Source organism: Melopsittacus undulatus, chromosome 1 (genome assembly GCF_012275295.1).
Source record: "Melopsittacus undulatus isolate bMelUnd1 chromosome 1, bMelUnd1.mat.Z, whole genome shotgun sequence".
NCBI classification, from domain to species: domain Eukaryota; kingdom Metazoa; phylum Chordata; class Aves; order Psittaciformes; family Psittaculidae; genus Melopsittacus; species Melopsittacus undulatus.
The window spans coordinates 133468890-133613068 of record NC_047527.1 but is presented as its reverse complement, the minus strand read 5'-3'; the positions used below and the strand labels follow the sequence as shown (position 1 = coordinate 133613068).

General features: G+C 40.8%; 1 protein-coding gene across 1 annotated transcript; it reads left to right on the top strand.

Moving 5' to 3' along the window:
* The first annotated feature begins 45535 nt into the window (after window positions 1-45535).
* On the top strand, window positions 45536-88676 carry LRRC3B (leucine rich repeat containing 3B). The gene is made up of 2 exons (XM_005152837.4): window positions 45536-45582; window positions 86339-88676. Exon 2 carries the CDS (start codon window positions 86496-86498, stop codon window positions 87273-87275), a length of 780 nt encoding a protein of 259 aa, XP_005152894.1. The 5' UTR covers window positions 45536-45582; window positions 86339-86495; the 3' UTR covers window positions 87276-88676.
* Window positions 88677-144179: the final 55503 nt, after the last annotated feature.

Below are 144179 nucleotides of genomic sequence, written 5' to 3'. Positions count from 1 at the left end.
CCCCCTCCATCTTTTCTCTCATCTTTTGTTACCTCCTCAGATCATTAACACTGGGGGGCAACAATATTTCTTTGCTTTGTGTTTTTATTGCACCTATAATAATGGGATGCTGATCTGTCTTGGTTTCTGGGAAAAACTGAGCTGCAATAAACTATGTATTGGAAGGAAAGGGTAGGATTCCAGCCAGCAGGAAAATTACCAGATAGACATTATTTTGTCCATTCAAGGAACAGAAAGAAAAGGACTTGTTGTTTGGAAGCTTTATCTTTCTTTTATATTACTTTTCTTGCTATTATGAGTTGTTGAAGTGCTGCCTAAAGGAGCTTCTAGATTTCTAATATAATAACCATGTTGTTAAAGGTCTTTTTTCTAAGCCCCTGGCTATGTTTTCATTTTCTTATTCCCATTCATTTTTTTTTCCCTCTTCTTTCTGTTCTGTTCCCCAGTGTGAGTGGCACTGATAGATCTACCAGGACACTCCTGCCCCTAATAAGCCAGCTAGTCCAATAACCATCAGGGAGCTCATTAGGCTGCTAGCTATCAAGTCCCCTTTTGCTGTCTGATGCTGTGGCACATACAGTTGGTTTTATGTTTAAAAAAATCTTTGTTCAAATAACAGGCACAGTCTTTATGTGTTTTGCCTTCAAGGGTTTTATTCATAAATCCTACTGTTATCAAGCAGAGAGGGCTGACAAGTGATGGCCCAGGGTAGCTCCTGCACCTGCAGTTGTTGGTAAGCTGCAAAGAGGCCACCCTTTTGCTGTTTGATCTTTTATGTCCCCCTGAATATGAGAAAGAGAAAACATTAACAGGAGCTTTTTTTCCTCACTGTCTGACTGGTTAAAGAGAGAAGGGAGAACCAGTGGTGAAGGTGAACCAGTGGTGGGGTGGGCGCTTCTTCCCTGCACACTCCTTGGTGCTACCCTGCCTAAATTGTAGGAGAACAGTAAGATGGCAGGAGAGCCAAACTGGCTCACGATCCTCTCCCTCATGTGTGCTCGCACATTTTTCCTGTGACAAATGGATATCCGTATTGATAAATTGCATTTGCCTTTTTTATAGAGTATTCCCCACATCACTGCCAGCAGTGGAAGACCTATTTACTGCTGAATGGGCATTATCAAGACCATACCATGTGCAGTCTTTTAAGTTTCAGCAGAAAATGAGCTATTTTGGAAGAAAAAATGAGTTCTTTGCCTGCTACTCGGGCAGGGGTAGATGAAAGCTGTAGGAAGAGGATCAGTGAAGCTGGCATCTAATGACATTAGATTCCCTTGAAAAGAGCTGAGGTGTACAGTCTCTCAGGTCTTTGAATTTTACAGGAAATCCTTGCTGTGGTGTCAGATGTTGGACACACACTTTAATGCTGTTGTTTATAATTTCTTCCACTTGTTCAGTCTGCGTATGTAGCTTTATGGTTTTTTTTATATGAATATTTGCATTTTTAACTGGGGATCACTGGAAAGGCAATGTAGTGAAGCAGTGATGGATACTGCTGTGTACATTTTCTTCCTTTTCTGTGAGGGAAAATAGTAAACATGATATTTAAAAATATCCAGAGGTCTTGAATGTCACTCTTGCAAGAATCATTGAGTGCTGCAGAAGAAGTCTTTGATCTCCAAGGTGCTGCTTCAGCTACGCTTTAATGAATACGTTACCTAACTGTTCTTCAAGGAAGGCCACACTTATTACTTGCAAAACACACTTTGTTGTGTAACATTTCACAAACTAAAATTATGAGATTCTTCATGGGATTCTTCACCAGAAATGTTTGTTCTATCAGGGTTCTGGCTCTGATCTGTAATGAAGTAGCATCTTCTGTGCTTCAGGAATAGAAGTTAGTTTGTTAAATGTTATTTCGGGATGATCTCTGTGTACTCCCTCTAGGTGTGGTAGATTTGCCTGCAGATCAGAGAGTGTGGCTGCACAGCAGTTGACCTGGCTGAACCGCAGAGTCTCTGGCCTGAAGGAAGTGCTGACATGCCAAAGCATGGTTTGGAAAGCAAGGGTTTGGAAATGGTCAAACATGAATTGTCCAATGGCTTATTTTCCTGTGGTAGTTTCCAGGTGAAATGGGATGTGTATCAGCAGGAATCCCTTGGCAGAAGAACAGGAGACCTGTGAAGCTCTCCTAAAGCAAGTATTGCTTCCAGTCAGATTTTCAGGGCTTGCAGATGATGCATCTCTGGAGCAATGCAGAGTTCCCACAGGAGAAACCCATGAAATCCACAGCCTTCCGCAGTTTCTGTGGCCTTGGGCACCATCCAAGTGAGCAAATAGGAAGTAAAAAAAACTTGCTTACCAGTGTCAAAATTAAGTGGTTCTCTAGAAACTTCCTGGGTTTCTGGAATAACTTACAAATAAACATACAAAGTTCTGTTTTATAAGGCAATTTTTGGTCAGCTGTACTCTTACCATAGGCATTAATTTTCCACAGCTTTTCTTCACAGTCCATTAGCTTAATTTGTGACTGATGCTCAGCATGCCTGACAAAAAAGATGTTTTCAAATGCTTTACACTAAACTTAGCAAGAGCCTTTATCTATATCTTTTATATTAAAAATGAAGTGGATTTTGGTGTTTGTTTTTTATGTTTGTTTAGGTTCACTGATTTTTTATTATTCTTTTTTTTAGTATGTCATATTTAGTGCTTTACAAAATGCTTTAAAAATACATTTTAAAGCATCTTCAACTTCAGGGTAGACCGGGGAATGCAAAAGCAGGGCTACTTATGAGATTTTACACTTGAGTTTATTGCCAGTCAGATGGATTGGTGACTTGCAGGTGAGAGAGATTAGAAAAGAAGCAATGAATCACAGGGGCAGCCCTCTTTAGCAATGCTTCCAAAAGCTCAAGATGAATATTTTTCTTAACAACCATCTATTCAGGGCCTCAGCCTGCAGCACCCACTCTGCACTTCATCTTACTTGCTTATGAGGAACAAAGCTCTTGGCTTAGCAGATTTGTCAGCAGTGCTGCACTGCTCACAACTAACTTCAGTTTTCTTCCAGATAGGAATAAATCCTAAAAGAGAGCAACAAAATGTTCTCACACATCATATGGCAAATGATGGCCCAAAGTCAGGGTGTGATATTTACTCACCAGAAGAGAAATGTGCACAACCATGCACAGAGGAAAAAAATTGTAGTATTTGTCTTAGTAATTGAAGATTGAAACTCTAATCTCATTTGGCACCTCCCGTGTCTATGGAGGTGAAAAGATTTCAGCAGCCTCAGGAACACACAGTGGTATCCTCATCTGATACTCAACGGAGGCTTTAATGCTGCAATCAATAGAAAAGCAAGATTTCACCCTAAAAACTGCATTCGGGTTATAATCCTGATTTTAAAATCAGCTGACTCTGTCCTAGCCATGAGATCTTGATGTGTGTTACCCATCGGGAAGTCTTGAAGTCTGCCTTCTTACATCTTCAAGTGCCTATGTGGTGCCTTTACACGTTATTAGGGAGTCAGCATGGGACTGGCAGCCTGGCTTTGGTGCCAGTGCAGGAGAGGAGCAGAAGAGATCCTCTCCGCTGCCTCCCACTGTGGGGTCCTCATGCAGGAGCACCTTGTGGTCGGATGGCTGAGTTTAAATGTCAAGGAGATATCAGCAAGGTAATTTCCTTTTAAGACAAAGAAAACTTTTAACATGCTATTCTCCTGCAAGCAATGTCAGAGAGAATTACAGGAATTGGAAAGAAAGAGGGGGTAAGCAGAGGGAGAAAAAATAAATACTGAAAGTTTCCAGAGGCTTTCCCTCATAGTCTAGCCTCTCTAGAGGGTGAGAGAGTATGAGCTTTCAGGAGCTGAACTGCCTCATAGGCAGCAGGTACTTGGGGTTTACTCTGCCCAGGTCTGGATGGTGCTGTTAGGCACCAATTAAGTGGCAGTGCATGCAAAGCCATTACACACATCATCCTGCTTTTGCTCTGCCCACTCATATCCTGGACCCTATCCTGTTCTGATGACTATTTTGATGATTCTGGACCATGTTCCCATCCATCGTACCCTTTGAACTGATGTATTTTTTACTTTTTTTAGCTCCTTATCTTGATCTGTCTTGATTGTGGCTTTTGTCACTTGCTTCCACCTGATAGTCAGTGCAGCCTACAGAATAGATTTATTGCTTTGTCTCACTCAAAACTGAAATAATCTTTCTCTAGATGCTCAGTAATCAGGGTTTCTTGTGCCTTTCCCTGTCACAGCAACTACTAGTTACCTCTGATAAAGCAATGGAGCAGATGGAACATTGGTTCATCTCAGTTATAGAGATATATTATTTTTTTTGTAATATTGTAATAGCTGCTGTAATACCCGAAGACAGATAGAAATAAAAGAAATCATAGCTAATAAACCCATAGTAGAGTTGTGTTATTTAACTAGGTATCCCTTGTACACCTGAAAAAAAAAAGTTAGACTATTGAAGATAAAACTTACAAGTTAGTTCCAGTAGTGAATCTGAATAGAGCTCATAGAAAGTTGAGATCTGTCTATATTCATGACTTGATTTTGCATTTCACATACAAGATGATTCATAGCTTTGTACTCCATTGTGTAAAATGAATATTTGCTATGCTGGAAACACTCTGACAAGTCTGTTTCTCTGCCATGTTGTTCTTCCTTTACAAAAAAGATTGTAACTCCTTGTACAAGAGTTTTCTGGGAGTTTTCTTGGCACACACTTTGTTTGTAATTCAGATTTTTACATTGTTATCATGGGAACAATTCCTGCTGCCCTTATTCTGTCAAAACTGCTACAGATTTCAGCAAAAGCTTTGCCTAACTAGAATATGAAGACCTGAAAGAATGGTCTAGATTTGCCCTTATGATATTTAAGAAGTCAGAAACATTTGTGTGTGTTTCTGTTCATAGTGTCTATGGAAAGGATTTAAAAAAAAAACACCCTATATTGGCATTGCCCTGGGTACCTAGGAACAGAGCTGGAAATATGTGTTGTGGCAGGGGGTCCTGTTTCTTGCGCCACTAACAACCACGTGGGAGACACATTTGCTACAGTGACCCTGCAGGAAACAAAAGCCAGAAAACACTCCCAAATATTGTCTCATAAGCTTAAGACCTTTAATACAAAAATCTAACCCCACAAAGTCAATAACGAGCCATAGGAATAGTGTAGACAAGATTCAGATTTATCATCAGAGCCTTAAATGTTGGCAACAACAGCTGAAATTCTTCTCCAAGCTTGTCAGTGTTATTGTTGCTGCAGCAGGCATAGGTAGGACACTCAAAATGCTTCTGCAGTCCACACACTGAATGGTTTTATGGTGCTCATTTGCATACTAACTCACCTTAGTCGTTTAACACAATTCTCACAGGACAAAGTTCTGTCTTCATGCCCAGTTTGAAGAACTTCAACCACTTCAAACCTACTGTGGTTTACCTAAGTTTCAATGCACTATCCAGGTTAGTGGCAAAACTGGAAGTGTCAATGATCTGTAAATCTATTGGTTTTCTGTACATATTTAAGCATTTTATGGTTGCAATTATTCAGTATGAGATGTTTACAAACATGCTTGGAATGGCAACTTTAGCGTGCCAGAGGAGTACAGCTTAAGGTTAATTGTTTAAGTTTTATCGATTTCTTTCTTGCAGCAGGCCAAGGTTAGCCCGCTTCACTTGCAATATCAGCGATACTCATTCAATTGATATAGGCAACTAGAATTCTAAAATATCAAAATACCTTTTTTTAACAAACTCATAACTGTATTAATCAGCTTTGCTATTTTCCTTTTTTAGGGTAATTTTTTTCAGCTTAGGTTTTTAACTTTAGAAGGAGGCAGAGTAAGCAAACTAGTTGGACAGCTGAAACATCTGAAACATTTCAGTTTAGCACCAACAGAATTGTTCTAGTCAAAGTGCCTGAGCAATCCCATACCTCTTGCTGCTTTACTGAGGAGCAACATAGCTCTTGGTGAAACACAAAAAATACTATCTAGCCTAGAAAACTAAACAAAAGCTGATCCTGCTCAAAGAGAAGCAGAGACTCGAATAATTCAGTTTTCAAGTGAAGAATGCAAGTGAGAAAACTCACTATTTCTGGCATTGCCAAAGAAAGATCTGGTCTTTAAAGCATATATGACAGTGATAATGCAGTATTGAAGCTGCTTCAGCTTTGAAACCACTGCAATTTCTCCATCTAATGTGTGCACAGATTGCTGATGAGGCACTTCTGTGCCATGCATTTCCTTGAACAGCAGGCTAGACTGCAGTGCATTAAAAGGCATACACAAATGAAAACTTAATAAGCTGTACACCCTACCCCCTCTTTTCAGCAATAGTGTCCTATAGAGCTGATAGTGAAGGTCGTGTTGGAGCTTTCCAGTGACTACAGTTATTGTGCATGCTCAGCTCTGCTGGGATGGTTCAGTCCTGGGCTTTCCAGACGCAGTGCTCTTCTGTTTGTATATGCTGTCTTCATTCAGAAGTCTTTTTACAGACTACTCTTCTGGATTTTGCCAGTGGTGATACAACAGGGTCTTGTCATGGAACACTACAGTCTCTTATGAAGAGTTACTTATTTTTGCAGGTTGCTGAATCTTCCACTTTCAAAAATATGAATCTTAAAGGTACATCAATATATGAACAAGAAAAATGTAGGAGAGGAAGGATCTACCTTTTTGCTATTGCATAGTTAGTCAGAGTCTTCAGTGATTTACATCAAGGAACTTGTATCTTCATTATCTTCCTTTAATGAAAAACTACAGGAAGGAAAATTAACATCAGGCAAAAGGTCATTGTCAAATTAGGCTGAAACCTAATCATGAATAGTGGATACAGATTCAGACCAAGTACTAATGGCTTAATTTCTTTTGTATTAATAAAACGCTTTATAACATTTCTGGCTTGCTTCTCTGAAATACTGTTGGAAAGAACAGCAAATGGTTTGTGATGTCCCCTCCTGAAAGGGTCCCGGTATGTGATGACAGGCTGGACAGCCTAAGCAACTGTCTGACTCCACATGAAAACCTGTGGCAGGGTTATTTCATTACAAGCAAACTAGGAACAAGTGAACACAGTGTTTGATGTCCTGTGTTAAGCTTTAATTCTAGGACTGAAAATACAAGTGGTTATGCCTCTCCTGCTTTTACACCTGGTACCTATCTATTAACTTGGCCTGGGTCCAGCTTGATGTTTATTAAATCATAACCGCAACAATGATTGATTCCAGTAAGCATGCAGAAAGTTAAAATAAGAATAGATTTTCTTTTCAGTAGCGTAATGTGTATAAATAGGAGGACTGATGCAGTACAGTGAAGGCACAGCAGTAAATTATTCCACTCTGATGCTGAGCTGTCCCAGTAATCAGTGTCTTGTATAAGCAAAGTTGAAAGAAACTGTGGACACAGTCATCGTTCATCACTGCAGCTCAAGTACTGAGCTGTCAGCTGCGGTGTGGGCATGGGAAAATGAGAACAAACTCTTCTTCTGACCACTGTAATAGCTATTCATATATTACCATTAAGTGCACAGATGCAGTATTCAAAGGGGGCTGGTGTCTGCCTGTTTACTGGTGTTTCAGCACGCTGGCATATTTTGTGGAGGGAGAAGAGGGTAGGGAAGCAAAAGGCTGGACCTCCAAATATTCCCTAGGTGTTTCAGAATTCCCTAAGCACTGCATGAACTTCCACATACTTGAACTAGGGCTTGTGTATTTGTGTTCGGATAGCTGTGCTAGTAGTAGATATTATCTCTCTAGAAAACTTGCTTTTCTTACATCCTTTGACCATCATGGCTACAGCAACACTACTGCTATTACTTTGATCCATAATAACAATCTCTCACCTACATGAAAGGATTATGTTAATTTTTACAGATCATATTTCTGCAGGTGTTTTCTGAGGCTTATAACCATTGCCAGCTAAATATTAGAAAATGATAATGAAAAATAGTGATGATATCCCTAAGCTAGATTTAAATAGAACTTGGTCACTGGTCAATATTCGTGTAAATGGACTTCTGTACTTTGGAAACACTGAAGGCACAACAGAAATCGGATCCTGACTATACCAATCAGTAAGAAACAACTTGCAGAGCTGGCTTGCTGTGTGGAGAAAAAGTGGGGGGAAAAAATTCTCTGCTTCATTTCTGCTGAAGAGCAGAGACTGAGCTATTAATTGGCTTGCCAAGTGTCATGGGGGTTTGTGTGGCTGATCAAAGAACAGAAAACAGGTCTCCAGAGTACTGCTCCTCTGCCTCACCCACAAGATAATCCTTCATTTTAATGCCTGCCAATCAGCTCTCCTGGTTATAATGCTGGCTGAATGAAAACTCCCATTCCTTGGCCTCAGGACTTTAGGTACTGGCTCTCCTAATATTTATAACAAAATGAAGTGGGACAAGCTCTCTGAAACTAGATAATCCAATAAACCCTCCTTGCAAAACTGGACAACTTGAATAAAACAGATCGGCCATGGCCAAGGAGGTAGCCGACATTGAAATTATTCATTCAAATGTAATTTTATTTTCAACAGATACTAGATTTTTATTGAGTGGGTTTTTGGTAAACACAAAGTCAAGTGATCCAGGTTTGCTTCATCTGCTGCAGTGTAGTTGTTCCCTATGTCGGAAGGACATGCGATAAGGAAGGGCAATCTCTGCTGCCCTCTGGCATGTGCATTTCTTTATTTCATCATACTCACCACTGTGGATTTGCCATTAATAAGCATCATGGCCTGCAAAACAGGATGAAGGAGGAAAAACTGTCCATTAGAAGATATTGGCTGCTCTCCTGTGTGCTGCAGCTATGTCTTCTCATGTGATTTTCTCCCTGTAGAGCCCTGATAACACATCTGGGGAAAAAGTAGAGGAGTTTTTATGTTAATATTGTGTCCATGGAGCTGCACTGACATTACATCTGTAGGGCTAAATTACAGTTGACAAGAGAACTGCAGCATGGCTTCCTGGGGCTGTGGCATGCTGTAGGGCCAAGCCTGCACCCTCATTTCCAGTGGTTGGGGTTCCGCTGTGAGGAGAGCAGAGGACACTCCCCCTGCAAGGGAAACCTCAGATAATGATTTCCTGGAAGTAATGTGTCTAACTGCAACCTGGACATCAGTACTGTGCAACTCTGTAAGGAGACAGCAATGATTTAGGAAGTGAAATGTAGAACTTCAAAAGCTTTTTCATTGGTAGGTGTTGGAGTTTTACATTTTACAATGTGACCGAACCCCTGAGGATTCAGAAAATACAGCCTCAAACCCCAGATCCTCAAAGGTCTTTAGACAGCCAATTTCCAGTAGCATAAATTGCTGTTGAAAATGTATTTTACATATCCAGGACACAAGTGTTTTCAAAAATGGCTTGTAAAAGGCAGCCCTGCTGCTGTTGGCAATGGATCTTCAGTGTGACTGAATTTCAATGAAAATGGGAGAAAAGTGCTTTCTAAAAAATACCCAAACCCACAATATTTTGCCTTATTTATTAGTTCATGGCACTTACAAGAAAGTGACTGTCAGCCGAGTCCGACAGTATCTGACTACTCACATATTAGTTGGAGGGTGCTACCGTCAAATTATAAGCTTGGGTCTGTTCATGCAAAAGTAGTAATGATAAATGTGGCTAGTTTACCTGGAGATATTTTAATTCTAGGCTCCTTTCAGGCAGCTGTCTGCTATTCCTCCTGAGGATACCATCCACTAATGGGCAGCTTTGAACTGCAAATTAAAATTCTACTTTCTGTGACCAAAGTTAATATTGGAACTGTTTTCTTCTTTTTCACAAACCTCCTCCTCTGAGAGATAAATTGCATTTTATGTTAAAAAGAGGAAAGAAGAATTAATTTACAGCAGCTTGGTGACTGTGAAAGTGCGATGTTTTGTGAGAGCTGGTAGCACTAAAGCTTTGTGGACTTCCCTTGCTAAAGCTGCCGCACAAAGTGAGCCACTGAAGAAACTGGAGTATCTGGTCCTCAGGGCTTCCAGTCACAATGATGTTTAACCAGGGTGTGCTACCAACACAGCACTTCACTCTTGAGCAGATATGTTATTTGGTGCCTATATGGTCTAACAGGATAAACTAGTGTGAAAAAATGAAAGGCCATATGAATACAACTGATTTCCCTTGCTAAGGTATCTTGGAGGGCAGTGAACCGTACACTGATGGGTTTGCTTTTGTGGATAAAGCTATGATGTATTTTTTCTACTAGATCAGGCTGACTTGTATACCCTAGAAAACTCAGTGAGGCATTACGGACACTGCCTGTAGGACTGCTGTTGTTCTTAGAGTCACGATCTCTAAACCAGAAACTCAGTTTGGCATGCTGAAGTCTTGATCATAGCTGCTGTATCTAGCATGAATTAGTGCTATCTCATTGATCTGGCCTTTGATGCTGTTAGGCACTGGAGCTAATAAGAATCATTTCACTGTACTGATTTTTACCCTTTCTACCTATGTAGTACTAGAGTTCATGGAGGAAAATATATGTATTAATAGTAACACCTTGATTTTCTTTAGTACCAAATATTCAGTGTTATGTTTGGTAGTCAATTATATGCATTTTACTGCATTAAAAGGGTATTTTTTTCATCTCAGAGCTATCTTTCAAGGGGAGGGTTATGATATTTTTAGCTCTAGGCAGTGCATTTTCTCATTGCCATATCATACTACCTCCTTATGCAACTCAGCTGCAGACAGATGTGGAGGATTAATTGTGATTGATAAGTAAGTTGTTTTAATATAACTTGATCTGTTGAATTGCTTTACCTGAACCAGCCCAATGTTATAAGAAACATACCACACACAGAAGACAGTAATTTTTTTTTCACATAGTAGAGTCCTTGCGTTATCATATGTAAAAAGATTACGTTGGCTTCTCAGATAAAGTGAATGAAAGAACCCTACTTACCATCTTCTGCCTCTAGCTAGCTAAAATTCATACCAAAACTTCATGCTGCATGGTGCATTTTATTAATTGATGTTTCCATTTTCAGATTTCATTGATAATGAGCCTGTTCAGGTCATGCTGGTATTTTACTCTTTGCTCTAATTGCACTGTTACACTGTTCCCCTAGAGAGTGGCAAGACTCAGCTAGCGGTAATTGCTCCTCTTTCGTCTTCATATAACAGCTATAGGCACTGACCTACACTTGAGCTGAAAACCTCTTGAGTCTCTGGTTTCTTCATTTTTCTGTGTCATATTTCTGCATAATACCAAAAAGAACCTTTTAGAGAAAATTATTGCCCAATAAAATATACTGATAACTATTACCCAGGCTTAAAAAACATATTGGATCTATTTACATGTCTTCCCTTCCTATCCCACCCTCCAAAAGACTCTAATTCCTAGTCAAAAGCTCCAGTAATAGAGATCCATCATATCTATTTCTGTGTCTTATTATCCTTAGTGATATAGGATAGTTCTTAATTTTGCCTCTGACTCTTCTTTGTTGCAACTTATGCACATTATATATTGTCAAAACAGGCAATAACAAGTTGTTCTCTGCTCCTTTGCAAATAGTTTTGTATATATTTTAAGGCTTCCTTTGGGATAAGCACAAATAAGCTTGAGCACTACCCACTGGTGATATTTTTTAGACTTCTGATATTCTGGTGTTCTTTTTCATACTATCCAGCTGCTTCAGATCATTCTTGAAGTGTTTTGCCCAAACTACTTCTACTCAAGCTGAGGTTTTACCAGTAGAGTGTCTTTCAGGTTTGACTTTTCCTTTCACAAGGGTGACATTTTCCCTTCCCGATACACACAATAGTGTTGACTCATGCAAACTTTATCATCCATTCTAATTATTAGATATTATTCTAGAACTTGCTGTCCATCTCAGTGTGTACTCATTTGCCTAGTTAACTGTACCTGTCTGAGTGCAGTACAGTACACTCAATCCTGCTGAGAACTTTCCAGGAAGCTTTTTCGATTTGTCAAGAACATTTTGTATTCTAATCCAATTTCACCACTCAAAACCTGCCAATTATTTATTCACCTGACTCAAGCTCACCTTAATAACTTAAATACCTATTTAAAAATATGTATGTATTAAAAATAGAAGTGGATCTACAAGATAATCATCCTAACAAGCAGGATGCATGAAGTAGCATAGTTATATATCCTGCTTCCTTCTGGCTTGAAGGTTTTTCTCAGTTTCATTCTCAGAACCATCCCTTGGGAAGAGGACAGTTACCATTTCCTAAACTCACCCTGCCTTGACCCCTAGACTTAAAGGCAGGTTTACAACCGGTTCTGCCACCAGAGCTGCTCCAGTGCATAACTTGGTGAGCATCTCCAGTGTTTGTGGGTCAGAGAGCACTGGGTAGTGGTGGGAAGAGGGATATGCAGGTTTTCCTTCAGAGATGTTTGCAAGATGCTGTCACCCAAGCTTCAAGGCCAGAACAATGTGGAGAGTTCAGGACTTTGGGCTGGAGGGCAGGGCACTGGAAGCTGTCATGAAGACGTGAATTTGTGCTAGCTCTGTGCCATACTGCAGCCTGCCATGTGAACATACCCTGAGTTTCTGGGCTTAAGAACCAACACAGGCCATTTTCCACATAGCTGGGAAATCCTCATTAGGCACTGTTTGCTTTACAGTATCCCTGGAGAAATTTCACTGACTCCCATGGTATTATTAATTTTTCCCAGAGGACTCCTCCATTCTTTATTCTTGAAGTCCTGGCAGAGTCATATTTAGCAGTGACATGGGTGTCAGGGGAGAGTCACTTGCTGTGTTGTCACTTAGCTCTATTACTGTTTCAGGACATGGATCATATGCTGCATCAGCTAATGTTAACTGCAGCACTCTTTCTGTCTTTTCCTTGCTTTTTTGCCATCTTTCTCTCCCTTCCCCCTCATTTCCTACACCTTAATCTCCCATTTTTCTTCAATAAATCCTTTCTCAGATAAATACCAGCAAGGAACAAAAGGCTGAATGCTGAGAAGCTGCAAAAATTTCTGCCAAAGCTCTCAGACCCCCCTTCCTTCCACCTGTTCAGCAGGATGTTTAGATTACTGCTCATTACATCAATTCTGTTGTCCTACTATAGACTGATGAATTTGAGCCTGCTAAAAGGTGCCATCAACAAAGCACAGGTAGGGCTTTATGTATGATGTTAGGCAGAGAAGAGATCCAGAGCAGCCCTGTGGAGAAGGACTTGTGGGTGTTGGTTGATGAGAAAATGAACATGAGCTGGCTGCAGTGTGCACTCGCAGCCCAGAAAGCCAACCGTATCCTGGGCTGCATCAAAAGGATCATGACCAGCAGGTCAAAGGAGGTGATCCTGCCCCTCTACTCTGCTCTCGTCAGACCTCACTTGGAGTATTGTGTTCAGTTCTGGTGTCCTCAACATAAAAAGGACATGGAACTGTTGGAACAAGTCCAGAGGAGGCCACAAGGATGATCAGGGGACTGGAGCACCTCCCATATGAAGACAGGCTGAGAAAGTTGGGGCTGTTCAGCCTGGAGAAGAGAAGGCTGCGTGGAGACCTCATAGCAGCCTTCCAGTATCTGAAGGGGTCCTACAGGGATGCTGGTGAGGGACTCTTCATTAGGGACTGTAGTGATAGGACAAGGAGTAATGGGCTCAGGGTTAATCTAATCCAAGTTTAGATTGGATATGAGGAAGAAATTCTTTACTGTTAGGGTAGTGAGGCACTGGCATGGGTTGCCCATCCCTGGCGGTGTTCAAGGACAGGTTGGACAGAATCTTGGGTGACATGCTTTAGTGGAAGTTGTCCCTGCCCATGGCGGAGGGGTTGGAACTAGATGATCTTAAGGTCCTTTCCAACCCTAACTATTCTATGATTCTATGTTCAGAAGCTTCTCTTACACATTTCACAGCTCCCTATTTTCCTGTCTTTGGCCCATTGTGAAAGAGACTTGTGTTTATGAGCCATTCACAAAATATTTTTCCTTTGCATTCATGGCAGGAAAGAGTCTGGGAGAGTGAATGCTCCCACAGCCACTGTGCAAACAAATAGCAGCTAGTATTCAATCCTGCCAGGGATGGAGGTATATTGCAGCTTCGAAGTTGCTTGGTGGTTTGATTTGTATATTCACATTTTTATATACATATTTATTGCCTAGAAGCCTACATAGTTCCTTTATTGAGGAATCTGGAAGAGAAATATTAAAATGGCACAATGTCAGCATGTCCCCATGGCAACCATTACACGTGATGAGTTTAGAGTTAGTGGATTAGAGTTTCTCCAATGAAACACCAGATGTGTCAAGTAAGACTTTGACCCAGCTGAGAGGCTCTCCTCTTTCGAGAGGAGATGCTGGTCTTATTCATGGCCTAGCTAACGCTAAGAAGTTGTTTATATAGAGAGAACATTCAAGACTGGTTTGATTTCCAGCTCTAAGTTGTTCTAATTTTGCACACTGAGCCAAGCAGTTCCTCTAGAATTACAGAAGCAAAAGGTTGTCCTATCTCCTATCTCTGACAAGCCTCCTGGACTGGTTTAACTTCTGTGGAGAATCTGTGGCTATAAGCACTATATGTGATTCCTTAATTCCCTGCTTTCACTAGTATTTCTGAAGATCATTTTGCAGTGGCAGCTGAGCAGAATGGCTCAGAAGCAGTAGGAAGTGCTGCTTCATAGACACTGACTGCACTTTTGCCAGTTGAATTTCATTATTAAAACCCCTTATTAACATAGAACCACTCCCTTCTGTCACCAAAATCTTCTGCCAGCAGCTGGATCAGATCTGGTGACCAGCAATGACTGTTGAATACAGAGATTTCTTGCCAGCTTTGTACAAAGTGGATGTGTTGTGTTAAATGCCTTAGTATTGAAAAGAATAGCAAGACAGCATAGGGTGCCAAAGGAAATAATATCTTACAGCTGCACCCTCTACATACTCCTGCTGTCCTTGTCATTGCAACAGCTGTAGCCAGCAGCAGTACCTGTGGTGGAGCATTCTGAAACATGAAAGCTTGGGAGTCTGGTACATCTTTGTGAGATGAGCACTGGCATAGCTCATGAGGGAAGCAGCACTGGACAGGGTTGAAATACGGCACATGTAAAAGGTTGATTTCAGAGTTGGGCTGTTTGATCTGATTGGAACTGGCATTTCTGTCAAAGTATCTTAAAAGACAGTTAACAGTACCTGCAGTCCTCTTATCAGATACTGAAAAAAGCTACTGAAAAAAACCCCACATGAATAGCAGCAGGACCAAGGAACACTTTAACATACATAAGAAATCTGGTCCAATGGAAATCTTTATATAAATCCAAACAGAATTCATGGGAAAATAGCACAATAGGATGTTAGAATCAAAGGACAATTGCAACTGCTGTGAGATAAAATAAAACAAGATGACAAAGCCACAGAGCACAACAGATGCCATCTGACTCTTGTTCTAGATGTAAACTTGATACTTTGAAACTCGCAGCCTTTTTCTTCATTCCTGGAGTTATCCTTTTTTAAAAAGGAGAAAGCTGAAAAGCTTATTATGGTTGCTGTGAACCAGGTCTTTGGTTACACTTAGGTACCTCCTTATTGGGAACAGCTGTACCATATCCCGCGGTTTTGAGCTGATCAGATGGAACAGTTTAGACTTTATGTCATGATAAGATGTCCCCAGAAATAACTGCTCACCAGGCATCCTGGCAGCAGTGGAGCTGCAGATCTGAGAAGGTTTTCCTAAGGCAGGTGGCGAAGGCAAAGTTCTGGGAATTGCTCTCCAGAATGGTTGTGTGAGGATCAAAGCAGAACAGATAAGGAAAACAGAGGGGTTGGAACTAGATGATCTTAAGGTCCTTTCCAACCCTAACTGTTCTATGATTCTACGAAGAGTCTCTGTCATAGGAAATGGAAGCTGTTGATAATGGCCCCCTCTGAGAAAGAAGACATAGGGATCCTTTAACACAGTGATTGATTCTGTTTTGCTTCTACCGCTTTCATGGAAATGGCAAGCCCTGTGCGGTCTTTGTAAAGAGAAGGGCACCAAAGAAATTTCTTGGCTAGCATCATCTGTATCTCTTTAACATCAAAACAAGAGAGCTAGATCCAGGATATTGTCTATGCCTTCAGGCAAAAGGATGACAAAAATACATGTGCAATTATAGTCCTCACTTTGAGTTTTGCTATAATCAGAGGGCATACAACTGTCTCTCCTTTCCCCCAAGACCTCCCTGAGATAAAGATAGAGATTATGTATCACCAGCACTCATAGTAAATAGCCTTCTCACCAGACAGTTGGCATTTACAAAGGAAACAGAAAAGCTCACTAACAGCCACACTGCTGAAGAATAAAGTCATTGTACAAGCATAAAAGTCTTATTGTTTTCATAGGAATGAATTTTAATGCAATTTTCCAATTTAGCTTTTTTTTAATGTAACACTTAACACTTCCTAGCTTTTGTAGGTAAGCACTGTACAAACATTTTCTAATTCACAATTAAGTACATAACTATTAATACTTTCGTTTTGGAGACAGAATGGAGACAGAAGCAACTTCTTAATGTCGTGGATTTGGGCCATTTGCTTAGCAATGCTCAGGTATGGCTGGCTAGAAAGATAGGGTTAAGGGCTGGCTTGTGCCATGGACGAAACAACCTGATCTTAGTCTTCATGATGCACAGGAACAGAGAGAACAGATCTTTGTTCTCAGAATGGGAAGAGCAGAAATGAATCAAACCTGGGCACCCTGCTCTCCACAATACTTGTTACTGTCTGGACTACAGAGTTAATGCTGTAGTGATGATATAAGCTATCTAACAAGTCTACTCCCAGGAGGGAGCAGAGGAGGAATTGCCCTATTCCTGGCCTACAGTGCCTTTCAGAGGTTTTTCTTGGTTGGTATTTTTGGGGTACACTGTCGTGGTCCTAAATCCTGCCTGATTCATAAGGCTATCCCTAAGCAAATTGACCTGTCATAATGCAAGTTTGTACCAGCAGGGCTGTAATAGGGCAGATGTGTGGTATCTGGGGCCTCTTAAGTTACATGTTAACTCATTATATTCTCACAGAGGTATGTGCTGTTTTTCTGGTGGATGGTGTAACAAGACCAGGCACCTCCATGGGAAATATTCAATGCTCTCAGGGAGTAAGGAAGAAGATGCTTACTCAGCCAAAGACACACAGCAAGGCAGGTTTATAAATCAGGACATCAGATTAAACACATCTCTTCTTAAATCCATCCTTTCTGTACTGAGTCTATAGGAGACAGCAGCTATCTGATGGAAGGGGAAGAGACAGCAGTAGTTTGCAGGGCTCACCTCGGAAGTGTGGGTTCTCCACAGACTGGGGGCCTCCACACAACTCCCTTTTTATGTTGTGGGGTTTTTTAAGCTGTGAATCTTTCCCACCAGGCTGAAGGGTGGGCTGGAAAGGAGTTCCTTGCCATTTCTGTGTAGATGAGCCACTGTGCAAGGAGGCAGGATCAAGCAATGGGGAAGGTCCTTCAGTGACAAAGGGCCTGGGATGGGGCAGGCTAAAGAACACCAAGGGAAGTCTCATTATAATGATAATTTTCTTGACTTACTTTATTCAGCTATGGCACTTTGCAAGGAGGGACCCTAGCAACAGCACTGTAGTCCTGAAGCATCATGATGGAGACTTGGTGTTTGGTTGTTTTCTGCTTCTGTTCCTCATACTAAGCAAGGCAATTTGCTAGCAGCTTAACAAAGACATTGTCAAAAAGCATATCTCTTTCATCCATGTTCTCTTGTTTTTTCATTACTTTATAGTGTTACCATGACCATGTTTGGGATGAAAAATCAAAAAAACTATATGTCACATGAAAAAATTACTGAGGAAAAGAATGCTGTAGGCTACTTGTGCTGATGTGAGAGTTGCTTTGTTTCTGAGCTCATGATCCTGCAGTTAGATACATATAATGAATCGGAGCTGAATGTTTCCCATAGACTTACATTTTCCATAGATCAACAGCACACTACTGGGATGGTTTTAACAAGGCAAACACACACATGTATACACCAATGAGTAGGAAGTCTTGGGGAAGAAGGAGGACCCTAAGAGCATTATTTGTTTGAGAGTCTGTTTTAGTAATGGCATTTGCCTAGTAAGAAAAATCCATAAATACCACTCAGATTTCTTTCATTCAGATGTTTGCCTCCTAGTTTCATTTTATCTTTCCAGGAACTTGGAGAGAAAATAAAATGTCACTGAACTTTTTAACTTCAGCCTTCTGCTGGCCTTCGTATTACTCACATAACCAGATGTGATGTTCACATTATGTTCACCATATGAAATGAGTTAGTTGCTTCAGTCTAGCCTGTAATAGACTGGAGTAATGGCAAATGAGGGAACAGACACCTTTACAACCATCAGGGCTTGACAATACCTCAAAATCCTGATATTTCAACTGCAGAAAAAACTCCCTGTTTATGGCACCTTTGTGGCATCTCTTCCAGGATGCTGTGGGTATGCTTGCAAGAATCCCTCAAAAGACAAGCAGAAGGTGCTCTATCTAGAGCACTATCTAGAAGGATGGTGCACTGCACCAGCTGGGTCTTACCATACAGCTACAAAGCTACAGATGCTACAGCATAGTCTTAGCCAGGGCCTGAAGTAATTCTTCCAAGTACAGGTATTTACAGAACACCCTGTTCAAGGATACTGGGAAGAATATGTATATTTATTTGGTCCTTCTGTATGCATATAGATAACTCCTATTAGTTTCCTATAGGAGTAACAGCAATCTTGATCTGTTTAGTGAGACAGGTCTCAGCAACTAATTGGTGAAACGAATCTGGTTGCTGTGTCCTGCTACCACTTCTCTCTGCACATAAGAGAAAATTTGGATGCCCTTCCCAGATGGTTTTTTTTCTTTTTTATTTTTTTATTTTAAACCAAGAAGGTAGGAATTATAGCCTTTTCTTTTTACTTTTTTAAACAGAGGACAGCTTCTTTGAATCCGTGTCTTACCTTCCAGAATTAATCTCTTACAACTGTGCCATTGAGAATGCTTTGTTATAAATCATGCAACATAGTTATATTTTATCTACTCTGATACAGGTTGTGTTGCTTTATGCTAGTGCTGCTGCCACAGCATGAGCTGTGCTTTCCTTGTGTATTCAGAGCAGATGGGTTTTTGCATGTCCTGAGATACCTTAACCTGCCCTTTTTAGAAATCCATGGCAGAACTGTGATTGATTTGAAGGTGCAGAGGATTGCAGGAAAATGAAAAATTACCTGGGGTTTGTGCTGAGCACAAGGGTCTATGAGCAATAACATACTCATCATTATGCAGAAACTGAGATACTGCATGCTATTTTTCAAGGTTTTAATTGCAATTGGCATTACAGACCTATTGCTGGTGTCACCCACCTTGCTGATATGTGGTGGTCCTGGGGCTACTTGTGTTACAAAAACCTCACAGGAATAATTGTCAGCCAGTTTCCATCAGGCTAGAATAAAGCTGTCTGCAGGTAGAAGCAATTTTTCATCTTTTGTTTCTAGATATGCACTTAAACTAAAGTGCTAAATTTGAGCCTATCTTCTGTTAGGACTAAATTCTGTGGTTCTGACTGCTGCCACTGATGTGCTGAGAGCTGTGTGGTGTCTTGACACATGAGCTTGGCTCTGGGCAGGTCCATGTACAAAAATATGTGGAAGTCATAACCCAATGTGATGAAGATCCTCATCTCATGTTAACCAGGCCTTGTGAAGGAACGTTTTCAGATCATGCTTCACTTCAACCAATGTGTCTTTTTTCCTTGCTGTCTCCTTCCTTCTGTCTTTCTCCTTGAGGATACTGCTTGTTCCACATTTTACCCAGGGTTGTTTGTTGCTTTGAAAGTATATACAAAACTAAAAGTTATCTAAGGTCATCTAGTTTGAATGTAGACCTCCCTGGTGTTGCTTTGATAACCCTGAGAGGTAGCATAACCAAATGCAAAGTTAGGCATGATTTGCACTCCCTCCTCTCTTGGCAGAAATGCTGCATAAACATGATGATTCAAATTGCCTGGATCAGGCAAATGTGAGAGGCAAATGTAGAATAGTAACTCCTCATACAAGGCCCCGTTGGCAGAGAGATGCAGTCCCTAGTGAATCTTTATTGAAGCATGAGTATTTCTGAGAAATAAATGGGACATAATCTTTGGGGGTAGGCAGAGGAGGTAGAAGAGTGCTATTAACCACAGTCATGTTCAGTTAGTGGCAGTAAAAGTGACATTTGTTCTGCACAGTCTTCTTATGATCAGCATTAAGAATGCAGCTCATCTGTTAACACATCTGACAAGCCATAGTGTTTAGCCTACTTTCTTAACATCTTGCCAGGAGAACAGGTCAGTCTGCTTCCTGCGATATTTTGCAGCAAGTTTTTCTGCCACTACTGAGAAAATTATCACATTTCAGACAGGGAAGCCCATTAGCTTTTTTTCAGGAGGCAATTCCCTGTGAATATGCTGGGCACTGTCCAACACATCACCATGGATGGGCAGCTCACCCATTGGCCAGTGTGGATGGTGCCTGCTCATATGGCTATGTAATAACTAACTGATGATGGCTAAAAGGAGAGATTTTCCTCTTAATCAGAGGTTTATACATAAGAAATATACATAACCAAAAAAAAGTCACTTCTATCCTTTACATAGTTTATTGCCACATAACCAGCTGACTGCCTTGAACAGGAGTTCTGAAGTTCTCCAGCTGATATTACACACAAGCTTTCCTAGAAAAGCCAAGTTATTATTGCAGGATTTTCTGCGTTTAGCTGGATGGGAAATAAAAACATTGTCTGAGCTGTTTGGAAAGCTGTAGCTGGGATTTCCAGCAGATGGAAGGGGAAAAGAGCTGGGCTGAGCGGTGATGTGATATGAAGGCAACAGGAGAATGGAAAGTTGCTGTGTCATGAGAACATTAGCAAAAGTATTTTAAGAGGCTGATCACTGCTAATTGCCTTGAGCCATTTGCTTGTATCTGGTGTCCGCTACTACTGTTCCAACAAAATCTTTCCTATTTTGGACTGTGTTCTTTAGGGAGAGATTTGTGTCTTCATGTTACTTGGAAAGCACCATGCCTGGCACTGGGCAGCCAATAATGAGTGAATAACTCACGTATTTTGGGAACCTGTAACAGTAGCTGTATGGAAAATGGCAAGACTGCCTGGCTTGCACTGCTGTGTGCGTGCACTGAGAGAGCTTCTGTATGCAGCATGTGGCTCCCTGGCTAATGTGACCATTGATGACTGTGCATGTTGTGCAGAGTGTACAATACCAGAAGTAAACTGCTGGGAAACAAGCAGATATGAGAGGACCTTGTTCCCCCTGCAGCCATTGGAGACTCCCCTCTCACCCCCCAGAAGTAGTGTGCTGTGCTCCTTTACCTCATTTTCAGCACTTGCTTAAATAGCACGACCCCCTAATGCCAGGTCTTCAGGTACCCCTGCTCTTCCTTTCTGGGTCAGGATCAGCTGCTCTCCTCCATGAGAAGGGTTATACACATGCTGTTTCTTCCTCCCTTTCATCATGTCTGGACTGTGTTCTCCCAGTCTCCTCTCAGGAGCTCCCTTTGTGCCCCGTTTCCTCTCCCTCCATTTAAGAAACCCCAGCCCAGTACCCACACAGCCAGCCTGAGGAAGACCATTAAAAGGAATGCAAGTTCTCATTAACTAAGCCAAAAATCTCCTGACATAGTTTACCTAATGGAATGGGCTGTGCCTCCCACCTCTTGCTACTAATCGTAGAATCATAGAATAGTTAGGGTTGGAGAGGACCTTAAGATCATCTAATTCCAACCCTCCTGCCATGGGCAGGGACACCTCACACTAAACCATATCACCCAAGGCTTCATCCAACCTGGTCTTGAACACTGCCAGGGATGGAGCATTCACAACTTCCCTGGGCAACCCATTCCAATACCTCACCACCCTAACAGTAAAGAATTTCTTCCTTATATCCACTCTAAACCTCTGCTGTTTAAGTTTTAACCTGTTACCCCTTGTCCTATCACTACAGTCCCTAATGAAGAGTCCCTCACCAGCATCCCTGTAGGACCCCTTCAGATACTGGAAGGCTGCTATGAGGTCTCCACGCAGCCTTCTCTTCTCCAGGCTGAACAGCCCCAACTTTCTCAGCCTGTCTTCATATGGGAGGTGCTCCAGTCCCCTGATCATCCTCGTGGCCTCCTCTGGACTTGTTCTAACAGTTCCATGTCCTTTTTATGTTGAGGACACCAGAACTGCACACAGTACTCCAGGTGAGTGAGAGTAGAGGGGCAGGATCACCTCATTTGATCTGCTGATCACACTCCTTTTGATGCAGCCCAGGATACGGTTAGCTTTCTGGGCTGTGAGTGCACACTGCAGTCAGCTCATGTTCATTTTCTCATTGACCAACACCCCCAAGTCCTTCTCCGCAGGACTGCTCTGAATCTCTTCTCTGCCCAACCTGTGGCTGTGCCTGGGATTGCTCCAACCCAGGTGTAGGACCTGGCACTTAGCATGGTTAAACTTCATGAGGTTGGCATCAACCCACCTCACAAGTGTGTCAAGGTTCCTCTGAATGGCATTCCTTCCCTCCAGCGCATCAACCGAGCCGCAAAATTTAGTGCCATTGGCAAACCTGTGTGCTGAGGGCTCACTCAATCCCACTGTCCATGTCAACAACAAAGATGTTACACAAGACCGGTCCCAACACCGATCCCTGAGGGACACCATTCATTACTGGTCTCCAGCTGGACATTCAGGCATTGACTACAACTCTTTGCATGTGGCCATCCAGCCAGTTCTTTAGCCACTGAGTGGTCCACCTATCAAATTTATGTCTCTCCAAGGATGTCATGTGGGACAGTGTCGAACGCTTTGCACAAGTCCAGGTAATGGTTTCTTTACTTTCAGCAACACAAGGATGCTAAAACTTAATGTATAAACTGTGTCACTTTGTTATTATTGCCTTCAAAAATTCAAAGGTGACGGAAGGCAGTGCTTCCAGTTCCAACTCAGTAGCTGGGGCAGGAAGCAGATATCTTTGTTGTACTGGGCTCTAAGATGACTTTTCCTTTAGGTAATATCTTGCCTTCAAACTGGAAAGGTTTTCCTTCTCCAATTTGGGAAACAAAATGGCACACTTCCAAACCACATACTGCATTATTTTGGCATGTATACCAAAAAGTTCCCTTTTATAAAGGGCTAGAAGGTTAGGAATGGGGTCCTGCAAGGAAAAGGCAAACTGTGTCATTGCTTTATGTGCTTAAAATAAGGCTGACTGTCTTATTCCAGTGGGAAGGATGGGTGAAGATCAGTCCCAGTCATCAGGGGGAAGCAGACTGTCTGATCTGTTGGCTCTTCTGCCTCTCCTGCTGCTCAAAGTCCATAAGAAAAATTTATGTATAACATATGCTTTTCTTGGGATATATTTTACTTTAACACATTGACTATCATTGTCCTTATCCTGAAGGTCTTAATCACCATTTAATTACTTGGAGAAGGCTTCTGATTTCAGGTGGTGATGAGTCCCCTGGTACAAAAGGCACACAGCTGCTGACACATTTATAGTTATGATCTGGCCACATACAAGTTTACATTTTTTTCCCTGGTCTGCTACCAAAATGCTGTCTGCTGGCCATTTTCTGCTTGCATTTAGTATTAGCACTGCAGTTATAGTATACTTTTCTAGAGCCCAGATTTACTAGATGAATGAACTTGGCCACCTCTGGTCTGATTCAGCCAAATGAACTTGGGCCACCTCTGGTCCTATAATCCTTGTACTTTTGCTTTTCTCATGTTCTGCAGACAAAAACATGGTCTTCAGCCACCTTGGATATTCAGTTATATTTTGGTATATTAATGCCAGGGCTTAGAGGAGTTTTGCTGAAGTTTTAGAAAATCTTCCTTTTTAACTCCTTGATACTTTGTCTGAACTTACACAACTAAGGCAGAGTTTTACCTATGGCATAATCTTTAAATAGAAACTTGCCTGTACTACATTATTTGGGTTTATACAAATAAAAATATTTCTGGCAGTTCCCACACAGTGAAGAATTTGCAGGATGGGAACAAAATTAATTGCTGTAATTAATGCAGTATCTAATGGTTTTACAAAAACCAAGAAATTATCATCAGATTAAGATATTGAACTCATCTAGAGTTACTGCAGCCAGAGAATAACAAAGACATTTCTTATGCAGCACAACCATATGCTTTCTGAAAACATAAATCACAGCAAATGAACTGAGGAAGGCCTGGCACTAACACACATACAATTGCAGAATCAAAGGAATGTCTCTTGGTTTTATTTGATTAAAAAAACTGAAAGGCAAAGGTTTGTTTATCTCATTGCACAGGGACACAGGTCTTTATGCTCTTTGTGCATGGCCCACTAACATTTTAGGGACACTAGCGTTTCTTGTTAGTATCTTGTTACATATTAGGGACCTACTGTTATACTCAGGTAAGGCTGACACACAGTGAACTCGACAGTGATTGACTTGAAAGGTAAATACATTGTGGGACAACCTGAGAAAAGTATTCATATCAGCAGCTGACTCAGAGGCTTGGAAAAGGATATTATAGCTTCTGGAGATGTCTTGCCATATAAGTTTTAAAGCTTTGCTTGGTTCAATTGACAGTGCTTAGCAGTTCAAAACATGGCTTAAGGCAGCAATTTAATTTCTTTTGATTTTAGCAGGAGAAAAATGTAGTAGTTCACATAGCTGTATTTGGCTTGCAATGAAAAAGAAGCTCATGTGCTATAAATATATTTCAAATACCAAGACGAATCAGATGTGTTCTTAGGAGCACAGGAGAGGAGGTAGGTAATCTGCTCCCTGTTATATATTACACATTCCTGGCCTTATAACTCATGAGATATGCTTCAGCAGTAGATTGAAATGTGAACATCAAGGATTAACATAGCAGATATTTACATGCTAGCACATTTTTTTAGGGTTTTTTTTTTCATTTTAGATGTTAATTTATTTTATCTGCTTGCTGATAACTGACAACTTGCTCTTTCTTGTCTCTTAATTTAAAAGTCAGATTTTAAAGTAATTCCAAACACTTTGAAGAACCTGCACTAGTGGAAGGTGTTCCTGCCCATGGGAGGGGGTTGGAACTGGATGATCTTTATAGTTCCTTCCAACAAAACCATCCTATGATTCTATTATAAGATTATTGGGCACCTAACATTGCATGGAAGTGCCCAACAGTATTTCCAAAACACTACTTCTTAACAGGAATTAGCCCCAGATCCTCCATAGGGCTTTTTTGCAAAACCTGTTTGATGTCTATTTGCATCTTTAAATATCTAAATGCCTTTTCAAATCTGGATTCAAACTCTTACATAGTACCTCAGAACTCAGTGAAAATGTTAAGGAGAGTTTTGCCTAAGAAATCATTTCAGTATTCAGCCTTGGAATTAATCAGGTACAAACCAGGAAAGGCTAGGTTCTAGATAATCCTTCCAAAAATTAGTATCTAAACATACTCTGTGAGTGCTTAGTCCCATTTAATCTAATACATCAAGGCAAGCACACACTATTCATCTTTCCAGCATCTCAACTGTTATTTTCTTTAAACAAAGGGCAAAATATCAATGTCAAAGTCAACTGAGAATCTAATGTCAGAATTTGTTTAATTGGATCAAAGTTCCTGGTGAGATCTAAATATATAAGCATAATTAAAAGAGAAATCCTTTTATAGTACATTTTCTTTCTGATAATGGAGTCTAATGTAGAAATCTTGTACTGCTTTCCAATTTGTAAGAAAGTGCTTTGGAAAAATAGTCTTTAGGGCTTTTAAATTTGCTCTATGAAGCACTTGAAAACCAACACATCTCAAATGCAAACCAATAGAAATGTAATCTCAGTTGTGAGGAAAAATACCAGAGTTCTTCCTGCTTATCTTGCTTCCCCCAAAGTATCTACTTTTCTATTTGATACCAGCAAGAACAGCAAAACAAAAATAAATGCTAGAAGTAAATGAAGAATGTGAAAGGAATATTGCAATATGTTAAGATGAAAACAACCAGAAAGCTTTTTGCATTTCCAAATGCTCTATTTTCAACATTAGATAGTTTTCAACATAGATTAGAAAAAGAATGTGCTGTGCACACACACATGCACATACACATGTCTTTATGACCTCTTGCTGATTTCTACAGAAACAAATAAAGGTCAGAATTTTCATTTTATTTGTAAGTTATGGAAGAAGTGCCAGACAGCTAGCCTGTGTATAATAACTATGTGTTTAATGATAGAGATATCTAAAATCTTGCTTTTCCTTTCAGAACCCCACTTGTTTTCTTCCACTTCACATCCACTGTGATACTCCACAAACAGCCTGTATAGTCTAGGCTCTTCGAAGGTTGCTAATAGATACCAGGAGCCCATAAAGAGAAATAGAGAATAAATGAACAGGTTCAATCATGACTGTGGTGGTGATAACCTCTAAATAAAACTCACTAATAACCCTATATTACCAATCCCAAAAGACAGGGGCAAAAATGAGCATCATCCAGGAAGGCAGGACCCTACCTATGCTTGGTTGATTTTGCATGGTCATGGTGGGCAACAGGTAGTTACAATGCTGCATGAGTTGTTTTTATATACCTTCGTGTTTTGTAGCAAACTAACTTGTGAAACAACGGGTTTAACTTCTTCCTATGAATTTAGCTAAGAAAAAGTTTGACTTTTGCATACTTAGTGTTTTGAGTGTGTGCAAACAAAATGTCATGTAAGTACCTGTCTGCATTTATTAAGTCCACTTATAACCAACCCTTCTTACAGCCATAAATCTATATGTTTTATCTCACAGACAAATACCATTGACTGGCAGTCAAGACCATCTAATCATACATGCCTACAGCCTGGCTTCTTGCATGACTGGCTCTCCCCTATGCACCAGCAAAATCAGATTATATTCTGGGAAGAACAGACCAATGACAAGAGAATATGAAACATCACCAGCTAAGTTGCACTGAATATGCTGCACTCATGTAAAGGCAAAAGAGTACAGACTTCTGTTAAAAGGTATGCTTTCAATATCTCATCAGTCACCACAGGAAAATTCCCAATGTTTCAGCTGCCCTTTGCATGCTACTGCTCTTGCAGAAACTGTGTTCCTGTAGGGGTTTACTAAAGTAGAGCCACATAATGGCATTTGATAGGAATTCAAAAATTCAGCATGTTACATACAAACTTTTCTATTTAATAGAAATAGAAATAAATAGAATAAATAGAAAAGCCAGAGGCATTTACAGTGTGTAGGATTAAAGCAGAGCGACCAGGAAGCTCATCTGTGAGAGATTTCAGAAATAAACTAAAAATGCAAGTTGACCAGCAGCTGCTTGTCATAATGGGAAGAGAATTTTGGCTACTGAGGCATGAATTTAATCAAAACTAGAGAAGTATTTATAGCAATGATAAAATGTGAAAGTGCTTATTACTTAACTAGTTGTCTACTAGCATCATGAAGAATCGTTTTCCCTCCTGTTGTGGGTACACATCTTTTTTACTTTGTTTCATCTTTTCCCCTTCAGGCTCTCATAAGATCTACTATTCATTACTTAAATATAAAAATCATGTTTCTTTCAGCCAGTATTAATGATCTGATTTTTGATCTTGTTTGCTAATAGACTAAAACTTCCTGCCTGTGCCATAACAGAGAGAATCTTTCTTTTTGTAAAATGAGCAATTTTCTGAATTAGCAGAGCTTTTCATGGAAGCATTATTTTTAAGTGCTGTTACCGGAATTACTCAGAAGAGCTTAGTTTAAATTAGCAATGTTTAAATTAATTAAAGAGAACGGCCTGTGAATTTTCCCATCTGAGTTAAGATTCAAGATCTTACTTGTGGGGGATTTTTTGTGTATCTGTTTCCAGCAACAGCAAATTTGAAGAAAATCTGATTTAAATGTTGTGTGTTGCATAGGAAATTACATTAACATTTCAGTTAGAAATTACATGGAGACAACTGCTCACTTATCTTGAGGTTCCATATATCTTAGTCTTGTGTAGCTCAACATAGACCAACTGCAATCAGTGACGCTGCTATAAATGCTATAGGCAAGATTCTAGCTCAGATATATGTGGTGGTGAGAAAAGGCCATAGGAATTTTGGACACTTGCCTTCTTTTCTGAGTACTGCCTTCCTTGCCCTGTGTTTCCATGGAACAGAGCAGTAGGAGATGCACTTCATGGAGCAAATACATGGGTGATGAGTCATTTGAAAGTACATGAGATAATTCATCTTCCACTGCCTTCAGCTGGATGGACTAAATGCAGGAATGTGAAGTATTGCATCTATTTTGAATCATCAATTAATGTATCTGTAGCTGTCTGGGTACAGACAGTGTACAGAGGTACAGAGTTTACAGAGCAGTGTTGTTTCAGATTCTGGCTGCTGAAGGATTTCTAGCTTGGTAATGGACAAAGACTTTAGATTCCCCACTGCAATGCTGTTGCTGGGTAACAAACACAGTATCAACTGCCTCTTGTCCTTTCTCTATGTTAAGAAAAGATTCTGGTACCAACAAGAATAGCTATGTAGCCCTCACAGAGACCAGGATTTGAAAGCAGGCATAATTCCACCAAGCCCTGCTACCCCTGTTCTTTCTTTCCTTGCTGCTGGTTGTAGCCCAGCCTTGGCTTGGAGCAGCCATGTTTCGCTTAACTCAGGATATTTGCTGGCAGTCTGGCCTAGAGCATGCTCTTGCCAGCTTTGGCCAAGTTAGCCCAGCAGCAGGACACACATAGGCTCTTCTCCAAAGAGAGCTAGAGTTCAGGCTGGGCAATGTCAGAGGGAGCTTAAGTTGTGGATGCTGCATAAGGGAAGTTTTCAGCTCAGATAAAGACTTCTCTGGACCAGAGCCAGGCTTGCCCAAAGCCCTGCCTAGAGACCATGGCAGACTGCTACTGAACTGTTGGAAAAACAAAATCGAGAGCTTAAACCACATCTCAGATAAATAGTATTGCAAAAGCATTAACTCATCAAGAGCTTAAAGCAGGCCCCATGCTCTCTCAGTAGCATTTATATTGCTGGATGGGCATGAGAGCAAATGCAGGAGCAGCTAAGGGAGGATATGACTACAGATGAACTACGGATGGTGAGGGACAACATACAAATTTCATGGAAATATTTCCAAACATTAGCTCATGTAATTAGGTTCAGAAAGTTGCAAAGTAGCCTTCTGAAAACAATCATCCCTGCAGCATAGGTCATGTCAGCTGGAGATGACATTTATTTAAATAGCATGAGTTGTTAGCCCTTTTCTCTCTCAATCTCTATTTTTTAAAAAATAACCAAATCTCTTTGGGAGAAACAAAGGGGTTAAGTACTTTACTTTAGGGAATGGTTTTGACTGGGATAGAGTTGATTTTCTGCATAGTAGCTGGCATACAACTCTGTGTTTTATTTGTGCTGGAAACAGTGGTGATAGCACAGGGATGCTTGGTTACTGAGCAGTGCTTTCACAGAGCTAAGGCCTTTTCTCCTTCTCACACCACCCCACCAGTGAGTGGGCTGGGGATGCACAAGAAGCTGGGAGGGGTCATAGCTGGGACAGCTGACCCAAACTGACCCAAGGGATATTCCATATCATATGGTGTGATGCTCAGCATGTAAACCTGGGAGAAGAAGAAGGAAGGAGGGGATGAAGGAAGAAGGAGTGATGGCATTTGTCTTCCCAAGTAACCATTGTGTGTGATGGAGCCCTGCTTTCATGGAGGTGGCTGAGTACCTACCTGCTCATGGGAAGTGTTGAATGAATCCCTTGTTTTGCTTTGCTTGTGTGTGCAGCTTTTGCTTCACCCATTAAACTGTCCTTACCTCAGCCCACAAGTTTTCTCACTTCTACTCTTCTGATACTCTTCTCCATCTTGACGTGGGGGGAGGAAGTAAGAGGTTGTGGGGGGGTTAGTTGCTGGCTGGAGAAGTGGTTAGATGGACAGCCTGCCCACTAATTATTAGATTCCAAAGGCTTTCCTGAATGAAACCAATTAGAAGCTCTTCCTGAGGAAAGCTGTTGGACTTTGGGATCTATATATATAAATTATATATGTTATTATTATATATGACATATTGTTTAATATATTATATACAAGATATGTATCTATTATGTATATGCACATTATATATACTATATTGTATATTATATATTGTATATATGTATTATATATATGTCTAATATTTATATACTGTATATATATTTGACATTTTCCATTCATAAGAAATTGTTCCCCCTGAATACATTGGGTTTTGCTTGCAGACTATGACATGATTATCTTTATTAATGTAGGTGGTGCAAACACCTAAAAAGAATATAAAAATGTTGAAGATGTTTGGATAGGATGATGAACCAGAAACTGAGTGATCCTGTTTTATGCAATCCCACTGCTGCTCTGCAAGGCAATTACATTCCTGATTGCAACCATATTAATGGTAAGATTCTGCCAGTTTTCAAGTTCATGTTTTTTTGTGCCCTCTCTCTCTCATAAGAAAACCAGTGTGAAGAGGGCTTGCTTTATATAAAATCTTATCTGTAGAAGCACAAAAAAACCCCCCAACCATTACAGATGTGCTTATTCCTCTGAAATTTCTTTCAGGTGCTTGGCACCTCTGAGGAATAAGAAAGGCAATTTTAATATACATTTCCACCTTTAATTCCTCAGCACATCCATTTTGGCAGCAATCATTACAATGGAGTTGACACATCTACAAACCTGAGAGGTGTTGTCAGAATCTGGAGGAATGAGCACACGAGATGAAGTCAGAGCATTTGTTCCTTGACAGCTCACAGTGGCAGCCCAGATAGGGCCGGAAAAAAAGAGAAGGTACTATAATTTGTCCTCACTGATCTGAAGCCTGCAAACAGGTATAATTTCAGACATAAATACTCTGAGCAGTGTGCTTTCCTGGGAGGTTGTTGCAAGAGTGAAGCACATTGATACCTCCTCTAAAGGTTTGTCTTTCGTGACCCCATTTTGGTGACTGTTTCTAACAGTCATTCTCTGCAAAGAATCTCACTTGGAGAATCTATTTATATTATGAATGAGAATGGTTTTTTTTGATTCAGACTGAAATTTATCTCCTTATTCTTGCAGCTTGCAAAAACCTAAAGTTTAATGCCTGAACTGCAACCGAATCATTGCATTTCATGTATATCAAGCAAGATAAAACCTATTTGACATGCTTACTTTTTTCAGGTTACTAACATATTTAACTTCATCTGTGTGGGTTTTTTATATCTGAAAAGATGCCCAATGTTTTACAAAACTAGTACAGGCTTAGCATCAGCCCATAAAGTCTGACAGTTCTGAAAGGATGAGTATTAGGGGCTTTTCCTCATCAATTATTATTTCTGTAATGGATGTATGGAAAAGGAAAAAGTACATTAAAATTAGGGCAGCCATGAAAAAATAACTCCTCAGTCATGCACAGTTAAGATGGAACATTAAATATTAAATCCAAGTTTTGAGTATATATTGTGAAATACAGTCTACTTTTACATTCTAAGATATTTTGTTTAAACAATTAATTGTCCTCAACATGTCACTTTTAAAGCTAAATATTTTATGCAATAATTTACTGAACATAGAACATAGAGAATGGAGCTGGCAGCCACCAGTATTAGGGTGAATATCCTTACAACTTAACCTAGAATACTGCAAGGCAATTTGCCTTATATCAGTGTTAAAAAATTCACAATAATGTCACCATTGGAAATCATAGAATGGTTAGGGTTGGAAAGGACCTTAGGATCATCTAGTCCCAACCCCCTGCCATGAGCAGGGATGCCTCACACTAAAGCATGTCACCGAAGGCTCTGTCCAATCTGGCCTTTATCACTGCCAGGAACGGAGCATTCAGTCTTGAAAGCTCAGTATCTTCCAAAACCCCACAGTTTCTTCCCTCACCCCTCTTTTTATTTTTTATTCTCAAAATGCAAAGTCAATGAATTTATATTTTGTAAATATGCAACCTGTAACATGTTTATGCTTTTGTATGTAGTTATTATAACATTAAGCACAGAGAAGCATCCATCCTCAACTGTTTCTCAGCAGCATCTCCAAGGAAGGCTTGTGCTATGGTATGCCATGATTATTCTTTGGAAAAGAAAGATCCTAATATTAAGTGATAAAAAAAAAATAAAATAAAATAATTCAAAGCCTTCCTTTTCTGCTATAAACCTAAAACGGTTGTTCAAGACTGCTCCTTATGTAGCTGGTATCCCAGTATCTATTCTAGTTATGATGCTACTTACAAGTAGTAATAGTGTCTTATAGAACCCTTTCCACAACAAGTTATTGTGGGGAAAAGAGTGAGGAAAGGTGCAAAGATGATCCTAGGCCACCTGTATCTGCCTAATTCATCCAGAACACATCTTTGCCTGTGAAGAGACATACTAAATAGCACAGAGATCAATTGTCTGGATGCCAGGCACCTTGCCATACAGCTGCCTATGTGCCAGTGCAGCTCTCCACAGCATAGGTCTCCTTCCAAATGATTCAGTTTAGAGCACTGAGGAGTCTACTAAATAGCAGATGGGGTTTTGGGGGGTTTTGGTTGTTGTTTTGGTTTTGTTTCCTTTTTTCTTTCTACAGTCCTCATTTTTTTCTGCTAATCACACATGGTTATCATTTAGATTCACAGTTTCAAACGCATTTCTACATGCCAACTTCTAAAAATAGGTAAAGCACCTACCCAATCAACAGTAATAAAAAATCACAGGGTAAGCATAGAAGCAAGCTGCCCACCCTACTTTAACTGTGAGGGGGGAAGTGGAAAGTAGGATGCCTCAAATGTTAACAAAGCTCATGGCTGAGAGCAAGATCTAAACTTACTACAGAGGATTTCAGCCAGCACCTCCCTTTACAGAGAGGGTGCATCGACTATCTGCTGGTCTCAGGGAACACTAGGACATGGAATTGAAGGGCATTTCTCAAATCCCAAACCATTTAGAGTATCCTATATTAAAGCTGACCTCTTTAGTCCCATCAGGAATCTTATCAGAAACCAAGACTGATCTTGGAGTATTGGTATAACACATTTTCAATTGCTCCTGTATGTAAGAAAGGGCCTAAACATTCAGCTACACTGGCAACCTCTGTCTTTGGTGGTGATGGCAAGCACTAATGGCTATTCTCATTGTTATAAGATTAATAAAGTTTTTTTAAAACAATTCTATACCCCAGTCTGCTTCCTAATACCTACTCTTATGATTGGAAGATGATTAGCTACTATTCCCAGGCATTATATTTAACATTCATCTACTACCAGACTGGTATAACATAATCATAATAAAAATAGATTTATTGGTTTGTTTCTCCTTCTAGTCAATTAGGTAAAGCTCACAATTTTATAGGATACTGAGGACACTGAAGTAGACACTAAATAATAACTGTTAATCTGTGTTCATTTTGATATACCCCAGAACAGCTCCAAACGATAGCCAAGCTCTGTTACCATCCTAGATAGAATTAGGGATTTCTTCCAAGTACTTCTGCATTACAGACCCATTTTCATTTTCTAGTTAGTTCTCTTCTCTCATACAATCCTATGAATTCCCACACCCTATGCTTACTTAGAGAGGAAGACTGGAGTATTCTAACATACATTTTAACAGGGCCAAAAAAACCTGAAATTGCTGTAGGTAATTCCGAGTGTTCCTTCACTTGTGCTGCTTATACTGAAATGTAGGTTTTAAAAATATGGTATATACAAACCCAGTATTAATGATTAGCCTTCAAGCACTTTTGGGCATATCTATGAAACCATGTTTATAATTAAGAAATCCCCAGAGAGCACAACATCCTGTGTGTTAAATATGGGGAGTCTCCATCTCTATAGAAGAAATAATCAAAATGAAATAATCCTTGTTAAACTGTGGTGCAGCATCACACTCTTTCAGCAGCCTAATGCAGTGTAAGACATTACAACACAAGGTGTTACTTCTCAGGTCATTGTCCCAGGCAAGTGTACCACAGAGCTAACATTTCTCAAATATTCAATTTTCTGTCCAACAGTGGCTTTTTTTTTCCCTCATATCACTATTTCCTGGTTTTCCATTCCCCAGAAACTAAAATAAATATAGTTTCACTAGAATCAGTGCCTGGAAAAATCTCCAGAATGATACCACCCATCTTACAAGCAGTAAAGTAATAAGATATGACAACTCAAGTGTTATTTTTCAAGTGATACATGGTTGTCCTGGTTTTTTAATACCTTTCTGCTTTTAGAAGTGTATTAGACAACGCTAGAAACAAATGTGAGCGTAGTATGAGTGTAGGTGCACTTAAATCCCTTAACCAGATCATCAGTTAAGATATTAAACGTTTGCCCTAAATTGAGCCCTGAGGGACACCACTAGTGTCTGGTTGCCAACTAGATGTGATAACATTTGTCACCACTCTTTGGGCTTAGCCATCCAGACAGTTTCTAAACCCAGCAATGAATCCACCTATCCAGGCCATGGGCAGCCAGTGTCTCAAGGAGAACACTGTGGGAGATAGTGTCAAATGCTTTACTAAAGTCCAAATAGAGAATGTCTACAGCCTTTCTCTCATCAACCTTGCTGTAGAAGGAGATCAGGTTGCACAATGTGAATACAGTTTGTAAAATCTGAAGGCTCCACATGCATTTTTGCTTGTCTTTGATCCTGGCAATAGTTGAGATACTGAATCTTATTCAATTGTCCAAAGAAACCACTACTCATGTACTGGTAGTGCTGTTTGCCAATTAGTAGTCCAAAGCAGAGCTGCTTGTCTCTGTTTAAACTATTAACTAATACGTTCATAATTAATGCAACAATTTGAACTTAACTGTAAGAAGCATGGGAATACCTATGCATCTCATAAAATCAAAGATGTTGCTTCATTACTGTTCTGTGGTAACAGGGGCCACATTTTGACTCCCCCTTGGAAGCACATACAATATTTGCATGCACAGCCTCACCACAAGGAGATTCCTCAGCACATTTAGGAAGTTTCACCCAAACTCTTGCATGTGAGAGGGAGAGGTAAGGGAGAGGTAAAAAAGAAATAGGATAAAAATCACTCCTTGACTTTAGGATGCAGAAAAGATAAAAATCTCACTTCAGTTCTGTCTTGAAGGCTTAAATGGCAGAAAATTGCACAGTCCTGTGCCAGCCCTCTGCATCAGTGTGGATGTTATTCCAAAATGCAGTGCAGCTTTGATTGCCCAACAGGGAACAGTGGTATGCTGCTTGAATAATCTGCTTCTTTGTAGGTCAGATACAGATACATGTCTTGACTTAGTGATGACTAATAAGAGCCTCAAATTCAGTTCCTTATTTCTTTTTTTCGAGTCTAGTTTCAGATTTATTAAAGGATTTATTCCCTCTTTTTTTACTGAATCATATTATTTCAAAGATCATGACCTTCTGAATTCATACACACACACAAAGATCTTACCATCCACATATTTCAAAATGCTCATCTCCTTCAAATTCATTTTTACACTTATTTTCATAATGTTTCTGTGTGATCTAGAGAATCATATTTGTCCTGAAGTGGAAAACTGAAGTAAAGCTGATTCTTCCCTTCCCTGTTTCTCCTTCACTTCTGAAATTAATCTCTCCTTGGGTTTAGACAAATAATGTTATTTCATAAATGCCTCACTGGTACAAACAATTATGTCTTTGATGTTTTTCTTCTGAACCTGTAGTATTCATATATAAAGACCTCTTATTACTGTGCTCATGCTGCAATTGTGCAAGCACAAACAGTGCATCATCACTGGACAATAATTTTGCCAGATCAAGGCTGTGACTTTGCCCTCTGAGGGTTGTCTGAGAGTAGAATAGTTGAACTAGTCAGAAGGATTTACAATGAACTTCTTGTTAATTATCATGCATAACTCTAGGGAGCTTTTCAAACTGGTCCCTCTTTGAGTAATTTTAATATGTTTCTACAAGATATAAAGTGATATAGGTCCAGAGGCAGAATAATATGTGCATCTATTTTAAATTCTAGTGTAAATCCCCAGCTGCATGGCTTTGTCTGTATTCATATTTTATTAATCATCCCACTTTAATGTCCTCACTTTTCATTCTCTCTTTCTCTTCCTCTAAGTCCCTGCCCAGCTGCTTCCCAGAGACCATTTTAAAATTGCTTCTAATGATTTTAGGCACTTTTAATATGACTATCAGTTCTCCTAGTGAACCAAGTTGTTAGCTGGCAGCAGTATTATTTGGGGATCTCATCTCATTGTTTCACTCATGCTGACAAGAGTCAGGCTAAATCCTTGGTTTAATCCTATTTACTTATTTACAATTTAAATTAATTTAAATGAATTTGCCATAGGAAAATTGGCTCCCTTGCAGTATAATAGCAAAATTAAGCGGGTCTAAGCTCCAGCTGTTCTTCAGAGAGGGAGATAACTTAGACAAACCCTGTGACCAGGCTCATTCCTTTCAACAAGACCCCCTGCACTCACGATGAATTTCTTCTGGCCTGTTGAGTATCTGGGGCAATTGCCCCTCTTCCAAGTAATGATCAGTTTTGACTAGCAGTTTCAGATACTCCACCGAGCCTGAAAGAATCCTTGGCAGACCACTGATTTTTAAGCTGTATCTAATGTTTATTCAGGTTAAACACTGGATGACAGCCTTTAGTGCTTTTTAGCACAATAGATAACAAGAACTCTCATCAGAATTTGTGCACTGAATTAGTTAAACAAGAACAAAAACGTCAGATTTTTTTTAAAGAAAAAAAGGAGGCAATTATGTTTCAAATGTTTCTGCTGACTTGATCTTCTTATTTTCCCTTGTTTTACAGATGTTCTTGTGGATTACTATGTATTTATCAAGGGTCAGTAACTTCAGCTTTGGCAATCTGCCTAAGATCAGTAGTACCTTGTAACAGAAAAAAAAAGCCCTTAGTGGGCTTCTTTGCAGAAAGTCATGCTTCCTAAAAACCGGAGAGACAGTGTCCGTGCTTCTCATTTTCCCAGGATCTGTGGTTCTTGTATGATGCTTCTCCATCCAGGTTGCAATAGCAAAACTTAATTCAATGTGGGGGTTAGTGTTGGACTGTCTTCTGTGGGATTATCCTGAAAAGGTGACTATTCAAGAGTAATGATGAGAATCACAGACTATGTTAAATCCCCATCAACTTCTCTTCAAGGTTTAATTTAGGAGGGAGTAAAACTGCACATAATCTTAGGGCTTCCATCTTCATCCTCCCTGATGTCCAGCACCAAAGAACAGTAATAAGAAGGGACAATCTGATATATGTGAAGAGAAGAAAATCTTCACACATAGTATATATATAGGTGAATATATATGTATATATGTGTTACTACAGGTCATGTAATTTCCTCTGTAATACCTGTTATTACACCATAACATATTTGTCCATAACACAACACACTTATTATTGCACCATAACATACGTAATTGTCTTTCAAGACAATTTTGTAGAAGATGAAAGTACTTTTTTTTCAACAAACTGGCTGCAGGATTAAAAAAAGAAAAAGAAAAAAAAGTGATTTTACAGTAACAGCAGCTTTTATACAGCTCTTTCTATATTGTGAGCAAGATTTACTTTGAATGTGAATTGCATATACCTTTCCATTTTACCTAGGTAGAAACTGTCTAAGCATGAGTGATCATTTAGCCTATATATTTTCTTCTCCTGCTCTGTCTGTATGTATCATTAAAAGTGTCATTCAGCACAGACTTAGGCACACAGTTAGCTTTAAATCCTTTAAAAGGCTCAACTGAAATCAATGGCAGTACTCTTGGTGCATAATATTTAGCAGATGTATAAATACTTGCAGGATCAGGATCACAGGCTGTCAGCTTCTTTGGGACAAATCATACTTCTCTATTTATGTAAAATACCATGTAAATGTTGCAAAATATGCACCTTCAGTAAATATGCACAACATCCTAGTGAATTTGTCTAATAGTTTTTATATGATGATAACAGAAAATTAAAAAATTCAACTTAAACCTAATTAATCAAGTTGATTAACTGGAAAGACTCAAGATAACAGATCTGGGGTACTGCGTGAGTTCTTCCAGAGCAATCAACATTTCTTAAGTCCTAATGATATTGTACATAAAGTAAGAACTATCTTCTGAAGAGTGTCTCAGCTGCTGGGATGAGTACCTATTCTGTTACTGTTAGTTGTTGCTGGATTACTTTTAAAAATCTTCTTCTGTTTCAGGAAGACAATAAATCCACCAAAGTTTCTTATTTTCTGACCAGATGTCTCATTGTAAACAATGATTCCTCATACAAACTTTTTTATTTTTATTTTCCATCTAGCTATTAAAAAAGACAAGAATTATGCAATAGAAGATTTGTTTGGAAAACCTCATTTGCAGTCTGTAGTCACTAAGACAGTCCCGTTTCTTAAATAAAATTGTAGTTTAAGAGAAACCTGTGATAATTCTAAAATGAGGAGAATACCTTGATGAGCTGAAGCTATAGTATCAGTATACAGCCTTCCAGTATCTGAAGGGGGCCTATAGGGATGCTGGGGAGGGACTCTTCATTAGGGACTGTAGTGATAGGACAAGGGGTAACGGGTTGAAACTTAAACAGCAGAGGTTTAGATTGGATATAAGGAAGAAATTCTTTACTGTTAGGGTGGTGAGGTGCTGGAATGGGTTGCGCAGGGAAGTTGTGAATGCTCCATCCCTGGCAGTGTTCAAGGCCAGGCTGGACAGAGCCTTGCGTGGCACGCTTTAATGTGAGGTGTCCCTGCCCATGACAGGGGTGTTGGATCTTAAGGTCCTTTCCAACCCTAACTATTCTATGATTCTATAATGTGTCCTTTCTTCCTACCCTGCAGCAACAAAACGTATCCACACTTCTGTGGTGATAAACATTATATGAAACTATACCTATATGAAGCTGCCAGGTGGAGATCTTTTGCGGATCTGTAATACTGTGGCTTATTCATTCTGTTTATGATTAATTTGCAGTGTCACACTATTCATTACACTTAGTAGTGATTAATAAAACACTTGTTGGTATATTATTCAGAGGCAATAAGTCATGGAGATGTGCATCTATACCGATCTGATACATGTACATGTTTTCTTGTTTTACGAGTCTGAGTTGGTTGTTTCTTTCCATGACTCTTTTGGTAAGAGGTTAAAACCAAGTTATCATTAGTTATGTTAGTCTACAGAGAGGAACAGCTAATTTAGCTTTAATCAGTAATTGTTTTCCAAATGGAGTCACTTGTACCTCACAACTACACTGAACACCATGGTGCCTTTGTGAATGCTTTGCCAGAGAGGGTGTTAAATACCCGAGTTCTCATGCAGGGATGCTGAGCATATGCACCTGTCACAAAGATGAGACACTTCATAGGTTAGGACTGGAGGTCTTCAGAAAGCTGGTTTGAACACGGTTTTGCCATGACCAAGCTGTCTGGCTGTCCTGCAGTCCTGTCCTGTCAGCATAAGCAGGAGGGGACTATAGATGGTGAGAGCCATGAGGCCAGGTCTCTCCTACTAAAGCAGGTGCCTCTGAGAAGTGCAGGGTGAAGACCTGCAAGCAAATGGCAATATCCTGTGTTGGTGTCTTTTTTAATTTTGGTGGGAGTTGCTTTGGTTTTGAATTACCCATGAATTTGTCTCTTCCTGGCCAGTGGTACTGGAGACTGTTTGGTGCTTCATGGCTCATGGGACCACCCGCATTCCTGGAAGCCCTGGAAAAGTAGGGGTGTTAATGATGTTATGTACAAGCTTTACATTTCCTCACAATTTAAGGCCAAGAGAGATCATCAGATTGTCTAGTCCAATGTCCTGTGTATTGGTGGCTATTAAAAGTTGTATATGTACCTCAAGGCTGAGACAATTACTTTCATTAGCCCATAGTATTTTGGTCCTTGAGACACTAAACTGTTATGTGTCTAAAGCAGTACCTGAGATTCATGCAATACTTGAGAACTGATTAGGCATAATATGCCCAAAAATAACAGAAAAGATTAATGCAAAAAACTTCACTATCCTTGCCCGTCAGAGCTAGAAAAATCTTTACTGCTCCTGGACTTGGCTTAATTCATATCCAAGCATCAAAATTATCAGATAATTTTCTGCACTGGTTTACTTTCGTCTTGGCTACAGCAAAATAAATAATACATGCTTCAGGAGAAGGCAAAAACTTCTACTGCAGAATATATGAGGCCAAATATCCTCTGGGACGAGTGGAGAAGAGATTCTTCCTCTTTGCTGTAGGCAGCCAACTGGAGCTCTCAGGTATTAGGTTTGATTATACTCATTACCTTAATGCCTACCTGCAAACATCTGAGCGGACAGGGTGCAATTCAAGCCATCTTGTTTCAGCCATAATGGAAGAAGTCGTACAGATGCATCATTTTAATGGATGTAGGGCTAGAGGGAACACCAGGGAATCTTGCCTAATGTGACTCTCTTCCATTCCCTGTTTGAGGCTGCTCTGTCCATTAGATGTTCTCCCAGAAGCTGAAGTAAAGCCTGTATTTAAGAAAGCCAGTTTTTAGAAAAAAGTCAAGCAATGGTTAGTGCACCACCTCCCTTTGTAAGCTCTTACACAGTTTAATTACCTTTACTGGTAGGAAATTGCATCTGATTTCAAGGTTGATGACATCTAACCTTAAACTTCCAGTCACTGGATTTAGTTGTGCTTTTGTCAGTGAGGGTGAAAAAGCTCACAGCTGTCATCTTTTCCCTGTCTCCTCTCAACCTTGTCTGGAGTAAGTGGAATATGTCCAGCTCTTTAAACTTGCCATCTCAAGACTCATGCTTGACCCACAAAATATTTGGATTTTCTCCAATATTTTCTCATCTTCTTTAATGTGCAGGCACCAGAACTGTGCTTGATAATTTGGAAGCATGCATGGACTGTGCTGAGTCCTTTCCACAGCACTGCACTGAGATCTTATGTTAGGGTGATTATCTAGGGTAATTGCTTTTTATCATTCCCTGAGTCTCTGCTCTCTGAGACAGTGTCCATTCCTACCAGCCTTCAGTTCCCAGAGGTATAAATTTGCATTGGACTGTAGTAAAATGAATTTAGTGTGCTGCTTGCTGGACAGGGATCATCTAGCCAAATCGAGCCACTGCAGAAGTAATATATCTTCTTTATTTACTGTGCTAAAATACATTCTGTCATATGCAAGCCTTTAATGCAAGATTTTATCTCATGGCCTGGACTGCTGAAAACAATATAAAACAGTATTAGGTGAAGACTACGGTTTCTGATTCTGCTGGGAACCTTCCCCCATCGAATGAAATCTCCCCATTAAAAAACTGCATTTTGAAATTTGTCAGAGAGACACTTCTTAATCCTCTGAACAGGTGACCTGTTAATTCCATGTAGTGTGAGACTTGAAATCAAAATGTCACGTGGTATTAAGTCAGCTGCTTTATAGAAACCCAAGTGCATCCTATCAATACAGCTGCTTTTCTCACGCAGACCTGTAATCTTTTATATAAATCTTGCAAATAACCAAAAAGTCCACAAGTGTGTTTGACAAGACCTAACTTCCACTGATATGTTTTGACTAGCATTAAATGTATTTAGTCTCCAGTCCTTTTTCCAAGTATCCCAGAAATACATGCTTTTTGTGCAAAGTCCAAAACACCAATTTCAAGTAATGGATGGCACATAGCAGAAAAATATACTTCCCTACTTATATTTTTCTCTAAAATATAGCTAGGTGGAGTATGAGCTGAAGCAGTTGAGCTTATTTATAACTGCTGTTTTGCTTTCAGAGCTAATGAATCATTGACAGTCCAGGGACTTTAAACCAGCAACTCTCTTCTATAATACAGAGCAGCTCTTTGCTATGTAGAAAAAGGACTACATGCAAAACCAGTGAGATCTTTCAAAATGACAGGACCTTCCAAATACAGGAAAACAGAAGCTACTGCTACTTCTTGAAGAGAGTGTTTAAAGCCAAGTCCTCAAATCCTTGTGAGAGTAGCAGTGCTTAGAAGTCAAGATGGTCTGCACTTTGTTAGCACAGGGCTTAAGCAAGATAAAGAGACACAAAGGATTTGTACTGGCCCTCTGCAAAGATGGGCTTTCTCCACTATTAATCTTCTTGGGGCAAAACCTCAACATGCAGTGGCAGTACCCATGGGCTGAGAGAAGCATGAAGACTCTTGGCACCATCAAGCCTAGAGAGATAGCAAAAGCAGGTATCCAATTTAGATTATGGCTCTAGCACAAATGCTGTAGTTTGTGTCCTCTTGGTATTCCCAAGATGCAAAATTTTGTGGGTTTTTTTGCTGCTCTTGTGGTGCAGTGCAGACTATTGCTCTGTGCTCTGTGTACGTCCTCCCTTTGGGCATACAGTAATCCCAAGGAGAATGTGTTGCTGACACATCTTTGCACTGCGCTCTACAATCAAACCATACTCTGGCCCATGAACAGAACTCTAAGCTCCTAAATGCATGTTACTAGAGGTAAGTCCATTGTGAGATTTAGTTCTTTAATGTACCTGCAACTAGACCATAAATTTCATACCACTGTTGGTTATGAAATGAATCAAGCCTCTAGTAAAAAGAATATTAGTTAATGAATAAAGAGAAGGTTGCTCAATTTATCTCAAAACTGGAAGAAGTGATATTCTTTGCTGATTTTTATACAAAGTTATTCATATCTGGGAAGCTTAAAGGAATAGATGGTACCAGATGATTTTTTAATTTAGCCATTTAAATATTTTGCTCATGTTTATTAACTTTTAAGGATCCAGTCCTGTAAAGTCTTATTTGTATGAACAAACCTTACTCACGACCAGTCTTGCTTAATTATGTAGGTTTTTTTGCATTAGAAAAACTAATTTGTGTAAAGGTTATTAGTGGGCCCTCAAATATTTATGAACACTTACCAAAATTATTTCATGAAGTAAACTTAAGAACCATCTGTTATACTCTTATATGTTCCCTAATATTCATAACTATGTAGAAGTCAGCAAGTACTAACAGTTCCTTTCTTATCTGAGGGCAGCCAAATGACCTTATACTTACCCTTTAAACTTACCCCTTCCTAACAAGGAACTAATCCTTTCATTTCTACTTACCATGTAAAATGGACATGCGATGCCAATAAGCTAATGAGAAAATCTGCTAATGGGTTTGTTCATGAAGCCAAAAGGTTTCTTCCACCTATAACGATAACATATTCCTTCTACTTACACACACTACCAGCTGGGGGGGGGGGTACACACACACACATGACATGAGCTGTATTTCAGTTCTTAAAAATCTGTGATATTTTTAACAGCAAGTAGCTGTGCAGTCCTTCACAGCAATTGCCCCCAGAAAAATGCTTTTTTCTCCTTTTCAAAGATACACTAAATGCCCATTAATTTCAGCTGAGGTTACAGATGCTTAGCTGCTCTCAGGAGTGAGTCTTTGAATACAAACCTGCAAACCAGCTACTCATGTGCAGCTGGTCAAAAAACATTTTAGAAGCTGCAATTTCAACAATAAAAGTAAGTATTTCTCTCTCTTTGGTGATGTTTTTTCCTGAACACAAGCAATCACACTTAAATCAATAGGATGAATAGCACTATGGCTAATGTGATAAGTTATGTAAAGCAAAATCAGTCTTCCCTTCTATTTTTATGATTTTAAACTATACAAGTGGTTCATTCCACTGAGCACAACTAGAAGTTCAGTTTTAAAGGGAAATTACTGCATGGAAGACATCCATTTTTATCTAATAAAACTATTTTCTTTCTTTATTTTTCTTATTCTGTTAGCCAAAATATTAATAGATCTGCTAATCTTCTTTTCCATTAAAAAATAACACTCCAAGGAGGTCTGCAATGCTTGTCATGTGGTGTATTGTGGGTACGGGGATATGACCAACCAAGTGCATCCATCCTGTGTGTTATACTCCATTGTCAGATGCTTGTACACTGAACAGTGAAAATAATAAACATGAGCTGATTTGAAGAAATGGATCCTGCATATTAGATTTGGGTTCTCAGCCATGATTAATATTTTTCTACTGGCGTAAAATGAATTTGAGTCGGTTTCAGTTAAAGGAATAGAACTCACAAAGCCTAAAATTCATAATACAGAGCTGGCAGTACAGTCATGGCTTCCTCTGGTTGCTGACATTGTGACACGATCTAATCCATTGTAAACAGGAATGCATGCTCTTGTTTTAAGTTTTTCTTTTTTAACTGATTATGTCTTCAAAACAGGGCTGAGTCAGTCAGTGTGCTGGACTTGAAGGGAACTGACAAAAGCAATTTTTATCAAGTTTTCTTCCTTTTTGCTATTTCCTCTTACATTACTAAGAATGTAAAATGATAAGCACGCATAAAGTGCTCATGAGCCAATTTGCAAAATATTCTTAAGAGCAAAAATGCAGGTTTTGATTTAATACAAACGTATGGTCTTGCATTATCTTGCTAAAGTGATGCAGCCACATTACTTGGAGAAGCATTTACTCGGGCAGAGACTCCCAGGAATGAGGTTTAATGATGGAGAATGGCATTTAGCAGTGTATTAGATGTAAGCTTTTCCTTCTCCCCTGCAAAAAGACCACCTGTCTGTGGCCATAACAGTGATCCTTCTGAGCTAGCAGTTTCTTTTTCGCAATTGCCTATATGGAGGTAAAATATTTTAGTATAGCTAAAGCCAAAAAAAAAAAGCACAATTGAAATCCAAGCCAATTAATTTTCTCTTCTATGTAGCCTCTTGGGTGGCTAAAAGCAAACCAGCTACCAAGCAAAGATATTTCTAAAACCCTTCTACCCAGATGCTCTCAGCATCTCAGCAACAGAATGCTTTGCTGCACGACGTAAATAGAAAATTTGATTTGCTGATCTGGAGCAGAAAAGTGCATGTTTGAGTAACAGAGGCAACTAACTGGTGATGTTCCTTCAAGCTTGTGTTTTGACAGTCCATGCAACTGCTGCAACATGGCACATTTCACAAGAAGCACCTCTCGGAGAACAGTCACCCTGGCAAGAATAATGGTAAACCCAAAGCACGGTCTGAATAACTGGTTCCACACAGGACCAGACTGGGTGCAGAGCAAGTTTACCTATTGTACCAAAACCGGCGCAGTGGCAAGTTTGCACATCAAGTGTTACACACCGGCAACAGCAGCTTTTCCTTCAGATTGTCAAAGCAACTTTACTCATCTGCTGCTGGGGAACCTGGAGGGCACCGAGGAGAGCAGAAACACCCCATAAACACACTCCGCGGGGCGGCGGGGATTCCAGCAGGAAGGGAGGACACTCCCCGGGCTCCAGCGCGGGGTGCACAGAGAGCTGCGCGGGGAGAGCCAAAAGCAGCGCCCGGGAGAGTCGGACAGTATCAGCCCTCCTGTGGGTGGCAGAGGGGGCACCTCCCTGCTGTGCTGTGGGAGCGAGAGCTAAGTCTCCTCCTTCCCTCCCTCCCTCCCCGCCCCGCTCTCTCCTCCCTCGCTCCCTGCCAGTCTCCCTGCCTGCAGCAGCAGCAGCAGTAGCAGCAGCGCAGGGGCAGGAGGGAGCGCGGCGCGGCAGGCACAACGCCCGGCGGAGGCAGCAGGGCTGGCGGGCGGTGTCTGCGCCCGGGCCCTGCTGCCCCGGCCCCGCCGTGGCAGGCTCCGCCCGTCGCTCCCATGGCGCGGCGGCCCAGCAGCAGGTGAGGCTGCGCTGCCTGTTGCGCCGCTGGAGCGCGGACCGAGCCGCGCTGAGCCGGGCGGCAGAGCCAGCGGCCGCACGCAGAGAAGTTTTACGGTGAGGTGCCGCTCCGCCGTGTGAGTTGCGGGTCGCGCCGGGGGGCGGCAGCGCTGGGAGGAAACTCGACGGGCAGAGAGGGACGCGAGTAGAGCTGCTGCCGCCGAGGGGCTAACGCTGTGCCCCAGCACTGATAGGCGAGGGCCAGTGGAGATACTCCTAAGCTCCCGGCGCCTCGTGAGTGCTGGGGGGTGACGGCTCCGGGGCTCCGCCGAGGCAGCGGAGGGTGTGTGAATGGGAATCAGGAGGCGGAGGCTGCGGGGAGGTTGGCTGCCACCTCCTCTTTTAGGAGCAAACGAGGGATTTGAGACTCTGATCTCGTACCGGAGCAGCATCGGATAAAGAGGAGGTGGGAGAGAAAGCGCACCCCTGTATGTATGTGTTTTTGAGGCGCTCTCGGCCGTGTGCGGGGCGAGGAGCCTTAGGTCGCGCTAATCAGCATGCAGGCGGCGGCCGGTGCGCGGGGCTGGCGGGGAAGGGGGCGGTGGGGAGCGATGGGGAGACGCCGTGTGTGTGTTGCCGTGGGATTTTTCCACTTTGAGACCTACTGGGACCAGTTGCTACGGAGCAGACGGTGGTGGCTGTGATGCGGAGGAAGGAGAGGGCAGCTCCTTCTGAATCGCGAGCAACAAATGGCAGCGAGCGGCGCCCGGGCTGCAGGGGCGGCTGTGGTGCCCGCCGCGCCCAGGTGAGCTGCACCGGCCCGGGCCGCCCAGCCCCGCTGCCTGGTGAGGCACCGGGTACGGTGTACAGCGGCGCTGGGGTCCCCGTGGCTCAGGAGCAGCCTCCGAGGAGAACGGGGCGCGGCCGCGACCTTAGAGCCCACACTGAAATGCCGGGATTGCTCGCAGCAAGCGGGTACCGGCTACTCAGTGTGTGTGCGAGTGGAAACTGCAGGCTCTTCTCTCACCTTTCTGGCAATCTACACGCCCAGAATTTCCCTCTCCAGAAATCTGGAGGTGTGCCAGCTGAAACTGTACTTTACTCTTGGCTTTTGCTTTCAAAAACTAGACGATTTTAGGGTGACGGTTAGAAAATTGCGAAGTGATTCAGGGTGCAGCTTATCATAAACCCAGTCTTTTGGAATGTCCCTCGACAGCAGAAATGGTGTAATTACAGAATAAAAACAGCCAAATAACTTGAAAAGCATGAATAAGCCAACTACTTAGAGTCAGAATAAAACCAGGCGAACAGTGCTCAGTGCTTGTTTCAAAGAAGTAAGACATACATATATATGAAAACGACAAAATTAATGCTTTTGAGATGATTGTAATTATTAAATAATATTGCAGATTTGGCAAGGAAAGGAAAATTAGTACTTTTCAAGGGGAAAACTGACTATGATAGCGTTTTCTGAATGCTGAAGTAACTGGCAACAATTTCTTCTTGTGGTAATGTGTGTAATAATTTGTACATTTAAATTGCAAGGTGTGTGTCACGCCCTGCTGAAGACGGTAGCTTGGAGGCTTTGATATAGAGCACCCCCGTGTTCATATGGCTCACCTGTTCATATTATTCTTAGTAATTTGATTTAAAAGGACAGGCACACAATGGGCTTCTAGTTTGATTTAGAGGGAAAGAACATGTTTAAGCTGTAGAATGAACTAATTTGCAAAACCTTTGCTATGTTCAGAGACTAATTTTCTAGTTTAGTTGCTAACCAGTAAAAATGCTCAGAATTAATTATAACCGTGTGATTGCTTAGCTGATTTTGCATCCTGCCTTTGTGCAAGGTGCTGTGGGTTTCTGTGGGACTACTCCTACAGGTTGTATTCTGATGGCTGAAGGTAGCAGGATTTGGGCTGTTGTCAGGTAGTTCCAGTGTACTGTGTGGGGATGCACACAGTATGAGAGGTCTTTGATTTCAGAAGAACAACTCAGGGTTAAATCCAGATCTCTCAGCTGTTGCTGGTTGGGTCACTGAGCCCTGATCTTGCTTTCTCTGAAGTCTGCTATAAAATTTGTTGCAGTCCAGCTAAAATATGCGCCTGTGGTTAACTGTAGGTTTCTGTTGCCCTAGGGCAAGTTGAAGCTGCTCAGTATCTTGGAGATTGAGGCCTGAGGGAATGAGATGGATGTTTGTATCTGTGACTATCAAGAAATCAATATGTTTTGCCTCAAATGAGAGATTAATTGGAAAAGTATCCTTTAACAGGCATACGGGTTTGTGCTCTGGGTCCAGTCCTGTGCCAATAAAGTTCATGAGAGCTTTGCCACAGATAGAAAGAATGCGTATTTTAAGTATACATTTGTGATTTGTCTCTTCTATGTGCTTTACGGACCCTGTATTTCAGATCTTTTGGGAAGCAGGAAACTTGCTGCTCACACTGAAGCTGTGTTAAGAGTAACTTCAGAGTGAATGCCAGCTCAAGAAATAATCTCCAAGCAGTAGAACTGGAATTTATAAAATACAGCCTTACTTGGAAGTGCTGATTTTGCTATCTAAACCCAGAGAAAATGTATTGCTTTATTACAGAAGCACCTTAAAATCTTGCTTTTAAGGGTATTTCCTGTCACTTCACTAGGAATATTTATGGGAGTAGCACATGGGATGTGTGGCTCACTGGTAGGAAGATTTTAAACTTTTCAATGAAATGAATGATTTAAGAAACCAGGAATATGTGTAAAAATATCTGTTGTTACCATTTCACCTAATCAGAAGGTGGATGAAGGAAAATACGTCTTCTCAGAATGTTGTATTTGCGATGACTTATGGGATTTGCATGTAACTATTGTCCTTGTTATCTGCATGCATGGTGTTTGGATCAGCCCTTGCCTGAGAATGCAGATTAAATTAGTGTTCCATGGCTAGTAAAATCATCTTTATAATTTTGCTTCATCCTGTAAAATTTGTTCATAAATTTAGAGAAAACTCTTATGGAGCTATGAAATTTAGCAATTTATAGTAATGCTAAGCAGGACCTAATTTTAAAATGATGGTCTTTTGAGCCAAGAATAAATTGAATTAATGGAATGCGTAGCATTTACCTTGACTTGTTTGGCCAAGCCTTTTAAAATGTTATTTTAGTTACTGAAAGTAATCTCCAGGAAGTGCAGTTTTGATAGAGCACTTCAGTGTTGGGGTGAATCAAATGTCAAGATGGCTACAGAAACTACATGCAATAAGGATATAGGAATTTCTCAGCAGTAGGTATTTTTAAATGGGTTACAGTCTGTAAATACATGCAACAAAGTGTGCCTTCTACTCTTAAATCCTATGTGCTGTGGGTAAAGTAGTGTCAAACTTACAGTTGCTCTCTTCTGGTGAATTTGGATCTCTGCTTGTAGTTTTAATCCAGCTCTTTTCATAAAGTAGTTTCTGTTTGCCTGTCACTCTGATGGAGTTTGTTAGCCTGGATGTACAATGGACATGTGGGTGCATCCCAGAGAAAAAGCAGTATGAAGTTCTACTTGCTTCTTCAGCTGAGCTCATTGTTTAGGTAAACAATTGCCAAACCCACTGTGGAGGAGGATCTTATTATTTCATTATTAAAGATGTATGTTCCTGCTTCATCGAGATCTCTGTGGGTAATTGGTGTCTGTGTCCATACTTGCCATCGATGACTTGCATTACTTACCCCTGTAGACTAAGCAGAGTTTGTAGCCAGCGCTGGCTTGTTTTACATGGAAACACAATGCTTAACTGCTGCTGAAGAAGAAAGTAACTTCTGTTCCTCTCCTCCTGGATATCTAAATGCTCTGTTGAGTACCTTCAGCAAGTAGATTTCTTTTTTTTAGGTTAGGCTCTTTCTGCACTGACTCCAACAGTGGACAGTGGAAAAACCTTTTACTGTAAGGACTGGCACAGTTCCCGAGTACTCCCATCAACAAGGAAAAGGCAATGTTAGCTGAATTAAAATGGGTTATGTCCCTCTGGAAGGTATGAAGTTGTACAGGGGTCAGGAAAAGAGAGAGAAATGGGAACAGTAAAAAGGAAGTAGGGGAATAGTAAAATTCTAAGAAAATAGTAATAGGGGAAAAGTGAAAGACAGCAAGGAGAAAGGTAGTAGCTGAACTGGGCAGTCTGGCTTCCCAAAGGATGGCGGGGTCAGTTGGGTTGTACCATAGCTGTCTGACTCCGCTCCCTGCTTGTGCCATGGGATTTCAGGAAAGAGTTTTTGGTTGATTTCAGTGGGATTAGCAGCCTTGCTGCAGGATTGAACTTGGCTTCTTCTGTCTCCACTCCACAGATAGAAAGGAGATAAAAGTGCTTCTTGAGTAAACAGGGCAAGTAAATGGCCTTTTCAGAGATACGCTGAACTGGGTATTTGGACTTTTTACTGAAGCAAAGATGAAAATTAGCACTACAGAGCTTGATGTACTTGAATAAGGTTTGCCTCTGCTTTTCAGGGTCAGCTCAATTAGCTAGGGCATGGATTTAAAATTCAATTGGAAAATACTATCTGTATAAATCTGTATATTGCAGTGGTTACATAACAACCTGTATTTTACTTGAATTGCGAAAGCCTGACAGAGTGTTCTCCTGGAGGGGTCACTTCATGTTCCTGCTTCATCCATTGGATGCACTACCTCAGTTAATGGGGCATGTCTTTTTAAAGGGGCATGCCTTAGTAGCAGCCTGTCTTAAGAGGTATACTTTGTGGATGCTGTTAGTTTTAATTGGCATTATGGCATTACAGCATTGCCGTTTTTTGTCAAAGTTGCAGTGAAACTTAGCTTTTCCTCCAGAGAAAAATAGCACTGATTTTAAAGGGAGTAATTTTTTTGCAGCTTTCCAAAATTGGGTTGCATGCCTTTGCAACTGTCCTAACCAAAGATATTTTGTGTGCAATGATTGTGAGTATTCAACATTTCATTAGACTGCTTGAATGGCTATTTAATATGCTTACACTGGGAGTTAATGGGACATGTGAAAAGCACGTGAGGGTTATTTTCCTCATCCAGATTATAAATGTGTATCCCTTTGGCAGAATTTGCTTCATGGAAAGTGTTTTTGTTGTAATTACTAAGTATACATTTTCATGTGCATTTGAATAATTTGCAGCCACTGGTTGAAGCCTTTGGACATTCGAATGAACCTATGCAGTTGGCTATTTTAAAGACATTAGAATGAAAAAGAAACAAAAGCACTGGGTGTACAGCGTTCATGCAAGTACTCCTCTGAGAACAGAGGCAAGTTCCCACTGCAAAGAACAGAAGCATGCCAATTCAAATAGAATCAGAATATCTCAGCTTCATCTCAAAAGCAGCACATGGAAGACAGCATGCAGTAAATGGGCAATCTTTTCCCTCTAAGTACATATTGAGGCTGCAAAGCTGAGCTGTCATGTCCCTACAGATCAGATTTCTGATCCCATTCTTGGTTTTGAGCAGACTGTTATCATTGAAGGGTTAATAATTTCTGTTAAGAAAATGTGTTGGTCATTCTGTTTCCAGAATCTTTCACAGGTTTTGGCCTTTGATAGAAGACATTGTATATGTATTCTGCTCATCATTTTCATCAATTACATGGTACTCTTATTGGCAGCTCTCATGCATAAATACTTATTTTGCTAGAGTAGGAGATGACAGGACTGAGACATGTAAGAAACTGAAATCTTTGGCTCGGAAAAAATTCCTGATGGATACAAATGGTATTTCAATAACTTTCGATCCAAAAACTTTCCTTGCAAGGCGACATGACTGTTCTTGCCAGTCACGGCAGGTGCTCCATCTGCACAAATGCCGCCTAATTTGAACCAGTCAAGCTTAACTGTTTTTTCCCACTATCTGCCACATTTTCAACAAATTTTCTCAGTTCTTTAAACAAGTGTGAGGCAGCAGTGTGGAATAAAATGGACAGAGGCCAAGCAGTTCCTTAATTATAGCAGGGTTTTTTTTAACACATTGAACAACAGCAGTCAACTGTGCAGTGTCAGTAGCATTGCAACTTCCCTTGGTTGTGAGAAAAAAGATACTTGCATGAATCTGTTAAAAACTGAACGCGTGCTGTTTTGTTGTCTAATAGCATCTCAGCCCTTCTCATTGTCATGCTGCATGAAGAACTATGAATATATCAGCTGTGTGCTGTTCTTTTGATCTGGCTTGTGCAGCAATAATTGATGTATGCTCTCACATTCAGTCTTTGTTGTCTGAGAATAGCTCTTTCTCACAAGCTTGCCATATTACACCTTTGCCACTGGATTCAGTCCAAAATGTATTTATTTCTTACATACAAAAAGCTGTCATGCTGAAGATCTTTCTTGATATGAAATCAGCCTGCAGGTCAGATCCCATAAAATATATTTAGCATTAATTTTAGGATTAGTTTATATAAAAATACCATTCCAATTGGGACTTTCTGTGTGGCTGTGTCACGACACCACAAGCATCCTTCTGCAGGCTCTATCCCTTCTTCAAAGAAGAACATAGCCTGCCTTGAGAGGAACTTGTGTCAGCTCCATGTGTCATCATAGTATTTTTCTCACTGTGGCATGCAATGATGATGATGATGCTTTGATGATGAGTAAATTGCATTAAAAAGTTTATGGATGTTTGAGTTACATGGGAAATCGTTAGAAAAATATGAGGCGAATGAAGATGCACAGGTTGCACAGGTCCATCATTTCCCCCTTGCTATGGAGTTTCAGAGCAGGTAAGCTCTGTCTCTCTGTGGGCTCCCTAAAAAGAGTCTTGCTGATTGGAGTTACTGTGTCATACTTGTTTTAATAAAGCCATTTTAATCATATGGGCTACTCTGCTAGTTTTAAATTCTAGTTCTAGAAGCTGAGTAGTGCAGTTTTGAATCCCGAGTAATCTCTTGGGCTTCTGCAAAGGGAGACTAAAATACCATCAGGCTTGCAGAGTAGTGCTTTGGGAATGCAAACCAGCGGGGAGCTATGGGCTGACTCTGTGACAATGTGTCCATAATTTCCTTACTTTTTTTAAAAAAAACCTATTATTATTACTTTTCTTGTAAAGATATTAAAGGTAAGGAGTTAAAAAGACTTGAATTTAATAAATGCCTGTATTGTCGTAGAAGTAACATTTTTGTGACTGCAGATGTAAATGTGTGTATGCAGGAACTAATGGAGTGATCCGTCTCAGCCCTTCCCATGTTATTATTTCTTCATTTTGGACAGGTCAGCTGCAGGTAAATGGCACTGACAGAGAAATAACTTTTTTAGTGATTTAAATATCACAGTTGCCAGAGAAAGCTTTATTTTCATTGGATCAGCTATCAAGAAAGTGTACTTCACTATTGCAGTCTAGAAAAAACAGCATGTTTGGTTTCAATTACAGATGCTGAGCTTGTTATGATCCGTTGGTGTGAGTAGAGGAAGGCTGGTTGTAGAGGTGGAAGGTTCATAGTATGAAAGTTGGAGACTGGGGAGAGGTGGACTTCTTGCTAACATTGACACTGTAGTCAGGTTCACTGTTTTCACCCGTATACTCTATGTTCTTGGAGTTACCTAGCAGCATCTTGGATTGATGTGTTGTTCCTGGAAGCAGTTCCCTTTTGGTCTGAGAAATTACTTATAAACTTTGTCCCTTCCCCAGTATAACTTAGACTAGATGATTTTATTTGACAACTTAGTAATTGTACCTGAGCTGCCTCTGAAAACATTTTTCACTTGGTTTTTATTAGTCTCAAATATATTGCTTCTTCAAGAGAATTTTTATAGTTCTTGCTAAATGAAGAATGGAAAAGGGAAATGAAAAGTGAGTGCTCTGTGTTTTCACTTCCTAACCAAATTCAAATTATAAGAAAGTGTAATTATATTTTCATCATTTTCGCACCAGAATGAAGGGGGAAAAAAAGCCTGTCTATGTAAACAGCTTGAAACCTGCTTGCTGTGCCATACCCTTTTTCAGATTGGAGAGGAACACTGTATTCCTCAGACACGATGATTAGAATAGTACTATTCAACAACTGTGATGACAAGCCAAAGCAAAGAACACTGTCTGAAAGTCAGGTACCCAGTGGTGGAACTGGTGTCTCAGTGCCACTGTTGTAGTAACAAGTGGGTGTTTGTATGCTCCCCATGAGCCTCATTGCCTCAAGGGCAGGGTGCACCTTCAACCACATCAGACCACAGCTTTGGGGCACACCTCTTTTCTGCAGGGGTTCTGTGGGACATTATAAAGTTCATCTTCCATCATAACACTGTGCTGTAGTTCACCTTGCTGATGAAAGCATTTAATCTTTCATTAGGGCTTTGACCCTAGGTTGATTTGAAGGGGGAATTTCATTTCCTTGGCCATCCAGGAAAAAACATCACCACCTCCAAACCCCCAGATGAATCAAACAAAAGCACCAGCTTCTGTCAGCAAAAATTCATCAGATGTGACAGGTCAGTGTTCCTCAGTTTGGGACTTGCATTTGTCAGGCTTGGCAGCAGCGTGAGAGGGAAGTGCTGTCTGTGAAGAGCTGGCAGGGATGGACCAGATAAAATACCTGTGTAAGAAGAAGGCTCATCTGAAGAGTTGAAGGGCAGAAAGATCAGGACATGCTGAAACATTTCAGTAAGATTTGTACCTCTGGTCAGCAGTATAAGATAAAACATCCTGCTGATGCTAAAGTGTATACCTGCTAAGCCTGCAATTACTTTCTTGGCAGCCCTGAGTATTTTCCTGGGCCCAAGAAAGTGGGTGTTCTGGGTGTATAGAGGACATTGGGATTTGTCAGGGCTGAGACATGAACAAGGGGCAAGTCATGGAGCCCCTAATCCATCCAGGGAAGCATCTTGGGCAGGAGCTCTGTCTGTGGGCATCTGTTTGAAGTGTTCACAGCTATCAGCAGTAATGGGCTTCCCTCAGAAGTCTGTTCAGGAGCTGCTCGGCTTTTCTATGAAAGAGGAGTTTCTTTATAGGATGGTTGTCCTGTCCAGGGTGTAAGACCAATGATAAGTTTTCAGTCCCTGCTGCTGTGAAACTTAGGCTCGCTGCACTCCAAAATAATGTCATTTTTAATATAAATATCATCAGTGTGAGTTGAGGATGTCTTTAATTGCCATTGTTTGCATAAAACCTTCAGTGCTGTGATTCAGGGCTTCAGGAGGTCTTCTCCAAAACCTTACTGTGGAAAAGTGCTCAGTTGTTTTCCCCCAGTGAGTGGCATGGTTTAGAGGAGAGTGGGTAGGTGAGACTTCAGTGTTCTCAGCAATTGCGGAGTCCTGTGTGGCATTTTGCAACGTAGGCTTAAAACCTCTAACTTTCCGGCCAGTTATTCTTTGGTTTTTTGTTTATGTTTGGTTTTGTTCTTTTCCCCTTCCCAAGAACTTTTAAAACTTTGTTCTGATTTTTCTGTGAACCAGTGATGTTTAACAAATGAAGTCCATTAGAGATGCTGGCACAACAAACAAAAAGAGTTTTGAAAGATGTGAGTCAAGATGAAGAGGTCTGAAATGGGAGATGGACAGGTCTTTCCTTTCTCAGGGGAAGATGGACATTCTGAATAAGAAACTAAGGTGTTGTCAAGAGACAGATTAGGAAATCCTTGAAAAGGCTTACAGCACTTCTGCATTTACCCATCAAGGGTTAAGAAATATTTAAGCATAGCAGTCAACTTAGTAAAAACTAAACTTTGTGCAATTTTCCTTGCAACTATTTGGATACTAATGAGAATATTTACAGTTCCTGAACTTTTTACTGTTTTCTTTTTATCTTCCTGTTGTTATTCCCTTTGCATTGCTGCTGCTTTTTGAAAGTTATGTTTTCCCCTTTCTTAGGGGTGTGAGCTGCAGAGAACTCTTTACAATCCACCAACTTAAAGCTTTATTTTGGGCTAAGGGCAGCAGGGCATTAGAAGAGTTTCAGTGCGGGTGCCTGGAGGCCCCTCCTGGGCCCCTGCCGGTGCTGGTGAGTGTGTCTGCTGGGGATGGAGCTGAATTCTGATGAGGAGAAGGTGCAGCAGGAATGTGTGTAGGTTCAGACCTGAAACCAGGGTTGTGCAGAGGTGTTCCGATTGGTAATGATACTGCTATTTGTTTTGGAAATGTCAGTATTATGGGATTTTTATTTTTTCCCCTTGAGAATCACTCATCACTTACATTTAAGGATTTGAGGTAAACCTGCATAAATCTGAGCTCACTGAAGTTGCTTTAAGGTGGGTGCAAGCCATAGCAGATTTATGTCCATAATGCACATGCTGCCTCAGTTTGTGATAGTCTTACGCAAAATGATAATGAAAACACCTTATGAATGGATGGTGTTCATACTGATTTGAAAGCAGCATATATCCAAATGGGAAGTGAGGTATTGTTCCTAACTTGCGATATAAAAATACTTGAAATAACTATTTCTGGGACTTATCTATTGAATTCATATCTACCCTTGTCATCTGACAGGCTACTAAAACAGAATTCTGCTCAAAATTATAGAAGTGACAGTCATACAGTGCATTTCATTCCTGCTGAGCTAGGTTATGTAGTTTGTTCGGGGAGATTGGGATCTTGCTTCAGTTGTTCAAGGACAGTCCTTTGGAAAAGGATTTGCGGAATTTGTAATTGTCCCCATAAATGCCCCACCCCTCCCTGCAATATGGTAAAGTTTCCATTGCAACCCTACTGTTCTGTGTTGGGGAACCAGCATTTCTGTCTTCTTGGTTTTGTTTGTTCCATCTTTTTAAAACCCCCATGGATGTGTTGTGCTTGCAGTGCCACAGACCATGCTTTTCTTCCTCTGCAGTGCTGTTATGTAGAATTGCTTCTGTGCTTTGTCAGCATCTGACCCCTTGCAGCTGGCAGCAAATAGAGGAAATCATATGTACAGAGACTCAAACTCTGCCCTCAGCTACACTTTTGAAAACCTGTGGCATTTTACTATCGGCTTGGAAAGACTTAAGAAATCCTATGAGATCCGCTCCACTGAAAGTCGCTCTGTAAATGTTAGGGCTGTTGTTTTTGCCCTAGTCCATTTTATTTTAAAGCTGTATACCTGAACTGCAGTCAATGATACTGTTGCATAACATTGAAATAGAAGGACAGATTTAGAGTATGAGGTGTGTTGTGCTGTCAGTGGAGTTTGCTACTAAAACTGTCTTTGCTAGGTGCCATAGCAGTGTCTGTGCTGTGAGACAAATGTGCTCTATGGGCTTCTGGTTCCTGGCAAGGTTCAAATCACTGGTCACAGTGTGACCATCCTCCCTTCTCATGGCCTGATCTCTTCTGGGAAGGAGCCATGCCCATCTGCTGGCAGGGCTGGACAGCAGAGATGTTGAGTCCTGAGCCCATCTTGGTGGACATTGCAGCACAGTGAGTCCCAGGCAGCAGAGACCATTGTCCTGCCTGGCCCAAGAAAACTGAGTTTAGGTTTGACATGTTTCTGTCACCATCCAGTATAGAGCAAGCAGGGGGCTGAGGAATGTAAAGGGCAGGAGGCTGCACCCCTTAGTCTCCAGGCAGTGGATTGCAGCTCTGGGGTTTGGTGCATGGTGGTGTAGCTCGCTGCCCTGCCGTTGATGACTGCAAACATTAGGGTACTTGGAGGTGTATGTTGCTGTATGGAAAGGCTTGTATGACTTTTTTTTGTTTCATGTTTAGTGCAGAACCGTAGGAAATACTGTTCAGCCTACAGACAGATATTGTACTGACTACAGCATCTTTGACTCATAGCGATCTCTCTGAGTGTGGAGGATACTTCATACAGCTGGTTCACAAATAACCAAAGAGTCTGAATAGCTGTATAATTCTCTCATCACTGCAATAAGTGTTGCAGTGATAGACCTGAGCAGACTGAAGTTACAGTCAAAAAGCCCTGCCCTGAGGCATTTACTCTTCTTGGTTGCTGTGCATTGTGATCCTACTGAGACAAGAGGGCAAATTATGAGAAGAGGAAGTAAAACAGAGCATATGATGAGATGTATTATACATGCCTCTAGTTGTAAGATGTTTTTATCTGCTCCTGTTTTTTTTTAAATTTTCAGTAAGAGGTTTTGTGTTTTGGCTTGATTTTTGGTTGGTTGGTTTTGGGGTTTTTTCCAGACTGAATGGAAATTTTTCCTTTGTTTAATGTAGAAAAAGAGTTGGAAATATCAAAATTACATGTGAATTATTTATGTGTTCAATTTGCTGTTGTGAATAGAGGAGCAAAGATCTTAAAAGCTGTTAATTGCTACAGATTTCAATGTACTGACTACAGTTATAGCTGCAAGCCCTGCAGGCTCCGGAGGGTAACTTAGTGCCATGCAGTCTAAGAGCACTTCTGGGAGGGAGGAGGGAATGTCCCAAAACACTGATGAGCAGTGAGGTTACATCTAGATGTTTTGTCATGATGCTGGAGGGGAGTTTTGTTTTTCCTTCAAGACCTGAAGATGAACGACTTTATCTATGTTTTTTTCTGATATGTCTAGAACAGAAGAAAGAATAGAACAAAAGTTACGATCCTGTACTATAGCAGCTTCATATTTTTTATTCTGTACTTCCTACATTCAAGGGATTTCCTAGCGAGAATAGAAACATCTGCAGTAACAATTCCTATTTATGTTAATCTTTTGCAATCAGCAGGCAGTCTGAAATAATTACAATGAATGCACCCTCTGCTCCAAAACCTCACAACTCGCATTTATTTCAGACTGCTTTGCCTCAGAAGCCTGAGAACATAATCCCTCATTCTGCTCTCTTTCATTTCATTTACATGAATTTATCCTTTTGTGAGCTTCATTAACAATGGCCATGCCATAATAAATTATATAAATTCAGAAGTTTTTAGTTAAGTTAGGTAACAACAAAAAAAGATAATAAATTTTTCCAGGTAACATTTTCCTGCAATAAATTTGCACACGAGGTGTGTAATGAAGTAGACCACAGTAAAAGCTGGAGGCTGATTTTTTTTAATTTTTTTTAGCTTTCATAGCTGCAAAAAGATTTTTGTTTTTTTCTTTCAAAAAAATATATTTGAAACAATTTTAAAAACTATTTTGTGCAAAGGATTATGCAGACTTAGCAGAAGAAAACAGCAGTTATTGACAAAGACATGACCAAGTTATTGACCCCATGAAGACACATCATCCAGTCTTTCTTCCTCTGTTTCTTTTAGGTTCTTGCTCAAGTCAGGGTAATTTTCTCCAGAGCAGTGACCCTTCAGCTCCATTAATGTTTTTTTGTTGTTTGTTTGTTTTTTTTTGTGCCAGCCAGAATTGGAGGTGTATTTTTGATCGAATTGGCCAATGAATGCGGTATAAAGAACACATTCAGAGCTGAGTCTCCATGCTGGTGCTGTGTGCATTTAAGCTGGGCTGCTTGCCCAGGTATGTGGGAAGGAAAAGTAAGATCAGCCTTGGCTAGCGTGTGCAATGCCATGGAGTGACTCCTTGGGTGTCCTCTGCAGCTACCAGCACCTGCTTTTGCTTTCATTTCCTAGGCTTTCATCCAGAAATACTAAGATTGCTATGCGATCCCCTGCCTCCTAACCTCTTACATGGCTCGACCAGGCTGCTTTCACTTGGCAGTGTTCCCATCGAAGGGATTTGGTCCAACAAGGAGAGCTTTGGTTTTTCTGTATGTCCAGGATATAAACAGCTTCATGACAGTGAATGGTGCTCTGATTTTCTATGGTGAGACGATGAAGGCATTAACAAAAAATGGGGAAGAGGGCACAGAAAAGAACTCTAAAAATTACCAATTATTGGTTTGTGGTTTTGCCTATAGCATCACAGAAAATGATGTATGCTGGTACTTTACATTCACTGTTTTGTTTTGGTGATGTATGGATTTGGAATAATGTTTTGTAATTGTCTTTCACAAGTGCTAAAGGCTCTGTATTGAAGGCTATGAAAAATAATAACCAGTATGTATTATGTCTGTAAAGTACCCTTTTGTTTTGGTATTTTAAATTATGGCTGATTTAGAGAGGCAAGATTGATGTCAGCAAAATCAATTTATGGTTTTGTGGGGTTGTGGGTTTTTTTGGGTGCTCTCCCATTATTCTACGTACCATCAAACTCTGAAACCAGGGAATATGACTTATGGACATTCTGTGAGAAAACATAGCACCAGGTCATTTGATTTGTGTGTACACAGAGTTAGGGCTGCAGGGTGAGAAAAAGATGTATGATGAGGGAGAGAAGGGAAAGACAAATGCTGGGTCAGATTGTGACACTACTGCCTGTGGTGGCATTGACAGAGCTGTGTCTCTGGCCTCTCCTAGTCAGCTGCCCCCTCATCTTGGGTCACTGCAGGGGTTGCTCAGTATTATGGGAAACAAAAAAGGGTCTCTTGCAGTTTTATACTGGCTCTACTAGTAATTCTTCTTCTTTCTGCAATTTATATGTAATATTTAACCAGGTGAGGTCTGTTGTGAAGATGAAATGGAGCTATGTAACTCCTAAAATTCACCAGAAAGGTCACAAACCTGTGAGCTGGTGGATTTCTTGCAGTTCTCTTGCAGACTACAGTTAATTATCTACCAGAAGACATTATAAAGCATTGCAATATAGTCGGATATATCCTCTCTCTGTCCCTGCCTTTTATGCACTGAAACAGAAGCAACTGTAATTGTAGAGATGGTAGGAGGGCATAAGGTTTATACAGCAGAAGCACATCTATTTTACGGATGATGCTCCACTTAAGTTTTAGGATTCTGCTTGAACAATTGCCAGATAACACTCCTGGACTTTTAGAATATCACACAGGAATCATTGCTGTAGTCCTATGCAAAATTTGAGAACCTGTAGTATGCACGGTAGCCTGGTGATAAAGAAGAGGAGGGACACATAGGTCCAGAGAGCAAAACCAAGGTGAAAGGAAGGAGTTAATGGGAACACAAGAATAGTGTATATGTGTGACGTTAATACACAGAAAAAGAGGGGGAAATCAGTCAAGCAAAGATAGGAATTAAATTATTAAGTGTTGTTTGAGAAAAGCAGCTGACTAATGGTCACTTGCTAGGGTGAGAACATGGTACATTCAAGAGGAGACTCAAGTGGACCTTCCCTCGGAAGTTTGGGAATCTCCAACATGAAGGACCTTAGGGTGGATAGGAGGGAGCTCTCCCTCTTATAGTGGTACAAATTAGATAGCTGAGGCAGAGAACATTTTAAATTGTATCTGGAAAACAAGATATTAGAAATTAAGGTGTTGATGACAGGAGTGTGTCATATTAATGCATGATGTATTTTTGGAATTATACAGTGTGTCATAAGCCAATTTTGTTGCATGGGAAATGTGACATCTTCTCCCTTGTGAGTGAGGTTTCCAAAGGACTGAAAAGCAAGGAAAGTGTAAAGCAAAAAAAGAGAAGTTGTCAAATGGAGAAGAAAAACATTGACTGTGCTATTTAAACTGTATAAATCAGCAGTGGTGTATCGTACCTCTCAGCCCCTTGTGATAGTTCTGTGCTAGAACTGATAGGCTGCTAGATCTGTTTTCCATTTTGGTCCTTTCAGGGCAATAGATTTTACCTTGACCTGTAAAGCCAGTCATATCCTTTTGCATAGCAGTGATTTCCCAGAGAGCAGAAACATAAATCTACACTGTTGCCATGAGGTACATGCTGTGCCTCACAGAAGATCTGTTTTTTAACTCGCAAGAATGTGTGCAAGAGGATTTTGCTGGGCTGCTGAAAATACTTGAGCTGCAGTTTTACATACTGAATTCTTGTTTCTTTGGCTTGCAGAATCTGAACAGTTTAGAAAGCAAATGTAGAGTTAACGTCTGCAATCTGAAATGGTCTTCCTTTTTCAGAAAAAAACACTGTTTCTGGCATTCCTGTTGGGGCAGAGGAGCTATCCTTCCCAGCATATTGAGTATAGGTATGAAAATGTTCAGAGAGCTGACAATTAATAAGTATTATTCACTGCTGATGCTGCTTTGCTGCTAGTACAGTGAATATATTTTTGGAGTAGAAATAAATCCAAGTCTCTCCAGGGGCTATTGGTATTTTGCTAATGCTAAATTAAAGTGTGCCATGTGCTGTGCACTGGGGGTGGTCAGTGGTGACTTGACAGAATTTAATTGTGTGTGTGGCAGGGGTGCTGTGGGTCACTGCGTGGTAGGTGTGATACAGCCACAATCTGGTGGGAAAGCAATCTTTCACAGCCCCTCATGATTTCATAAACAGGCAGGAGACATCTCCAAGCTGCTTCCCATCCTGCCTACAGGTGAGGTGGTCCAGCTCCTGCAGTGGGTATCCTGTGCAACCAGTTTTTGTTCCTTCTGCTCATCACCTATCCCTTTGCTTTTTGTACTCCCAAACTTAAAAAGAAAAATGTTAATTAGAAGCCATGAAACAGAGTTGGAAGCTGGTCTAAATTAGAGGAGAAGGAAGTAAGCTTTATAGTCTCCAAAATTATCTTTCTATTAAGCTGTTGAAGCATAGTTTTGGAGGTATCAATGCAAAAATTTGGTAGTATTCCCTTTTTGGGACAGCTGGTATATGTTGGAAGTCCTTAAAATGGCATGTTATCCTGTACATTTTGGCAATTTGTCCTCTTAATATATACTTGGTATTATTTTTCATGATGAGGTCTTTGCTTTTCTCAGCTGTAGGAGTTGAGCATGTTCACCCTGTCCAGACTGGTGCAGTCAGTGCACAGTGTGTTGCAATATGTCTGAGCTAAAATAAAGTGTTAGTAGGAAGAGATCACTGAAATTAAACTTGTGAATCATAGAATCACAGAATCAACTGGGTTGGAAATGACCTTTAAGATGATCAAGTCCAACCATGACCCCAGGACAGCCAATTCCACACAAATCCATGTCTCTGAGGGCTGCATCTACAGAGTTTTTGAACACTTCCAGAGGTGATGACTCCACCACTGCCCTGCGCAGCCTGTTCCAATGCCTGAGCATTCTTTCAAGTGAATAAAATTTCCCTAATATCCAACCTAAACCTCTCCTGGCACAGCTTGAGGCTGTTACCTCTTGTCCTATCATTTGTTACTTGGGAGAAGAGACTGACCCCCACCTCTCTCCATCCTTCTTTCAGCAGTTTAGAGAGCGATAGGGTCCTCCCTGATCCTTCTCTTCTTCAGACTCAACCCTCCCCAGTTCCCTCAGCCATCCCCATCACACTTGTGCTTCAGGCCCTTCACCAGCTCCACTGCCTTTGGACCCGCTCCAGCACCTCAATGTCCCTCTTGTAGTGAGGGGCCCAGAACTGAGCACAGGATTTGAGGTGCAGCCTCACCAATGCCCAGTACGGGGAATGATCACTGTCCTGGTCCTGCTGGCCACACTAGTGCTGATACAGGCCAGGATGCTGTTGGCCTTCTTGGCTGCCTGGGCACAAGCTGCTCATGTTCAGCTTTGTCAATCAGCACCCCCAGGTCGTTTTCCACTGAGCAGCTTTCCAGACACTCTTCCCCAAGCCTGGAGCACCGCATTGCGTTGTTGTGGGCCAAGTGCAGGACCCAGCCCTGAGCCTTGTTGAACCTCACGCCACTGGCTACAGTCCGTCAATCCAGTCTCCCCAGATCCCTCTGCAGAGCCTTCCTACCCTCCAGCAGATCAACACTCCTGCCCAGCTTGGTGTCATCTGCAAATTTACCAAGGGTGCACTGAATCCCCTCATCCAGATCATCAATGAAGATGTTAAACACTGGCCCTAACACCGAGCCCTGAGGGACACCACTAGTGACTGGTTGTCAACTAGATGTGACAGCACTCACTACCACTCTTGAGGCTCATCCATCAAGCCAGTTTCCAATCCTCCTATCCACGCCATGGGCAGTCAGTTTCTCCAGGAGGACAATGTGGGAGACAGTGTCAAATGTTTTACTAAAGTCCAAATAGACAATGTCCACAGCCTTTTCCTCTTCAGGCAGGTGGGTCACCTTGTTGTGGAAGGAGACCAGGTTGGTCAAGCAGGACCTGCCCTTCATGACCTCATGCTGACTGGGCCTGATCCCTCTCTTTTCCTGCATGTGCTGTATGGTCTCACGGTAATCTGCTCCATGACTTTCCCTGGCACTGGGGTCAGGCTGAGAGGCCCATAGTTTCCAAGGTCTTCCTTCCTGCCCTTTTCCTAGAGAGGCTTCATGGTGGCCAACTTCCCATCCTCCAGGACCTGCCCACTAGACCAGGACTGCTGGTAAATGATGGAATGCCTTGGCGAGCTCCCCTGCCAGCTCCTTCAGCACTCTTGGGTGGAACCCATCTGGCCACATAGGCTTGAGTGTGTGTAAGTCTTGCATCTGAGCCAGCAGATTTGTCTGTTGGGGAAGTTTCTTGAAGAGCTGAGTTGGAGGTCCTATTTCTTCTTCCTGCTCTCTTTTCTATCCTGCACTGAGGGCTAAGCCAGCTCAGGCAACTGTGCACTGGTGTGGACAGTATTCCGATGAGAGGTAACCATGACCTCTGTAGTGTGCAGTAGCTACAGGGGTAATTTTTTGAATGCAGCTTGGTGATATATAGTATAGGTGAAGGTCTGGAAGAAAAGTACCCCATATGTGTACTGCACCACAGCAGTCCTCGGTGAAGGGTTGATGCCCTGGGGCAGCGAATTAGCAGGATCTGTGTTTGCAGCGCAGTGCAGGTCCTGCATCTGGTTAGGTGGTGGCAGGGCAGAAGAGTTTGGGAGGAGAGCAAAACATCTGAAAATACATGGGGCTAGCATGGTGTTTGGGAGTCTGTGTGTGGAATGGTGGTGTTTTGCTAATTTGTTTAGTAATTTGTGATGGCAGTAGCTGAATATTTAACAGCTTAGATCTAAGCAACTGGCATTTCATGCTTTGGTGAAGAGGGAGTGGGTGAGTGAAATAGTAGGGGTAAATTGTGAATAGGAGTGAAACCAATATGTGCAGCTTTCTCTGAACCTGCCTACCTCTTTCTTTGTGTAACACTGAGCAGCTGGGGCTGTGCTATCTCAGTTCATCATCACTAATCAGGCTGTAGAGCTCTGGGGATATGTTTTGCTTTCAGTTGTTTTGGTAGAAATCTAAACTTATTACCTAAATTATTTGCATTTAGACCAGCAAATCTGCAAACAGAATTTGAGCCTTTTTTGTCAGTGTGGTTGGTGGGAAGAGACTGCTAGCTTTGTTGAGTCAAAGAAGAAACTGCTTGAATATAAAATGAGAGAGCATTGGCACTATTGTGGAGTTTATTCCTTCTGTGAGGAAAATTATACTAATCTTAGTAGGAGTAAACTAACCAAGTTCACTGTAAATTAATTAAAATTACTTTGTTTATTTAAAGACATTTTCCTAATCCATAGTATTTGTACCAAACCTGTAAGAACACAGGACACAAGACTTGACCAAGTTAGTTACAGAGGCAGATGAATTCCTTCAGCTGTTTAAAACATTTTTCAGGAAGATTTCCCGCCCCCCCCCCCATTGAATTCGACAGAATTTTTCTCTTAAGTGGCCCACTGCATTCCCTATATGCTTTCTAATGCCAGGCTAGGTAGGTATATTTATGAGTTGCCATCCTATGCTGCTTTCTCCAGAGGTGTAATTTTGAGACTGCTGTTTCATTTACTGCTGTATTTACCTTGGTCTGAATCTATGATTCCATCTGTTGTTCAGATTGCAGACTGATGACTCATTCCTTTGCTTCACCGGATAGCTGCATGGGATCTATTCCCATACTCAGATGAGCTTTGGGAGCAAGCTAACGAGAAATGTTTACAGCATTCAGGGTAAATCACAAATCCACAGACACACTTGGTTTATGAAAAAAAGAAAAAGAAACCACAAACAAACAAAAAAGGGTTGCTGTGACTAAGCCAATTTTTAAAGAATAATTTATCTGTTTTATTATACCTTTGTTGGCCCTCACTGTGTATGTAAAGGAGGTAAGAAGATGCTCTCTGCTCCTTTCTGACACTCATGAATGAAGTCAGGGTGTTCAGGAGCAGAGTTGACGCTTCCACTCAGGAACAGGGTGTAGCAAAACCACCACCACCACCAGAGACATTAATCTCTCATCCTGTAGAAATCCATATAAAGAAAGAACTCCTAGGGGGCTGACCACTACATTTGCAGGAGGTTTTTCTGTAGAAGAGCAGTTTTCTGCATACCATGTCCCTATATGACTTAGCAGCATCCAGTAGGTGTGAATGCTTGTCTCTACAGAGCAGGATATGCAGAAGATGAAAAGATGGGTGGTGGAGGGAGACATGGTGACTAACTCTCTATTCCTGGAAGTGTCCCCTCAGCATGGGGGACAGGATGAAGTATGCCCCAGATAGGCTCCTCACACTGTGTCATTTCTGGGGATTAAGCCATTTTCCCTGTGGATCCTATGTTTGGCAGAAAGCTGTGTAGGAAGGGTAGTGTGCCTCCAGATTTAAACATATGCAGAAATCTGTGCTTGCCTAATAACTTAATTCTTTATTATCCCCTAGTTTCTTCTGTTCTGTGACATGCTTTTTGATACTGCACATGCTGATTTTTCTTTGCGTGTTATGTGGTTTTAACACATGGTGAAGGAAGGATATTGAGACCTGAACTATTTCATCTGTCAGGTTTCCAGTGTCACTTTCTTTTTCTTCTTGGTATTTCTTCTGTTATTTTTATTTATTTATTTTTTAAATAGGGCATTGAATTTAGATTGTTACCATAAAACTGGTTACTCCTGTTCATTACTAAAAGGTAGTGAGCTGCAACTGAAAGAATTATCAGGGTATAATTTTGCCTTTTTTTTGCAGGCTAGGGAATTTGCTTCTGTTGGTCTTTCTGCTTTGGTAGGTCTGTGGAGACCACAAAGTTTCATTTCTCTAGGTAATTCTAACTTGTACAGTTTTCAAGTTTTTATCTGCTGGTAAGGGGGAATGGTAAGGGGGAATTTGTAGTAAAGACTTGTCATGGAATTTGAAGAATACCTTTATGTTCAGTGTAAATAGATAATCTCTATCCTTATTTAAGTAAAGGTCTCAGCCAGTGCTCTTGCTGATGGCATCTTTTCGAACTAACCTGGATAATTGTAGTGTGAAGAATGCAACCTCCAAGTGACACCAGGCAGTATTTTTGTTATCTGCTTGTAAGGGATGCCCTCATGGTAGTTAAAACGGTGTAAAGAGTTTACACTGGGCATATTCAACCAGTCTTCTAAATGCTGTGTTCATACCCCTTCTCTGTTAGCCACCTGGGACCCGTCCTCACCCAGTAAGCATTTCTTGTGTCCATCTGGAGAGTCTGTGTGACCACAGTCCACAAAATTGTTCTTCAGCCTCACTGCCAAGCTGTGTTTGCACAGGTCAGAAGCTGGGTGGGGAGGGCGACCACTGGAATTTCTCTAAGGTTAGTTTATTAGGTTCCTACAGAGCACAGGAAAAACAACTTTCCATCCAACTGTATAGTCAAGTATCGCTTATAAATATTTCCCTTCTCGTTTTTTTTTTTTTTAATAGTCTGGCTGTTGAGGTTTTTAAACCATGAAGTCAGTTGCATTCTTGTGTACCAGATTCTGCAGAAGGTTTTTTGGCCAGTGGTGACTGATACGGAAGAGGAGTGTGGACTAATTCTGTTGAACAGCTTGTGCAAAATATATGTAGGAGTGTAAGGAAGAAGCTGTCACTACTGAATCTCAGACGAAGTAAATGTAAGAAAAATGTTTAGAATTTAGGCAGAAAGGAGAAAATGGTGTGCACGGATTGAACGTGAAGCATCAAGTCCCCTTTCGAAAAGGGAAGCTATCCGGATGCTGTTTGGGAAATTTGGGTAGTTTTCGGAGAGCACATTCTGTTGTATCTTGCTTCTTAATTAACAAACCTCTACATTTTTGGTGCATATCATAGTTTTACCACATGCCATTACAGCTGCTGACTAAGGCTAGGGAAATTGTTTCTACTGAGGATGAGTATCCTCATAGCACACACACAAAGAGATTGGCTGATTGGATTCCTTACATTTGGATGGAGCTAAAATGTTTTTTTACAAGCCACTTCAAAAAAGCAAAGTGCATTCATTGATAGTTATATGAGCACAAACTTTATGTGCCATTTTTTATGAAGCAGATCAAAATGGTAGTTTACAAACAATGACTAAAGCAAGGCTTTGAAGAAAAAAAAACAAACCAGGGACTTGGCTTCTATCAGCATAGCAAAATATTTACTTAACTGAGTGTGACTTCCATTTGGTGTTGTAAGGGGAAATATTTTTACACTTCATTTCTTCTCTTTACCGTAGTGTTGAATCTTGCTTACTTTGGGTAGTCATGCATGAATACACCATATTAAGTAGTATTTTTATGAGTTATCTGGACATCTTAATTTTTTATGCATAGACCTGTGATTAAAAAATGCTACTTCAAGTTTCAGATGGCACTGAAAGACCAAAGTAACTCATTATTGGCTTCTTTACATAGGTACTCTGGGTTCTTTTAGGCATTATTCTTTGTGTGTATATCTTTTTTTTTTAATTGTCATCTGTCAAATTAACCAAAATGAAGATACCACAAGTTAAATAAACAGGTTAACATGTAGAAGCATTGAAAACTTTTCTAGGAAATAGCTTTTTAAGTTGGTTTAATCCAAATGGTCAAACTAATAAGGCTAACCAGAAAAGAATGAACATTTTTTGTGGAGAAGGATGAAAGACATTAAGAGAAAGTTGTGAAACCCGAGGGGGAAGTATACAAACAGTGACTTTTAAAACAGTCTAGCCTTATGACCAGAAAGAACTAAAAAAACCATAAAGATTTAATTGCTTCCTTACCATCAGACCTTTCTACCATGAGCAGTGCTGTAAGCAGCAGTGAGTAAGCAGTGGTTGTCATCACTCAGAAGCAAGGACTGTGGGCAATTATGTGGTGGGCTGACTTTTTTTAGGCTTTAATGACTAGGGGAGCTTCTCTTGAGCATAAAACAGGAGTAGAAATTGGACTTGTTGCCTTGAAATATAAAACAACTTGTTCAGGGCATTTGAATGGAATTTGTTTGCTACCAGTGCTGTCAGTCCTTGAATTTTAAAGGAGTTCCTTTTGTTACTGTGAACTTGAAAATTGAGATGGTGCTTTTCTTTTGGGGCATGAACTACATGATCCAGTGACGTAGCACCTTTGCTTGCATGTGGAGGTCATCTCCACAGCTGACCAATTCTGTGGCTTTGGAAGAAATCTGGTCAGCACTAGCACTCCCCTTTTCACCTGCAGATTATCTGCACCTGTACAAATAGGGAGCAGAGGTAGTATGTCTTGCTTTTCCAGCAACTTGCAGCACTTGAACTTTGCTTCAGTCTGACTCCTTGGGAGTCACAGAGATTGCTAGGTAAAGCAAATACCCTGGTAGGAAGTTTGACTAATACCAGGAGATAAAAACAATTGTGCTGGTTCTGCTGAAAAATAGCAACAGAAAGCCACAGAGAATCCCCGAGTGAATGCAATCACAAGGTACCAAGCAGAGGTGGGTGCTCTTGGTTTGGCAAGCTGGGGACCAGCAGGATGAAAGCCTGTTTTCCTTTTAACGCTTCAGTGGGAGGCTTCAAGAAAAACCTTTGTGGCTTTTTCCTGTAGAACTCTACATATGAGTTGGCATCAGATTTTCTAAGCAGGATTGTAAATGAAGGATGGAAAAAATATTTTTCCTATTACAGTCCATTTACTGACTTCTCAAATTAATAACAAAAGTTGGAATTTCAGAAAGCTTGTTCTACCAGGGCTCAGTTCAGCTTTTCCTGAAATCGTTGGGAAAGTTTACAAGATACTTATGTAGGGACAAAGTTCAGTGAGTTTGTTTTGCTTTGGGGTTTTTTGTTTTGTTTTTAAGCCTTCCAGCTACATTTTATGGGATTTTGTTCTATAATTTGTGTGCAGAAAACAGAATGAAAATTTACCCTTATTTTCTGGTCAGCTTGTGTGACTTTTTAGTGCCCAAAAGCATTGCAAAAAAAACCCCCTTATACTTCTTCTTTGCCTTTTTTTGTTTGTTTGTTTTGTTTGTTTATTCTTTAAAGGCACTGTTCTTAAAACAGCTTGTGTGAAAGTGAAAGTAGGCACTCAAGTCAGTGTCTAATGCATTGAAATCAGTCAATTGCTTAATTGGTTCATTAGGGATGTAGAATTTATTTGCCAGAAGTTTGGCCATGTGTGGCTTGCTGTCATTTAAAAATCTTCTAATTTCAAGAGTTTCCAAATAAATTTTGTGTATTTATTGGAGATATTATCATGCTGTCAATTCAGTAATCCAATTTTTTTTACTTCAGTACAGTTACATCAATGAAAAAATATTTGCAGTTTTGGTGCATTGCTTTTAGATGATGGTATGATTTCAAAAAGAGCAGCACTATTTTGAGTTAGAGTGTAATGCACAGGGCAATGCAATAATTGGGTGTCTTCAATGTTTGCTAATATAGCCATTTCTCAGGAAGCACTGTCGTTGTGGAAACCAACATAATTTTAATTAAAGTTTTACGCTGTGACTTACAATTAACATTTTAAAAATAGAACATCTGTAATTGGACTTGTTTACCCACCTAGTCATAAAGGAAACTGTACTCAGTGGTAAGATGTTCCATAAACCCTATCTAAGTGATAGAAAACATCTGCAGCCAAATTTTGGGTTTGGGGGTATGTGTTTATAGCTCCCTGTTGCAAGTAAGCACCCCATGAAATGCATCTCTTTACACACAACAGGATTGTACGACCATGTGTAATATAAACAGGAAATTAAAATGTGCTTCAGTAGTACTTAAATGCTGTGATGCAAGGTCTGGCATTATCTCTGTCTTCATTTATCCTGCTTTCAAGTATTTATTTCTTTTCTTGAATTGTAGTTCTTTCAGATGTTTTCTTTAATCTATTTGGAAGTAATTGCAGAATGTGAGGCTGGAAGGCAGCTCTTAGTCCAATCAAGTCTCTTAGGAGATCACTTAGTCCAATCCCTTGCTTAAAGCTGAGTCACATGGAACAGGTTTCTCAGGACTTTGTCCAGCTGTCTGATGCTGTTCCTAATGCAGCCTGTGATGCTGTATTTGCCCTTTCTGCAAGGGAATGTTCCTGGCTTATGTTCATCTTGGTGGCTGCCAGAACCCTTAGGTCTTTCTCTACAAGGCTCCTTTCAAATTGGTCCACACATGTACTGGTACATAGAGTTACTGATTCTGGGTGTAGGACCTGGAATTCCCCTCTGTTGAACTCCGTGACGTTCCTGTCAGCCCATTTCTCCAGCCTGTGCAGGTTCCTCTGGATGGCAGCATACCCATCTGGTGTAGCATCTGCACCTCCCAGGTTTGTATCATCGGCCAGCTTGCGGAGTCCTCTATCCCATTGTGCAGGTCATTCATGAAAATGTTAAATTTGCCCCAGTATAGACCCCTGGGGGTACTCCACTAGTGACTGGCCTTCAGCTGGCCTCTACTGTCCACAGCCTTTTGAGCTGAGCAGTTCAGCCAATTCTCTGTCCACCTCACCATTTATTTAGTCTGTACTTCTTTGGTCTGTCAGTGAGGGTGTTATAGGAGACAGCATCAAAAGCTTTGCTGAAGTCAAGATAAATAACATGCACTTTCATCTAAAATGATATGAGCCAGGCATCTCATAGCAGAAAGCTATCAGGTTGGTCAGATGTGATTTCTGCCTTCATAAATCCATGCTATTTCCAATCACCTTATTTTACTCCACATGTTAGGGAAATTGTTCCCAGATTTATTTGCTTATCACCTGCCAGGGGTTGGAGATGAGGCTGATCTGTCTGTAGTTTACTGGATCCTTCCTCTTGAAAACAGGACTTTTGCTTTCTTGAAGTCCTCAAGAACAATCTCTGATCCCCATGACCTTTCCAAGACAGTTAAGAGTAGCCCCCTGTTAACATAAGCCAGTTCCCTCAACACCTGTGGATGCATCCCCCTCAAGACCTATGGGCTTGTGTATGTCCAGTTTGTTTGAATATCCCTTAACTGGATCCTCCTCTGCTGATGACAAGTTTTCATTGCTCCAGAATTTCTCACTGGTTACAGTGCCCTAGGATTTCTGAGAATAGAATATTGAAGGAAGAAATACCTTCTAAACTGACTGCCTTTTTTCTGGTAGTAGTCTGTCCCTCTGTCCCCTCAGAGACAGACTGATTGTGCTCTAAATGCAAACCATTTATTTGCAGAATGTGTGTATTAAATACATGAACTACATTTAAAGTCTGTTGATTGACCTGTATATAAACTATTAATGTCTTTCCATGATTGCATTGAAGAAAAATTCTAATAGTGGAGTATGAATATACCAAAAGTGGGAGTTTTTTCTCTGTGCTTCTCTGTTGTGTTGGCCTGGCTGAGTTCTGGATGTGGAAAGATGTGTAACAGGAGTGAGTACAGGCGGTGCAGGGATTTCTGAGATGTTTTTCGTGTGTCAGAACAACAAGGTGTATTAGTCTGCAGTCACATTCACACTGCCACCAAGAGCTGTTGTCTGTGCCTGAGCAAGGTTATTTTCAGCTTGTATAGATGTAACAGTCCAAATCTACAAACGTTTCTATGCAGCTGTCAAATGGAGAAAAGGAGGCAAGAAAAAAAGATGAAGATGCTGTTTCCAGATCAGCAGGAACCTGACAGCTCCTGAGCTGAAAGGATGCTGGAAGTTGCTGGTTTTACAGCCCTGGCTTCTGGCTTCTTTGAGGCTCCAAGCCCAGCAGCAGCTTGGGAATCCCAGTACTCAGAAGGCTGAAAAGCACAGATTGTTCCTTTCCTGCTGAGCATGTGCCACCAGTTTGTCAGTCCTGCCCTCCAAAGAGAAATTGGGCATTCCCACTGAGTGATGTCCAAGCTGAGGAGGCCCCATCTTTGGCAGCAATCATCTACTCTTCCAGCATGGCTCTGCATGCTTTATGTTAATAACTTTTAAAAAGCCTTTCAGTTTCTTAGGGTTCCTTAAACTGTCAGCAGCTCTTGGGGTTGCTCAGTAGCAAGGACACATGGGGATCTGCCAGGGTCACTCCTCTTCCTGCATACAATCAAGAATGGCTCCAGGTGGGAACTGTGGTGCTGCCTCAAAACTAGAGGGAGACTGCAGACATTGCAGTAATTATTCCCAGGGTAGCTGTGCCATCTTTCAGGCTGCTTTCTGCTGGCATTGTTGCACAAAAAAGTTGTTTTTTTCCTTAACTTATCTTCTGTTCCACATGCAAAGAGTTGTGGTCAATGGCTCAATGACCACGTGGAGACCAGTGGAAATTGTCTCAAGTATCGGTGTTGGGACCGGTCTTGTTCAGCATCTTTGTTGCTGACATGGACAATGGGATTGAGTGTGCCCTCAGCAAGTTTGCTGATGACACCAAGCTGTGTGGTTTGGTTGATAGGCTGGAGGGAAGGAATGCCATCCAGAGGGACCTTGACACGCTTGTGAGGTGGGCTGATACCAACCTCATGAAGTTTAACCATGACAAGTGCAAGCTCCTACACCTGGTTTGGAGCAATCCCAGGCACAGCTACAGGTTGGGCAGAGAAGGGTTCCTAAACATTCTATGATTCTATGATCTTGTTGTTAATGCTACTTGTTAAGTCAGGGTTGCAAAGTGTGTGTCTTGTCCATAGGTATGTTATAATAACATATCATAACTTACCTCATATTAGGTGTCTAGTCTTATAAACTCTTTGTATGCTCTTATCACAGCCATCGTATCATAGAATAGTTAGGGCTGGAAAGGACCTTAAGATCATCTAGTTCCAACCACCCTGCCATGGGTAGGGACACATCCCACTAAACAGTGTCACCCAAGGCTCTGTCCAACCAACTGAGCTTCTGCTTCACATCATTACTTAGATCTTTAGTGCAAGCCCAGACAAGCAGCATCCTCTTCACCAGTTTGTAAGGGGCTGTATCCATTAGTACACTGAAGAACCTTCTCTTCATTTTGAGGAGAGCTGACTGAAAGTTCCACTGAAAGCTGAACTGATTGAAGAAAAAATACCATCTTTTCAGTAAGACTGAAAAATGCTAGTGCTATATAAATTTTGTATTTTAATTAAAAATGTTCATATTATATGTTTTATACATTGTATAAAGTTTTATACTTTTTTTGTCTTGGGGTTTGAAAGTTTTTAATTTTTTGAAAGTCATATTTTATAAAATTATTTGTAAAATTTTCATAAAATGCAGTAAAAAAAATGTTTCAATAATATTAAAAAATCCATTCAAATGTCAATAACACCTTTGATACAAATGCTATGAAAACCACAGCAGAAATAAGAAATGACTTAACTGAAAGAATGGCACTGTAAAGAGAATGATGTAAAATAATGTTCTTTATTTATTTCTCTTCATCTGCCATCAAGATTTGGGCCATACCTTATTTTAATGAGTAAAGGTAGGCTGTACAACTTTGCCTGGGGAATTCTTTAATAACTTTCAAATAATTATTAGCAGGTTATAAATAGAAAACATTCTCTCTCATCTTACCACTGACATTGATTCTAAGAGAAGGCAGTATTTCTTTTGTTATAAATAAATAATTGCCATATTAAGGCAGCTGTTAAAATCAATTATTTTAATCCATTATTTTAATCAATGATTATATGAGATCACTCATTTTTAATGAAGTTGTTTATGCAACCATGAAAGTAACTTCATAATAGGAGATGATGGTTTTGTGGGTTAATATTGTAGATGAAGTTGTAAGACAGATCCAGGGCTGATGGTTGATTTGGCCCCTTCTCCCTGTTTGCAGAGGTGTTTACATATGCCAAAGTGTATTTCAGTGTTGTAACTGTGAAGAGTTTTAGAATGATTATTTACAAGATAACAGGGTTTTTTTGGTGGAAAGGGAAAGGAGAAGTATATCCTAATAAAGAGGAAAGCAGGTGAAGTGACCCATCATGATAACTTTTTAGTCTTGTTGAGGCTCATGCCCTGGGTAACCAGCTGCTTGCCAGCTTGCAGTCTCCTTGCTTGCCATAGAATTGCACATGCTCTCTGCATCCTCTGTGGTGTCTGATGAAAGTCAGGCTATCTTGATTTAGGAGGGTGTCTGTGTGCCATGCACTGGGAGCAGATTCCCTTTGCTCCAACGTGACTTTCATAAATCTTGTTAGAAATGAGTGGTTAGTGACCAGACAGGGTGACTCTGGTGACTCTGCAGGGCTTGGCATACTAAAGAAAACCTGAGGCTACTTGGGCTCTCACACCAAGTGAAAAAATTCACCTTTATGTTTCTCCTGGAATCAGACTGAAATGAGACTGGTAGTAAACTCATTCTGTGCTATAATAGCACAGAAAACTTCTGGACTATAATAGCAGGGTGCCTTAGCATGCAGGTGGTTTGGAACAGAAGTGGGTGCCTTTAAGCATTGTTTTATGGTGCCATGTGTTTCAGACTGAAAAATGGCCACAAGCTTTATTACTTTAATATTAATGCTTTTTCATTACTCTCCCTCTGCTCCCTCCCCCCACAAACTGCTGCATTCATCCATTATAAAGTGGCTCTTTCTTTTTCTCATTATCTGCCATTTTTCACAGCATGAGGAGGGAGAAGCAGGTGGGTGGCAGGAGGGACAATTGAGGACATAATAGCACTGCATCTGTTGTCAAACAAAGCCAAACCCTGGGCTGCCACTAGATAACCTGTTGAGGTAACTTGCAAAGCCTTCAATGATAACAGCATCCCTTCTGCCATGGCTGCTGCTTTCTAGTGACTTGCAAGGAAGCTGCACTTGTTCCAAGAGCTACTCCCATTAAGGTTTTCCATCCTCCCTCCTGCTTCTTGATGGCAGGGGTTTTGCAGTGCAGGTGTTGGTATCCATCCCTTCCAGACACTTAAAATCAGGTATTTCCACCATGCGTCCACTGAGGGCTGTGTGCCAGGATGTTTTAAAATGGGGAAACAAGCTGTAATGATTTCCAGGACCGAATTTGCCCTGCTCCCTCCTGCAATTTGGAAAAAATGGTTTATTTTTTTTTAAATCCTATTCTTCTCTTCCTCATTCCAAATATGTCAAGTTAAGTTTATCTTGGTGCCAGTACCGCCTGTAACTAGAGCTAAATTAGCCCTTCTGCTAGCTCTGCTTGGTTTTCACTTTTGAACAAGCCTTAGTAAAATAAATCATGTCCCACTTGTCTTTAAATTTCATTATCATGACCTAACTTAATTTGCTATAAATTATTTCTACCTGAGCTTCTTCGGCTGTGAACTTTCAGCCTCGAGTGTCTTGCTCATTGGATCGTTGCCCAGCTAATCAAGATACTTTTTTTCTCCCTTCAGAACTCCTGCTTTTTGTATCAGCTATCTCTGCCAAAGTCAACTTGGCTGTATAACCTCCGTGGGGACACACAAAGAGCAAATGCATTCTTGTCTTTAAAATAAAGATTTTATTGAGCTGAGTTTTGGTATCTTCCTGTCATGCTCTAGTGCTTCTAATAAAGACTTCTTTTCCCTTAGAATAAATGTGACCTCAACAGTTTGTTTTCATATTTGAGGCAGCCATTGCAACTCTTTCTTTTGGCTCTTCCTTTCCTTTATTTTCTCCTTGGGAAGAATGACTGACTGACTGACTGGTAAATCTCTGCTCGCTCGGTATGGAGCAGCTGTACCTTGTTTTTGTTTTTTAGCATGGCTAGGTTTCATGTCTGATAAAGACTACTGTTCATTTCCACTGAGAACTACTATCCCTCCTCCACCCTCCCCAGTCCTTTTCTTTAGCAGTTGTTGATAAACAACTTTTATTTCCTCCCCCTGAACACTGAAGGCTTCCCTCTCTCCAAGCTGCTGAGTTGCAACCAGGCTAAATATTTTTGCTGAGTAAGGCTCAAAGAGCCCTTAAAGAATTTCAGCTGCCTACATCACTTGAAATGATCGTATGTCCTCAGAAGAGAAACTTATACAGTGAGCTTTTTATCACTTTGGAGAAATACTGCGTGGTTTAAAAAAATAAAAGTATTTTACATTTTACCTGACTTCTTGGGAAGCCTTGGGGATGTTCCAGAGCAGTCATTTCAAACTGAAAACATGCTGATTGTTGCCTAGGTAGAACACATGTAATTTGCAAAGTCCTTTAGTGGCAGCTGAGGGCCTGACTCACCAGCACATTAAAACAATAGCTGGTTTTTCTAACTCTCATTTGAAGATAAGTGCTAACACACAACTGCTTTTGATGAACAGTCAAATGTTTTCTTTCATCATACCCTTCCTTTTGAAAACAGACAGCCTTGCTTGGTGTCTAGATCCTGATGGATCAGATACATCTGCTAGAGTAGTTGAACTATTATGGTGGATGTTGACAGAATTGATCTTTCTTGGGGCATTCAGACTCTGCTGAAGTCTCCTGTTACCTTCTGGTACAGGATGGTGCAAGAACGGTGGGTGCAAAAAGTACTGCCTTGGGAACCCAGTCTCCTCAGTTCTGACATGTTTTAGTCTGATCTAAATTACTGGGCTCAATATGATGTTTATTGGTAAAATGATATCATGTGATAGGCAGGGGGTCAGATTAGATGATCTAATGGCTCCATCTGGCTTCAAACTTAATTAGGGAAGTGCCGCCAGCTCAAGATGGCACTGAAGCTTTCCATTGTTAGATTTTGCTTGCCAGGGAGATCCTCAGCTGAAGCAGAGCTGCAGAGGCTGTACTTGGGATAGCGTTTTCCTCACCCTGTTATGCCAGTGGCAGCCAGCAGAGCTAAATGCTAGGCCTGATGGGAACCTGCTAATCTTGGTTTCATGAAAGTACAAAAGCCCTGTGTCTATTTCAGACTGTCACATATTCAGCTTTTAGAGCGGTAATGATACATAAATACAGAAATAAATTCTATTATTAACTCAGTACTATGGCATTCAGTGACAGAAAAAGATAAGTTTTTCTGGCAAGCTGATGAAAAATTACAGTTATTTGAAGTTGCTCATTGATTAAATATTTAAAGTGGGGATGTGGTTTTACTTGTGTGTGGTTTGATGTGGTAGAGGTTTATGATACTTGTGCTGAACACCCTAGGTGCAGAAATGGGAAGTACATATGTGTGTGTTGTGGTAGATGTGCTCTTTGCTCACTCAGCTATGCAAGTGGCAGTGTGGGGGTTTAATAACTATGAACATAGCAAAACCAGCATCACTGATCAGCCACTTTCTTTGGCAAGCCCAAATGGCTTGTAGTTAACTTAGTGTGGTACTTGATTCCAGAAAGTTACTTGAATGTCTTCTTAAAGTTGTTTAATTGCTTATTGATCTCATAATTATTCCATACTTGCTGTCTCTTTTACTATTTTCTGAAATGTGTTGGTAAGTCACAATTTTAATTTCTTTAGTAGAAGATTGTGTGTTTGTGATATCAAGCATTCATTTTTAAGTTTAGAACTTTTAACTGGGAATTTCAAACTCTATTGGCTTCCTTTCTATACAAATGTTACACATTTATTTTTTCTTGCATTTTTCTAAATCAGATACTCTTGCATGCCTCTCAAATATCCTATTATTGTACAGGTAGGATATTTGAAAGAACAAGAAGCTGAATTAATAACTGCTGAGGTACTCTATTCTGAAGTGCTGTCCCCTATTTCTAATTTAGCTCGTGGTTCTCCCCACTTCTCCTTTTCAGATTTCTTCATACACAGTAATTGTTATGGAAGTATGTTCTTTTTCTTTGTGGTCGCATCTTGTAGGTGTTAATCAGATTGTTTTATTCCATTAGTAGCTTCTAGTGACCTGGTTTCTTTCCTTGCAGATTCCTTGTGTTGTACATTATTGCTCTGTGTTTATGTCACTGGGCAGTTGTGCATGGAGAAAAACATCCCTGATTTCCTGTGGTTTAAGATAACAGGGTAATCTAGATCCCAAACTGGATGCTGAGCTGCCACTATGGCACTGCCTCTTCTCACATCTGTGTTTCCTTTTGAGTCATGTAACCCAAAGGATGGTCTCATCTGCAGTAGCACACTATAGTTCCTGGGAACCTGCACTATGGCAGAGGGACAGCTGGAAGAAGCTACTTTCAGTCATGCTCTGCTTAATTCTCCTCCTCCCTTCCCTGTCTTTCTTTGGAGTCTGTAACACATTTCCTAGGATGCTGAGGTATCTGCTGCCAGCAGCTGTCTTGCTGTCTTCTTTGTGCAACTGTTGTCAGCTTTACCAAGCTGCTAGCATGTTCCTTGCTGAATGGTCCCTTCAGGTTTGCACATTTATTTCTGCCTTGCTGATTTTATTATCAACATAGCTTCCCCAGCCTAATTACAACTTATCTCTTCCTACTGCCTATTAAGTTACAGGAACATTTGGATGAACCTCAAATGAGCCTGAAGATAGCAGTATGCAGAATCAAATAAGCACTCTTAAAAGTGGAAGAAAGGTGTATAGATCATCTGAATCTTGCTTATATTTGCAAGGTGGTACTTTAAAGGCCTGTTAGTTTCTGATAGCACAGCTTTTGTTACCAGTGGAGGGGTTAGATTTACACTTTGCAAAATAAAACCAGGATTTTTGGTTGGACACCATCTGCAGTCACCAGATGCAGTTATCGAGATTAAATTGAAAGACTTGTCACTGATTATGCTGGTAATCATTGAGGTGGTCAGTGTAATTATCTTGAGATTGAGAAGATGTTTTCTCTGATACGGTACTGCAGCAGAATTAAGTTGAAGAAGCATCCATCATTAGGTACCGTGTATGGCTCCAACTAAGCACATGTTTTTCACTTTGATCACGTTATTTTATTATATGCAAGAGAAATAGATGAGCAAATATTGTGAAATTGACCTTTTATTTTGAAAACACTTTCCACTGGATTCTATCAGATAGAACAGAATTGAGTCAGAGTCTCTTTAACCAAGGAATACAAAGTATTTCCACTTCAGATTATTTTAAGCCTTCAGAGTATATTATTTTCTAGTATAGATCATATGGAGGATTGACTCAGCTGCTGCTGGAAAGGGTTTTCTTGCCAAACAGAATGGTTGTTGATGTTTTCTCAGAAAATGTCACTGAGACTCAGTAGATATCCAAACTCTAAAAATGTTTTTGACTGTAATGCACACAAATAATTAATCCAGAGACAAATTACATGGCTTTTTAAAACTCTTTACAGTCATTTGTCTGTGTTGGAGCATTTCCATTTAGCACCTGTAATGTGGTTCTTTATATTCTTTTATAGGGGTAAAAAAAATCCATTTGTTTAGACATGTTTGCTGAGCAGTAACTAGCATACCTTGAGCATTTCTTCATGCTTGTATAAATGATCAAGCCAATTTCTTGCCTATGTAGTGATAAATGATGTTCTAGAGATTATATTGATCTTATTTCTCTCTTATGACTTTAATTCTTAACTTCATGTTGCCATTATATATGCACTGTAAGCATATGTAATGCTTTCTTTCCTTTTTCAAATGGCATAGATATGCATATAAAATGTGGTTTATATTTCTTGGAAGGGTATATTGCTCAGAGAAGGGACAGGAGCCTTTTGCAGTCATATGAAGAGAATGCAAGAGATAACTGGGAAAAGAAGGCAGCACTGAGTGTCTTCTAAAAAGCAAGTGATTCAGTCTGTGTTAGGGCTTGAAAGAAGGAGGTCTAGAAGCATCCCTGACAACTGTGTCTTTAATTTTATTCAAGTATATCAAATTTCATTCCAGGAAATATGCTTCTGCGGGAGACTTCCTAGAGCAAAGCATCATAGGAAAGATACTTGGTAATATTTTTCTGCCTTTGATCTGTTATTATATCAGCTGAGAGTTATAAAATAATTCCTGACTTGACATTAAAAAGGAGAAAAGTCAAATACGTTTTTTAACATGGACCCAACTCATCAGTCTTAAAGTGCTGATTCATTTGCCCACACAGTATAATTAAGCTGTTAATCTGTAATAAGGAGTGATACATTCAATGATCTCACAATCAGAAAGTGATTATAGCCTAAAATGTTCATTTGGCTCTCCTCTACCATTTATTACTCTGTGACTGTTAAGCGAGGGTATTCGTAGCTTAGAATCTGTAACTTTTACCTACACAGTCTGCTTCTGCAACTGGAACTGGTTTGCTATGAGCAGCTGGTGGAAAGATGTCTATACTGGGAGATCTTGGGGAACAAAATGTTGACATTCTGAGTCCTGTCTTAGAGGAGAATATTCTAGTTTGAGCACATTTAGTGTTTCATCAGATAATGAATCCATTATGTACTTGGAGTTCAGGCTCACACTGATTAATCATGACATTTCAATTATTCATTGAATCAGTGATCATTTGCACCCCTTTTCCCCACCTCATTTGCTGTTGGCTTCTATTAATTTCTGTTCTTATTGCTGTAGGATTTCATCTTGCTGTGTTCTGAAATCCTGAAAATCTTCCCCTGACAGAGACTTTCATTTGTGAATTTACATCACCTGGCACCTTGCAAGCAGCTCTTGGCTCTCCCTGGTTTGGTGCTTGGTAGCGTTTTAACTGCCTACCTGTCTTCACCATAACTGTGCTGTGAAGCAGCCAGGCAGCAGCACTGTGTTTGAGGAGTGCCAGGGCGAGATGAGTGAAAGACAGAGGTTGTCCTGGGACTCGAGACCAGATTCTTGTTTCATCTGCTAAACTGCATCTCCTATCAGTGTCCCAGAGCCACCATCGACTTTTCCAACTCAGAGTCTGCCTGTGCAGCTACTGAGATTGCCACAGTGCCTTCCCCACTGACAGTACACAGGCAATGTTGTTTTAAAGGACTGGGTTGTTTGCCTGCAGGAATTCACTTGGTATCCATGAAATTTGTTGTACCATAGCACACAAGCAGCACAGAGATGAGACGCAGCTGCTGTGTTCTCCTTTGGGTCCTGCAGCTCCCACTCATCGCCAGGTTGCAGGTATCCTCACTTTTAGGCTTGGTACTCAGTAACATTGCCATGGTGTAGCTTTATCACACGTCCACAGTGAACAAAAATACATTTTTTTTTCTTTTTTTTTTTTATAATTACTGTTATTTTGAATCTGTCACTTTTGAGCCATCATCTAAATCCTGGAACAAATTAAGAGTAAGATGTAGAAGAAGGAGGCTCCACATTTTTATATCTATCTTCTTGTGTTTTTAAACAGTTATGATCAGATTCAGCCCACAGATGTTGGAAGAGACAGGCAGGATTTCATGGAGGTTTTTCCCCCAGTGTGTACACTCTGCTGGCCTCCAGAGGCTCAGCTGCTTTCAAACACAGCATACAGATGTACAGGACAATCCAATGTGTAGCTTAGTGGAAGGTCTGTACTAACCAGTAGTATAAGATTGATTAAGGATAGGTCATATAGAAGTAGTTCTTTCCATTGATATCTTTGTTTTGGTTCTTCATAATTATGCTATCTGCAGTTATTTGGGAGCAGCGGTGGCAAATCTCTTTCTTTGGTTCAGGTAAAATTGTCCTGTCCTCAGTCTTTTAGCAAACTGGACTTCCCAATTGGGCTAATCACCTGAGTATTGAGCCTTTAGTCTCCAGCTCATGGTTGTCTTGTCAGTACTACATAAAAGGTAATATTTTTAGAGGTAAACTAGTATGTGACATTTTATGACAACAGCGCAGGGGGAAAAGAGTACAAAGAGAAAATATATAGGTCTCCAATATAGGTCTCTCAGAGTGTGGAGAGCAAGGCAGATCTATGGGTGTTGTAACAAACAGATCAGCATTACAGGAAGAAGAGTTCAAGGAAAACAATCCAAGTATTTTCTATTTCAGTGGGTAATTTACTAAACCTGATTTAAAACAAAATTAGTCAATATGGTAAAGATCTATTTTAATAGAGAATAGGAGAATAGATTTATCAATGAGCATCTTTGCTACATACCAACATAGTCAGTGTCTTAAAGAGGACACTTAAAGAGGAGAAAAAAAAATTGTAATCATGTCAGGTCTTCCAAAACTATAAAACATCTCAGTAATTTTCTGGAAGTCAGATAAAATAATGATCTTTTAATGGATTTTTAGTTATAAAAGTTTAATATTTATTCAAAGTGCAAGTTTGCTCTAAAGGATGTCTGAAAAAAAGAGCCCTGCAGAGTCTTTATTTCCTGAGCTTTTCTAATTCTGTATCAAACTTCCGATGCTGGCATGCAGGGTTGTTACTCTGAAGGGTAGGAGTTTAAGTAAACTTGGCTTGAAAAGTCAAGCTGGTTTTCTAGGGATCTCTTGAAGGTTTTCTGGGAGCTGAGAGTTTCATTTGAAGGCGTAGAGCAGCACATATAAATATGAGCAGTTGGTAGATTTCTAGGCGAGTCTGTGGGCCGTATGTGAGGATAGGAGGCACCTTGACATGTACAGTTCATCTCCAATATGGAGGGCCAGCAGTTACTCACAGGATGCCTTTGGTATTTGGGAAAAAACAGTGTCATTTGTGGAGGACTATGTGATCCCAAGGAGTGTGGAGCTCTACGGTGCCATTTAGGGTCTGTTTTCTATTCTCCAGGTACTGTGTCTAAAATTAGTTTTTCTGGTGGTTGAAAAGTGACAGACCAGACAGATTGAGCACAATCACGATGCAACCAGCAGGCCACCCCCTGTGGTTATCTGTTGGCTTCTTGCTTTTGCCTCTTCCCGTTCCTGCTTGCTCCTTTGAGCACATAAACTACAGGAACAAGAAATTCCTCTCTAATCAGGTAATGCCAAATACAAGCTGTGTGTACAGGTGCTGAGCATCTCTAGTTAGCTGTCACCCCTGACATTGCTGGAGTAATGAGTGCAGTCTTTTTCCTCAGGGGATCCAGAATTGAAGACAAGAACAGACATTCTAGTATGTTATTAATACAGAAATGGAGTTGCTATCACTGAATTTCCTTCACAGTGTGATGTGTGTGCCGTGCAGTCTTTGCACGCAACAGAAGGATGATGTAGTTGCTCAAATGTCATGAATGTGCATCAGGAAAAGGGTGATATTATTGATCTCTCCTCCACAGAAGTGTTTAGGGCTTCACTTGAAAATGTCTGAGGCCTTTTTTTCCAGGTGGGAAGCGGGAAGGACGCTTCTTTACATCACTCATTTCTTGTGAGGAGGGGTTGCTAGTCAAATACACAATTCAGTGGTATTGCATCCAGATGCTAAGATACAGTCTCTGCACCTTGCTTCAAAGGCAGTCATACGCAAGTACCTGACACCTGAAGCTCAGTAGGAATCTCACTGTGCATTAAAAGGAAATGTGTTTTCCTTGAGGATTTCAGGATTTGTACGTTTTCTTATGCTGTTGTATATGAATGGTTTAGGAAAGCTTGAAAACCAGTCTAAATTGCAAAACTAAGAATTCTTTTGTGTGATCTTCCCTCTGTGGTTTTATTGCCCTGCAATATTTGAATTCTGTGTTAGGTTTTCTATGTTTGTGTTTTAGAAATGTACAGAAAAAGCCTTTTTATCCTATGCTGTTACCTGTGCTTGAAGTATTGTTGTCATTTCTGTGTGCTTTCATTTACTACTTATTTTTCTTTTTTTTTTCTTGGTTTGCAGATTTCTAATTAATTTATATACTTAATTTATGTCTGCATCTTCCATCTCTTTCTCTGTAATCTGTAATCTTAATCTTAAAACATTAAGATTACGGAGTCTGGTATATATCTCTTGTCTTTAGTCTAACTTTGTTACCTTCTTTATTTTTGTTACAAGCAAAAATTAGCTTCTCAAGAAGCCAAAAATCTTCCTTTTAGCATTGCAAATGTGAGTATACTAGTTCTCTTTTCTCTTGTTGCAGTCACTAGTATACCTGTGAATCAAGAAAGTCCTTGCTGTAAATGTGTTGGTGAAACCTGAACTTCAGCTATCGCTTGGATAAGATACTCTGATCATAGAAGTAAACAATGTTCTGTTTCCCCTGACAGATGCTCAGTCCCTTTGGGTTGCTTACGGTTAAATTACTGAGAATTTGCTGAACTTTGTTCTTGCTCTGCTAAGTTTTGTTGACTGGGTTTTTAATTATGGGTTTTAACTTGTATTTGCTCTTTCTAACAAAACATTGGGAGTTTTTCTCCTTTTATCTATTTACTTAGCTATCTCTTTTGAAGAGGCATTGCTTCATTAAACACTTTCCTGCTTAGTCTGTAATGATCCTAATTCTTCTACTCTAAGCTCACATTAAAGAAAAAAGCTTCATTTGTCTTCAGTGGGATGATGTTCCATATTGTCTTTGGTGCTTGACACATGATCTTCGGTGGTGTAGCAGCATTATGGAGGACTTGGCAGGATTCGCGGTGTAATTCCAGGTTGGCAGGGTTTTTTCCATCTGTACTGAAGGAATTATGATATTTAATGGTCACATGCTTCTACAAAATTAAGCATCTGAGACTCCTTCAGGTCTTTGCTCTTTCACCTCGGTCCATTCCTGCAGTAGAACTGCAGTATCACTGGCAGGAAGGCACAAGTATTAGGTGATGAGATGATGCTCATTCTGTGGTGATGCACTGACTGCTCATATACTTTTGGTGCAGCACAGTGAGACACATAAACATGAAGGGAAAGGAAAATAAGTGTTTTTCCATGGGACAGGTATTCTTCATGGGGCAAGCTAGGAAAAAGCAGCTTCTGGAGCTTGTCTCCTTCTGTAGCAGATTTCTGTCTGATCTTAAGATCAGGCACTGCAGTGACCAAAATGCGACAGGGAGAAATGGCGAGGGTGCACCCAGTGCAGCAGGCTTTCATGTAAACAGAGGTCCTGCAGAACTCCATGGACTGTGGAGGTACTACCACCCGTCTATCCTCAATGGGAGCTTTTTCGTCTCTGCTTACAGCCCTTCTTAATAGTTTCACATTTCCAGGCTTAACTTCACAATTTCTCATTGCTAACAATTTCCTTTCTCTTTAATTGAAGAGTTGAAGTTTTATGGACTCCAAGTGTAAACTTTCTGTTTAGGTTCTTGGGCAATCTCTCTCTCGATCAATAAATAAGTTGTAGAGTAGTGGTGATACACTACTACTTGCAGTAGCTGCAGTAAGAGCATGCAAATAAGGCTGTAAATATCCAGGCTGCTACAAAGACAGAGGACATGTACATGAAAGCAAATGGACCTGTTGTGGTTAAAAATTCATATTGTACCATAATAGCGGAAAAAACAAATGAGGTTGTCTTTGAAACCTTATAGGTCAGCATTTTAGATTTCTGTATTTGTACTTCAATTAAAGGAGAAAATGGAAAAGCTTCTGGATATTTGCTATTTTTAAACCAACTTGAGAAGCTGAAGCAGAACCTATTTTTCATGTGTTCTTTTAGCAAATTGCATGTCATGAATAAGATGATTTTTGTTTGGCTTGTACATAGGTTTGTGTGAGTTATATTTGGTTTGGAGGTGAATGTGTGAGGTTTTAGCAATTGTTACATTTCTTTCTTTTTCTCTGTGATAAATGAAATTTTTCAAGAAAACCAGAAGTAGACATTATTTCTGTGGGTCTCACGAAATGCTGGGAGTTACAAGAAATCTGGGGTTCAAAACCAGAAGGGCAGGATGGGGAGACAAACAAGGCAATGATGGATGTTTGTGGTTTCTTGCAGCAGCATTTGATTTACTTGGTTTTTTTTTGTTTCTTGGTATAGTGAAAATGTTTCCTTGCTGAAGTACTTTGATTTGGTCTTAAAGTAGTGTAAATTATTTTGACATAAGTTCACATTAGCCACCACAAATTCCTCACTTACTTGTCACTGTTACTGGAGATCCAGCTCTAAGCTCCTGTTAATACATCTTCTATTTTAGCAAGGGAAAATATAATTTAGATTTATAGCTGGTTTAGAAACACCTGTAACAAAAGCAAGCCAGTGCCTCCTTTAATAAGTATTTAAGCCCAAACCTGTGCAATTTGTAATAAATGTAGTCTATTATCTTAAAAATGTCCTTGGGATTTGTGCACTAAACTCAGATTAATGCTAACAGGAGTTATCTACATAAATCCTGTGGTACACTGATAGGACGATAGATCATTTATTCAGTGTTGCATTTCAATTCGCCTTCATGTTATTTCTATTTTTTTTTAATGAATACAAAATTGAGATTGAAGTTTATGGTATAAGGAATATTTTTTTCCTTCCTTTCTGTAGGTGTGCTTCTAAAAAGAGTATTGACCATGAGGAAGCCCATGTGATGGTCCACTAATCACACTGAAGAAAATGAAACCACGTTTCAGCATTGTCGATCCTTTTCCCACCACTGTTGGCTGAATGAGAGATGGTCGTGTGATTATGCTGACAGCCCAGCATGCATTTGGTAGACCTGTGGTTAACTCGTTCCCTCTCCATGTGTCTGCTCTTACAAAGTTTTGTCCTCATGATACTGTGCTTTCATTCTGCCAGTATGTGCCCGAAAGGCTGCCTCTGTTCTCACTCTGGAGGTCTGAACGTCAGCTGTAGCAATGCAAATCTCAAGGAAATACCCAGAGATCTTCCTCCAGAAACAGTCTTACTTTATTTGGACTCCAATCAGATAACATCTATCCCCAATGAAATTTTTAAGGACCTGCACCAACTGAGAGTCCTTAATTTATCAAAAAATGGGATTGAGTTTATAGATGAACACGCCTTTAAAGGGGTGGCAGAAACCTTGCAGACTCTGGATTTGTCCGACAACCGGATTCAGAGCGTGCACAAAAACGCTTTCAACAACTTAAAGGCCAGAGCCAGAATTGCAAACAACCCCTGGCATTGTGACTGCACACTGCAGCAGGTGTTGAGAAGCATGGCCTCCAACCACGAAACAGCCAACAACGTCATCTGCAAGACTTCTGTGCTGGATGAACACGCGGGGAGACCATTCCTCAATGCTGCCAATGATGCTGACCTCTGCAACCTTCCTAAAAAGACTACCGATTACGCCATGCTGGTCACCATGTTTGGCTGGTTCACCATGGTGATCTCATACGTGGTTTATTATGTCCGGCAAAACCAGGAGGATGCAAGGAGGCACCTTGAGTACTTGAAATCCCTGCCAAGCAGGCAAAAGAAACCAGATGAAGCTGATGACATTAGCACTGTGGTATAGTATTCTGAATACAATGACTACCTTTGTGATGAAAACTGGATTTGGATGTCACTCAAACCAGAGGTTTACTTCTAATGTTCATTGTAAACATTAAGACTTTCGGGTTGGTTTTTTTTTTCCTGTTTAACTGAATTATGCCACTGTTGAGCTTTCTAACAGAAAGTTTTGTCGGGGTGGTATACGTTAATTATTTCTCTGGTGGTACCCTAAAGCAAGTTAATTAATGTGTAAACATTAGTTTAGACCCATTCCACTATTTAATAATGAAATTTATTTTTTTAATTTAAAAACCAAATAAAAGCTCAAATTTGAACCATGTAAAACAGAGTAATTTATTGATCAGAAGCTTGTCCTGTGTCAGTGTTTGTAAGGTAAAAGAGAGGGGCGATGACAAAGTGGATTGTGAGAAATCCAGTATAAGAGGGTCTTTAAGGTGCAAGGAGTGTGCAGTTGAATATTAGCCAATTTTGGGGGTTGCTTGCCATGACGTGAAAAAGGCACAGTGTGGGGAGAGCAAAGTGTCCTGAGTCTGTGTTATGGGACTGATGTTTGGGTAAGATCCCGGAGGGCATTTCGGCAGCACGATGGAGGAGCCAACATGAAGGAGCTGCATTACAGACTTCAGAGAGGTAAACGAGAAAATACAGTGAGTTTTCGTCTTACACCCACTTGCTGCCTCTCATGAGCTTCAGGCAGGTGTTCTCAGCATGGGGAGGACAACAAGAAGGCAAAAGCAAACTTAGTGTACTGTTCAAACTAGAGTGCAACTAGTGGTGCTTAAAACCAAGGGTTAATTAAATTAGTCTTTTTAATCTATATATTGGTTTGTAACTAAAAGTAGCTTTATATTATATATATTTATATGCTGTCTTTTGTAAAAAACTGAATAAGTGAACATACAGACTGGGCATATCCTATTGTGTGTTAGGAAATATTTTTGTATGTTTTTACAGATAAATGCTTAGGAAAATATAAAGCCCATGTAGTTAAACTCGGCCTTGGTTATGAAATTGATGTTTTTAAAGCTCTGCTGTCTTCAAAACCATGATGGTTTTCTCCTTTCATAGGTGAAAGTTTCAAAGGGAACTAATTCACAACAATGTATTACTTTCATCCTTCATTACCATAATAAAAAGGTACTTGTCTCTGGGTCTGGTCCATACAGATCTAGTGTAATTGACACTGGAATATGGATTGCAGAAGGGTTGATTAAAAAATCTGTAAAATGCTGCTTTGCAAAAACAACTTTTAAAGGGCAGTCTCAAAAAAATGAGAAAACTCCAGTCATAGCTCCCATTAGATTATCCATTATTTCTGTCACAGTTATGCTCTTTTGTACTTTAGAGGCCACAAGTTTGTTCACCTTCTCTCAGAACATTGTTGAAAGAATACCCAAAATATGTTTTACAGCAGGTAAGCAAACAGCAAAATAAAAGATTTTTTTTTAAATATGCAGCGAGTCAACTTTTTATGTCATCTTTGTAGGCTGAGTCTGCCTGAGTAACAGTCCTTGTGACTGACTCAGCTGTTTGTTTTGTCTCGATGAACACTTTTTGACATATTAGGAGCATGTTAATATTTGTAAAGGGCACAGTCTGCCCAAAGAATATCTGCTCTCTGATATTTCTCCCTCCTCCCTTTCCCCTCCATTAAGTCGAGATTTTATTTTATTTTCTGAGGAGAGGAGGCTGTTGGTTACACATCCTGCTGAGTTTGCATTTTATACTGTCCCTTTTTCAAGTTCTATCTTGCTGAGCTTTCCATCATCACCAAAGTGCCATCCCCAGGCCCCTGAGCTCTGTGTGGCTTCCAGCAGGAACCAGAAGCAGTAGGGTTAAATACACATCTGAATCTGAAGAGAGCAGATAAAATGTTATATTGTACTGACAATCCAACAAATCCTAGTGAACAGGATGCGTAGTGCCTCTGTGTAGGCTGAGCCAAGTTCATTCCTGACACAGTTTTCCTCATTACTCTAAAATCTCCTGAAGGGCAAAATTTGTCTTGTTGTGATATTTTGAATCCCAACTAGTATGCTACTTTTGGAAAAAGCAGGGACTGAGGTGGAGGTACTAACTTAATAAAGAATTCGGTATGTTTATTCACAAATAAATGCAGGAATTTATCCACAAAAAATGGAAAAATTTATTCAAACAGCAACATTTACAAAAAGCTGGGCAGTCTTAGAAAACTTAAAAACACTTGCAGGATTTCAGTATTTGTTTCAAGCAGTGTTTAAAAACCAAACAAACCCACAAACAAACAACCCAAGACAAACAAAAAACTCTCCCCAAAACTGACAAAACTATAAATTGTCTTTAGGTTTTCTATTTTTCTACTTTATTGCTTGATCTATAAGAGTGCTTCTGAAGCTGGTACTATTTTGTACCAGCTGAGCTTCTGATTCTACATCTTTAAATCCTGACCAAAATTTAAACCAAGCAATATTCTGCAGAAAGGCTCTGGAGGGATGGTTTTATATCATTCCTGATTTTCTTCAGTTGATTACATATCAAACACCCCTCCTCACAAAACTTTGCCTTTCCTCATTCAAAGCCAGTATTGAAATCTCTGCTTAAAATCTGGGAATCAAGGCACTTCTCTGACAACCAATAGACACAAACTTGTCAAGCTCAATTCAGCTGATGAGGAAAATTAATTAAATCACTGTTCCTCAGCTGTGTGGACTTGACAGTGCTAGTATTCCTGTCAACTCAAATATTCAAGCCGTGTCCCTTTGTTTCATTGAAAAGAAACAGAAAAGAAAGATAGAAACCTGTAGCATAAGATACTTGTTTTTGTATTTACTGCACACCTTTCTGTGCAAAACTACTGTCTGTAGAGAATTCTCTGTGCTGCCCTTTGAAGTCAGCGGCACAAACCTTAAACTTTGATTGCATAACTCTTCAAACAGTTATCTTATTTACAAACCCAGTTTTGCTCGAAAATGAGTAAATCTGTATATTTTTAGCTGTGATACCATAGCATATAAATACATTTGAGAGGAAATGGATGTTTCCATAGTCACAGGAGATAGCATATAACAGAAAATAAGGAGGGAAATACATAACAGAGTGGTTAATTTTTTTATTAAGATGCTTCAGGAAAAGTAGAGGAGCTCAATAACTTAAATGTTATTCAATTCCCTACCCTTTTTAAAAAGAAAGTTTTTCTAGTTTTTGTTTCTAAAGGCTGAAGGGTAACTCTCAATATTTCCTTAAAACTAATGCAGATTTTTTTTCTCTGCTGATTTTCTGGTGTTACTGTGCCCTGTGGGTGAGATCTCTGATGGTGCATTTGGACTGTGTATATTTAGGCTCATTCCTTATACTTTTATTCTGTTCCCAAGTTAGTACAGAATTAGATTCAGATATCTTAACCATTAATATACATTATGTTTTAAAGTCTTCAATAGCAAGATTTTGCACTGCAGTTGCCATAACTTTCAGGGCCTGAGTACAGAAAGTACTCAGAAAGTGTGATGGTGCCAGTTCTGGTCTTCCCAGGGAGGAAAGTGAATGCTGGTTTACCAAAGAGATACGATACAGAAAATCCACCGTAGTGCTTTCCAGGAACAAAGGAGAGAACTGTAAGCTTTAGGATGAGCAAGCAGAAAAAGGGAAGTGAAAGGAGCAGCTGGAGGCTAAAATGCATGAACGTATCATAGAGGATGTATTGTAAAAGGTCTCGTAAAAAGGTAAGATGATGAAGGTATCATAGAGGGTGTAACCCACTGCGTCAGTGACCAACTGGAGTGTGCAGAGCTCCACCTGGGGATGGATGAGGAGCCAACTAAGAGCTTATGGTTCAAGATTAAAGGGAGGGCAGGGGTGGAGGACATTACAATGGGGATCTGCAACAGGCCACCTGACCAGGAGGATTGAGTAGATGAGGCTCTCTATAGACAGATAGGTGCAGCCTGTTCATAAGTGCTGGTCCTCAGGGGGGAGCTTCAACCGTCCCATTATCTGTTAGCAGAGGAAAAGTAATACCCAGGGAACTACAGGGCAGTAGGTCTCACTTCGGTGCCTGGCAGGATGATGGAACAGATCCTTCTGGATTATATGCTAAGGCACATGAACAGTAAGGGGATGACTGGTGACAGCCAACATAGCTTCACTAAGGGCATATCGTGCCTGACAAATTTTGTGGAATCCTATGATGGGGCCATGGCACTGGTGGATAAGGGAAGATTGGAATGACTGACGGCACGTATCTGGACTTGTGCAAGGCATTTAACACTATCCTGCATAGCATCCTTGTCTCTGAACTGGAGAGACGGGGATTTCACAGATGGACCCCTCAGTGGATAAGGAATTGGCTGGATGGTCACAGTCTTTAAGGTACCTTCCAACCCAAACCATTCTATGAATCTGTGATTCTAAGAGCAGGCTTGATAATAATGAGTTGTGATCAATGGCTTGGTGTCCAAGTGGAGACTAGTGATGAGCGGCATTCCTCATGGTTGGTATTAGGACCAGTGTTAATATGCTAATATGAACAACATGTTTGATGGTGACAGGGACAGTGGGATTGATGCTCCCTCAGCAAGCTGGTCAATGATACCAAGCTGTGTGGTGTGCAGTCAACATGCTGGAGGGAAGGTGTGCCATCCGGAGGGACCCAGATGTGCTGGAGAGCTGGCCAATGCCAACCTCATAAAGTGCAACAAGACCAAGTGCAAGGTCGTGCAGCTGGGTCAGGGCAATCCCAAGCACAAATGCAGGGTGGGCAGAGAATGGATTGAGAACAGCCCTGAGGAGAAGGACTTGGGGGTATTGATTTGATGAAGCTCAACACCACCCAGCAGTGTGCACTTGCAGCCCAGAAAGCCAACTGTGTGCTGGCAGGCGCAAAAAGAAATGTGACCAGGAGTGTGACCAGGAGGTCGAAGGAGGTGATCCTGCCCCTCTACTCTGATCTCATGAGAATCCACCTGGAGTAATGGATTTGGCAAATGTTCTGAAAGAATCCAGGCTAGATTCTGAGAAGAGGATAAATCACCCTACAAATTAATTCCTGGTTTAAAGATAAGTAACAAAAGTAAGAAAAAATTGTCCTTTCTTGAAGGATGGTTACTGAAATTTCAGAGAAGATGTCCCAGAGATCTCAGAATGGGGCAAATGCTGCACAGTGTTTTACAGGGTGATGTGGAAAGGGAGTTAATAATAAGCTGATAGCATTTGTAGATGATAAACAGTTATTGAGGGCAGCCCAACCTACAGATAAGTGTGAAGACTTAAGAAGGTTCTCACATTTCTAAGCAGATGATGATAAAATGAAGGTTGAATTTAGTGTGATAATTGCAAAGTACTGCAGATGGCACACCCTTAGCTATGAACACAAGGATATTCTCTAAACTGGCTATAATCAAATGTTAAAAAAAAACATCTTGGAGGCACAGTGGGAAGTTCCTTGATGACATACACCAGAAATTATTAGGTCGAAAACAGACAAACAGCATGATGGAATGGCATTGATAAACCATTGAATAAAATCTCTTATGAACCCACATCTCAAACATTGCATTAAATTCAGGTATTCCTTGGCTTGAAAGCAGATTTTCAGTAGTTCAGAGACTGCAGATCATGTAGATAAAGGCAATAAAATGATCAAAGATATGAAGTTGTTTCCATAGGAAAAGACATTGAACATCTCCAAGCATGGGGCAACAACAATAAACAACTGGAGTACATACAAAAGATAATTTGTGAAGGACTGATCTCTTTCTCACAGTGGAAAATAAAGCAGTTCTGACAGCAGGCAGCAGGTGTTGTTTGGGGTTTCTTAATATTTGTTGTAAGTGTGCATTTAAATGATAAAACACAGGATACTGTAGAGAATAAAACACCTATCCAAATGTAGGACTCCACAAATGTCAGAAGTTGTTTAACACTAACATTGATGTAGATACAATTCTCAAGAAGGAAAGTTCCCTCATCCAAAGAAACAGAGATGGTTTCCCTAGGAGAGGCTCAGAAGTTTGTGCCTCTCTTATCTCTCTGAGGTGCTGCTGTGGGTGTTTGTTGAACATCTTGTTCAACAGGGAGCTTGATTTTATGGTACTGATGCTCTCGTGCATCCCTCACGATGCAAACTGTTCTGCATTACCCTACCTGTGAGGCAGGAAGGGACATTTATTGTGTAGATAAAGAGGCTTCACATGTATAGAGTGGGAATAAAGCCCAGGAGGATCGAAAGCACATTTAACCTTGCTGTGAATTGCAGTCCTAACTGCCAGGCAGGGTTTGGGTGCTCTGTGCTGAGTTGCACCATGACTCTTTTATCCAAAGGAGTAACAGCTTTTTATTGGGGACATGTGGGAAAGTTATTCAGAGATCTTCCCTGATATATCAAGGTGCTTTGATACTACTGTTACAGCTCACTTGGTGACCCATCTAAAAAGGGTGGTGATTTCCCAATAAGTTCTTGATTAAATCAAGGCTTCAGCCTTGTTTTTCATAAAGAAATTCCTTCAACATTGTCTGTTTCTTGAGGTGGAAACTGGTGTGATGACTTAATGGAAGTATGAGTACTTCACAGTGCCACTTAGGGCAGAGAAATAAGTGGCATATTTAGTTCTGGTTTGTCTGAGTCAGTTGGTCTGAGGAGTGAAACCAGCCTACAAGCATTAAGCGCAGAATACACATGCAGGACCATGGCAATAAGTGAAGTAGGTGCTTTTTGCATGCCAATGAATTCATGAGTATGTATGTGTGGGTCATCCATACATTACTCAAAATCCATTACATTTCCCTGTGGTTAGTTGTGTGCATTAGTGTGTCAGATATGCATACACATATACGCAAGCAGAACAGGAACAGAAACAACTTTGGAAGCTTTCATTTTCCCCTACTAATCATGAAACAGGTTGCTTTGTTGCTTTGAAGCCATGATTCATGCTGCTTCTGAGCCAAGTACACCTCCATCCTCAGCTTTTCACAATGCCCCCTGGTCCCAACACCAGCTGCACATGACGTGGAAGAAAATGGGGTGATGCTGGCACAGCTCATTCGCTTTCTGAGATTCAAATCCATTGGTTACCATATAAAGCTGTTACAGCTTGTCCACCTTTGTGAACAACCTTTTGTGTTCCTTCTGGCTCACCAAAACCAATCAATTTTCTAGGAAGAAAAATGTTTAGGTGGATGATGTAATGCTCATAAGGAACACTCCTGTTTGTAAAAAATGGAGTGCATATGTGGCAAGTATCCCTGTGGCTAGTATCCCTGAATCTGTTCTCCTCTTCTGCACTTGTTAATGAGCAGGTTCTTGGCATTACAGCATATACAGTTGTTTTTCTCCTAAGTGATAGTTATGCTCTTTGGAGGAGTTTTCTTGAGATGCTTGTGAATCTGAATACAGCTGCTAAATCTAACAAAAGCGCCAGAATGAAAAATGAGAATTCCCTATTGCAGAAAACTTGAGAAGCAGTTAAATATTTGGGAAATCAAACATCTTTAGTACTCTTTATGCTGCTGTGAGGTTTCAAATGCACATTGTGAGCATCCTGCTGGGTTGGTAGGCATTCTGCACACAGATTTCATAAAGACACAACAATCTGCAAAGCCCACTAGTGGCAGATTATACTGGGCATTGAGGGGAGAAAAAAACCCCAAACAATAAAAAATTCCATATGTTGAACAGTCTGGTTAGGTATTTATATGCTTTACAATTATTAGTCTCTGCCTCATAAGCAAAGGTTTTGTGATCACTAAAGTTTTTCATAGCTGCATCTTAATTCGGAAAAATAGGTCTTTTTAAATACATCTGCCTTAACACTGATAGTATCTAACCTGACAGTACTAGTATTTAAAAGGCAATTGAAGTTTAACGTTAGCTAGACCTTGTCTGCACTGTGGTCTATTTGTGTGCCTGTCTGCATATCTGCAAAAAATATTTAGGTATATATTAAAAATCATACATTCTCCTTACATAGGTGTGTGAGACCATGCTCTTTCAGATATGCTCTGAAAGTTTTTAATGCAAAAATAAAAAAAAAACAAGGAAAAATCTGGAAAGGAAAAACAGGCTCCAGAACCTTCATGTCCTCTTCATAAATTGAAGCTGGACAAAAAGGATGAAAAAGAAGCTCTAGCACAGCTTATTCTTGTTTCTTCCTTTGAGGATTAGCTTTGTGCTCATGCTGCATTTCATGGTTTGCTAGTTTTTTATTTCTTTACCTAAACCAGTTAACATCCACTCTCAGCAAAGTCTCTTATCAGCAGAGTTCTCAGCTCAGAGAATACTGAAGTATTCTCTGGCTGAAAAAAAAACCCTGTAACTGCAAAAAATAAGCTCTCTATATAGTATTTCTATAACCTTTTAATTAGATTTGGTGACAAAGGAAAAGAATTGTTGCATTAAGGTAATAAACAGGTGATGGTAATGAGATTCCAGGTTTTCAGCTAGAATACCGGCTTTTATATTCTTAATGTGGCTGTATAAAGGGTAACCAACACACCTTTTTTTCTTCCCTGCTTCAGAAGCTATGGGTATTATTGCAATTACAGAACACAAAACCTCTTATCTTCATGTGGTCAATAAAGACAAAAGCTTTGGGAAACACTGCATATGGAAGGTGCCACCCTGAGAGAAGTTTGCTCAGGGTCCTACCACAGCACAGCCAGCCACATTGGTTTAGGCTGTATGTAAAAGGAGGGAGACTGCTATTTGGATGTCATCTGTGAACCCTCTTGATGTGATTCAATTACTACTAGCAGCAGATAAATGCATCATACCTCAGGATCCCAGACAGCTTGTCCCTTAAAACAACAGGGCTCTTTTTTAGTTTTCTTTTCCCCTGACAGGGCATCCTGACATGTTGATGAAGCCAAATTACCTGGGTAAGGCTATTTCATGGCAACTTTTCTACAGAATGATACAAGTTATTTTTGGAACATCAAACTCTCCAGTATATAAACTGATAAACACCAGCACAGCCAGTTTGATTGTTCAAGGGGGTGTCTAACCACATCATAGTTATGCTCAAAATGCTAGAGTTCTTTCCCCCTCTCTAGTCTTTTGTGGTTTAATAACCTTCATAACTCTTCATATTGAATCTTCAGCAAGCTTGTTTTCACTTATCAAAAATTATTTCCTATTGCTATGAACAGTAGACTTTACTGGCAAATCTGTGCATGGGTGGGCCAATAGACTTGCTCATTTCTCATTTCACTTCTCTTTTACAAGATTTGTGAACTGATTAATACAATTTTTTAATAAAGGGAATGAAAAGAGATCTGATGTGCATATGAAAGCTTTTTTAAAAATAATGGCTGATCAATAAATGAACAAAGTGAAATTTACTGTATTTTATTCTGAAGTAGAAAAAGACAATCTGTTTAGAAGAGCCGGGAAGTGTATAAGGGTATTCTTTCAAAATACAAGCTCTGCTGTGCCTTGAAACACGTGTTTCTCTTCAAAAACTGCAAACCCTGAAATCATAATTTCATCATACTACATGCAAATTGCAACAGTGAAAATTATTCAGTTGTATATAATAGAAGAAAATGTATCTCTTACTTGGGTTCTTGCACTGTGATGTACCAAAACTCCTGGCTGAACTTGAATTTGTGTTTTCATTGTTACCAGTCTTTCTTCCCAAACGCAGGAATGTACTTTGGGCTGGATATAAACCAAAAGTTCCACCATTGGTTTCAGTGGGATCAGCATTTCTGCAATAAGTTATTGATACAGGGTGAACTGAGTGACTGTTCCGGCAATTGCTTTTGAACTGAAGGAGTTAATGTGGATTTAACCTCAAAATAACGGCATTACACAGTCAGAGTGGTGCACTTTCAGATTTCTGGAGGGGCAATGAGGGACTAGCCTTTCCACATGCTGGTGGCAAAGTGCAATGACAATAGCCTCAACTTTTTATTGTTTATATGATAAAAGACAGATGCTGCCTTATTGTATTTGGCTGTACACAGACCCCTCTGGAATCTCGAAGTTTGTATGTATGAGGGCAGGCTTTTCCAGTGTAAAAAAAAAATTGTATTTAAGTGGGTTGACTGCATGCTATTAGCTTCCAGTAATGGGTCACACAGTTCAGCCAGCATCACCCACAAAGTTACTTTATAGTAGAATCATTGGAATCAGCAGGCTTCTGGAAAATAACCACCTTATTGTTAAGTGCTTGCATTCCAGTATTTTTCCACAATTACTGCTGTTCTGCACCATTGTGAACCCATTTTCTGTATCTGTGAACACCACTGTGCAGAGGAACAGAAAGTTGTCTTGGAGGGAACAAGCTCTCCTGAGGGTATGGAGGAAAGGTTTCTCATGGAAACTACCTGAATTAAAAACAACAGTACGTAATTGTGGATCTGAGGAGACCTGACACACATCTCATGCTTGGCCCCTGACTGCCTGAGTAAGTAGATGCCACACTTAGCACATGGGACAAATGGTTTGGGCTGAGAAGGGTGAGTTGTTCAGAGCTCAGCTGCTTTTCCTGAAAACTTACAGAAATGCAATGATTAAATAAGCTTTACATTTGGAAAATCCTGCAGGCAAATGTTACAATGCTTTTCCTTCTCATGCCACTAGACTTCTTTTGACACAGCATGGTATGACAGTCAGCTTTAGCTGGGAGAGGTGCATGGGTGATGACTGTTCATATTAAGTGAGTGCAGTATTGGGTGTCTGATGAGTGTGCTCCTGCTGCAGGTGTTGCATTGAGCACAGTGGAGAACCAAATTTTCTGAACAGACTGAGAAGATGCTGGCAAAAGTCATTGCATGGTCTGGCTGGAGATCTGGAGAGTGAGTAGATGGCACCCCTCACCACAGGCCTGATGAAGCTGTTTCACTAGGATTGAAATACCAGTTCACATGCCTTATGAAAAAACCGCATTGGTTCATGACACATGGGCTTCAGTTGTTCCAGGCTTGTGCTCCCATGCATGTGTGTGTACACTTGTATGGGTGTGGTAATATTTGACTCACCTAGGTCTTGCGGGTGGGAATTTATATGCCCCACGTTGTGGGTTAGTGTGTATACAGATGATGGGCTTGAGTTTCAGCAATATCCTGGGAAGCTATCCAAAGGCTTGTTGGAGAGTAGGTGGGTGAGGGTCAGAGGTGCTCACCATGCTTATGTGCTATCCCAGTATTGGTATAAAAAGCTTATGATTACTTTGTATTCTGCTCTCTTACTGACCTAGTAACAGAACGTTTTCCATAAAAATGAATGCAGAGTAATTAAATCATTACTTAGTGCTGCATAATGCAGAAGCAATTACTGCATGTTATATGTCATGGCAAAGCTTGCCAGGTTGCTTTAGTCTGAGGCCATGTGTCCAGGGCAAGGAGTCAGCCAAGTTCTTGATACATCCCCAATCCAACCGCAGGGCATTTGCCTCTGAGCAAAACACACCTTGTTCGCCTCACAGCTACGCTCACAGGTGTTCACTGTGTACTTCAATGGCAAATTATCTGCTGCCTCAGATACTGCGCATTTCCATATGTAAACTTCATTTCCTACCAGAGAGAAGAGGTCAGGTGGAGGGGCAGGGCAAGAGGTGATGGGAATTTGCTCCTTGTGCTCTCAGGGAGAAAGGAGTAGTTGGGGTGAACGAAGGAGGACTTGACTGGAAATAAGGGGTTACAGGAATGCCTGGAAAAGCCAGTAAACCCCAGAAACTTGGTAGTCTGTTTATGAGAGAAGACCTGAGCTCTCTGCAGAGTGGGAAGGAAGGGGTGGGAGAGGCTGAGGAAAGATGACTACCTGGAGAGAATGCTCTACATGGGGATATGCATTCATTTGGGCATGTTAAGCTTCTCATCAATCAATACCAGTCCTTCTCTTTAAGGTTGCTCTCAATCCATTCTCTTCCAGCCCACAGTTGTGCTTGGGATTGCCCCAACCCAGGGGTAGGACCTTGCACTTGGCCTTGTTGAACTTCATGAGGTTTGCATTGGCCACCTCTGAAGTTCATCAAGGTCCCTCTGGATGGCATTCCTTCCCTCCAGCGTGTTGACCACACACCACACAGCTTGGTGTTATTGGCCAGCTTGCTAAGGGAGCATCAATCCTACTGTCCATGTCACCAACAAAGATGATAAACAGCTCCTGTCCGGGTACTGATCCTTGAAGAACACACTCATCACTGGTCTCTACTTGGACATAGAGCTGTTGACCAAAACTCTCTGAGTGTGAGCATCCAGCCAATTTCTTATTCATTGAGTGGTCCATCCATCAAATCCATATGTCTCCAGTTCAGATACAAGGATGCTGTGGGGGACAGTGTAAAATGCCTTGCATATATCCAGGTATATGATGTCAATCGTTCTTCCCTTATCCACCATTGCCATGGCCCCATCATAGAAGGTCACCAAATTTGTCAGGTATCGTTTGCCAGTTTATCTCCTAGATCACCCCCAGGAGTTAGGATGTTTGTGACAAGTGTTTCTTCCCTTTTCAGTTTGCTTTTTTTCTTCCTGCCAGTTGCTGAAGGCAAGATTCAGTCCTCTGGATTAATATAGAACAATGACAAGCTCCAGTAGGGTCCAAGGGTGAAGGAGGACGCTGATATATGCAAATCCAGGCTCTACAGAACAGTCTATTTTCCCCATTCATGCCAGTCCCCTAATAAGAGGAAGTGTGTTCAGAAAAGGAGTTGCATGTTTTGAGAACATTGTTTTCTAAATGCAATGTGTTAACTATACCTCTTTTGCATGTGGGTAGAGGGGCTCAGACACTGAGAGAACAAAACCCTAAGAACTCTGAAACACGTGCAGCTTGCTAATGTTCACTTCTGAAGAGAGGACATTGTTTTTATAACATGTTTTCTAGGGCTGTCTCCAGCAGAAAACTACGTTTACCTCAGTGACTCGAATAAGGATTAAGGGCTCAAGGTATCTGAATGCTTGGCCACTCATTACAACCAAAGTTCTGGTGTCAGACATCATATCCTAATGTATTAACCAGCTGCCAGGAAAGTCTAGCTTTAGAAATGTGTGACGTACTGAAGTGCTCCCATTTTGTTGTCAAATTCATCATGAAGATCAATCTGTGCATCTGCAACCTCTTCAAAAGTCGCTGATGACAGAATGGTTTGTTTGCTCAAACTTCTGTGGCTTGTTACATGGTGTGGGAGTCTCTGAGCTCACCTTCCTCTCATTTTCACAGTCATCCTGGGAAAGAGGTTGGAGAAGCATCAAAAAACCGTAAGAGAGGCTAGGCTAAAAAGTACACTGTAGTAGAATTTAAGGATTGAGATAAACTATGTTTTATGTGGTCCCCTGATGTACCCAGCTTTCTAAACTATTTTCTTATTCCCAAGATCTGTCAGTGTTGGGAATATCTGCTAAGATGTTTCACTGCTGGTTAGGGGTATGCCATTGAGCAAAGCAAGTGGGAAACTTTAGATAAAGGGAATGCAGTATGCTTTTCATGGTTTTATCTACCTACCATAAAGGAATATTAAAGTTTGTGTTAAGATTTCTGGTCTGTTAATCTCTTTTGGGTTAAATTATCGAAGTTCCTACATTTTCCTATTCCTCAAGCACAATTAAATTTTCTCTCTCCCTGTTAATGTAAAGTGAAAAGGTACTGTCTTTTCTTACACTTGTGGATATAGCTGAGAAAAAAAGAGGTGGAGGGAACCCAAAAAACAAGATCTTGCAAACTGCAGAAACTGCAAAAACCACTTGCTTGTTTGTTTTTCTCCCAATTATATCAGTTGTCCTACAAAAACATGTCAACTTCCCCCACACACCTTGACAGGGGCCTTATATTGTGACATCTAAAACAAATGCTGTTGCTGTTTAAATAAATGAAATGTTTTCAGCTTTTGAGCACAAATAATATTCATCATCCTCTTAATATTGGTCTTACAGAGAACACCATTTACTAATCAATTGCTTGTTTTAAGGACCTGTCTCAAAACATTCCCAGCTCCACCAGTGACTTCACTAAATAATCTTGTTATAGAGTAATGTCAACATTTAAGACAGGGTTTTCTGTCAAAGTGGGTAACACAGAGACTGGAAAATAATTACATGGGGTTTCAGACAATCTTATTGTAAAGTCTTTTTTTTAACAGTCAGAAAGAGTTTGCCTATTACTAACCAAAGAAGTTTGCATTGATTTGCTAATCAGATCTCACATTGCTGCACCTTGGTCTGCAATTTGTACTGCTGCAGAGCCTCAGACACCCCTGCCTCTCTTGGTAGAGTATAAGCACACAGTGAGGCTTCCTTACTGTTTCTGTGCAAGTACACAATCCTCAATGCATTTCTGGTGACCACTTGCAAGGTTAACATCAGAGTTTCCAGTAAGAAACAAGAAGACTCTTGTGCACAGAAGGCAGAGTATACTCACCTATGCGTGTTCAGACTCAACCTAGCAAAGACTTGAACAAATTCTGCATTAATAGGATGCAATAAAAGTGGTGACAGTGTGTAACTAGTTGTGTGGTTTCAGATATTTCTGAAAATATCAAACAACCAAACCATCAATACATCTTTGCTGCTTGTCAAAGTGCTTCGCGCCATCCTGTGAGCTTTGCAGTGACAGCTGATGGCACATTTGTTGGAGGATAAGGTTCACAAATCAGATCAGCAATAGATCAGTATTTCAGGCAAAAATGAAATAACGAAAACAAACCTATAGGATATTTCTGGGCAAAACAGACAAAGGAGAAAATATTAAGAGAACAGGAAGGGTTGTTATTATATTATCCTGCTTCAGTGTTCCATGATGTTGCAGCACAGTTGGTGCCAACTCCCTGCTTGGCTCTTTAAAGAGATTTCTAAGCATCTGAGGAGAGCTGGTTCAAAATGATGTGGAAAAAAAAAAAGATCTTTTTCTGTAAAAGTTGTTCATGTTTTGCAAACAGCTCTAAGTAGTGTGGAAAATTTTCCTGCTTTTTTTTTTTTCCAGCCCCTCTGCTAAAAAGCCTGTGTATGTTACTTTTCTGCTCTGTTGAAAAATTATCTTGTAACCTTGAGGCACATGTATCAGTTTTATTTCTGTTTTGCCTATTCAGCTACAAACCAAACATAGTGAATTAAAGGTGTTGGTTGAGCTGGTTTAAAATTTGTTGGCTTCCATTGAAAGCCAATAACCATAATACTTCCATAACACTTTCTGGCTGTGCTCATTCTTCAAGAAATAATGCCCTCATACAGCTTTCATTGATCTTTGGAAAGGCTGGAACTCTATTTCGTGAATAAATGTATTTTCAAAGCCATTAAAAGGTTCAATTAAAGTGTGATTTTTGTGCTATCAATTTACTCTTTAGCCTCACTGAAACAGAAAATAGAGCACTTTCTGCCATTTATCATTTCTCTGTTGTATTGAAGTTCACTGTTCTGAAATGGTTCCTACAAGACTGCTCACCTATGTATGTGCAAAATGGATGCAGTGACCCAGCAATGTATCTGAAGAGCTGGCTCTGCTACAGGGCTTTGCATTTAGACACTGTGGGAGAAAACCACTTCTGGATGCAATTATCCTAGTGCTGCATGAAGTCTCAGCAGTCAAATGGTCCTGCTTAAGTGGGAGTCACAGTCTCAGTAGGCTTAAATCTGTGCAGTACTGTGAAAATTCACGGTGCTATGCTAATTTACAACAACAAGGGTATCACACACAGACTTTATGAGCATGGCAATGGTAATGCTGAGCTTGATTTCCTGAAGCATTGCAGCATTGTAAGGAAATGGTCCAGTTTCAGCTCTCCAGGAGTGAAGTTGGTTCTTCAAGAGAATAGGAACAGTTAAGCTCAATTGCACAAAACATATGTTGATTGCATAAGATACATTTTGGGTGAGAACTCTGCTTTTAATTATAGATGGTTGCATAAAATGTCAATGATTAAAGCCCAGATTTAGCAGGTTTCTTGGTCTTCAAGATACCAGCCAGAAAGCATGTTTCTCCTCCTGTTTACTCTTCTTGGAGCAGAATTTCTCCAGCTTCATGATTTTTTTTTTATTCAAGTGAAAAAAAAAATCAACCAAAGAGAAAATTAGCATTTCCTCATCTATTCTGTCTCTCAGTGTTTCTCAAGAGTGAAATTGCTCAGGACTGGATCCAGAACAAGCTGAGCATGTTTTGAAACAAGGGAAAATGGAGATCTAATAATATCTCACTTCAAAGCAGGACAGCTAGAATTCAGGTTTAGGTTTTCTGAGGCAATCATAGCGTTTAGTCTCCTTCTGTCCATAGACTGATGGGGAATGCCCATCCTTTAAAATCACCAGTTGCTTCTGATAAGTAAAATTCCTTCAGTAATTCTTCAGAGCCCAAGATAATTATAGCCAAGGCAAAACTGGCAAGGTCTGAAATCTGATCAGATATATATCCAGCTGAGCACCATCTACTTGAGTATTTGTTCTGATTTAGCCATTGTCATTCCAAAAATACTGCCATGGAGGAAAATATAAACATGATCCCTTCTTTTTTTAGGATTGTTACCATCTGTATCATAGTTACCAAATGTTTCTTGCTTAACATGTATTTAAAATTAACCTAGTCTATGCATTGCCTGCCTTTACTGTAAGTATGATATAGTCATCGCAGCTCTGATCACAGATTGTGGTCTACTTTGATAAGTATTTCTCTTTAGCTTTGAGTAATGTTTTCTTACAAGTGAATTTTTGCCAGTTCTTCTATAAATATATAAGTTCTTATTATTCTGTTGTAGTGATTCACTTCTATACTCAATCTTGTGGAAGTATGTTGAGTTACACCAGCTGAGGTTATGGCCTCTGCTGTGCTTTTCAGCATGTTTTCTTCTAGTCTCCTCTATTTTTAGGTCAATTACTGAATCACCATCACATTACATGACTGAAGATAACACCTGTCCTTTTATTTATATCCTCATATTTTCTGAGTTCCTGTTGCTGCTTTTTTTGACCTCCCTTCACCATGTAACTGCTTCTCATTATACTGTTTCCTGATTTAACCCAGATTACACAATATCTGTGTACATTCAAGACCCCCTTTGAAAGAACTAATTGAGCAGAGAATGCTAGTGGGAGACCTGTGAATCTTGCCCAGCCAAGGCAAAATCCTCAAGCACATAAGGAGAATACTTTATTTTTTAAATGAGGTGATTAGAGGTAATATGCTGTCTTAGTCTTTATGTTCTGCAGGCAAGTTACCTTTGGTGAGAAGAAAACCATATTTAAAAGAATATTTTCTGGAAAGCCAGGTTCTGCCTGATTCCATGAGGAATCCTTAGTACCAGGAGGGGACAAAAAAGGATGCTTTCCCTTCCCAATCTCCAGCTTCTGCACTTCTTGAAAGAGCTGGCAGAAGTCACTTGATTGGCAAGGTGGCTGCCAGCTAAGCACGACCAGAATGTACTAGAATGGGCTGTCTTTTCCCAAGTAACAAGTGATAGGATGAGGTAATGGCCTCAAGCTGCATCACAGGAGGTTTAGACTGGATATTAGGAAGAAATTCTGCATTGAAATGGTGCTCAGGTATTGGAACTGCCCAGGGCAGCAGTGGAATAACCATTCCTGGAAGTGTTCAAAAGCTGTGTAGATGAGACCCTTAGGGACATGGTTTAGTGACATGGTGTAAAGCTTGGACTTGATGATCGTAAAGGTCTTTCCAAACCTAATTGATTGTGATTCTATGACATGAACATCTAATACCCTGATAAAGAACAGAGAGAGAAATCCTGATAAAGAACAGAGAGGGAAATAGGAATGAAATTGTAAGTAATGGGTATAAATTTTTCTCAGTGATAGCTGAAGCCTTCTTCCCAAATAAGGCACTGATTTTGGCATATTTGGAACATTTTATCTAGTTACCTATTTCTCAACAGCAGTGTCATACAATTACAAATTTGATTGTGAAGGTGGGTGTCTAAGATTAAGACTTGCTCTTGTTTTCCAGCCAGTCTGAATAAAGACAGCACCTGAAGAACATCTATGTTTCTGGTGTTTTGAGCTCCTTTCCCTGGTGTTGCTGTTACTGCTGTTAATTTCCCATTTGGGTTTCTTTTCACTTACTTAGTGCTAATTTTTGTCCCTGGCAGACTGACTCACTGTAAATTGAGAAAAAAAGTCTTTGTCCTCAGCAAATCTGAATAATTCTTTCTTTATTTTTTTTTAATCCTTATACTTCTTAGCTGACATTCCCTTTGTGAAAGAAAGAAAGAAAGGGGCATGTTTAATTAAAACAAGAAAGTGCTGGAGTTAAACAATATTTCAGTCACACTGGTAGCTGAATAACATGCTATTTTTTTCAGGGTAAAACGCTTGCCTTCTCAGCACTGTTTGCTCTACTGCTAATGCTTCCAAAGCCTGTTTTTGCAGTCACTATCTGCCAACAGCTAAATATTTGCAATTAGCAGGGAGGAAGATTTATGTTTGCACCTTACAAATATCTGTAATAATTCACTGAGGACTTAGGCCTGGGAAATGCCGCGCAACATCTGCTCCACTGAGTTGAAGATGAAGCCTTGCATGAAAGCCAGAGGCCAAGGGGATACCTCAAAAGCAGGCAGCAGAGCTGTGCCCTGGGCAGCCACCTTTCCTGTGGTGCTCTTAGTGCAGGAGGACCTGAAATCTCACCTTCAACGAAGTGTCATTTTCTGAGCATACATTATCAACACCTCATTAGCTATTGTACTGCAGGAGACCTGCAGTAATTGTGTGGGTACTATGACCCACAAACAACATGAGGTACAAGTAGTTGCTTCAGGCTGAGTTTACAAGGTGTGTATGTGGGGAGATTCATTGTGGTGATATGAGTATCTTTTTTCTTCCTACTTGGAATTTCTTTGGTTTCTAACAGTTTGGCCTTCATGGTAAGAACCAAAAAGTGGTAAGTTCCAGAAATTCTTGCCTTTATTGAAAACATAAGTATCAATTTAATCTCTACTGGCTCTTCATACTTAGTCTCAGATTTATGTAAATCTCTTGAAAAAAACATAAGGAAAGATCTTCCACCTCCCAAGACGGCTATTTCAAGAGCAAAATCTGAAGTGAATAAAGAAAGCATTAAAGTTGTTAAGTTAAGCATTAAGCTAAGTGGTTTAAAAGTTTCAGCACAGATACAGAGTGTGGTGAGGCACTGGCACAGGCTGCCCAGAGAAGCTGTGGCTGCATCATCCCTGGAAGTGTTCAAGGCCAGGTTGGAGGGGGCTTAAGCAACCTAGTGTAGAAGAAGTTGTCCCTGCCCATGGCAGGGAGGTTGGAACTGGATGATCCTTATGGCCCTTTCAAATCCTAACCATTCTATGAGTCTATGATTTCTGGATTTTATAAAGAAGAAAATGGAAAAAACACCACCTGACTTGTACATAAAAGTGGTATTTAAAATGTCTGTCCTGCAATGGCATGTTCCGAGGCCTGGCTTCATGTAAACTAAACATTTTGGCTTCCCTTTATATAAATCAAGATCACTAGATGTTCTGAAAAATCATCTAAACTCTCCTTTTCAGTGCCTAGTATATATGTATACAACTCATTATCATCACAAAAACTACTAGACTGGGCAGGTCCCCCTGCTTATGCAGACCAATGTGCATAGCAGCATACTGGTTTCAGGATACCATCCTCCCAAGCAACGATGGTAGTTTAATGTGTTTTCTCCAGTTGTGTGGGAAAAAGTGATATATACAAAATTCACATTTGTGCCAATGTTGGATCCTTCTCTGCTTATCAACTGGATAGTTAGAATGGCTGCAAGATTCATCTGTGCTAGGGATAACCAGATTAGGATAGAAGGATAACTTAGGGACTTGCCTAGGGCAGAAGTGCAGGGTGCATAACGATCTGTGCCGCTGGCCAGACAAGTTGTATTTGGGTATGGACATTTAAAATGACTGATGGGTTGAAAGAATCTTGAAAACCTTCAGGACTCCAAATCAGGAAACCCAATTACTACTTGATGTGGGTGAACTTAAAGAAAAATAAGGATGGCAGTGAAGCTGTAGCCATTTGTCATACTGCTCCAGCTGAACTGCAAAAATAGATCTTAAAAGGACCAATGTAATAAACTCTAGTGCACATTTCATTAAGCAGGATGTACTGTCATAACGATTCCCTTTGAGAATGGCAGCAAAGGTGCTAAGAAGAGCTGTATTTCCATGTCTTAGCACCCCTATTCCACAAATAAGTAAGATAAAAAAGAAGACCATTACCCTCTTGTCCAGATCCCTATTCTGACTGTAACCAGACTCTGAAACAACAAAGGAAAAACCTATCTCTATATGACTAGCTTAGATTTAACATCAAATCCAACTGAAAAAAAGCAGATGAAGACTTTGAAGGATCCTTTGAGGAAATGGTGTTATCTACCAAGCAGGAGGAAAAAGGATGTGTTAGAGCACGATTTCTACTTTTCTGAAAGTGATGCCTAAGTGACAGGGCATGCTTATTCTCATTCCATTGACTGAAGGGAGACTAAAGTGAGTTACCTATTACAGATGTCTATGCTTTAAATGTCTAAAACTAAGTGAAACAAGCCTACTTGGAGAGTATCTAATAAACATGATCAGAGAAGCTTCATCTCTAATACCAGGATGAAGAGCCCTCTATATATGACTTGATATGTTTATGCATGAGCACATACATTGGATGGATGCTTCTGTGCTCTCAAGTCTATGGAAAGAATTCTAATGAGTTCTTAAGAACTGGACCTGATGCTTTTAAATTTGTCATGTACTTTTGTTCTGTTCAGTTTCAATGTCTTAAAGTTTTCAGTTATTTCAGATAAACAGCAATTTGTACTCCTAAAAATCCAGTGATAAAATGATGCAGTTATAAGTCTTACCTATAATCAGGGGAAATGGAAGTAAATGGATTTGTGTCTGTTTGACTGTCTACCACTTTCCTATGAATATAAAGTCCACAATAAATTTTCTGATATCCTATACATCAACATTTACTTTAAACTTAATTTTCAGTGAAAATGGGCTTTATCAGCCCCACTCATGCCACTGACAATTTGTAATGATGCTCTCCAGGCTGCCATAATCTGAATAAATGAGTAGAATTTCTTTACCTACCTCAAAAGTACAAAATTGTATCTTTTCATTGCATATTCAGTGCTCTAGAGCATTATATCTACACCAAGTTAAGGTCTTGCATTGTAAATCTGACTTTACCATGTGCTTTGTGCACGGAGTTCAAACAAAAGCCTTCAGGAGTGAAATCGTGTCTATTAAAAGGTAGAATGTGGCTTCTAATTTAGAAACTTGACTTCAGACTGACAGATGAAAGCACAGAAATCAAAGTTCATTTGTGAACCAGACATATTAACTGGAGGTAATAGACAGAAGCATACAGAAGTACATTTCTCTAAGGCTGACATGTGCTATGATTTGTATCTTGCACTTACCATTGACCCTAGTGAGACTTCCCAAGCCAGGTATGTGCAAGTACAGAATCTGTTGCTTTGTATTCAAAGCTGTATTTTCAATACATCGAATCACAGAATAGTTAGGGTTGGAAAGGACCCCAAGATCATCTAGTTCCAACCCCCCTGCCATGGGCAGGGACACCTCACACTAAAACATATCACCCAAGGCTTCGTCCAGTCTGGCCTTGAACACTGCCAGGGATGGAGCATTCACAATCTTCCTGGGCAACCCATTCCAGTACCTCACCAACCTAACAGTAAAGAATTTCTTCCTTATATCCAGTCTAAACCTCTGCTGTTTAAATTTCAACCCGTTACCCCTTTTCCTGTCACTACAGTCCCTAATGAAGAGTCCCTCCCCAGCATCCCTATAGCCCCCTTCAGATACTGGAAGGCTGCTATGAGGTCTCCACGCAGCCTTCTCTTCTCCAGGCTGAACAGCTCCAACTTTCCCAGCCTGTCTTCATATGGGAGGTGCTCCAGTCCCCTGATCATCCTCGTGGCCCTCCTCTGGACTTGTTCCAACAGTTCCATGTCCTTTTTATGTTGAGGGCACCAGAACTGCACACAATACTCCAAGTGAGGTCTCACGAGAGCAGAATAGAGGGGCAGGATCACCTCCTTTGACCTGCTGGTCATGCTCCTCTTGATGCAGCCCAGGATACAGTTGGCCTTCTGGGCTGTGAGTGCACACTGCAGCCGGCTCATGTTAATTTTCTCATTGACCAACACCCCCAAGTCCTTCTCCTCAGGACTACCATGAATTTCCTTTTTGCCCAACCTGTAGCTGTGCCTGGGATTGCTCCGACCCAGGTGTAGGACCTTGCACTTGTCATGGTTAAACTTCATGAGGTTGGCATCAGCCCACCTCACAAGTGTGTCAAGGTCCCTCTGGATGGCATTCCTTCCCTCCAGCGTATCAACAGAACCACACAGCTTGGTGTCATCGGCAAACTTGCTGAGGGCACACTCAATCCCACTGTCCATGTCACCGACAAAGATGTTAAACAAGACCGGTCCCAACACCGATCCCTGAGGGACACCACTCGTTACTGGTCTCCAGCCGGACACTGAGCCATTGACCACAACTCTTTGCATGTGGCCATCTGGTCATCTGGTTAGAAAGTGAGAAAACAATTAAGGAAGTAGTTGTTTGGGCTGGTGAAAAAGAATGAAGAAAATGATGGTGACAAACTAAATGCTCACATGTGAGCAGGCACAGATAGTCTCACCTGAATGTTCTTAAAGAGTAGGCAGGGATAATTACAGAGGCATTATCAATCATTTTTGACACCCCATTAATAACAGAGAAATTTCCAGTGGACTGAAGGACAGGAGATACAAGGTCCTGCCAATAGTTAAGTAGATAATATGTAGGAGAGAATGTTGTGGATCTTTGAAGCGAGCTTCAATACCCAAATAAATAATAAAAAGGTTTGTTCCTAGACATTACTGCTTTGGCTTCCAAATGTGCAGGTCTGGGAGCCTGCTCTCAGGTCCAAGGAGAGGCAGTCAGATGGGTAAGAACATACCAAGCTAGTAGTTTCTGACTGAGAAGTATGACGACTGCTACTCTTCACCCCTGATTTCTCATCTGTCCACACCAAATACAGCATTTTATATTTATAATATATTTGGAGGGAGTACCAAAAGCCAAACAGTTATGAACAACAGAAGAACCCAATTAATGGGTTAAACAGGTACTTGCTGTGTGATGGTTAATATAATTTAAGCACTTCCATGGTCCAGTTGTACTGGGGAGTGATTTTTGAATATTATTACCTGATCTCATTTAGTATACAGACATGCATGCATAGAAGCTAGAGGTTCAAGAATGAGCATGGATGTCCTGAATCTTCTCTTTTCTTGCAAACCAATGCCAGGCTGAGTTACCCAAGTTGTTTCTGGAACCCCTGAGTAACATTCTGCTAAATTTTTCCACTATGGGGTGAGTTGTTTTGGTCCATTGGTTTAAGGAAGCTCTTTCAGGGATTTCTTTGTTAAAATATATATGAATGTCCACTAAAAAAGAATAATAGAACCATTAATATACTGGGGCAGATGCTTAATTAATATTAAGGCAATGATGCTATGCTAATACATGCAAGCTAAAGTTATGTCCTATTAAATATCCAGAGAAAATTCCTGCCAACCATATTATCTATGATTCACTCCCTTGTTTTCTGTATGCCCAACGAATTACAACTAGTTTTTTCTTATACCACTCATAAGCAGGTAGTGATCTGTCATCATCAGTCATGAAAACATTTGAAATATGGATACAGTGTCTTCATCAGCATGGTCTTCCATGTCTAGCTTATTACCTTGCTTTAGAGGGCATAGGGTTTTTTTCCCAGAGCATGGGTTTCTGACGTTTATGTTAGCAGAGCTGGGTTGGGCAGTGAAGGGGAGTATGTGTTTTATTGAATCTCCTCTTTTATTTTTTTTTTTAATTTATTTCATTTATTTAATTTCATTTAATTTAACTTCATTTTTTAAGGTACTTGATTTTTCTTCAGGTATGTCTCACTATTATGCATAGATCATTAATCTATTCTCCTGAGTTCTCCAACTTTCAACGTTCAGTCATTCCTAACATTTTCATTTGCTGCTGAGATGGAGGAAGTGCAGACTGCACCTACAAAGGTAGCAAGGACAGTGGGGGTAGGCATATTGCTCCCTAGATTCACATTGCTCATTCTTCATTGTTTCCTCAAATCAGTTAGGCATTTCTTATGGTTTTAATGAAGTCAGCTCAGTAGGGTCTTGGTGCCTGAAAGCAGGGAAGAATCTGCTATGGAAAAAAAAGGGGGAAGGAATTTTGTTTGACTGTTCTTGCCTTTTTGCACATAGGTTCGAAATGTTTTATTTTGGAGATCACCAGACGATAGTGAACTAAGTCTTTGCTGCCTGGCAAAAGACTAAGGAGGAGAAGTAAACTTCCGTCTAAAGGCTAGCTAGTGCCTCAGAGTGAACCCCAAACCTTCCAACTTTCACACAGGTCATACATTCCAGACAATGCAGTTGCTTCTAAGTCCACCTTCAGCTGTGCCCTCTGTGCTGTGGCAGATGTGGCACGCTTACTGATACCAGAAATTCAGAAGTCATTTTCTAAGCCAAGGTTAGAAGAGCTTGGCTCCTACTAAAGAAAAGGGGATGTAATTTCTCCCCACTCCCCATGCACACACCTGGGGAAATCAGATGATTCCAATTTTAAGGAGTAACTCTCTCTTCTGCATGTAAAGGAGGAAAAAAATACTAGAAAATATTTTCTCTTTATTAACAATATTTTTAAAGACAGAGCAGCTTGCTCATGTTCTAAGTAGCTACATGAGCAAACAGGCATATTTCTGGCAGATGAGGGGGTTTTACTTCTCCTTAGGAGCTGAAAAAACGGAATCTGGTGTACAAAATACCTCTTGTAATTAATCATCTGGCTTGTTCATGTCTCCTAATCCCAAATTTGAAAGCTGTCTGGAAACTTGAAATACCTTGGGGATAAAATAATGGGCATTAGGCTTATTTTCTAGCAAACCAAGCTTTGGGAGCTTGCCAGCATTAGTCAGGCTTATTGGACCATGCCTAATCGAAGCAGTGAAAGACATGAACTGAAGTCTTTGAGTACCTGAAAGTTCAGAGGGATAAGCAAGAATGACCTCTCCCAAGCTGTGAGATAAATGATAAATATATAAAAAAAAAGAAGTAGAGAGCTAAAAATAAAATCCAAACACACTGTGAACCCTAGAAGGAGCAATGAGGATCACTTCACATGTCAGCATCTTCATTTTGTGGCAGGGAAAGAAATTTCTCACAGGGCACCTCAGTAAGCAGGTTTTTTGCCCCTTTCTACTACTCCCTGCCATGGGTGATTCAGAATGAAAATGGATTTGGGAGGGGAATTTGCACACTTTGGTTGGGAGCCATATGATCCTTAGGAGCACAGCTGTCGTTCACATCCACACCAGGAAATGCCACTGGCTCTGGAGAAGGGGCTGCAAGCCAGGGCTGCAGTATTAAGAAGTGAAGGGATATTTGTGGCATCTCCTTTTTAGAAGGAAAACAGGTCTCATCAATGAGACATAGTCTGTAGAAGGTATTGAAGGGGTTTATTTAATTTGTGCTAACAAATCCTTTAATGGAACAAATTGGTTTTAAACAGAGGAGCTGGGAACACAGCTGACCTGAGAGGAACCACAGGCTAAGGGTGAGACTGCAGTAAAACGTGTGACTTTTGGAGTTTATGGGGGCAGGTTGGTTAATTTTTTGATCGCTGCCTCCAAGCTCTTACCTGTCTGGGAATGGGACACACACAGTCAGGCTAGAGGCATTAACTAAATTTGACCAGGAGAACATAAATTTTCCAGATCGTGAAAGGTAATAGCAACATCAGTTCTCTCAAAGTCCCAGGATCTAAACCTGGGCTGAGAAATGAGGACCCCACCTCAATTTGCAAAGGAAGGAGGGATTTAAAAGGGAAGAATTTTTTTTTTGTACACAGAGCTATTGCTTTTGAAAGAATCTGTTAATATGGAGCTGTGTCCTGGGTTCAGCAGTAGCAGTCAATTTTTCTCCTTCTTAGTAGCTGGGGCAGAGCTGTATTTTGATATTCAGCCTGGGGACAGCACTGATAACACCAATGTTTTTAGTTGTTGCTTAGTAATGTTTACCCTGACCAAGGACTTTCTGAGCGTCATGCTCTGCTAGGGAGGAGGGGAGGCCGGGAGGAAGCAGAGACAGGACACCTGACCCAAACTAGCCAAAGAGGTATTCCATACCACAGCACGTCATGCCTGGGGAAGTAACTGGGACTTACCCGGAAGGGCATGCTCTTGTCTGGGTTGGGCTTGTTTTGGCGGGTGGTGTTGTATTCTCTCCCCTTGTTATTTCCCTTAAAATTACTATTCTTATTGGTGGTAGCAGTAGTGATTTGTGTTATACCTTAGTTACTGGACTGTTCTTATCTCAACCTGTGGGATTTACATTCTTTCGATTCACCTCCCCATCCCTCTGGGAGCGTGGGGGGGGGGGGTGTAGGAAAGGAAAGAAAGAGTTGGGGAAGAGAGATACTGTGGCTGTGTTTAAATAATGACAAGCTGTCTCCCTTGCTGTATGCTGAGCAACAACTTTGAAGGTACCTTCAGTCAAGAAACAGGGGAAAGACAACTGAGACTGAGCAGCAAGGAGCTGTGGCAGGAACTGAAAAAAGGGAACAAGTCAGAGGCAACATGCGGAGATGACGGTCTCTTCACAAATCCTCCTTCATGTGAGAATTTGCTGTGACTGGCAGTCAGGAAGATAAAACAGACAGGATAATGTTGGGTATGATCACACTGGGATCTCACAGCAACAATACTGCAAAACTTGGGGGAAGAGAGAAAAATACACTGAGGGCAAATGGCAGAGGAGGAAATCACACAGAGCAGGGCTTTGGGAAAATGAACTAAAAGTAAACCAATTCTCAGGGAAAAAGGTTTTTCCCTAAGATGCAGCCACATAAGCAGTATCTTGGCTTCAGAAAACGCAGCTGGGAATAAACTCAAATGGTAAAGGCCATGCACCTGAGTTGCATTAGCAATTTCCACAGTTCACAGCATTACAGTTTTGACTGATCAGTGAGGCTTGCATGTAACAAGGCTCAGTCCAACATCCATTGGAGGAGATCCTCCATGTCACTGCTGATTTGTCCATGCATACCCTCCACCGCCTGCTGACTGAGTCTCATTTTACAGAGCATGGGTCAAAGGGGCCTGTTTCACATTTCCGTTGTACATATTGTACTTGCCATATAAAGTCATCTCCTTTTATTTGATACCATCAACAAGATGCTTCCCTCTAGTATGACTACTGCAGGTTTTATTTCACTGCAGGAATAATGCATGCACTTGGGTTCTTTCCATCACTCATCTTCCATGCCTAATCTCAGAAGGTTAAGACATTTTTAAGCATAGCGTTCACTTGGCATCTCCTTGCCTATGTGTCATGTGACAACAGAAAGAGGATGTTTAAAATTGACTCTTAGATTTGTCTTAGCCAAAGGTGAAAGGAAGAAACACAGGGGAAGGCAGAAGGTATAGAGTGGAAAGAGAAAAATATTTTATACCACATGTTATTTCTGTATTAGGAAGCTAAGGTCCTCTTCCATGTAAAGAGGCGTAGGTGTTCTGGTTTTGTATGAAGTTTCTCAGAGTTTCAAAGGGCTGCTTCTGATGACACCTATGGTGACATTATTTAAATGGCAACTCATTTGTCAGCCCATTTCCAGCACTGCTGTCATTTTAAGTGGCTTATTGGGCAGTTCATTATTTATTTGAACTGCAAGTTCTAGGCTTTGCTTTGTTATCAGATTATGCTCTCTTAGCCAAGTGCAAATTCCCTTCCTCTTTTCCATCACATCTTAACTATGGTCTTCCATTTGTAAATGAACAGTCTGATACAAATAAAATTTTCTCCAACTCCTACAAATGCTAGGAATGTTGAACTGAGCCTGGCTTCTGTTATACTGCTTCACATCATCCATCTCTGGTGGAGAGGAAATTTTTCCCAATGTATGAAATAATGAGATGCTTTCAAGACAGTTGACTAGTTTTATAGCTGTCAAAAATAATGGTGCATCTCACAGAGCATGGATAGTCACACAGCTCAGTGCAAATCTTCCAGTAATGCTGTCATCAGCTCCTGGTATTGACCTGTAACAGGACCGAGCTCATCACTCTTTCAGCCATCTGATAATGACACTGGTGGCACTTTGGATCTGGTAATGTGGCAGCCTTACCTTAACTTTACGATGCAGTCTGTAATAAGAAAGCAAAGAAAAACTACCACCATGTTATATATGTGTCTCTGATGCAAAGTTCAAACTGTTTGCCATCAGTTAATAAGTGGAACGAGCCTGCTGTCTTTTGTTGTCAATGTTGGATCAATCCTCATCTGTAACAAGCATGAAAATAATCAGAAATTACTTTCACTCACTTATAAGTGCTGTCCAAAGATCGAGGCTGGATGATCAGAGCCTGGATTTCCTCCCCGCACTGCTTGCAGTAAGAGCTTATCAGCCAGTGTGAATGTGCGTTTCGTGCTTGTAGAATGAACAATGAAATCACATCTGCTCCTTTTCACGGTACATAACAAGTGTGATTGTGGCCCATGAGGGCCTTTTCTCAGCACTGACAGATGGCAGAAACTGAGTTGGTCATGAAACCCCAAAAGCTAATGAAGACAGACATCTGCAGCATGGTAGTCTGTGGCTGAACTACTTGGTGAACTCCTTACGCAGCCAACAGAGAAGGCACTTCTAGAAGCATACCTCTGCCTTATTTGAGATGCCTATTTTAAGGCGGGTTGAATCACACTTTGGGCTCTATTCACTATTGATCAGGAGCTTCCCCTGGTCACCAGGCAGCCCAAGTGACCTGCATTTAGGTAGATTACTCCTATCCCTATTTCATTCAGGCAGATGAAGTGCCACTCCAAAAGTGCACTTGAACTAGGCAGTGTCTGTAGTGGTACTAGCTCTGCCTGCTCTCTGGTAATCATGGTCACTTTAGAGGTTATTTTGGAGTACCTGGAAACAGCTCAGATTTCCTTTCTCCAATCTGAGGCAGCCTCTCCTGCCTGGCCCTGAGGTCCATCATCTGCTGCTATTGGAAATGCAGTTTGCATCCCACTACATCACTAAAAGTGAGTCAAACACAGTAAAGGTAGCTCCAAAGGCTCATTTCATTGATGTTTGCTGTTATTGAGTACATATATAACTTTACTGCCAGTTGGAGATGGCTGTAATAAGGCCAGTCTTAGTAATATGGAGAGGGATCCTTCCAGGGAGAAAACACAATGACTTATATCTCTTTCCCAAATTGTTTCTTCCAGCTTTTTTTTTTTGATGGATATTTTCCTGTCGGCTCTTCCCTGAGCAGAGGAAACCCCAGGGACAGAGACATGTGGCTCTTCTCATTTCAGAAAAAGACTGTGGTAACCATACAGCATGCAACAAAAAGGATGAGTATGAGCAGCGCTGCTAGAGCACAGCTGGGGGTAAGCCCTACAGGCAGTTAAACAAAAACAAATACAAGCACAAAATTACTCTCACAAGTCCATCCATTGGACATCTCTATGAGAGCTAATGCGTAATATGAGGGAAGATCTCAAAGTGGCTCTTCTCTGTTTAATCAACTTAATGCTTCAGGAGTTTTTGCTCTACCACACCAGCTGACCTCTGTCTGCCTAAAACATATTTTTCAAAATATTTTCTTCTTGCCAGATATGAAAATTCAGAAACAGATCCATCATCCCTTTTTCTGGAATTTCTTTTGATTTCTTACACACCACAGTTAAAAAAGAAAAACTACAGCCGTTTGTGTCTTCCAGCAGTCCATTTTGCCCCCCATTCTTGTTTCCTGTTAAACTTTTCTCACTAGATTAAGGATTCACTGTGCCCTATCTTCCCTTTTTCCCTGCTTCAGCTGTTATCAGCTACTTCACAATAAATAGATCAGGCCTTCTAAGGGCAAAATATTTTCCAAACTATTCAGGCCTTAAATCATCTCTGCATTTATTTTTTTTTTTCATTTCCAATGTATTTTTCAAGATCCCAGCAGCAGAACTTCATACATTTCAGTCCCAGTGAAATTACTTCCCTGCTCCTACTTGTTTATCTCGTGTTTATGTAGCTAGGCATTACATTTGCTTGTATTGCCAGAACATCACGGTAGGACTCTGCACTGTGGTAACCCTGAAAATCTTCTTAGCATTTCTGTTTCCCCACCTCTGCAGATACAGCCTACATTCTACGCTTGTGTAACTCAGCCATACTAAAAAGCTTTATTTTGTTAGACTCCATACACCCAATCACCACTTCATATAGTTGTCATGTCCTCATCATTATTTCTGTTCCATCAGCACATGTGATATTCACAGATTTGTTTAAAGCCAACAGGAATGTTGTGTTTATTTCCAGATCACTGATGAAATTGGTTGGTCAACATTGTTTCTAGTACATACCACCATGGGACGCCACTAGAAACAGCCTCATTCAGAGGAAATTTCATGTTAGCAACAGCTTTGCAATCTGCCATTTAGCAAGTTCTAAAATCATCTTATCCAGGCTTTGTTGACACTAATTGCTCATTTTTGCAACCTTGCCATGCAGTTGCTAATTTTTTTAAAAGCTCAGATTATCCTATGGCAGCAAACAGAACACATTAAACCACAGAAATCTTTTATGTCTACAAACCAATGTTTATCAGCCACACATGTAATTTCCACTAATATCAGGCTGTTCTGACAAGATTTATGTTTTTAATAGCATCATATTGACTGTCATAAAATTATAGTCACACCTTTTATCTCTATTTACATCTTTATTAATTAAATCAGTTTTTCCATTATTTTCCAGGGGACATATGTCAGGCTAGCAAGATGATGGCCTATATTAACTCATCTTTCTTTTCTACTGTACCATCACCAGAGGACTGAAGTAATTGGCTGTATCTCTTGATGCAGGTTAGGCAGGTTTAATGCTTTACAAACATTCACCTTAAACAGATGGTAGCACCTTCCCTGCTTTCCGGTGGAATGGAAAATGATAAAGTGGCATAGGCTTACCACATGCTTTTCTCTGATTACAGAACAGAAATATCTATTGACAACTTCTTTCTTTTCTCTATTATAGTTATGAATAGTCCTCTTTTCTCTTTGTAAAAGTGGTCTTTCATTATTTGCTTGTACTACGGCTCAAAAAGTCTTTCTTGTTCTAAATTTGGCAGGTATTTTTTCTGTAATTTGTTTACCTTCCTTTATATGTTTTCTTTAGTGCTTAAATTCTAACTGTTAGCTGTTGTGTCCTTCTCTTTAACACTGTTACACAGCACTAACTGTTGCTTACATTTACTTCTGTATTACATTGGGAGGTTTAAAGCAGGTACCCATTATATCTGTATAACAACAGCAAGTCAGAAGGGATGACAAGATTAACAGGTCTTCCTCTGTCAAAGTCTGAGGGAATGGAGCTTCTCAGACCACTCCTGGCACTCCAATCTTTGGCTTTGCTGGCCCTGCCAAGACACATACAGCATCCGGCACCAGCCTATCCTTCAGAGGATCTATGCCTTCAGAGCAGGAGGTTTCAGGCTTAATATGCCACAAGCAGGTAAAACCTGTGGGTTCAAAGCATTGTTTCAGGTGCTCTACAGCTCTTAACTGCTGTGGCTCTACTGAAGACACTGAGGTCAACTTTTCAATGTTTATCTATCTCATAAGAGAATTAAAGTACTGCAGGATCCTAGAGCCTGGTGTCTTGATCATTTTCTTGTTGAGGTTAGAAGTTGTGAGTTTTAGATGATGACTGAGGTGTAGTGAGCTGTTCAGAGCTGCCATTACCTCTAGCATGAGGGAGAGGCTGATAATTAGGATCACAGAGTAGCTTGAGACCTCCAGTGAAAGCCCCAGCTCAAAGCAGGATCAGCTTTGAACTCAAACCAGGCTGCTGGAGGATTTATCCAGTTTGGTCTTGAAAAACCTCTCAGGAAGGAGACTGCACAACCCCTCTGGGCAGCTTGCTCTGCTGCCTGACTGTCCTTACAGTGAAACGACACCTTGCAGTGTTCTTATGTGTGTAAAGAACTTTCCTGATTAGAAACTGACTGTCTGTTGTCTACCTGCCATGTCCCAGTATGAAAATGGCTCCATTGTTTCAGTCATCTCCTTGTAGGGATTAGACAGCTGCTGTTAAGATCTTCCAAAGCCACCACATCTTCTGTTGGAAGAAACCTCCCTTCCTCAGTCTCCCTTCACAGGGCAAAGGCAAGTGTTCCTGCCCTGATCATTTTGAAGGCCCTCTGATGAACTCACTCTGGGTCACCAGTGCCTTTCTTGTATTGCAGAGGGGGCCAAAGCTGGACACAGTACTCTAGATGGGGTCTAGCAAGTGCTGAGTAAATACTTTCTTTAATCTCAACTTTATTTTGCTACAACTTCTCCAGGTCCCTTAAGTGGGTTCCTTTCACCCTGCCTCCATTTTCTGTGTCATTGCCACTTGAGTACAATGATTTGTTGCCCTGCTTTTGAAACTCACAAAGCTCTGCCTTGCAGTCTGCCTGTGTAATCAGCATTCAGAAATAATAGCCATATTCCAAACAGATGAGAATGGGTCTAGTTTCGCTAATGCCAACTGCTGTGGCAGACTATAGTGCAGAAACCAAAGAATATCAAAAAGCTCTTCCTTCCCAGAACAGAGAGTAACAACAATGGATCAGTCCCTTACTGCAGTAGCCATGGGAGCCTTTTCTGTGCTAAGAAAATAAGCCCTATCTTCCTGACCTACAGCAATTTGTATCAAGGAAAGCCTCTCAGCACTGCCTTGTTATTTATTCTGCCTACATGGTCCCTCAGTGCAGTGGCTGCCACCAAAGGCAGACTCAGCACAAGGCACTGCCAGGGAATGTTAAAAGCAGAAAAATTCCCAGAAGCCACACAAATACATGCAAAAAAAAATATATGTTCTCTTCCCATAGAAGGCTCCATCAACTTCCTCCTCCTGATCAGGTAGCCTCTAGCAAACTCACTAGAGTGTCCCCGTATTAGCCTGTCCTTTAATTCTCATCCAAAAACTCTCAACTTGTTCATCTGTCCCTGGGTAGAGATCAGTGCATTGCAGTTGCTCTCTCACATACAGAGCAACTCCACCACCACGCCTCTCTGACCTATCCTTTCTAAAGAGTGCATAATTATACATGACAACATTCCAGCCACATGAGTTATCACACCATGTATCAGTAATTGCAATAACATGGCGCTGTGACCACACATAGATTTCCAGTTCATCCTATTTAGTTCCCATGTTACGTGTGTTTGTTTACAGGCACTTCAGAGAGGTAATTGCACAGCCAGGTTCCCTAGAAGGGGAGTAAGATTCGCCATAAATACCTTCGATGTATCCTCATTTTGAGCAGCTGTCAAGGAACATTTGTCACTGCACTGGTTGACAAGATCTACTCCCAAGGAGGAAGCAACTGTGTGAGCATTGACACTCTGGACTCCACACCCCAACTCCTTTAGTTTAAATCCTATCTATCTCACCAAATTGTTCAGTCTGCTGCCAAAACCCTCTAGCTCCTTCCAGACAGATGGAGCCTACCCCTCACTAGCAGTCTGTAAACACTGAAGCACAACCCATTGTCATAAAGCCAAAACCTTCTCAATGACACCCGCCACAAAGCCAGTCATTGATCTGCACTGTGCATCTGCTTCTGGCTGTCCCCATTTCACTAAGTGGTAGGATAGATGAGGAGATGACTTGGGCATCAATATTTTCACCTGCCTCACCAGAGCTCTGTAGTCTTCCTTGATCCTACTTATTTTTTGTCTTGCTGTGTCATTTGTACCCACATGAAAAGTAGCAGTGGGTAGTAGTTCATGCCCTTGCAAGCCTCAGAACCATCTCAGCAACATGACTGATCCTAGCCCCTGATAGGCAGCATTCCTCTTGTAATTGCCTGTCAGGCTGGCAAACGAGTGCCTAGGTGCCCTTCAACAGAGTCACCCACTATAATCACTTGACTTTACTTTTTATGGTAACTACCATGCACTGCTGATGCAGGTTCTCCTTGTGGGCCTTGCCTGTGCGTATCTAAAGGCTTTGAAGTATCACTTCTGTTACTGATCTGGATGTTGGAGGGCAGATGCTGAGTTGGAGCCCTCCTTTGTGGGTGACTTAGGGTTCAAGGTGTCCCAGCTTTACCCGGTATAGGTACATGGTTGTGAAGCCATGTACCTATCTCAGTCTCAGCCACTCTAACACTGCACAGCCTCTTCACCATCTCTTGTAGGTCTGCTGCCAGCCACAACAGATCCTTAACCTGTGCACACTTTTTGCAGGTGCCTCATAGAAAGGTTTGGGTTGGAAGGGACTCTTAAAAGTCATCTAGACCAACTCCCCATGCAATTATCAGGGACACCTTCACTTAGGTTACTCAACAGCCCTGTCTAACACAACCTCTGATGTTTTCAGGGCTGGAGCACCTACTATCTCTCCAGTGTTTCACCACCCTCGCCTATTTAAACCAGAATAAATAACTCATTTATTTTACAAAACCAACATCTTCTGTGATCTCCAATAGTGAAATAAAATATACTAAAAAAATAAAAAGAGAATAGTGACACTGTGACTGGGGTGTTCAGTTTTAAAATAATGCTTTTGTGCACTTTTAAAACCATGATGAAACACAAAAGCCCCTTTTTGTGTATCAGTTTGTTGAGGTAAATCTGAATTTTCCTCCTCTGAAGGAGGAAAAATTGGGAAGAGTCAGTCACTGAAAAGAGTATGTAAATCTGGTCAGCATACTGCCAGCCTAAGGGATGTATTTCCTTTCAATCACTGAAACACAAATATTGGCAGTTGTAGGAATAGACTGGAAGTTCATCAAGTCCTCTTCTAAACTGGGAGCATGAAGAGGAATGTAGATCTGAGTCTTACTGTCTTACACTAGTGATATATTTCAAGGAAATAATTTGTCGTGGACACAGTGAGGTGAGAAAGTCTGCCGAAATGTAATGGCTTTTTCATAAGAGCTCACAGGTCTATTCCATACAACCCAGTGCATGCAGAAGGTCATTATAGCCTAAGGAGATACTGCTCCCATCATACTATTGCTCCTCAGATGTTACCAATTTCTGGATTACAGCAGTGTTCAATGGTGGTGCCAATCACTGTATAAAAATGTCTGGCCAATCATGCATGGTTTGGATGTGTGAGACAGAGGATAAACAAGGGGGAACTGGGACCCTCGTGTTACAGTGGCTAGACCAGAGATGTTGAGTGAATACACTTGACAAAGGTGACGATGGGAACTGGCTTACTGAGTTAGTTTATTCTCCTTGAAACAGACAGTTACTGAAAGGACATCTTCCCCTCTGGCATTTTTCTGAGATTGCTTTGCTTTTTAAAAGGTGGTGAAACATAATCTAGGACCACGTTCATTACTGATGTCTGTCCAGCAAGTTTCTACTAACGTCAACCTCTTTTCATCTGTACAATGCCAGATTCAATGATTCATTCGCATCACATTGTGGAAGTTCTACGCATGCATCATTTGGTGAACCATCTGTTTTACTCAAAAGAGAGATAGCAGACAATGCAGTCTCAGCACCGAAGGGAATAATTTTTTCATCTTTGTGCACACTTGTTAAAAGCATTTACCTTTGAATTTCAAGCTTGAAAAAACGATCAGACCAAACACTGGCTTGCAAAGATCACAGTGATTTAATTAAAAGTGTATTAAATGTCAAAGTTGGCTTAATGCTTATACGAGAAGGAAATATTGCCAAGTTTATACCCCTGTCTTCAGAATGTGTTGGTTCATGTGAACTGCACTCCAATGAAAACAATCTTTTCAATCAGAAGGAACTATAAATTAAAATTAATTAAAGTATATTTACCTTTGATGGCAGCACTGGCACATAAAAAACATTTACTTAAGAGTATTATGTTATCTCTAGTGTAATACTTCCTGAAATTATTTTATGGCTCATTCTCACGTTTTCATGTCAGAGGGACCAATAGCTTTCTATTCAGCTTCAGTAGTATTTATATATTCACATCTACAACAGTTATTCCATCTCAGCAGAGAAGTAGCCAATTTTACCCTAATTAAAACCTCATTATGTTATTTTAATAGTAACACATAGCTTTTTTCCACCTTAAAACACTTGCTAAGTTTTAACAGTGCCCAAGGCCACCCCATAAGTCAGTAGTAGCAGCACAATTAGTGCTGGCTATTTCTTGCCTTTTAGATTTACATTCAACTGCTAAACAGCTCTCAGTCTTTCTCTCACTCCACCCACACTTTCTGCTCTATATCAGACTTTGCAGGTCATAAATACATGTAATGTCAAATCAGGTACCCCTTATCACAGCCTGCCCACTCACTCGGCAAGAAAAATATGCAGAAAAGAAAATGAATGAATGTTCCTTGTCAAGGAATAAACTGTTGTATATTCACCAAGAGGGATAATATGACTCACCCTTTGAGAGTTCATGAGCTCTTTTCTTCCCCTTTCTGCAGTATGTTCCTTATGCTATTCTGTCAATATAAACCAGCCAAAAAGTAAAGAAATAGTTATTTTTTTCATAAAGGTACCATATTGCTACATAATATCTATGAAGCAGCAGCTTTATAGACAGGGTTGAAAGGTAAAATGAGCTGTATCCTTATACCAGTGGAGTGATTTCCCTAGTGATGTTGGGATTTTTTAAATTTCTTTACCTTTTTTGGTGGCTCCAAGAAATCTCTAGTCTACAACTGAGGAGGTGTTCTACCCTGTTTGCTGCTTTATTTCAGTTCAACAAAAAGGATTTCATAAAATATAACATAAAAAACTTATCACCTATGGAAAGCAGTCAGATACTTTTTCAGACAGCTAAATGACTGGGAAGAGGTAGAAGGAAATGTGAAGAGTGCCCATATATATGTCACAGACAAGAATAAAGTTTATTCTTTTGACTAAAGTTAAATCTGCTTTTTTCTACAGGGCTGCCTTAAGCATAAACATCATAAAGAGCTTAAATCATATTGCAGCTTATGGGTATTTTTGTACTGTTGTCAGAGTAAAGGTAACACTGATGTCATGAAATGCCAGTAACACTATGCCCAACAGAACATAGATAAGCTAAAAGCAATGTAACCTTTGAAAAATTAAGGCTGCTGTTTAGCTACTGCACATATTAGCTATCCAGCACCCCAGGCTAGAGAAGTGGATGGCGCAAGTGTCTAACCTTTAGTACAAGCATATTTGTATGTGAAGTATCCAAGCTTTGGAACCCATGCCTTCTTAACCAAATTCACTTTCCAGGGCACAACAACATGAGATATTTTTCAAATCACAGAGAGGAAAAAAGAAAGGGTTCTAGTTAGACAATGTGGGACACAGAGGAACCATCTAGCGGGGGATAAGGAGAGTGATTCAGCCACTGCCAAATGTGAATGGGAGAATGCAAGGGGCTGTTTCAAATCATGACAGTAAGAAATAGAAGGGGAAAAAATGTTACATTAATTTAGACCTAGTCAGGCACCATGGACCTAATGTTTTGAAACAGCTTGAGAGTCTACGTCCCACTTTCTAATGCCCAGTCAGCTGTAAGTATAAGATTGTAGGTTAAATAAATACAGTTGTAAATGACAGCATTTAGCTCTAATTACCTGCTGGTCCCTGTAATTTACTGGACATGCAAATCTGTCTCCAGGAAGATGGGAACAATTCAATTACTCCTCAAACAAAGGCAAACTTGGCAGGCACTGGTCTGCAGCTACAGGTGCTGAAAGTGTTCTCAAGCATATTACATGAGGTGTTTCATTCAGGTAATACCCTAACTGGGGGTCCTTGGTTGGATTCTCAGCTGGAATTACAATGCGCTGCTCTGTTCCATATTCACACACAGAAAGCATGCTTACTTCAGCTTTTGAAAACAACTTTTTATGCACTTAAATATTCATGCACACTGTTTCTGAGTCTGAGCAGAATTTAACAGACTATAATTAGTATGGCCTGATGAGAGATCTATGAATTATGTTAGGTATTCTTTTTGTTTTCCAGGCGATTCTGTGACTTTGGGTTTTATTTAGCAACACAGAACATTATTCTAGTAAACAATATTAATCACAGCCTTTGTCCTACTCTTCACTAGCAAGAGATATTCCCCCTAAGACAAGGTCGGATAAAAAGGAAAGGCCCAAATGAGGCTCTAGCAAGTCAGTCATCTTTGCGCTTTCATGTGTTTCATTACTGGAATGAAAAGCTGAAAACATGAAAATAGAAAATCTCTGTAACCCAGTAGTATGTAGGTGATGGCTGTTGTGCAACTTATTTAATGCCTGCAGCTGCTTTCCAAATCCTTTCTTGTCAGCACAGTGAGGAGTTTATAAGGGAAAGGAGGCTAATTCCCACAGTGGCATGTAGAGGTGTTGAGCAGCATTCTGCATACTGCATTAACTGCATCATATAACTGTATCATATACTACTTTCCTGAGGTGATAATCTTGACACTATGCATGTACATAAATAGGTATTTGTTTTTAGCACAGCTTCCTCCTCAGGAAACTGTTTGGAACCTCCTTTCAAATAATTTTCTTAACAGTAATTTCTTTTCTTTGGATATAATGACATATGTTCATGCAACTACAATACCAGCCAAAGAGGGAAATCTCTCCAGCATTAGATTTCCTGAGTTCCCAGTTTAGGAAACCAGCTATACTAATACCAACACATCCCTAAGCAGAAGGATAGCACCTGGCAATGTACATAGCATACAATAACTATAAACTGCAGATTACCACCTTCTGTGCTCTCTTTATCAACTATGTAAACATTGGTGGCTGTCCCAGAAAAGCCTGAAGCAACCTGACACGCAGATTAGGACTGTCTTCAGTACAAACCTCAATTTCAGATGTGCTCAATCTTGCACGGCTTATCCTTCTGTTTGCCACTGTAGTAAAGCACTTAACTGATTTAAAAACACGGGGTTTTTTTAACAGCTTCCATCCTAAGTGCTCATAGTACTTGGGATATTAGTTTAGAAAAACTTCACTGATACCAGTATTAAAGCAGTTCAGTTATTTACAAATTTTATGTAGTCTTTTCTCCTGTGCCTGTTATTAACTGTTTCTTATATATCATCCACATCACATAACTTCAGCTTTACTTATGTGCAGATAAGCCAGAAGTCACATAAAATTGTGCATGAATAAAGACTGACCCCAACGTGAAGGTGGCAGGGTCAGGTCGCTGGCCCAGTTTTACTGGGACTCTTTAGCTGCATTCTAGTGCCACCACAATGTCCACAGCCTCCAGCTTCACAATCCCTTCTTTGATGTGACTTTATTATCTTTGCAGGTGGTTTATTAACAACCTGATCTGCTTTAGCACTGAGAAAGGTTTATACCTGACTTGAAACTCTTCCTCTTTACAGAGAGCTGATGAACCCTCATTTTATTTCTCACAGTTTTGGGTAAGCAAAACTGCTTTCCTCTCCCTTCTTTTCACATTGCAAGTATTTATGCAGCATCATTATCTTTCCCTAGATTTTGGCTTTTTATTGAAGTGGTATGAGAAAGGGGAAGAGAGGGCATACCAAGACAGGGATAGATAAAAGATCTCCATAGCAAGGTGTGGGGAAACTGAGCATGTTGCTCCCTATTGTCAGAGCAATCCCAGGCACAGCTACAGGTTGGGCAAAAAGGAAATTCATGGTAGTCCTGCGGAGAAAGACTTGGGGGTGTTGGTCAATGAGAAAATGAACATGAGCCAGCTTCAGTGTGCACTCACAGCCCAGAAAGCCAACCGTATCCTGGGCTGCATCAAGAGGAGCGTGACCAGCAGGTCGAAGGAGGTGATCCTGCCCCTCTGCTCTGCTCTCATAAGACCTCACCTGGAGTATTGTGTGCAGTTCTCGTGTCCTCAACATAAAAAGGACATGGAACTGTTAGAACAAGTCCAGAGGAGGGCCACGAGGATGATCAGGGGACTGGAGCATCTCCCATATGAAGACAGGCTGAGAAAGTTGGGGCTGTTCAGCCTGGAGAAGAGAAGGCTGCATAGAGACCTCTTAGCAGCCTTCCAGTATCTGAAGGGGTCCTACAGGGATGCTGGAGAGGGACTATTCATTAGGGACTGTAGTGATAGGACAAGGGGTAATGGGTTGAAACTTAAACAGCAGAGGTTTAGACTGGATATAAGGAGGAAATTCTTTACTGTGAGGGTGGTGAGGTACTGGAATGGGTTGCCCAGGAAGATTGTGAATACTCCATCCCTGGCTGTGTTCAAGACCAGGTTGGACGAAGCCTTGGGTGATATGTTTTAGTGTGAGGTGTCCCTGCCCATGGCAGGGGTTTTGGAACTAGATGATCTTGGGGTCCTTTCCAATCCTAGCTATTCTACGATTCTATGATATAGTATGTATCTAGGTCTGTGTATGTGTATGTAAATATGTGTACAAGGATACTTATGTTTATATTCACAAAATATACAAGCATACATAAACACAAATTAATTTCCATCATAAAAATGCTTCATTAGTTTCTCTTTTAATGCTACACAATATTCTTACCCCTGAAAAAAAAAATAAACATCTGAATAGTCTCTAGATTCAGCCAAGCTTCAAGCAGAGCAGAGTCTCTATAAGGGAGGAGATAGGGAGGATTTTATTCCCTTACATGCCTCTCACTGAGCTCTGTGAGCTTCTTATTTGGAGCAGTTGGTCCTAGAGCAAATTATTGCTGCAGATACCTCACAGCCTGATCCTGTATGGCAGGCTTTATCTCTTCACTTTTGATCTAATTTATACATCCTCAAGAATACAAACATCTGAATGCACAGTAAACGAGTCACAGAGCACAGCACTATGGGTTAGTGCATGAGCAGAAGCTGCATCATCTCCATTGCCCATTTGTCATAATTTCTGCAGCTCATCTATGTGCTTCCACAGGCTCTAATGCTGGGTCTTTCTGGAGAGGCACCCTTTTAGACATCAGCTACCTAGTGCTTGTCACAAGCAAGGGATAAGTGATGATGTATGTACTGCTCATACCCTGATCACACAGAGGTAGGTGATGGCACAGTCCTGGGCTTTATTCATCATGTGTCTGCATCTCTGCATAGCACAGAGGACTTGTACCCTGACACTTCGTTACAGGTGAATAGAGCTCAGGCTCACACTTAAAATATGGCTCAGGCATACATTGGGCACTCACTATACTGCTGTGTTGGGCTTAGGAAAGCCACAGATTTTGTGTGGCCAGGCGGAAGTCCTACACCTCCCTTTGGGGCCAGCTGCTGACTGATAGGACCTCTAATCACCTTCTCTTCCCCTTGCAGAGCTTACCACAAGAGCCTCTCTCCAGGCAATTAGTGTCTATGTTCTTACATGAGCTTCTCAGGTTTTGCCCTGAAAAAAGGTCACTGTCGTGCCATTCTCTGTAGAGAAGAAAGGCTCAGTGGTTTTCTTTCTATGAAGCCTGAAACGTGTTTCAGATCTTGAAAACCGCTGCAAAACCAGCAACCCTCCCCATGATTTAACTTTCAAAGGCACTGACTTAATTCCCAGAGTGCTGATGTTGGCTATAATCAACAGGGCTGTGCCTAAGAATTATAAGAATTCCCCCTCAACTAATTTTTACTGCCTGGGTACACAAGAGCAGAAAACCTTGCGGAGAGTGGACAGAAATGCCCTCTGGTATGACTGGGTCTGCCCCAGTGGAACAGGTCTGTAACTGCTTCCCATCAGCTTTACTTCAGTGAAAACGTACTGATGAAAAGAGCTGATCTCTTCAGTCTCAATAAGCTTAGTCCAGCAGCTGGTTGCTGTTTTAATGCTATGATGCTATCTAGTATTCTTTAACCCTAAATGGCAAAATTATCATGAAGGAAAACCTGGAGGAAAATTAAAGATTTCCAGCTATTTAGAGTCATCGTTCTGAAGAAGTCATTTGCCATGGCGAATGAAGTTGCAAAGCCACTGGCCATCATATTTGAAAAATCATGGCAGTCAGGTGAAGTTCCTGATGACTGGAAAAAGGGAAATTTCCAAGAAGGGGAAAATGAATGACCCGGAGAATTACAGACCAGTCAGTCTCACCTCTGTGCCTGGCAAAATCTGAGAGCAGATTCTCCTGGAAGGCATGCTAGGGCACATGAAAAACAACAAGGTGCTTGGTGACAGCCAGCATGGCTTTACTAGGGGAAAATCCTGCCTGACCAATTTGGTGGCCTTCTATGATGGGGCTACAAAAGTGATGGACAGGGGTGGAGCAGTTGATGTCATCTACCTGGACTTGTGCAAAGCGTTCAACACTGTCCCACATGACATCCTTGTCTCTACATTGGAGTGTCATCAATTTGATAGGTGGAGCACTCGGTGGATAAAGAACTGGCTGGATGGTCGCACTCAAAGAGTTGTGGTCAATGGCTCAGGGTCTGGCTGGAGACCAGTAACGAGTGGTGTCCCTCAGGGATCAGTGTTGGGACCGATCGTGTTCAACATCTTTGTGGGTGACATGGACAGTGGGATTGAGTGTGCCCTCAGCAAGTTTGCCGATGACACCAAGCTGTGTGGTTCTGTTGTTACGCTAGAGGGAAGGAATGCCATCCAGAGGGACCTTGACACACTTGTGAGGTGGGCTGATGCCAACCTCATGAAGTTTAACCATGCCAAGTGCAAGGTCCTACACCTGGGTCAGAGCAATCCCAGGCACAGCTACAGGTTGGGCAAAAAGGAAATTCATGGTAGTCCTGAGGAGAAGGACTTGGGGGTGTTGGTCAATGAGAAAATGAACATGAGCCAGCTTCAGTGTGCACTCACAGCCCAGAAGGCCAACCGTATCCTGGGCTGCATCAAGAGGAGCGTGACCAGCAGGTCGAAGGAGGTGATCCTGCCTCTCTACTCTGCTCTCGTGAGACCTCACTTGGAGTATTGTGTGCAGTTCTGGTGTCCTCAACATAAAAAGGACATGGAACTGTTAGAACAAGTCCAGAGGAGGCCACGAGGATGATCAGGGGACTGCAGCACCTCCCATATGAAGACAGGCTGAGAAAGTTGGGTCTGTTCAGCCTGGAGAAGAGAAGGCTGCGTGGAGACCTCATAGCAGCCTTCCAGTATCTGAAGGGGGCCTACAGGGATGCTGGGGAGGGACTATTCATTAGGGACTGTAGTGATAGGACAAGGGGTAATGGGTTGAAACTTAAACAGCAGAGGTTTAGACTGGATATAAGGAAGAAATTCTTTACTGTGAGGGTCATGAGGCACTGGAATGGGTTGCCCAGGAATGTTGTGAATGCTCCATCCCTGGCAGTGTTCAAGACCAGGTTGGATGAAGCCTTGGGTGATATGTTTTAGTGTGAGGTGTCCCTGCCCATGGCAGGGGGGTTGGAACTAGATGATCTTAAGGTCCTTTCCAATCCTAACTATTCTATGATTCTATGTTTGGAGCTGTGACAAGGAAAAACCATCGACTTCTGAAAGGCAAGCTGAGTGCAGCCTGTCTGTTAAAATCTGCTGGGGACTGAACTATGCAGAGAAGAATGGGGGACCATATCATTTGCACAGCATCTGAAGTCTGCTATTAAAATTTTACAAAAGATGTTGGCAGAGAAACACAGTTTTTATAGCAATAAATTTTGTAGCAATCATTGCATGAGACCATTCCCTTAAAAACATGCCCTTCAGTAACCATGATGCTTCTCTGGCTGATCAAAGCTTGCACATGCCATTCATGTTTGCACTTTGGCAAGATACAGCTGCTGCCACACAGCAGCATGGTGTGCAGGGCAAAAGGGTTGTGTTGTCCAACTGCTCTCTCGCAGCAAATGTCAAATAAGGGAGAACTGGGAAACAGAGATGACTTACAGCACCGTTTCCATTTGCCTTCTGTGGAGACTGGCACCTCTGCTTCCCCTCTGCTAGTGGCTTGTCTGTAGTTATTTACTCTTTCTACCTTCTGTTCCCTCTTCACTGATAAGCATATCTGCATTAGTGCATTTTAAATCTGGTTCTCCATTGTATATCTATGGTAATCAGTATATTCCTTTAAATTTGAAATTTATCTATATTAAATATTTCATTTTCCTAAGGTTGATAAACTCCTCTATGATTTTATCATCTTACCTGCAATTGTGTTGTTCGTTCAGTAACAGAAATTGTCAAGACTGAAGGAAGAGTTTGGCCACTTAAGGAAAGGATTCAGTATTTCTATGAGAGCTGCTGAGAAACAAGTTTTGTATTTGATATGATTCTGCATTAACAGAGGTCAACCTTATCTGATGGCAGCCTTAAAAGGAAAGTCAGTTCAGTTCCCTGGTTTGAGACTAAACAGGAAAGTGGTCCTTATGTAAGTTGTAATAAGTGTTTACAAATTGCTCAGATATCTTAATTGTTCTTGGCTGTACTTTTGTAATACTTTTGTTTGTTTAATTTCCTTTCTCTACTGTAATTTTAATGCAGTCATAATGGATTTGATTATAGGTTGTTGCTCTTCCTTGGCTTACTACAAACTGCTGGCAACCAATCCAGGGCTGAGTTGTGCTCCTGCAACATCAGTAATGCCAAATAACAAGCACATTCTTGGTGAAGAATCTGTAAATCGAACAAAGGGACACATCACAGCAATGTGCTAAATGAGCACACTGCCTGCAGTGAGCAGCACAACCGACAGATGAAGAACAAGCAGAGAAGACTGCTTCTGGAAGCAAGATACCTTTTTCTACAAATCATGCATCAGAAATGTAGCAGAAATGCTGTGGAGTAGTATATAGGATGTATGAAAACTGACAGGGATGCTGGTGAGGGACTATTCATTAGGGACTGTAGTGATAGGACAAGGGGTAATGGGTTGAAACTTAAACAGCAGAGGTTTAGACTGGATATAAGGAAGAAATTCTTTACTGTGAGGGTGGTGAGGCACTGGAATGGGTTGCCCAGGGAGGTAGTGAATGCTCCATCCCTGGCAGTGTTCAGGACCAGGTTGGATGAAGCCTTGGTTGATATGGTTTAGTGTGAGGTGTCCCTGCCCATGGCAGGGGGGTTAGAACTAGAAGATCTTAAGGTCCTTTCCAACTCTAACTATTCTATGATTATATGATATCTGATTTCAACCCCCTTTATGAATAACATCCTTGTCCCAAGCTTACAATACTACAAAGTCTCACAGTCTGTCTCTGCTCTTCTGCTCCTTGGAGGCAGTTTCAACAGAAGACTCAGGTCTCTGAATCCTTCTGTTGATTCCCACTTCAGTATCACATCAAACAAGCTGCTTATTTTCAATATGAAGGCCCTCAGAGCCTTGCTTTGGAGTAAGAATTCTCTCTGTATATGCATATGTATGCATTTCTATTATTTTTGCTTCCATCTCAGAATCAGCCTATTTTAGGAGGCTCCATCACTCAGTTGTTAAACGTGTCTTCATGGTTTTTCTGCTATCAGGAGCATCCACAAAATCTTGTGGCATCGTAACTGCAGATCTGGCCTAATAGGCTGCAATGCTAATAGTGGACGCATTGCCCAGGTGCTCGGGGTGATAAAATGCCTTCCCACCTCCCTGGTTCGTGGTTTCATCATGGAATGAAAGCAAAAATTTGGCTTGCAAAATCCCTCTGTTTAGATACTGTAGTTTTTTATAAAATAAGGAGAAAATAGGAAGCCACAAACACCCCAGTAGTCTTCTTGGCCAAAGGCCTCTGTAGAACCAAGGTCCCAGGGGCTGTTTAGGGCTGTTTAGCTGTCGATACTGAGTACAACAGAGTAAAAGGAGAAGCTGAAAGCCCCCAAGTCTTACCAGGAACAAACCAAGAAGAATCATATTTGTGAGCAATCGGTAAGAGAGATGTCAGCCCTGGCATCTGTAGCATCTTTGTGAAAAACCCACCTCTTCATTGCCTTTGCATCTTTTCCAGGCACCCATAACAAGTTCTTATTTGGGGCTAGATGCAATACCGTGTTCAATCCTGAGATTTTTATATTTTTTTTAAATAACAAAAGAAAAATAAAGCATTTATTCATCAATTCACTACTGAAGCAACTTTGACATCTCCATCACATTTATCTGCTATCTGTTGTCTTATGCTTGGTTTGTAAGCTCTTTGGACTACAGACAATTTCACTCTGCAATATTCCTGATTGCCACAGTTAATAAGAAAAGAAAACAGTAATTATAACCTACTGGGGTTTGTTCAGAATAATAAATAGACACCAAATGTTTCCTCAAATGAACAAGACCACCATCTCTCACTTTCAAAATTCTTAGATTTGAACTAACCATTGATAAAGTAATTTTATGTGTATATATGTGATTTAGACTTGCATACCTGTGGAGGACATCTTCTGAGCACAGGCTGAAGTTCATTTGGTAAAACACAGATATACATACTCCTAGTGCTGAGCTGGACCTTCAGGGAGCAACTCCTGGGCCAGTCACAGTTGGGTGACTCTCTACAGATTAAATAGAGGGTTATTTAAAGCTAAAAATTTCCCTAATGTGCTCTCATTCGTACTGAGTCTAAGCAATGGTCTGAACTCCCTGAATCAGAGAGCTAAAGCAACTGACATTTTATGTCCAAAGAACAATTTCTTCAGCCTTACCAGCCAATGCAAAATTGTGCATCAGGATATGTCAGCACATCATTGATTTTATAGACACTGGTATGTTTTCTGAACAAACGAATGCAACCATTGAATGCAGTTTTCCCCAACGCTAGTCTTGATGTGAGTTGTGTTGTGGTGTCTGTAAGTAGCACAATGTGTAAATATTAAAAGACACCTCACAGTGGGCAGAGCTGTGTGAGACACAACTAGCCATTAGTATGACAGACATGTAGAATGTCAGAAGACCCAGGTTTCTTACCACTTAAAATACTTTTGGAATAGGGGTCAGGCATAAAATCACTCTGAAAAGAAAATCATCCAGATCCCAGGGTCTGAGCACACTAACCACTTCCATATGATGTTGGCATGTTCCTATAAACCCTGTAAAATCTTTAAGACACAGAATTGGCAGAGATGAAGTTCAGATTTCATTTGGACCTGCTATGGCAGATGTGACACCAGCAGTTTTTTCAGCCAGCTGAAAAAGGTAGAGAACTTTGCTTACCTGGGCTCTTGCAAGAAAGAGCACTGAAAAGTGACCAGAAAGAATCTTTTCTTCTTACAGAGATGCTGGAACCTCACTTGCAATAAAAGGCTTACCTTTGAAGGTGTGATCAGCTGTACAGTATGCTCTGTCCTTTCTATGCAAGCACAGTCTTGCTCTTCTCATGACCAAGGATAGATAAAGGCCAGATGACCCACCTGGCTGATCTTTGCCCAGGTGAAACCACGCAGCTCATGGTCTTTCAGTCTATGTGGGATAAAATTCTATTCATTGACATTCAATGGAAAAATTGAAGCTTGTTTCAATGAAATTGGTACTTCTTCACTGTGTTTTCCTAGAATCACAACCAGGAAATTATACATGGAGCTCTATGAATATACAGCAATGCCAACAAAAATGCAGCACTGCAAAACTGAAGAGCTTCTGTCTCAGGAAATTTTGTGCAAATCTTGCTTAATCTATTATTTTCAGCAACTGTCATCTGATGAAAACTACAGTTTTTCAGGCTAAAATGTATAGAATTGAAGGAAGCCAGCATATTCTATTTTAGTGGGTATATTATCTAAAATAGGCCTTCCATCTGTTTCAGACCTAATTATTACATCATCTTTATGTAGCTTGATTTACAATGAGTGAATTCAATGCTTATGTGAGAGCTTCATACAATGTGAAACACAGCTGTGTCATTTCTAGAGACAGAACAGGCCAAAATGTTCTAGACACACTGAATTTCATTTTCCTACTGTGTTTACAAAAATAGTGCTTTGTAGCAAATATTTTTCCTGCTCCCTCAGTAATACACAATTGCATTTTGAAGAACCATACAGCATCCACTTGGATTGCAACAAAATGCTGAATGTTTTTAACTGTCAAAGAAAATACTGTGAGTTTAGTAATCAAAACAGCAGTCTCTAATAAAGCATTCAGCTGGTTCTTCCTAACCTAGCTGTTGCCAAACAAAGACAGATAATTGCAGTAATTAAACAAAGGGACAGGCTACAGCATTACTAGCTGCAAGGTATCAAGTTTGTTGTTCCCAGATACTTTACTCAACAGGAAAACAGAAAATCACATGAGAACTAGTCTCTGTTATGCACATTTTCTGTAAGGATTAACTCTTTGGCTGATACTCAGCTACAAGGCATATGCATTTATAGCTTGTCATAGCATATCTTTCTAAAAAAACCCTCTAGCTAGTAAAAGCAAGCCAGATTTAGAACATATTTCTTGATTAGATGATAACTCTCTAAATAGCTTAATGGGAGCAATTTATCACACTACCAATTTTTGTCTTGGGTTTCAAAATTCATCTGACAGTTGTAGTGAAAGGCAAGGTAGAATATAGATTAAGGTTTAGCAAAAGCTCCTGTTTCAAACAGAATAAGGAATAATCACCATTTTCTTCTCACTTTTCCATATGCAATTTTTTACTTGCTTTTGGGTTGGGATTGGGCTTTAGTTTTGCTTTTTGTCTGTGTGTTTACTTTAAAGACATGTACTCTGCCTGAAGCCAGTTTTGGTCACATTACAGGTTCAGGTTACAGTGCCACTAGGCTCACAGCAGGACACTGCAAAGCAACTATACTGCATTAACAAGGCTTGGCTATATATTCATACTGAAAGCCAAGATATTGGCTGTTGTTTCTTCAGAATGGAAAATAAAGGACTGTTGAATCTCCCAAGAACTTGCCCTGCCAGGGTAGAAGGCTAGATTTAAAAATCATGCTCATGTTTAGGATAGTCCAAGGCATATAAATTGCCTTTGGCCAAGAATGTATGGGCTCAGAATAAATTCTGTGCACTTCCAAAGTGTCTGCTCTCCCAGGACACTCCTTCCCATCCCTCTTGTCTCCACACAGACCGTTACAAGGGCAGTCTCTTCTTAGCAAAACATGGTTGGAGATTATTTCAATTAAAAGAAAAAGTAATTGCTTTTCTGTCCACTTCAGCGTGACACAGACACTGTTTTGCCAGCACTGGCACAGCTTAAGGCTTAGTCATTAGTCATTAGAAGAGAAATATACAGGTTAAGAAATCAATAGGCAGTTTTGCAGGCAGAAAGGTAGAAGAAAATAAACAGCTGTACTCTAGGAAGCAAACATGCCTTTTCCTCATTTAAGGTTTGAACTGGACAGTGAACCTGATGTTGTCAGTAAAACATTAACCACGACTAGGGAGGGGATATGTGTCCCTTTTGAATAATTCTCCATAAATAGCTGCCTGCTCTGACATCTTTTGATTGAGCTATTTCTAGAGCTAACCCTCTGCTTGTAAATACTGATGCTAATCTTGTTTCAGAAATGTTTCATCTTGGCAAGGCATTAATAAACACTGTACCAGAAAATGCCTGGAGGCCAGCCATGAACAGGGTCTTTCTGTCATAGATCAATCAATCAATCAACAGTGGAGGTAGGTGAAGCCAAGAGAAGGATGTTCAGATGCCTTGGTAGCTCTTGAGACACATTTTGATTCAGTCAGGCACTGGTTTGGCTTTCCATAAACATTTGCACAAGAAAAATTCATCTTGTGTTAATGTTTAGAGAAAACAGATGCCTGTTCACAGGTTTGCTTGGTGAGAAAAGAAAATCTGATTTGGTGGAGAGAACAGGCCCCTGTAATGGCAGTCATCCAGCAGGACAGCACAAGTAAAGAAAGGGGATACCTAGTCACACTCCTGCGCTACAAATCACAGGAATATCCATTACAAACTATTCATTAATCACTTACAGAAAGGGAGTCCGTTGCATAGGCTAGAAGTGATTTGTGATTACAATCACTTAATTTTTTTTCTCTTAAATCACCTAAATTAAATCTCATTAAAAGATCTGATTTTTAGGAACTAAGACCTTCAAGACTGTCTCAATCTTCAGTTGCTTTTGAAAGCTATAACCTATATGTCACAGTCTGTAAAATAATGAGCTAATTACAGGAAACCATCACCCATTGCAATGAATTGTTATTAGTTGTGTTGTTGTTGATACAGATTGGCAGACTGGGCTAAGTAACCAGAGGTTGGTCCCCTCATAGTAAATTTTGCATAAATGCAAAATACATTGTACAAAGAAGACATATTCAGCTCTAAGTAACTTCCAATCTTAACGCATTAGCAGGAGAGAGAGAAATGCTACTTTTCCTTATTCAGTGCATAGTCATTGATGAACTTTCACCACTTATCTGAGGCTAAAGGCTTTCTCGCCCTTTAAGTCAGATGAAGAGTATTAATAGCAATAATTGTCACTGGAGGGAAGCAGTGAGTGGGTCTTCAGTACAGCCTGTTGTTGATCAGAGTCTGATCCCCTATCCAGCTAAAGAGCGAGGCTACAGCTGCCAAACAAAGCACTTCTGTTTGATCTTGTTGCTGCAACCATGTAGGGAAAGGTGCCAAGTATGATTTTGAAGTAGCCTTTTAATAGCAGATAGCTAAAATGGGAGGTTGCTCTGAATGGAAACACAGCACACACGGGGGGAGACAGTTTTGCCTGCTGTAGGAAGGCTTGCTGTTTATACAAAATGATGCGCATGGCATTACATAATTGAAGAAAACCTTGGATGTCTTTTTGGCTCAGGAGAAATCTGAATTTTAGCTTGATAATTTGCAAGTGACATCCAGCATCCCTGTTAACAAAACAAAGCAAAAAATATTTTGAATTGTACAAAGATAAAAAGAATTCTGGACAGAATCCATCAGGGACTATGTTCGCCTTATTTTTCTATAGCTTTTCCTTAGACTCCTAGAACCAGCAGCATGTAGATGGCAGTATATTTAGAGTTATTAACAGTGAAGGCAGTAATATCATCATTCTGCTTCATTCCAATAAAAAGAAATGTACTTAAAGATGAAAGTCAGCTACTCATTACACAAGTCACTGTTTAGTGGTATGCAGCAGTATGTACCACTGCCTTTGAGGTCTAGAGGTTAAATAAACCTGTGGGTTTAGGCATTTAACATAATATCTTTAGTGCCCCTTAGAATGAACTTGCAAATATTTATATATAATACATATGTGAATATATAAGTTACATACATGCACTTCATTGTCTGCATGTATTAATATATTAGTCATTTTAAGCAAATTTGGCATTAGTCTAGGCAAAGTTTAGTTTAAATTTTACTTCATGTATTTAAAATGATGGAGCACAGAAGTTTGTAGGCTGTTTTATAGCCTTTTTTTTCCTCTTTATGCATTTATATGTCTTGCCTCTCTTTATGTGCATCTATAGCTCTCTCTATATATATATATGTATCTGTAACTGATGCTTAATGATGTACCATACAAGGTGTCTAGCACTTCTAACCAAATGGCCCAGTTGCAGAGAGACACTTATGGTTAACTAGAGCTACACTGTAACTGCTAGAACAAGTGACATTTCCCCTCTGCAGCTATCTGTTCAGAGGGAAAGCTATTAGGACTGACAGAGAAGTTCATTCTTACTCATTATATTCCAAGCCCTCCCAGATGAGGCAATTTTTCACTCTTCTCAGCTGTGGTAAAAACTGAGGACAAATGCAGTATTATACTTGTGGCTTAAACCCAGCCAGTAACTCAGCACCACACAGATGTTCACTCACCCCTCCCCTTACTCCCTGTCATGGTTTAAACCCAGCCACGCAGCTTGTTCACTCACTCCCCCTCCTTCCTCCCCCAAATCCCAGAGAGTTGGGGAAGAGAATCAAAAGAATATAGCTCCTACCAGTTGAGATAAGAACAACTTAATAACTAAGGTATAACACAAATCACTACTGCTACTACCAATAATAATAATAATAATAATGATAAATGAAATAACAAGTGAAGAGAATGTGACACCTCACCACCCACTGACTTATAACTCACCCCACCCCACCTGACTGAGCACTGACCAATACCTTCTCCAACCCCCCAGAGAACTAGCCCTTCCAGGTAACTCTGAGTTACATCCTGGGCATGACCTGCTATGGTATGGAATACCTCTTTGGCTAGCCTGGGTCAGGTGTCCTGTCTCTGCTTCCTCCCAGCTTCCCCTCCTCCCTAGCAGAGCATGAGGCTCAGAAAGTGCCTTGGTCAGTGTAAACATTACTGAGCAGTAACTAAAAACATTGGTGTTATCAGTGCTGTTCCCAGGCCGAAAGTCAAAAACACAGCGCAGCACCAGATACTAAGAAGGAGGAAAAAAGGCTGCTACTGCTGAACCCAGGACACTCCCCACTCCAGGTGGGATGGGGAGGAGAACTGAAAGAATAGAAACGCCATGGGTTGAGATAAGAACTGTCCAGTAACTAAAGTATAACACAGAACTGCTACTGCTACTACTAAGATGATGAGAGAAGTATCAAGGGGAGAGAATATAAAACTAAAAGGGGAAAGGGGAAGAAAGAAACAACCCAAGGTTTACACAGTACAATTGCTCACCATGACAGATACCCAGCTCAACTCAAGCAGTGATCAGTTCCTTACAATTAACTCCTCCTAGTTTATACACTGTGCATGATGTGCTGTGGTATGGAATACCCCTTTGGCTAGTTTGGGTCAAATGTCCTGTCTCTGCTTCCTCCTGGCTTCTTATGCCCCTCTTCACTGGTAGAGCATGAGACTGAAAAGTCCATGATCAGGGTAAGTGCTACTGAGCAACAACTAAAACATTGGTGTATTATCAGTGTTGTTCTCAGACTAAAACCAAAACACAGCACTGCACCAGCTACTAGGAAGGTGAAAAAAATAACTTACGGCTGAAACCAGGACTATGTGCTATTCAGCCTGTCTCTAAAAATGTTCTGCATTTATTCATCCCTGTAGGAAAGCTCTATGCAAGTCAGAATTACCAGACACATACCCCGAGTCTACCTTTCCTGTTTGCATTTATATTTAGCATTTGCACTTGGGGACAAATCTTTGAGACCTTATTTGACTTTCACCCAATCTTTCTTCCTTCATTAATCACCATATGAGATTTGTCTGACAAAGAACTAAATTAAAACTTCACAAAGAGGATGTGTATTAGAACTTCCTGATGAAAAAAAAAAACCCACATGGCAAACAAGATACGATGTAAGATTACAAAGGCACACTAGTGGCAAGCCATGACACTTCTGCTCCCTGTGTTCCAAAACACCAGCGTGTACTTGGGGTAGAGCTGGAGGTGAAGAAACAAGATAGTAATGGTGAGAGGAAAGCTTGTCTGCAAATAAAGAACTATGATTAGCACTTGGCCACATACAGCATTTGTTGCTGGGACTCCCATGGAAAGAGCAGTATCTGTTACAGAGGTTAATACAAGGTACTAACAAAGGCTGACTCACACTTTTCACCACAAGATTGCTAACAGCAAGAACTTGACCGCTGCACACTAGTCTAGCTATCATCCAATTCTGGGAGTCATTTATTATGGAGAACTCTAAAGTCAAGGTATTGGGGTGGAAGATCTTTGCAGAGGTGAGCACTGCAGTGATTGAGACAGATTTCATTAAGGGCAAAAGCATAAAGGAATGCAATTAACCTACCTAATAAAATACCTGGCAAGCTTTGGGGATGAATCTTTGGGAAAACTAGTCTGCAAAGCAGAGACTTTTAAATGCTATCACCAGCTTTCAGTTCCTGCCTCCTTGCACTGAACCTGGAAGAAGGGAGAGTACTTCCTATGTGGACTAAGGATTTTGCTCCCTCAGTGACAAAATACCACATGCCAGCTTAAGCAAAAGACCTGCCCATACTGTTTTACTGTTTTAAAGGCAAATAAAATACTTTTCTTTAAATTCCTCCATTTAGCAACTGCATTTTAGTTCACTTTTTTTTTTAAGTTAAGAGCAGGCATATGGCTGTTTACTGCAGTTCAACTCAAAAGAGCTCACTCCTTAGGCCTTACTTGTCTGTTTGAATCCTTAAAATCTGCTTGTGTGGTTTTCCATAGAGTCTGGGAAGGGGAAAAAAGCTGCAAAAACAGTGTCTCAGACTCACTAATGTCCCTGCCTCAGACACCCTGACAGCCCTGATGCCAGTGGGAGGAATGCAGATTCATACTTCCCCAGATCAGGTATTACTCTTCAAAATTCAATTCAGTTCTCTCCTGAATGAAATTCCTGTATAATTTTCTTTTTTTAAAGATATCCAACCTTAGAAGTGGCTCAAGGCGCCTCTTGCCTGACCTCTCCTTTCCATCTGTGCTCTTAAAAATCTGTTTTTTGCAGATGGCGTCTAAAAGGCAAGATAGAGCACTTAAAGCTGGGGCTCCATAGCACAAGCACAAAAGAAATAGAAACACTTAGGAAGGAAAAAGTGAGGCACCAACAAAGGCTCTAAAAGAACAAAGTGAATTGAAGAATTATTGAGGCACCACAGTGGTTACTGGAAGAAAATAGCAAGAATAAGCAGTCACATTTGCAGGTGGTACAAATTAGCATTGCTGAGGTATTTGGTTTTCTCACTTACCCGGTGGGGTTGAGCCCCGAGGGGGGCTCTCGCTTCTGGCACCAAGCGCCCGGTGTGTGCTGGGCACAACCCGCTCTGGGGACAGCAGCAGGTGGGGTTTGACTGGGGTGGTGCCACCTGTCCAAGCATAACGCAGGTGTCCTGAGGTGAGCCAAGGGAGGACGGAAACCTCCCGCGGAGCAGAAGGGCAAAAGCTCACTTGGTCTTGATTTTCAGTACGAATACAGACTGTGAAACCAGAGCCTCATGATCCTTCGGCTTTTGGGGTTTTACGCAGGAGGTGTCAGAAAGGCTACCACAGGGATAACTGGCTTGTGGCGGCCAAGCATTCATAGCGACGTTGCTTTTTGATCCTTCTATATCAGCTCTTCCTATCATTGTGAAGCAGAATTCACCAAGTGTTGGATTGTTCACCCACTAATAGGGAATGTGAGGTGGGTTTAGACCATCATGAGACAGGTTAGTTTTCCCTACTGATGCTGTGTTGTTGCAACAGTAATACTGCTCAGTACGAGAGGAGCCACAGGTTCAGACCCCTGGTGCGTGCGCTTGGCTGAGGAGCCACTGGCGCAAGGCTCCCATCTGTGGGCTTATGACTGAACGCCTCTAAGTCAGAATCCCACCCAGACGTAGCGATACCACAGCGCTGCTGGTGCCTCGGTGGGCTCCTGATAGCGGTCACTGGAGATTGACCCAGGAAATGACAGTCTTGCTCAGAACATGGGAGAAGGAAAACTCCTATCTTCAAACCCAGGCTGATGGAGCTCATCCAGCCTTATATGATCTGCCATCTAGGAGAAGGGCACTCTTACAAAGCCTATGACCTGCAGACTTTGCTGTCACCATCCTATCTCGCCAGGCCTGGCAGTTAAACCTCAGGTGTAAAGGGTGGGGCCAGTTCTGCACAAGCTGCGCAGGCTGGAAGGGCTTGGCTCTCACCTGTCGGTATGGATGTGTGAGGGTTGAATCGGTAGGGGACAAGGTGCATGGGAAGCTGCAGATCCAGCCTTGCATGCAGGTGGACCAGTGCATGGGCAGCTCGAGGTTACTCAGGAGAGGACAGTCCTGGTTGGACACTCCCTGACTGCCTAAGCACCCTTTTCCAAACAGATTTGCACATCCCACTCACCCTTGGTCATCGTGCTTGTAGTAAGCGTGGTTATAGCCCTTCCCAAAAATCTTTGCTTGCAAAGCCAATCCATCAATCATCATAGTGCTCAGCGGCACTATGCTGATTTTCACCAATAGGGACTGAGAACTGTTACTAGGGAGGACTGTGTAAAGCTCTGTGATGCACACTTTTTGTGGAGAACGTTTTTTCAGTCCCCCCTACGGCTTATGAGTGACTGCTCCCTGGTGAGAACATGAAGAGGTTGTCAGGGCTATTAACCTTAACGTATGTAAATATGAACCCAAAATGTGGAAAAATGCTCAGATCTGAGATGAATTCCATTCTAACGGACTGCTGAGTTAAACACTTTCACAGCCAACATAGCAACACCAACCACTGGGAAAGAAAAGTTTTCACCTCATTATTTCTGGGTTGCTCTTCCTGCTGGTTTCTTGGTTCAGTGGCACCTCCTGTGAACAGCTGCATTGAAGGAGATTGGAGTCACTTGTGTGATTTATCCCAGTTAATTTACATTGTGAACGCAGGCCTTTCTTCACCAGTCATGACTTGTTCACAGTGTTTCAATACACCTGCAAACAGATCTTACCCACCAACTCACAAAGCTGCTGCTAGGAACAAGGCATGTGCTCAGCCCCTGTAGCATCTGACTGGAGCAAGGCACTGTATTCCCATATTTCTGCCCCCTGAAGGAGTGGCATATCCCATGTCTCCTGTTCCACAGGGAAAGAGGAGTCCTTGAGCAACCCGGTCCAGCAGCAGGTGTCCCTGCCTGTGGCAGGGGGTTGGAACTGGATGAATTTTAAGGTCCGTTCCAAACTAAACCATTCTGTGATTCCATGGGGAATTGCATGGTATTAGGCTAAGACCAATACTGAGAGACAGTTTGGAGAGTGACAGTCTGGGATGGAGTCCATAACATTTACATTTCCCATGAACACTTTTGCAGTAAAAACAAATAATTAGAAAGAGGCTTAGCCCACATTCCCATGTTTGGAGCCATGCAGGAAATCCTGAGGGATCCTACTGCACTGGGATTGGGATGCCAGGAGCTGTATGAAGTGGCATATTTCTCCTTGTGAAAAAGCTTTTCCAAAATTGCTCCCTACAAGGACAATTAACACGGAAGGCCTGAGGGTGGGCTCGAGGGAGGACTGGACCAGGGACTTCTTCACTTGGCAGGTCCTTAGCGTATTCTTCCGATGTACACAAACATGCCTGCAAGAAACACTGGAGAAAGTCCCACTAAGATTCAGTCTGTGCTTTGGATTAGGCAGTACCTGCAAAACAAACCTGCAGCCCTTCCACATATGCAGGAAGAGAGAAGCCAGTGTTTGGTTAATGCTTTCAGGTTCACTTCTGTGAGATCCTGATTCATACAGACTGACAGCTGCACACTGAAATGTATATGGAGTCA

Bases quoted from the DNA above. Each gene is read 5' to 3' on its own strand.
- LRRC3B (XM_005152837.4), top strand. From the start codon at position 86,496: ATGCATTTGGTAGACCTGTGGTTAACTCGTTCCCTCTCCATGTGTCTG.